The sequence below is a fragment of the Loxodonta africana genome, chromosome 4 (assembly GCF_030014295.1).
Source record: "Loxodonta africana isolate mLoxAfr1 chromosome 4, mLoxAfr1.hap2, whole genome shotgun sequence".
NCBI classification, from domain to species: domain Eukaryota; kingdom Metazoa; phylum Chordata; class Mammalia; order Proboscidea; family Elephantidae; genus Loxodonta; species Loxodonta africana.
The window spans coordinates 49,169,902-49,314,080 of record NC_087345.1 but is presented as its reverse complement, the minus strand read 5'-3'; the positions used below and the strand labels follow the sequence as shown (position 1 = coordinate 49,314,080).

The 144,179-nt window shown below is 37.7% G+C and overlaps 1 protein-coding gene and 1 long non-coding RNA gene across 5 annotated transcripts; one reads left to right on the top strand and one right to left on the bottom strand.

The window, feature by feature from the left end:
• Nucleotides 1-30,475: 30,475 nt before the first annotated feature.
• SLC6A15 (solute carrier family 6 member 15) lies at nucleotides 30,476-85,628 on the bottom strand. 2 transcript variants are annotated; one of them, XM_003405238.4, is made up of 12 exons: nucleotides 85,337-85,628; nucleotides 57,869-58,334; nucleotides 53,391-53,548; nucleotides 52,688-52,814; nucleotides 51,342-51,523; nucleotides 45,165-45,275; nucleotides 41,241-41,482; nucleotides 40,949-41,141; nucleotides 39,206-39,398; nucleotides 35,341-35,500; nucleotides 32,926-33,088; nucleotides 30,479-31,809 (listed from the first exon to the last, which is right to left on the bottom strand). In XM_003405238.4, exons 2-12 carry the CDS (start codon nucleotides 58,155-58,157, stop codon nucleotides 31,447-31,449), a joined length of 2,181 nt encoding a protein of 726 aa, XP_003405286.2. In that variant the 5' UTR covers nucleotides 58,158-58,334; nucleotides 85,337-85,628; the 3' UTR covers nucleotides 30,479-31,446. The 2 variants fall into 2 exon arrangements, with proteins under 2 accessions (XP_064139843.1, XP_003405286.2); XM_064283773.1 differs by lacking the exons at nucleotides 53,391-53,548; nucleotides 85,337-85,628 and having other exon boundaries at nucleotides 30,476-31,809; nucleotides 57,869-57,976.
• Nucleotides 84,191-141,465, top strand: LOC111748439 (uncharacterized). Of its 3 annotated transcripts, none has more exons than XR_002784159.2 (3): nucleotides 84,191-84,987; nucleotides 93,471-93,634; nucleotides 102,020-102,265. It is a non-coding gene; the product is annotated as an uncharacterized LOC111748439 (long non-coding RNA). The 3 variants fall into 3 exon arrangements; XR_010321784.1 differs by lacking the exon at nucleotides 102,020-102,265 and adding an exon at nucleotides 93,774-93,828; XR_010321783.1 differs by lacking the exon at nucleotides 102,020-102,265 and adding an exon at nucleotides 136,811-141,465 and having other exon boundaries at nucleotides 84,194-84,987.
• Nucleotides 141,466-144,179: the final 2,714 nt, after the last annotated feature.

Sequence of the window (144,179 nt, the reverse complement as noted above, 5' to 3'; positions counted from 1 at the left end):
TGGGATTGGTTTGGTTTGGGTTTTGCCAAGAAATAGTACTATGGAGTGTGATCCTGCAGCATTGTCTCTTCCCAGTGCTCTAGGATTTCGCTGTATCTGAACTGTTTATGTATATTAAAAAAAAAAAAAAAAAAAGCCAAAGCTGTTGCTGTTGAATCGATTCAGACTCATAGCGACCCTATAGGACTGAGTAGAACTGCCCCATAGGGTTTCCATGGAGTGCCTAGTGGATTCAAATTGCCAACATTTTGGTTGCCAGATGAGCTCTTAACCACTGAGAACTGTTTGCCAAAAACCAAAACCAAACCTGTTGCCATCAAGTCGATTCTGACTCATAGCGACCCTATAGGACAGAATAGGGTTTCCAAGGAGCTCCTGGTGGATTCGAACCGCTGACCTTTTGGTTAGCAGCCATAGCTCTTAACCACTATGCTACCAGGGTTTCCTGAATTGTTTACAGCTTTGTCAAATCCACGGTAAATGAATAATTTAGTGAATAAGAATCAGCACAAAGCTAATTCTTTGGAGGCAGAAGTCAAATGTATCTCTGCTTCCAACTTCCCTATCGTCTCTGACCCCGGGGCACTTTCTTTTTGTCTGTATAGGGTCGCTATGAGTCGAAATCCATTTGGCAAAGGGTTTAGTTCAGTAATCTGCTGCAACTTCGCACAGAATTCACAAACTATACTTACAGTTATGTTGTTTATTAGAGTAAAAGATACATCTCAGAAGTAACTCAAGTGCAACGTGTAGAGGTTCAGGGGTGAGTTTTGGAAAGGTCCCTGAAGAGGAGGATGGTTCTTCCCCAGGAAGCTCTTCCTCCAGGATTCTCTTCTTCAGGAAGCTTCATTAAGGCTTCATCTTCCAAAACTTCTAATGGTTTCTCCATGTGGTCATGATAAGTTACATCAAGCCTCCTGAGTCTTAATCAGCATCAGGCCACCAGGTGATCCTTTTTGGCCTAGTCAGTCACCACTCATTGGCCTCAGGTGTGGTCCAAGCTCTCAGGTACCAGGACCAAAAGCCGAACAGTTTACTGCGAGGTGGTGCTACACCTCACATACGATTTGCAGTATGGATTGGTCAAACCCTCTACTAATGAGCTATGTGAATGTGCAGGTCTTACATTTTGAGCAAAAGATAGGCACCTTAATAAATATTGCATTAGATTTAAATTCATTACAACACCCATGATGCTTTTTTCTTCTACTTTTTTACAAATTTTACCTAATTAGGATTGTTGGAACTTACGTCCCTAAATGCACTGTACAATATAGTGTACATCATAGAATTTAGTAAAATTTTTGAGTGAATTAAAAAACGAATGACGGAATGAAAAGACTACTAATTGCTAGGCAAGAAGTTAAGCCATAGATCCAATATAATCTCCATTTAGCTCCTGCCCTGTCATCTCTGAATTAATTACTTTGCTTTTAATCATTATTGGAATTTTAGAAAATCATGCCATTAGATTCTGAAGCCAAAGTCAGAGTTTTTCCTTTCTTACTCTTACTTGTATTTGTAGCTATACCAAGAGGAACAACAAATCCGTAACTGTCTTGGATCTTTGGATATGGTCCCATGTGCCACAAACTATGTAAACAAATCAACATAACTTGGTGACCTGGGTCAAAGAAGAACACACAGACATCCGCCTCAAGTCTGTTTAGCAAATCTGGTCATCAGTGCCCTGTGCATGCCATGTCAGTGTGGGCAGCCTCTGCAGTAACAGGGTTGCTAAAATGCTGTCGAATGGAAAATGTAGCCCCCACTGGACCAAAAGTAAACAACTATGAAATAGTGAGCTCTTGATAGACCACAAATATATTTTGGTATAAAAACAGCATCCCCCCACGCGATGACTTTAGCCAGCTGTGTGAATTTGCCTTGAGTTGAACCAGACTCTCTGCAGCATCAGCTCCTCATTAGTAGAACTCTGGGTATGCATCTTTTGGAGCCAAGAAAATCGGATGGCAAGGGAGGGAGGAATCTGAAGACCTGGGTGATTTTGCAACCAAATCAACTGGACAAGTCACACTCTCAACTTTACTCGGTGAAAAGAGTGTAGTATAAATGCTGAGAATAAATGTCTAATTTTTTGCCCGTGCTCACTTAAATAAGAGAACACTAAGTTGGCCATCAATACTAAACAATGGTTTCTATCCAGAGAAATTATTTATTGTATTATAGAAAGGCAGGAAAGTTAAAATATCTTATCCTTCCCCCCCACCACCTTTTTGAAAACAGTCAACAAAATTTTGTGCTAAGACATGTCACATCTGCTTAGTACACGCCTCTGAAAAACACTGTCGTTATCCTTAAAGAGGGGCCCTGATGGTGCAGTGGTTGAAGCACTTGGCTGCTAACTGAAAGGACAGCTGTTAGGATCCACCAGCCGCTCTGCAGGAGGAAGATGTGGCAGTCTGCTTCTGCAAAGATTACAGTCTTGGAAACCATATGGGGAAGTTCTACTCTGTCCTATAGGGTCACTATGAGTTGCAACTGACTCAATGACAGTGGGTTTTTTTTTTTTTTTTGTCGTTTATATCCTTAAATAATTCATGTTCTAACAATAAAGTTATAAACATAAATTATATATGTGTATGTGCGGAAAGATAGAGCATGTATTATGGGCCAGGAATTTTTCTAAGCAGTTATGAAATAGCAGAGACAAAAATCTGTATCATCTCTACCTTCTAGTGATAGTGAAAAAGAGGGATGAGAACAACAACAAAAAATCAGCAAACATAATAAATAATGAATTAAATAATGTGCCAGAAGGCTATAGAAAAATGATGCACCTCAGGGGGATCAGGAGAGCTGGTGGCAAGTTGTAATTTTAATAGAGTGATCAAGGAGGACTACTGAGAATACAATATTTGAACAAAGACTTTAGGGTGGTAAGATATCTAGAAATGGATATCTTGGGGGAAAAATGTTCGCAGCAGAGGGAACATCAGTGCAAAGGCCCTGGGGTGATTTGCTTGGGGGTTTTCAGAAACAGCAAAGAATCCAGTAGGACTCGAGCAGAGTTGGGGAGGGGGAGAGTAGTAGGAGAAGATGTCAGAGAGGCAATGGGAAGCCACAGCGTGTGGGACCTTATAGGCCATAGTAACGTCTTTGGGCTTGGTTCCGAATGATGAGTCTGTGCCTATGTGTCAAACAGCTTTTGCCTCACTAATAAGAGCTTCTGTGTTTGGGAGGAAAGAAAGATTGCGGGCAGCAGGTACACCTGCTCATAATAAAACCCTCCTTCTTTTTCTTTCTTGACCTCTAAACAAATCCTTACCTCAAATCTCCCAACAGCGTATCTCCCACCTATACCGATGTGCTCTCTCGATGGAGAAAACCATTGATCTAAATCACTGGTTCCCCACACTGGCTGAGACTCCGAATCACTGGTAAAGCTTATTAACTTCACACATGTCGGGCCCATTCAGGTGATCTTGATCTAGATCTGGATTAAGGCCGAGGTCTCTCATTTGGTTAAAAATCTCCAACGTGGCCAGATATATAGGATCCACTTATCTATGTCCTCGCTACTCAGTATGTGTACATCAGCATTACCTCAGACTCAGGCATGTAGCTTCTCAGGCCTCATCCCAGACCCAGCAAATCAGAATCTATATTTTAACAAGATTCTCAGGTGATTTGTACGCATGTTCAAGTTTGAACCGCACATATCTAGATCATTGTCTCAACTCTCATCTATTTTACACTCATGCTGTTGTAGACATGCCCACCTGCCTCAAACAAGTTTCTTCTCAGATGGAAGTAAAAGCAAACCAAGGAAATGAAATAATCTCCTCCCCAACTTTCACGGGATTCTTGTGTAAATCTGTTCAGTTTTCTCACCAGTAATTTTATATTTTTTCACCAGTATGTTTATAACCTGGAAACAATTTATAAAGTAGTGTGTATGGCTCTAGAAATTCATCATGTTAAAACTGTGTAATTTGATATAATAATAACTATTTGCTAATTTGTTGTTAAAACATCTTCCAAAAGTTTCTCTGAAACACTCATAATATTGAAAACTTATCTTCCCCTCACTTGTAAATGTGAGTCAGTTCTTCTACATATTTGAAATTAGAAAATGATCAAATTTATACTGGATAATTTTTTGGGTGTATTTCTTAGGGTCTGTCAAATAAAGTTTTTTTTTTTTTTAATATTGTTCTCTTTTTCTTTTTAATGTGTAGACATGAGAATTATACTGATGCGCTCAGAATTTGTTTCTTCACATAAGTTTGTTTCAAGAATACACTCACTGCCGTTGTGTTGATTCCGACTCATAGTGAACCTGTAGGACAGAGCAGAACTACCCCATAGGGTTCCCAAGGCTGTAAATCTTTATGGAAACAGACTGCCAAATTTTTTTCCACAGAGCATCTGATGGATTTAAACCACCAACGTTTCTCTTAGTAACCGAGCACTTAACCACTGTGCCTCCAGGCTTCCTTATTTAAAGAATAAGTAGCCTGTAATAAAATTGAAATGTTTTTACATTTTAAGAAAAATCAATTGAACTGCATGTATTTAGAGTTTCTTCAGAGTATATATTTATTCATTAAACGTAGTGATATATCCAGAAAAAAATAATAAACCTCAAAACCACATATAATCATGCCACATAATTTCTGGAGCTGCCAGAATAATATCCCACAAACCCAAATACCACCACAAAGGGACAAAATAAATATATCAGAGAATATTTTTTTCTTTAGGTTCACGGAAAAGAATTTATAGTTCTGATTAAAACGTCCCATCTGAAAGTGAATACGTTGTGACATTGACTGTGGTTGACAATGAAGTTGTTCCCAACGACTCACATTTATTTATGCACTCGCAGCCAGTTGAAACGCTGATAAGTATATACAATATCTAATTTGAAGCTGACGTGTTTCTTCATCATTAAAAAAAAAAATTTTTTTTTTTTTTTTTTTTTTAATGGTCCATGGTTTATAAGGTGGGAACAAAACTCATTTGAAAAAGAAGTTAAGACTGATTTATAAAATGGCCTATCATCCAATTCCATATGATACACTAGAGACCATCGCTTATTTGTGGGGTCAGCTCTAATGATGGAAAGCCATTAGGTGGACCACAAATCAACAGAAGAAGTATTTGGTTCAAGAGGAAAAAGTGAAATACTCTTAGAAAAAAAAAAACAAAATACTGTCACAGATTGGAAAATCTGGTCCACACCTTCTAAATCCAAATGTGCCTTAAAGTGTTGTCAGATAAAATACATCTCATGTAAAAAAAAAAAAAAAAATTGTTTAAAACAAATTGATAGATCCTTACACTTTTTAAAAGAGAACTTTTACGTATGACATTTTCTTTCAGCCTCACTATAATTCTGTGAATGCAGGAAGACAACAACTTTACGGTCGCTCCTCAAAAAACACATTATTGGTTAAATTTTTATTAACCCATCTGCCATCTAGATATGCTCTGAAAGAACTCTCTTTTTCTAGCCCTTTCCACATCTTCTAAAGATTCAATGATATAAGGTGTGTGGAAGATAGAAGTGAATGCATAAAATCTTTAATTTCACTTACTAACATACTTCAATTCAAAACGAAATGCTTCTGTGCCTCCATTTTTAAGACTAAAAAAATTTTTAATTATAGTTAATTTAAATTGCTCTTATTTTAATAAAATATGTCAGGGAATCTAATACACAGTCATGACAGTAGAAATGAGAATAAAATGATCAGTTACCCAACAGTGCTTAAGTAGTTTGGATAAGTCAGACCAAACAAAAAAACTTTCACTGAATTAGTTTGATAAAAGAAAAATGTAGGTTTGTTTGATTTCTTGGAAATTGGAGGGGTAAGAACATTATTAATTAACAGTGACTTCCATTTTAGAATATTAAACAATATCAAGATGTGTATTTTACTCTTAAATCTTTCTTCAAAATAGGGCCATTGCCAGACCAGAGAGAGATGAATCTGAGTCACTGAAAACAACAGGCTATCATCTAGGGGAAAGAAAGATTCTTAAAGACAGCTCAAATATTTTGAAAGGAAAAAAATTTTTAGTGACACTCATATCTTTTTTGTTTTATGCTAGTTATTCCTAAACTTGACTACACACTGTAATGACCCACGTTAATTCACAAATTAATCCCTGGAGGTTCTAATTCAGTGAAGTTGTAGAAGTTTTTTTTGAAAGACCCCAAAATAGATTTGGATGAGGATTTGGGATTTTTGCCAAAAGATGCTAATGTATAGGGTCATGTTAAAGAGACAGTAAACTTAAAAACCAGGTAATACATAATGATTGTCTAAAAGCCTATCAATATTTTATTTGAATGTGATACTACTCGAAGATTTAGATAACTAGACACTGTTGTATTTATTTTTTCTATAGACTATTAAATTTAACTTGCTTTAGGCCATTTATTATCCAAGAGATCAACCATACTGACCACTAAGTGAGACTTGGTGCTCATGCCGGTGTCCTGTGGTAAGCAGAATAATTTCAAGCAAGAAAAATACCCCAAGTAAGGATCTCTGCAGTTATTATTTTCCACACTCCATTATGTCATGTTTATTTGTACCAGTCTTTCTGATAAGATTGCCCCATTTATGGTTATTTCAGGACTCTCCTTGTGAAAATAAAAGCATAAGTTTTTAGTGCAGAGATTTTAGGGCTGTTTAGAAGAAGCATCTTATATAATTTTCTGGATTACTCTTTGGTTGGTAAGGCTTAGCCGAGCTAGGACATAGACATTGGAAAAGAAGGTGCTTCCTGGAGGGTGCTGGTACCTCAGGAGCTCAGAGCCAATGCATTGCAAAAATGAGGCCCACATCTCTAAGGAGAAGGTTCTGTCAGGTTGGAATTGGTACCTCAGGAGCTTGGAGAAAGGGCGCAGTTGAACAAAAGCTCAGGTCCCTGGGGAGGTGTGTACACAGATAGAATTGATACTTCTAACATGATGAGGCTGGTTTGAGGAGTGTGTAACAAAACTGGGACTGAGTGCTGCTGCCAGGGTGAATAGCTATTGCTGAGGCAGCGCTGACAGGAACCCCAGACACACCAGAAGGAGCAAGCTTCCTCACCCTTCTCCAGCCACCAACTGTTTCTCCAGTGTCCCCTACTGGAAGCACTTCACACAAAGCCAGCTAGCAAGGGAGAAGTGTCATCTCTAGAGTGTCATTCCTGGTATCAGAACACAGAGAATATAAGGGTAAATTCGAAGATGAGGGAAAAGAGATTAATTGCCAGCACGGTGAATCCTTTTTCTACTCGTCTCATACACACACTGATCTTCATATATTTGAGTATGTACACGTAACAGCAATACCAACTTTCTGCTCTCACCTGACAGTACACAATTATCCTGCATACATGTGACAATGCTCTCCTACCCTCCCTAAAAAAGGCAGACACAAAACCCAATCAGTTTTACAATAGAGCTCTGGATGCTGTTAATTACTCCCCATATTCAATCATAGTCCCACCTGAGTGTTTTGTAACCAAAGACTAAATAATAATCATACATCACTACTCTTAAGAAAATAATGAGAAGGAAAAGAGTGAATGGAAATGGGATTTATACACAACATGCTCACACACACGTGTGCAAGGACAAACATAAGTGGCTGCTGCAGTTCTTGTTTTGTAACCAGTCACGAGGCCATAGTTGATATTCATAGCTCACTTTATCCATTACATATCCCTACATAGTTTACTTGCAGCCAGGAACTAAGCTGGTTGGAGTTCTTTACTTAGCAGTGATTTAAACTTTCATTCCTAAAGGGTCTGAGTCATTAATGGACTGTTTGTTGGTTCATTTGTTTGTTTCTTTTACTCCATTTTTATTGGAATGGAGGTAATGAAAGGAACCCCTAGAGACTCCAGTAGGTTCTACAGGCTTCCTTGTCCCCATTTTGTAGCAGCCATCCAATATACCTTGTTAATCAGGATCAATCACTCCAGCCAGTATACTTCCTCTTCTTTCCTCTTGTTTGAATGGCATGAGAAGTACAAAATAGCAAGGTGCAGCTTCCATTTCCAGTGCTATGATGAGCTGGAGCAGGTGCACCAGTGTAGGCTGGTATGGGCTCCCATGAACTAATTACGTGCATCATTTCCTAACGTTAGTTTTAATGACATCACCCTGGCAGCTTGAAATCAGCCGTGGTGAGGGTATACATACCACAGAGATCAGCAAATGCTACAAATCAGGGTTTTTTGTTTTGTTTCTGGAGAGCCAGTTGTTAAACATTTACCAGCACACCGCTGTACAAAATTATTGTATTTCCTGGTGGAAGCATTCCCTGTTGGAAAACAGGCTTGCAAACCAACAGAACATGAAATTGTGAAGATGAGAAGAAAAAATTCTACTCGTAAGGATGAGAAGAGCCACTTCTACCTCAGACCTTTGATTCCCAGATCCATATATTGTGTCTGGAAGACACACTGCCCTAGATCTGTCACTGATTGAAAGCATATTCTCTACTGTACTGTGGAGAAATATGTTATGAAAAAAGGGCATATACTGGTGGTGCAATGGTTAAGTGTCCAGCTCCTAGCCAAAAAGTCAGAGGTTCTAGCCTACCCAGCAGCTGTGCAGGAGAAAAGAAATGGCAATCTGCTCCTGTAAAAATTACAACCTTGGAAACCGTGTGGGGCAGTTCAGCTCTGCCATGTAGGATTATTGTGAGTCAGAATTGACTTGTTGGCACACAACAACATACCTCGAAGGTACATTTAGAGAGGCGAGAACAAATTCAGGGGACGTAGAAATTCTAAAAGCAGAGATCATTAGGAGGAATTAAACTCCAAACTTTTAGGGTGCTATTTCCCAACTCATGTTGGAATTACGTCTTTTGTACATCATTCCACTGTTCTCTCAAGATAGCTTGTTTTAGATGGTGGCTTATGTGGCATGACTAGCACATTCTATCTCTTCACTTTTATTGTTATGAAATGATTTCCTTGGTCAGAAGCAATGTTGTGTAGGATACTGTGACAGTGAATAGTTCCCTGAAGGAGTCCCTGGGTGAGGCAAATGGGTAAGCTCTGGACTTTAAACACACCCCAAGGTGCCTCAGAAGATAGGCTTTGTGATCTGCTTTCAAAAGGCCACAGTCTTGAAAACTCTATGTAGTAGTTCTACTCTGCACACATGAGATCACCATGAGTCAGAATCGACTCAATAACAGCTAATAGTTCCTTGAGTGCAACTAAGAGTTCTTTATCCCATAAGGATAAATTGTTAATCCAGTCCATGATGGAAGGGGGGCAATGTAACCAACCTGCTTCCAGGGAATGGATTGGTCCTCAAGGATGAAGAGCATCATAGCAGGAGCTCAGTGTTGGCTTCAGTTATGGAAGTTTAGATACTCAGCAGTGGCAGTAGCCCAATAAGCCCTGGTAGGAGGACACCCATTTGTTGAGCCTCCATCCCCAACATCACAGTCATTAAGCAAACACTGGACTGACGGAGGATAACAGAAACAGCTGTAGTCTTGTCCACCTGATTGTTGCCCTTGATAATAGTTTAATATCTAGCAGAACACTTAATTGTGCTCATGAGAAACCTTTACATAGATCAAGAGGCAGTTGTTCGGACAGAACAAGGGGATACTGATTGATTTAAAGTCAGGAAAGGTGTGCGTCAGGGTTGTATTCTTTCACCACACCTATTCAAAATGTATACTGAGCAAATAATCTGAGAAGCTGGACTATACGAAGAAGAACGGGGCATCAGGATTGGAGGAAGACTCATTAACAACCTGCGTTATGCAGATGACACAACCTTGCTTGCTGAAAGTGAAGAGGACTTGAAGCACTTACTAATGAAGATCAAAGACCACAGCCTTCAGTATGGATGACACCTCAACATAAAGAAAACAAAAATCCTCACAACTGGACCAATGAGCAACATCATGATAAACGGAGAAAAGACTGATGTTGTCAAGGATTTAATTTTACTTGGATCCACAATCAACAGCCATGGAAGCAGTAGTCAAGAAATCAAAAGACACATTGCATTGGGTAAATCTGCTGCAAAGGACCTCTTTAAAGTGTCGAACATCAAAGATGTCACCTTGAAGACTAAGGTGTGCCTGACCCAAGCCATGGTATTTTCAATCGTATAATATGCATGTGAAAGCTGGACAATGAATAAGGAAGACCAAAGAAGAATTGACGCCTTTGAACTGTGGTGTTGGCGAAGAATATTGAATATACCATGGACTGCCGAAAGAATGAACAAATCTGTCTTGGAAGTACAACCAGAATGCTCCTTAGAAGTAAAGATGGCAAGACTGCGTCTTATGTACTTTGGACATGTTGTCAGAAGGGATCAGTCCCTGGAGAAGGACATCATGCTTGGCAGAGTACCGGGTCAGCAGAATAGAGGAAGACCCTCAGCGAGGTGGATTGACACAGTGGCTGCAACAATGAGCTCAAGCATAACAACGATTATGAGGATGGCTCAGGACCGGTCAGTGTTTCGTTCTGTTGTGCATAGGGTCGCTATGAGTCAGAACCGACTCGATGGCACCTAACAACAACAACATCCAGTAGAGTGAGGGTAAGGAGCAAGGGAAGGAGAGAATAATGGATAACAGGGAGAACAGTTGTAATGTTTAAGGTGTAGGAACAATACATTGTTAAATAAACCTGATATCAATAAAATGGGCAGTAGAAATCTGGTAAGAATGTGGAATGGTGGTTCAAGACAAACTTTATTTATCCTATGGGCAAGGTAATACCAAGTGTCTTAGTTATCTATTGCTGTTATAATAGAAATTCCACAAGTGAATGGCTTTAACAAGCAGAAATTTATTTTCTCACAGTCCAAATTCAGGGTGCCGGCTCTAGAGGAAGACGTTCTCTCTCTGTCTGCTCTAGTGGAAGGTCCTTGTCTCTTCTGAGCTTTTGGGCGATCTTCATGTGGCTTGACATATCTCTTCCTCCATCTCTGCTCTGCATCCTTGTTTATTCTCTTTTATATCTCAAAAGAGATTGACTCTAGATACACGCTACACTAATCCTTTGCATAACAAAGACAAATCATTCCCAAGTGGAATTATAACCACAGGCATAGAGGTTAGGATTTATTATGCATATCTTGGGGGGACATAATTCAATCCATAACACTAAGGACCAAGAGAACTTAGACATCCAAGAGGCTATTACATTGGTTACGTATGTTATGAAAGTTGACTCATTTTGCGGTGTAAAAAATATCATGTAGTGGGCAAAAGCTAGAAGCTATAAGACTAATGGATAAGTCTAGTGTCTTATTTTTTGGTGATAAAGGTCGGGACTGAGGCAATGGCAGTGAGGATGATGAGAATAGAAATGGCTACAAGAAATGTTTAGAAGGATGGGACGGGGAAGGCAAGTTTTGTTTGTCATCGATTTTCCAGTGGTCACACTGAATATGATAATGACCTTTTATTTTTCTAGTGATCCATCCTGAACTTTTTTTACCATTGGAATAAATTATTTTTCTTATTTGTAAAAGCAAATACAAAAATATGAGTGTTGAAAATAAATTAATAAAATTACATATTACAACCTAATGCTCTAACTTATAGCAATACCTATTTATATGATTAGCCAAACATTATAAAACACAAAACCCAGTGCTGTCAAGTCGATTCTGACTTATAGTGACCCCATAGGACAGAGTAGAACTGCCCCATAGAGTTTCTAAGAAGTGTCTGGCAGATTTGAACTGCCAACCCTTTGGCTAGCAGCCGTAGTGCTTAACCACTGTACCACCAGGGTTTCCGCAAAACATTATAGAAGCAAAAATAATTGATTCGGATAATCATTTACTGTAATACGATTTTGTTCAGAAACAAAACACCAATTAGGGACCAGACAACTAAAAAAAAGTAAAAGATGATTTTAAACATTATACAACTTGATACAGCTATTGAAATTCAATTTAGAGTGTGTAGAAATGATTCGAAAGGAAACATACTGTTTTAAGATAGTCTTGTGGATAGATTCTCTTAATGAGACATAAAAGATTCAGACTAGGTGATAGAAGACTCTTTTATCCTGTTGTAAGTGAATGATATGAAACTGATATCACAGGCCAGTGAAAGAGCTAGATGGGGCAACCTCAAAGTCATGCCTAAAATTCCCTTCATTTTACATATGAGAAAAATTGAGGCCCACTAATTTTCTAAAAATTAAAAAGTTAGTATGCAAGAAAGCTTTTACCTTTGACTAGTTTCCTGCTTCCAAATCAAGTATTCTCCTTGCTTTGGCATGCTGACTTCACATTACTTTGCTGGGTCACTTTCCCATAGACACTGATAGAAATCTTTCCTATATATTTTTAACCATGTAAATACCCATTTTTTAGGTAATACATCTGTATGAGCAACCAGAAACTCAAAGATACATTAAAGTAATAGTAGATTACATTTCTAAAGTCCTCCTCTGCTAGTTGCTATTTCCTCCCCTTTCCTTGATTTATTTCCTTCCTAGTAATTATCACTAACTGACATTTTATATATTTATCTAAATAAGTCTTACAGTATTTGTCTCACTTTTTTTGGAATATAAGGCTTATAGAAGCAAGCGTTATTGACTATTAACTTTTGTATCCCCAAACCTAATAGAGTTTCTGACAAATTGTAAAAACCAAAACCCATTGCCATCAATTCTATTCTGACTCATAGCGATCTTATAGGACAGGGTAGAACTGCCCCATAGAGTTTCCAAAGATAGGCTGGTAGACATGAACTGCTAACCTTTCGGTTAGCAGCCATAACCACTACACCACTAGGGCTCCCAACATATTGTAAGTACTCCATAAATATTTGACAACTGAATAAAATTTATTTACCATGATGATTATCTAAATTGTCACAGAATGACTTCGAGTTTGAAACTTCTGTGATTTGTTCCCAATAAATGCATACCAAAGTATAACAAAAATGTAATTTTGCCATCCTGGTAAAAATTTTCTCCTAAGTGATTATGATTAAAAACCAAAACCCATTGCCGTCGAGTTGATTTCAACTCATAGCAATCCTATAGGACAGAGTAGAACTGACCTTTTGGTTAGCAGCTGTGCTCTTAATCAAGGCGCCACCAGGAAGTTTCCTTAATTTCTCATTCTACTTTTAATTATATTGATAGTAGGGATTCTGGATTATTGAAGACAAAATATTTACCTCCAAATGACTTTAGTATCAGGTGCAGAGAAACAATAAACCACTAATTTGTATACTGAGCTCAAAGAAATAATCCCAATGCACCCGTACTGTGAGAGATACTGCTTGTTGATTCTCAGTACCATTCGTGCTCTTCAGAACTCTTCCAGTACTGCTGGAGCAGAAAGCTGAAAGCCACCTTCCCCAGGCTCCCTAACTAGCAGGGCCATGGGAACCAATCATTCAGTATTGGAAGAGGAGGGAAAAGGAGTGAATATTCTTCTGTAGCAGCTGGGGCAAGTGTGGGTACATCAGCAGATAAGGTGTGTCCCCAGCAGCTATCAGACATCTTGGTGAAGATTATCCATGTCAGTGTTCTATGCCATTGAGATCATTAGTGGCAGCTCCCAAGGCTTTCAGGAGTCCCCCTAAAAATAACCTTAAGTGGTACTGTGGACAGCTGAGGCTGCTGGTGTTGACTTCCCTGCTCTAGGTTCAATTTCAGCTTTCCTGAAAGCGCCCTACCTGGCCTTCACACTCTCAGCCATTGCAGTGGTTTACAAGGTCTCTAGTTATCCATTTAAATCTCTCTGTGGAGCTTTGCTGCTCACCAAAAGGTCAGCAGTTTGAATCCACCAGCCACTTCTTGGAAACCATATGGGGCAGTTCTACCGTGTCCTATAGAGTCGCTACGAGTTGGAATCAGCTAGACGGCAACAGGTCAACAGGTAGCACATTAATCTAGAATGACCTATAAATGATTTACCATCCTACTCCATATTTTTTCCTCATAAAGGACATGGTGAAGACAGATGAAGCAGAGGAATGAGCAAGAAGGAAGGCAGTAGAGATCAATATTTGTTCATTTGTCTTTGAAATTAATGCAAAGATTCTCTACTCTCAAGGATTTTTAGACATAGTAGATGAATATTTGTTAGAAATACTGAAAAACAATTCTTGTATTAGGTAGGAGTCTAGTAGTCACTTCCAAAATTAATTTTAATGCTACAATTTTATAATTCTATGAACCATCAGGTAACAGCTAAGAAGTGGGTGCTCTAGACCATTATAGGATTGTTATTAAATTAGCTATAATGTGTTAGAATAATAGCAGTTATAGTGTTGATAGCTTATAGTAGCACTTAAAAATGCTTCGTGGTACAAGCCTGCATAATTTCCTTACAAAACGTTCACTACGGAAGCAACATTTTAATTCTAATTTGGCCCACCCTTCTAATTATTTTCAAATGATATAAAAACTATCAATCAACATGTGTACAGTATACATGGAGTATTTCATATATGAAAAACCTGTGCACCAAAGAGTATAATAAATATGCTCCCTGATTTTAAAGATCTCACAACCTGGTTACAGAGAAGCTTAAAGTCATCCATCCTCAAGCCCTCGGTTCAATCCATCAGCAGGCTTGAAGTTTCTAACTCCAAAATATATTTTAAATCTATCTACTTCTTTTCATCTACAGTACAGTCACACTACCTAAGCCATCACCATTTCTCATGGACCTACCTCCTCCTTCCTGATTCTACACCCCGCTACCAGCAATACACTTTATGCTCAGCATTCAGAGTATAGTTTTTAAAAACATAAATCGGAATATGTCGCTCACCTGTTTTAAAACTTTCTGGGCTTCCTCTTGCTTTTAGGATAAAATCCAAATGCCCTTTGCAACAAGGCTTTGCAAGATAGGGCTCCTGCCTACCTCTCAAATCTTATCTTGGACCACACGGCTTCCCTCTCCATCCTGGAGGTAATCTGGTCTTCTATTCTTACCTCCTACAAGCTTCTCTGCTTGGCATTTGCTGTTCCCTTTCCCTGGTAAACTCTTCCCTCGTACCTTTTTTTAAACTTTTAAATTTTGAAATAATTTCAAATTTACATAATAATTGCAAAATAGTAGTAAGAGCTCCCATATGCCCTTTGCCCTGATTAGGACAATTGCCTTCATAATTTTAACATTGTCAAAATGAAGACATTACCATTCATCATATATTGATGTAATGTAACTATCTTATCCACAGATCCCATCCACATTTCATTGATTGTCCTAATAATACGCTTTAAAGGACTACGATCTAGTCCAGGGTGACCCAGAAAAAAACAAAACGAAACAAAACATTGCTGTTGAGTTGATTCTGACTCATAGCAACCCTATAGGACATAGTAGAACTGCTCCATAGGATTTCCAAGGAGCAGCTGGTAGATTTGAACTGCCAACCTTCTGGTTAGCAGCCAAACTTCTTACCACTGTGCCATCAGGCCACTGTGATAATGACACATTTAATTCTTATGTCTCCTGGTTTTCTTCAATCTGGAACAGTTCCTCAGGCTTTCCTTGTCTCCTGTGTCTTTGAAAGATTAGAAGAGGGCAGGTCAGTTGCTTTTAGGATGCTTTATATCGATTTGTCTTTCCCTCAGAACATCATTTCAGAAAGTACACACTAATTGTCTAAATAATGGTGATGTTAACTTTCATTTGGTTAAGATGGTGCCAGGTTTCTCCATGGTAGAGTTAATGAATGAACATTGTATTCATTAATTAATCGGTCATTATCAGTTTTTACTTTGGAACTGTAAATATTCTGTTCATCAAGTTTTCTCCCATAAATTTTTGCATTCATTTATGATTCTTTCATGAATTAATTATTACTGTGATAGGGTTGATGTGAGTCGGAATTGACTGGAAGGCAACAGGTATGGCGGTTGTCAAATGCCGATTTTCTAATTCCATTATTCCTTTCACGCTTAGAAGTTGGCATTCTACATAAAGTAGAAATTTCCTTTTCCTCCATTTTTATATACTTGTTCATTTATTTATGGAAATATGGATTTGTGGGTATCTGTTTTACTTAAAGGGTTACAACCATAACTATCTTCCATTTGATGCTCAAATTCTCCCATATTTGGTCAGTGGAAGCCCATCCAAGGTTGCTTTTCTGTCCTTTTGACACAACTTCATCATCCTTTGAGGGCTTTCTTACTCCCAGGCACAAGTTCTCCCAAGACCATCTTGTATTGCCCTTGTCCAAGTCTTGTTATTTTAGTGGAGAATTGGATTTCTAAGCCAAGATCTGGGTATTAATTGCGCTCATCACAAATTGAGCATTATTACTTCTTGGCTAATCAGTGGAGAGAGTAGGAAAATACATATATTTATACATATATAAAAGGGGCCCTGCTGGCACAATGATTAAGCACTGGGTTGCTAACCAAAAAGCTGGTGGTTCAAACCTACCAGCAGCTCTACGGGAGAAAAGACCTGGTGATATGCTCCTGTAGATATAGATACTTACACGTATCTATATCTATTTCTCTATAATCTATCTCAAAATGATTTCACACTTCTGCCCCCAATCCTGGTTTATAAATCGATTTTCTAACAGTAAGAAACCTGGCTTTCGTTATCCTCAACTTATTTGCTTACTTCTTCATCCCCCTGCATTGCATATAACAGAATTTTCAGCAGTTTTGTCAAAAGCTTGAAGCCTATAAAGGAAAAGGAAGAAAGAAGGAGGAAACTCCACCGCGTCTTTTGATTACTGGTTCAATACCATTATTGCAGCTGTAGCTCAAATGTTATCACCCTTTAAAATAGGCCCTTTATAGTCTTTTTAGCCACACCAGTCATCCTATTTCATTCATAGCACTTATCATGATCTAAAGTCTTCTTTGCCATGTGTTTGTCTACCCTTCGTTCTCTCTCTGCCTACTAGAATGGAAAGCCTAGGAGGTAGGGATCATAAACGCCTGAATTCCTGCTATGTAACAAGAGCACCTAGAGCATTGCCCAGCACAAAAGTAAGAGTTTGATACATTTTTTATTTGAACAAATGTAACATTAAAGAAATAAAAGATGATATTTTGTGGCAGTAAGTTAAAAATAGATTAAAAGCTACAGGAGTTCAAAAGAGGGAGAAAGCAAGGTAGGCTAAATTAACCAGATAATATAAAATTTTAAGACACTGTGAGGGTAAAACCAAATAAAGTTGAGTATGTTGAGTTAACAGTGTTTGCAAAGGACAGGTTATGATGTTTGGCCATGGAATTTAGGTAAGGAAATAATAGAGGCCATCAAGTGTGAGGAGAGGCACTTGGTAGGGTGAAGGGGTGGAGTGGGGACTGGAGAATTTGAGAGAGGTCAAAGAGTTGTTGGAGGCTGACCACTAGAAGGAGCAAGTGACTATTAACAGGGATTTGCTGTCATGTTTTTCCAAGTAGTCCTACTTCATCCAAGAACCCCCTCTCTGCCTCCTCCCCATCTTCTCTTACCTTGCCACTGACATCTAACTGTTCCAAGGGTCTATAGAAATTCCTTCTCAAATTATGCACTGCCACTTTGATTGCTACTATTGATGTTACACATTTGGGTGGAGAATGCTCAGCTATGAGTGTTCCATGCCAAAATCAGGCAACTTTTCCAAAGTTAGAACTCTTTGGTAAGAGATTTTCAACTGACTTGCACAACTATTTCTCAGTGACCCAAGCCTATCTCTCTAAGATGCTAAGTCAGGGCATGTTCTTCAGGCAGTCAAACACCTTGCAGACCCAGAACCAAAGTTCTTCTACCACTGAGGTTTGATGCAGAAGCCAGATCATTGCTTCCATTTCTTTCTCTTATCGTGGTATGTGTTTACTGGGCTTGGTCAGGGTTTCTTCAGTCCATCCAATCTACTTTAGTTACTTTGAGCCTACAAAAAAAAAAAAAAAAAGAGAGAGCGAGAGAGAGAGATCTGTGTGTACTCCTCTTCTTCCAGGTCGATTCCTCCATATAAACAGTTCTCAGGGAGACTATAAACAAATCCACCCAGAAGTTGCATCTGTGTTCTCGCCTTTGGAAAGCTAACCATCATCCTTAATATATATTTTTCAGGGACAGAAGGGCCAGTACTTGCCTTATAGTTACATAAGGAAAAAAAAATCTCTTTCCCAAAAGCAGATGGAGGATATCTCTGTGAAAATTGCAAAACTGAAAATTGTAAGTAACATCCAAGTTTTGGTATGGTAGGCTTCCTACGTTAAAAATATCAGCACCATCTGCAACCTATTGCTGTAAAGTCTAAGCTCCATGGTGTACTCTGATGTACGATGTCTATTTAATCATATGTACACACAAATATATACATCAGACCCACAAACTCACATAAGAAAATCAAACACCTAGTTTTTATAATCTCTTATTTTAAAAATATTTTGTTGCTTTTTTCCAACATAATGGTTAAGGTCTCAGCTCTTTATGACCCTATTCTGCCATTTACTAGTATCGTGACATTAGGTAATTGGTTTCAATCCTCAAGTATAAAATGGTGCTAATGGTATTGAGTTAGCTACCTTACCTAGCAGTTATGAAGCGTAAACGAGATCCTAACTGTAAAGTTCTTGCCATGAGCTTTATCTGGCATTTAGTAAGCACCTAGCCAATAAATGTTAGTTGGGGTTGAAATATATTTTGTGTAATGTTATTGTTATTTCTATCAAGTTCAATTCATGTTATTATTAGTACTCTCCAGATTTATTTTCCGCTAGAATTTATATGCCGTAACCATTAAACTACTTTAATTTCTTAAAATCATGATAAATTTTGAAAAATGAAAAAAATACATACTTTGGAAAATATTCCACAAAGTGATGTGAAGAAATTAATTTTGTCAGACTACCTATTATAATTATAAAGACCGAAACACCAAACCCAATGCCGTCCAATCGATTCCGACTCATAGTGACCCTGTAGGACAGAGTAGAACTGCCCCACAGAGTTTCCAAGGAGCTGCTGACCCTTATGGTTACCAGCCATAGCACTTAACCATTATGCCGCCAGGGTTTCCCCTATTTAAGGCGATACTATTTATTTTCAGAGATGTTGTGTGCTGTCAATTCCGACTCAATAGTGACCCTATGGGACAGAGTCGAACTGCCACTTGGGGTTTTCTAGGTTGTAATCTTTATGGGAACAAATCGTCAAGTATTTTATCCCTCAGAGCCGCTGGTGGGTTTGAACCTCCAACCTTTTGATCAGCAGCCACGTGCTTAACAATTGTGCTGCCTGGGCCCTTTTTATCCCAAGATGAGTCATGAAATTATACACACACACACACACACGTAAATGCCTAAGCAATGATGGAAAAATTGGCTATCTCATATTTTAAAAACTTATATTTAAAAAAAGAAGTGGTTTTAAAATATTTTATTTTAAAAATGACACGATAATAGAGATGTATAAAATAAATATTTAAGTCAGAAATACAAGGTTTCACATAAACATACACCTTCCAAAACACCATTTATTACTGTCAATTTACTTGGATGTAACATAAACAAAAATTATTCTTGAAAAATCTTCTATTGATATGGGAAATGTGCTACTACCCTCTAGTGGAAGACACCTAAACTACACTTAGTTGTTTTCCACGTCCTTTTTGAAATGGAGAGAAATAAAAGATTTAAACAATAATGCTCGATTTTAGTCTCTATTCTGTTCAGTTATTGTTTTGCTTCTTTTATTAGCTAAATTTCTGACTGCCTGAAAAACTAACCCCTTAATGTTTTATTTGTATAAGTATTTTCTCCATGAGTTAATCAATGTAGAATTTGGACAAAATTTCCTTCTCACATGGTATTCGTTGAAATTGTAGTATGTTAAATGTAAAAAGTGAAATATAATAGTTGAGAATATAAGTTTGATAGTAAGTAGATTTGTTTATTTTAATGTTTAAACCATGGCTGATTGACATGGAAAAACTGGATAAAATTTTTAAAATGTTGATAATAATAGCTAATATGTATAAAACAAGTGGAGTCCCTGGGTGGGGCAAACATTTACTGTGTTCAGCTGCTAACCAAAAAGTTGGAGGTTTGAGTCTACCTAAAGGCACCTTGGAAGAAAGTTCTGGAAATCTACTTCAAAAAATCAGCCCTTGAAACTCCTATGGAGCACAGCTGTATGAGGACACACATGGGGACACCATGAGTCAGAATCAACTCAGTGGAAACTGTTATTTCATTTTAATATATAATATGTATTATTTGGCTTGCATTGCCAAATAATTGCCAAATAAAGCATTCTGTATATGTTTAGTAAATGTTCTCACATCAACCTTATCAGTTAGGCACTGTTTTCATCCCTAATTTACAGATAAGGAGACAGGGGCATGGAGAAGTTACGTGCATTACCCAAAGTCACTTGGATATTAAGTAGCAGAGCTGGTTTTTGAAACCAGGTAACCTGTTTCCATGCTTTTAACACCAAAGCTCTACCAGCTCTTTATGATCAAATTAATTTATTCAAAGATTTTGTATATTTATCTATGATCCCTAAAGAGAACCTAGAAATATTTAGCTCATCTCTAGTTAGATCATCTTAATGACTTTTAACAAATTAAATGGACAGGCTAATTCGATTCTATTTAATCAGAGTGTGGGTACTTAGATGTGGTCATCTAGCAAGTTGCTCAAAGTTACATAGTAGTGGTAGACCTGGTATTAAGGAAAACAAAACAAAAAGTCTGACTGCAGCACCCAAATATGTATCCTCTATCTGAAATCCCACTGCTGATTTAGCTTAAGTCATTGGTTTTCAATTATTTTTATTCCCCTTCATTTTTTCTAATGAAATGTTATCCAATCTAAAAACAGAAAGAAGTGAAGCTGCTTCAGTTGAACGAAAAAGGAAGTGTCATAGACTAGGAAACCCGTCCAGTGGGCCCCCACTAGGGCTCTGTGGGTCAAGGGTGGGAAACACTGATTTAAAACTGTACTCCATATTAAATGACGGATGTTTCTGAAGCCAAGCTGGAGCCTGAAACTCTTGTTAGTCTGAATGCCTTTACTAAACCTAAAACCCTTTGCTGCTGAGTCAATTATGAATCATAGGGTGACCCCATAGGACAGGGTAGAACTGCTCCACAGGGTGTCCAAAGCTGTAATCTTTACAAAAGCAGGCTGCCACATCTTTCTCCCACACAGCAGCTGGTAGCTTCCCATTGCCTACCTTTCAGTTAGCAGCTGAGCGCTTAAGCACTGCACCACCAGTGCTCCTTTTGTGACTTGACTAATACTGCATATGAATTAAGGTGAAGAGAAATGAAAAAAACTAGGGTCCACTGCAGCCTGCGAGTGGGCAAGCAGGGAGGAATAGGAGTGATTAAATGTCACTGTTCCAAAAGTTTGGATTACGATTTCGAGGAGCCCAGCCTCTAAATTTTCCAATCCGTATTGTCTGAATTGCTCTGTGCTTCTTAATACCTGTTGCACCTACTTTTCTAGAATTGCCATAAATTGCGCTAAGCAATACCCCTCTTTCAATTACAGGTAGTGCCTAAATTACAATGTATTCGAGTTACGACGAACCACACTTACGACCGTTTTTGTTTTTTGTACATCTTATCATTAGTAATACATACTAAATACAATGTTGCAGTGTGTAATTTGCCGGTGTTGTCATTCTCAAATGTTCACTCACAGATGTTTGAAGATCGGATTTATAAAATACTGAAAATAAAAGGCAATAATAATGAAAACTAAAAAACAAAACAAAAAGAAGTATTCAACTTAGACCAGAACAAACTTGTGACGGAGTTGTCAGTATGAAACTCCGTCATAAATCAGGCACTGCTGTAGTTTCCTTGTGCTTTTTAAGATGCGACTGTTTTAGGGCTACATTCTGAGGTGACAGGACCTAGTATTCCCTTTGTGTGAAGTTAAGTGGACAAATCTGAAACCTGGGTAGCACAGACTCCAAATCAGCTTTGAACATTAATCAATAAAGCCAGACAAGGTGGTTATGCCCGGCTGATCAGTGAAGGACATCACAGGATGGAAAAGAAAAGAAAAATCTCACCATCTATTCCACTGACTAACGCGCATCAGGAAGCTCTTTTGCAGGTAAACCTCTTCCTGTTTTTATGGAGCAAACTAGGAATGACTGTTTTTTCTTTCCTTAATGGCATTACCCAGACAATACTTTTTTTTTTTTCTATTAAAGGACAAAGTTTCATCCACATATAATCACTTCGTCCTCTCTGATGTTCAGAACAATGCTTGTGAAGACAAAGACTTAGAATTCTATTCACATTATTATCAAATAACTATCATTATCTTTATTCCCATTCAGAAATGGCACTGTTTCATACAAAAATATTTTCCTCCTGCCCCTAAACTTGCCTTATGGCCTTGACATTACCTGAAAGTGTTTGATCATAATAAAGGAATAGTTACGCCTTAATTGTATGCAACTATTGAATCCCTATGGCATGAACAACTTGTGAAATCTCAAGTTTTTTTTTTTTTAATTTAAAGTGGCAAAATCTCAGATATAGAGATTACCATGTGCATTGAGAAAGTACACTTTTGTGAGGAGAAAACAATAACATCAACAACAATAAAATGTTTCTATCCATTCCACTCATCCTACAGGTGTTTGCTCACTTCCTAACAATGGCTGCCTAGTTTTAATGGCCTTATTTGAATAAGTTGGAAATTTGAAAAACTGAGAACTTTGAAAAATTGAAGTTTAACAAATGAACTACTGTATTGTCTAAAAAAAGAACACACAAAGGTAAATTAACAACAAAGTGATGGGAAAAAGCATATGTTGCTGCTATTGGAATTAATGTGTAAAATTTAGCAGGGTGGTAGATTAATCCACTTGTTTGCGTTAGGATTTGTTTGAATATAATATTTCACGAAGAGTTGGGAAAAAGAAAATTTTAGATGAAGTTTTGGATGAGAAAATGTTCACTATGCTTTAAGGTATAGTTTTTATGACTGAGAGTTAAAAAGTAAAAATAAAATGGAATATAAGTTCCATACCATGGTATTGAAGTATATATTACATGAATAATTAGATTAATGCAAAATAAAATAAGTTCTAGAACCTGTTTACCAATGACCTCATTTGACAAAAGAAACGGGGAGTAGAGGTTTTTATTTAGAATGGCTGGTTGGTTAGCTGGTTGTCTACATTGACATTGTGTTTCTTCATACAGCAATTTAGATAGAAAAAAAAACAACTAAGATGATTAACTTATCTGATAGGAATGTTTACCAAAAGGCTAAATTCAAATGATTCTAGCCAAAAGTGGGTTAAGAGATTGTTATGGATTCAATTGTGTCCCCCCAAAATGTGTGTCAACTTGGCTAGACCACGATTCCCAGTATTGGGTGGTTGTCTTCCATTTTGTGATCTGATGTAATTGTCCTGTGTGTTGTAAATCCTAACCTCTGTGATGTTAATAAGGAAGGCCACAACCTACAGGATGAAGTTGTATCTTGAGTCAATCCCTTTTGAGATATAAAAAAGAGAAGTGAGCAGAGGAGAGGGGACTCATACCACCAAGAAAGAAGAGCTGATAGTGGAGTACATCCTTTGGACCTGGGATACCTGTGCTGAGAAACTCCTAGATCCAGGGGAAAATTGATGACAAGAACATTTCCCCAAAGACAACAGAGAGAGAAAGACTTCCCCTGTTGCTGACACCTTGAATTTGGACATCTAGCCTCCTAAACTGTGGGAGAATACATTTCTGTTCATTAAAGCCATCCACCTGTGGGATTTCTGTTATGGCAGCACTAGATAACTAAAACAGAATGTGGTATCAAGAGTTGGGTGATGCTCTAACAGATACCTACAATGTGGAAGTGATTTTGGAATTAAGTAATGGGTAGAGGTTGGAAGATTTTTAAAATGCCTAATAATGAATGTAGAAACGTTGGTGGTGTAGCGGTTAAGTGCTATGGCTGCTAACCAAAGGGTCAGCAGTTCAAATCTGCCAGGCGCTCCTTGGAAACTCTATGGGGCAGTTCTACTCTGTCCTATAGGTTTGTTATGAGTCAGAATTGACTCCACGGCACTGGGTTTGGTTTTTGGGTTTGGTTTAATAATAAATGCCTAGATTGCCTTGAAGTGGCTGTTGGTGGAATTATGGAGATCAAAGACAATTCTAGTGAGGTCTCAGAAGGAAGTTAGGAGAGCTGTAACACAAGAGATGGTGCAGATGATGAGAAGCAGTGGCAGAGGAACAGTGACAGCAGAACCAGGAGAATGGCATGAGATGGCATGGGAGCCAACCTGTGGAGCAAAAGAGCTGAGTACCTTTGGGCAGGAGGCTTACTGGAAGAGTGGGTTACCTCTGGGCACTTGTCAGCAGAGCTAGGCTTACCAACCCACAGAGCAAGAGAGATGAGTGCCTTTGAGCCAAGGCTTAGTGGCTGAGTGGGGTGCCTCTGGGCACTTATTGGTGGAGCTAAAGAGCTTTGTAACACTTGCCTGAGTGGGGTAGAGGCTGGGCCAGCCCAAGACGCCTGAGGGGCTGAGAGGCCGAGGACCCATGAAACAGAAGCTGAATAGACAAGGAGCACAGGAAGCAGAGAGGCCTCAGTCTCAAAGGGTGGGGCTATGACCTCCAGGGTCTCAAAGTGTGAAACCACAGCCTACTGGGTCCCAAGGGTGGGGGCATGACCTCCTACAGTTCAGAGTCAGATCTTTACAACTCCCTTCCAGAGTGCTCGCTGCTGTTCATTAGCACCAGGGGGATGGGGCTGGATCCCCTGCCCAAAGCTGAGGGGGAGGGATTGCCATGCCCAAGTGGCAGAAGAATGGGGCCTGGCAGGGCCAAGTGGGGAAGAGTGTCATTCAGATGGACTAGAGAACTGGGTCACCCAAATTCAAGGGAACAGAAGTGCCATTTCATTGAGTCTGAAAGGTGGAGTTGAAGCCCAGGGCCGAGGAGCCTCCACCCAGAATCCAGAGAGTATGGCCAACACGGCAGAGTCTGGAGGGCATGACCATTGCCTAAGTGTTCTCAGAGAACAGATGATTATTTTCAAGCTTAAGAGTTAATATAATGTGTTCTTCTGGATTTTGGACTTGCTGGGTGCCTGTTATCCCTTCTTTCCCTCCAACTTCTCCCATTTGTAATGGAAATATCTACCTTGTGCCTGCTCCACCACTGTACTTTGGAAGCAGATAACTGGCATCCTAGATTTCAGAGACGAATTTTGCCCGAGAATGGAATTTGCACTTGGAGTTGATCTAAGACTTTTGGGATGATACGATGGGATGAATGTGTTTTACATGCGGCAAGAACGTGAATTTCTGTGGGCCAAAGGGTGGAATGTTATAGATCGAATTGGGTCTCCCCGAAATGTGTATCAGCTTGGCTAGGCCATGATTTCCAGTATTGTGTGGTTGTCCTTCATTTTGTGATCTGATGTAATTATCCTATGTGCTGTAAATCCTAACCTCTATGATGTTAATGAGGCAGGATTATAGGCAGTTATGTTAATGAGGCAGGTAACAATCTACAGGATTAGATTGTATCTTGAGTCAACCACTTTTGAGATATAAAAGAGAGACGTGAACAGAGAGGAGAGGGACCTCCTACCACCAAGAAAGAAGAGGCAGGAGTGAAGCACATTCTTTGGACCTGGGGTCCCTATACTGAGAAACTCCTAGACTCATGGGAATATTGATGACAAGAACATTCCCCTAAAGCCAACAGAGAGAGAAAGACTTCCCTTGAACTCTATTAACCTTCTCAATTATGTGGGTAATTGTTAGTGATGAGCAAATCAAATGAATGTCACATTGCTACCATGCTGGAAACTTTTAAGGTTTACTCTATGTTCTGGTATTGGGGTACACTACAGTGTCATGTTCTGGTTTTGTTTTATAAGAATTCTTTTAAATGACATTGAATCAATTTTTTTTTTATAGCTGATTTTATGGCCCTTTTCTGAAAAAAATTCTGTTTTCAGTAAAATAAACATCAATCTTTTCTAGAAAGCATTTATCTTCTTTACTAGCAACTGAATAGACCCTGAAAAGGCAATCGGTGGAAATGGAAAGGCAGCTGGGATGTCACCATTAATCTATGGGCATGATTCCTTTTACTTACATGGTGCCTCATATGGTTATTGCATAGACACCACATGGCATGTTTCTGGCTATTCGTATAAACCAGGTGCTTCAGTTGTTGTGTGTGTGCATGTGTATGTGTTTTGGTGGTGATGCAGGAAATGACTAGGATGACTGTGGTGTGTTAAGCCAATAGCAGAATCCAGAAAGCACTGAATTTAGGACAACATCATGCCCTATTCCTCTTTCCCTTTTTACATCCATTTGATAGGCATTTTTCATGCAACGTGTTTGGGTAGGAATGCATGATGGAGTAATTAGAAGATGAGTCGATTTTGGAGTCAGTCATTTGATGCAAAAAAAAAACAAAAAACAGGGGAATGTTTTACTTCAGTTCCAAGTTACAAAGGTAAAAATATGCTACACTCAGTAACACATGACTTAATGGCAAGTGTTGTCTTTAATATTTCCAGTGGTTTCCTAGAGTTCTATTGTTTGTCCATTTTTGTCAAAACTTTATTACTAAAAAAAAGTTATGACTAAATTTATGGAATAATCTATGTAATTGCTATTGATTGTATTCATATTGAATAAAAATAGATAAAGAATTTTTTGGGGGAGTATTCAGGGAACACAGTAACCATGGGAATAAGTTCAAAGGGAGATACTTTATTTTTGAAATTTTTTAAAATTAATGTCAACTTCTCTCCATTCAAATAATTTTTCTCCTTAACTATAAGTTAGTTATAACACCTTCATTTCCATTCTGTCTATATAACACTGTCATGGATTGAATTGTGCCCCCCCAAAATATGTGTCAACTTGGTTAGGCCATGATTCCCAGTATTGTGTGGTTGTCCTCCATTTTGAAATTGTAATTTTACGTTATGAGGATTAGTGTGGGATTGTAACACCACCCTTACTCAGGTCACCTCCCTGATCCAGTGTAAAGGGAGTTTCCCTGGGGTGTGGCCTGTACCACCTTTTATCTTTCAAGAGAAAAAAGGGAAGAGAAGCAAGCAGAGAGTTTGGGACCTCATACCACCAATAAAGCAGCATCAGGAGCAGAGTGTGAACTTTGGACCCAGGGTCCCTGTGCCTGAAAAGCTCCTGACCATGGGAATATTGAGGACAAGGGCCTTCTTCCAGAGCCGAAGAGAGAGAAAGCCTTCCCTTGGAGCTGATGCCTGGAATTTGGACTTTTAGCTTACTTTACTATGAGGAAATAAATTTCTCTTTGTTAAAGCCATCCACTTGTGGTATTTCTGTTATGGTAGCACTAGAGAACTAAAGCAAATACTTTCATTTCTATTCTGTCTGACAGAAGACAATTAGGATTTATATTTTATGTCATAGTCACATTAGAATGACTCAAGGTTTCTAAAAAATCTCATGTCCTATACCCAAACCAAAAAGACTATGATTCAGTATATTAGAATGCATGTCTTTAAAAAGAGGGGACTCCAAAGCAAAATTCTAGTTAAAAATCACAACATTTTGATCCATCAACTTTCTAGGATCACATACCCATTTGAGGATTTGATGAAAAAAGTAACTTCTGCTGCAAAACAATGAACATAAACACAGACACATGGAAATGTAAACACTCTTTCAAGAAATTACATTCTTGGAACTCCTATGGATCTATGGAATTTAAGACTTCTTCTCTATTCTTACACTGCTACCACATTCAACCACCACTTCCCACAAAATCTCTTGGTTCAGCCTTTTCTCCCTACTGCTATTATGACAGCCCAGGGCTCCCTTGCCCCACATCAGCATTGGAACGTCTGCTTTTATTTTACACTCCCTTCAAATGAGAAATATGGTGGGAAGTGAAAGAACTTAGACATTGGACACATATCTTTTCCACTCACGTTATTCAACCTTTTTGAACCGTAGTTCTCCCATGTACAAAATTGAGACATTTAACTTACCGGTTAGGTTTTGTGAAAGGTTGATATAATGTATGTACAGTGGTTGCCACAAGAAGGTGTTAATATTGTAAGTTTCCTCTTACTAATCTATCCTGAGTATTGTAATAATGCCGTGACCTTGCCTTACCTCTGCCCAAGAATTTACACCTATGCCCCTCGTCTCTCATCACAGATAACTTTGGCTTGCAAGATCATCTTAGTCTGATTCTACTGAATCTACCCTAAATATTTCTCTCTCCAAGCACATTTTCATACACGGTAAGGTTGGCTCATCCAATTCATAGCAACCCTTTAGGACAGAGTAGAACTGCCCCATAGGGTTTCCTAGGAGCAGCTGGTTGATTCGAACCGCCAACCTTTTGGTTAGCAGCCAAGTTATGAGTTGAGATTGACTTGAAGGCAAAGGGTTTAGGGTTGGATTACTCAGTTATGTCCGCCCAAACATTCCCTTGTTGCCTTTCCTTTTCCACTTGTAGAAGTCCTACTCATTCTTTAAGAGTTTAGTTCTAAAACAACAAAAATATTATCCAGTGTACTGCGTTTCCTTATGAAACTTGGTGTTTATAGTTTAGAACAGTTTAGAATTTAATTGTTCCCCAAACAATTCATGACCATTAGTTTTGTGTGTCTTTATTTATAAATAGCGTTAAAGCATGTCCTTGTTGGACTGGGAAACCATCCATAGGACCTAAGACCTCACTGCACCAAGATAAGGGACTCCTTTATTGTGACTCTAACTCCTAAAAATGAGTGCTTTTTCTCCCTCATCCTTTCTTTCTGTCCCAAATACTCTATCATCTTTTTCCTGTCACACTCCCCAGCCTATTTTCCACTTGAAGATAGACAATACTTGGATATGTCACATCTATGTGCAAGTTTAGGCCAGAGTTTATAAAAGCAGTGGGAAGCAATGCAAATGCAAGTACCCTCAAATTTCAGAGGCAATTGGTACTTCATACTATTATTTATTGATTAAATACTACATTGCCTAGAGAAGGACAGGTGAGGGGGTCTGTCTTAATTACCTAGTGCTGCTGTAACAGAAATACCACATGTGGGTGGCTTTAACAAACAGAAATTTATTTTCTCATAGTTTAGGAAGCTAAAACCCGTTGTCGTCAAGTCAATTCCAATTCACAGAAACCCTATAGGACAGAGTAGAACTGTCCACAGGGTTTCCAAGGCTGCCACATCTTTCTCCTGTGGATTGGCTGCGGGGGTCGAACCACCAACCTTTCAGTTAGCAGCTGGGTGCTTAACCACTGTGCCACCAAGGCTCCTAGTTTAGGAGGCAAGAAGTCCGAATTCAGAGCGCAGGCTCTAGCATAAGGCATTCTGTCTCTGTCGGCTCTGGGGGAAGGTGTCTTTTCAACATCCTCAGGCCCGGTGTTCTTTGGCTCCTCTTCATGTGGCAGGGCATCTATCTTCCCCCAACTGTGTTTCTTTTATATACACACACACACACACACACACACACACACACACACACAGACACAGAGACAGAGTATCTCCAGGAGGATACATAAGAAACTGGTAAGGGTGGTTGCCTTCAAGGGTGGAAAATGCGTGGCTAGGGGAAATGTTGGAAGGGAAACTGATGAAATATTTTAAGTTTTGTAGAATGTTTATATATCGCTCATTAATAAAATATGCTAAAATTTTAAAGACATACAAAATATAATATTGGTGAACATGAAACTCAAGAACTAAAACTTTGAGCCACCAGTAGAATTATATTTAAAATGTTGTTCGCATATATCTATACTACGTACGGCAAGAGTATCTGGCCAAAATTAACTAATACAAATGCTGAGTCCACTTTGTCGTTGTTAGTTGCTGTGCAGCAGGGACTGACTCATGGCAACCACGTGTGTGCTACAACAGAATAAAAAGTCACCCAGACCTGTACCGTTTTCACCAGCGGTGGTATGCCGGGGACCACTGCTGCAGCCGCTGTGTACGCGGAGTGCCTTACAACTTAGGGGACTCGTCTTCCAGCCCTGAATCAGACAATATTCCGCTGAGATCCGTGGGGTTTTCACTGGCTGATTTTCAGAGGTCTCCTCTATTTTGCTATTGCATCCATTATTTTAAAATGTGACTGTTACAGTGGTAGGACAGCTATAAAAGCTTTATTAACTAGATAAGATTCAATGGGATTCCTCTGCTTTCTCTAATTTCATATATACAAGAGTTTCATTTAAAAATAATCACAAGTTTTTAGACATCAGAGACAACGCTGACCCAGCAAGCAGTCAACGGTACCTACGGTTCCCTTGGAGACTACATGTACTTTCTAAAGATTTGCAAAACGACATTAGAACACCATTTAACCACAATACTCTAATTTTCCTTTGTCTCTAAGGTGGTGGCAGCTCTACTAATCAATCTATTAATCTTACTTGTGATTTGAAGATTAATTACTATGAAGTGCCTAAGTGCTGGTTGAAAATCAGGATAATTTTATGTACATCATAAAAGAAAAATCAACATGAAAAACAAACATCATTTTTAAACTTTGTTTATTCATAGATTAAAATGTAATACCATACAATTTTGACAATCACTTTAAAAAAAGATTTATATTTGCATAAAACAGAAGCAAAACAGAAAGATATGAAATAAAATGCCATCTTGCTTCAAGTTTTCAAATCAGTACTTAGAGTACTAATATACATCTATATACACTGCAAGTATATTATATAAATATACTATAAGTAATCTCAGAACCACAATAAATATCAAGTAGGTTTTTAGGCACATGGCATAGAAAAATGCAAAATCTGCATAATTTCTTGAGAGTGCTGAGTGACTTATTCTTAGATCATTTTCACACATATTTTACACAAAATATATAGCTGTCACTCACATGATCCCCAATCACCTCTGAATCGCACCTTTCATCCCAGCATAAGTGCCTTCTTATTCTTTGATACTATTGCTCTATACAGCCATTACATAAGAAAATATTTTGCAGATTTCTTCACTAATTGCCTAAGAAGGTATCAATGCTAACAAAGTAAGTACAGCTTATCTACACAATATATTCACGAAAATGTGCTGAGAGGCACGAACTTACGGAACTGCTCATTGTAATACTGGGAGTTACCCTGAAGGTAAACTTATAAATTTTAAGGTATACCATTTTTGAATTGCTAATACCGATAAATCCAGAAATTATTAGAAACTGAGGTAACGCCTGTTTTTTAGAGATAGAAATACTTGAAAATACACTGAAATGATTTTAAAAAATCCTGACAAAACACGGACCTCAGTCATTGGAAGCTGTTTGTAATCCTTTCAGTGGAGATGTAAACCGAAGAATCCAAAGGAATGTTCTAGTTGAATGTACATATACTGTTAAGATTAAAGATCACAGCCATGGAACACCTGAGATCGCTCTCTGATATGTGAAGCCTAACGCTTCTCTTAAAAGAGCCCATGTTAAATGATAAAAATGAACCAAAGAAAACACGATGATTTTCCTCCCAACTACAAGTCAGACTCTGGCATATCTGCCATCAAGTACCCTATTCCATACCGTCCATTGGGAGCAGTATCCAGAGTTGGCGATCCACTCTGTTTCCGGTAAATATTTTTACCAAAATTTGGAGATGACATCTCACTTGGTATTTTTCCATGAATAAGGCTTGCATCATCTCCTTCTAAATTAACCGGCTCTTTCAGGACCCTTCCTCTCTTATAGGTCACGGATGCTAAGTTACCAGAACTATCATCTATGAGGTTGCAGCGACGAATGATGAAGACCACCGGGACAGGTAGCATCGCCAGGACTGTCAGCGAGATACAGACAACCATTCCCCACAGTGGGTAGCTCAAAAATTCTTCAGATGCCTGTTAGAGCCAAAAATAATAATAATTATCAATAATTTATATTTCTCTGCACATACATAAAAACATTTATATTTATCTCATGTTTTTAGGCAAAGAATTTAGGCTGGCCTTGTGGCTTGCTTTGACCTATAAGAATGCAGTAGAAGTAACATTAAGAGACTTCCAAGGCTAGGCCTTAAAAGCCTTGCAATTTCTGTTTCTGTTCTCTAAGAATGCTAACCCACGATGTTGTGAAGAAAACAAGAATTAAAAACCACCCGGAGAGAGAGGCCAAGCTGTGCCAGTTCTCCCAGCTGAATGCAACTGAATACTGAAAGCGAGGCCAACAGAAGAATTGCCCAGCCCACAGAACTGTGAAATTAATAAATAACTGCTGTTTCCAGTCGCTAAGTTTTGGAGTAGTTTGTTATTAAGTAATAAATACCTGTTACATGCACCATATTATCTGTTCTAAAATCTGAAACTCTAAATTTTGAAGGCTCTCTGGTCCCCAGAATTTTTGTAAGAGATTATGCCTCAGTTATTATATTATTGACCATTGGATAGCTAAAGACTAGGGGTATCTATGAAAAATAACCACTCTGATAACAGCTAATATCTCTCATGATTGTATCATTTTGTAGCTAATACAGATCGAGAACATAAATTGAAATATTCATTGCTAATATAAAGCAGCTACAGTGAAAAACCTTACTTCAATATTTACTTAAATGATGTCAGCATGACTAATGCATATTTTCATTTTTATATGAATCTAGGACATAATTTAATAAGTTAACACAGGAAAAAGATTTTTGGAGATTTGATTAAATGCTTTCTGGAGTCAAAGGCCTACCAATTCTTAAATCGCCTATGGTAATATGAATGAAGCTATCTTAATGAGGACAAGATCAATGCTTCCAATGTATTAAAGAAATCCACGATGTATAAAGAAAATCATAGGTGAAAATCACAGATGTTTGGGGTACAAAACATACATCTCAAGATCCTTGAATAAGAACAACACTATTCATTAAACAACAAAAAAGAAAAAAAGAAATAACCTGTGAATAAAGCAAAAGGCAAAAATCTCTAAAAAGGCATTTTATTCTCTAACTTCCCTATTTTGCATCTTACCTTATCTTCAATCCATGCATTATAGCCAGGAGGACTTAACCCCATATTCACAACGCTAGCTATTAGCAATGATACGAGCATTAGAGGAGAAAGATATTTCCACATATAGTAGTAATATCTGTTGGGAGCAAAGCCCAGCATATCCTTTAGGTCTTCCATAAACCTAAATAAAAAGAAAATATTTCACGACTGTTACGGTTAATATTACCATACCTTACAATGTGCGTGATGTCAATGGTTTGACAGGGGTTTAGCCATGAAAACTCCAGGATATTTTACACTGAATCAAAAGGACATACTGGACACAAATTATAAGTTCAAATACTATAATTTTCAGATGATAAAAGCTCTCTTGAGCCAATTACTGAAAAGCCTTGTCCTTCTGCTGACTTTCTACTATATAAATCCAACACTTACAAAAAATTAAAAACCGCTTCTCATTTTTTTTCTTAGCAATGATTCCTTAAAAAGCAAAACCAAACCCATTGCTGTCAAATCAGGATTCCGACTCCTAGCGACCCTATACGACGGAGGAGAGCTACCCCATAGAATTTCCAAGGAGCACCTGGTGGATTTGAACTGCCGACCTTTTGGTTAGCAGCCACCAGGGTTTCCATAATTCCTTAATAGCATCAAATATTTAAGCAGTGTTTATATTTTCCAAACTCTCATTAATATTTGCAGTGTTTGATTGAACTGAGAGAAGATACACACATTACATAGTATCTCTCGTCTCTATTAATCTATAGATTTCCCTCCATCTCTTCATTTTTTTCAATTTTTTTTGTTGAATCAGCGGAGTTTTTTGTCCTGTAGTTTTCTACAGTCTGTATTTTGTTGATTTAACCCTCATAGTGTTGCTTAACAAGTGCTTCTGATCCTCCTATTTCCTGTAAATTAGTACTTACATTTAGAGTTCTGATTACACTTATATTTTATTTTCTAAGCCATTAATTGACGTATAATTTATATAAAATAAAACTCACCTTTTTCTGGTATATGATGCTAACACTGTCACAGCATACAGCCATTACATACTAATCTATCTCCCTTTATATTCATCTCAAGATAAATATATAATGCCTACCCACTGGTCCTTGTATTGATGTTTCTCCAGTCCGTTTGGTTGTATAAAGCTATGTTTTTCCTAGATTCCTCAAAATGGACTCCTTATAACTATATTCCCTAATTTCTTACGTTTGTAACTGTCTGTGGTCAGTTTGGTTGGATTTAAAGTCTGTGGTTTATATTTTTTTGCTTGTGTATTCTCAATATGTCTAATGGCATAGCATTGTTTCAAAAGGTCTGCTGATTTTCTCTTACAAATGACTTCTTTTTTTGTTTTTGCCTGAATGCACCATGTTTTTTTCTTTTTCTTTGACGTAATATTCTAGATTATGTCCAAGCATATTGTGTGCCCTTTCAATGTATAAGTTGTTCGGTATTTCAGAAAAGCTTCCTTGAATTATAATTTTTTAAATTTATTCTGGCCATTATTTTTATAGATTTATATAATACATATGTTGATTTATTATTGCTTAATTTCTGTTTACATTTAATATTTCTTCTCTTTATCTTCATCTTATAATTTTCTGAAAGAATTACCCATTGTGCTTATTTTCTTTGCGTTCCTTTCAATCAATTTAGTCTTCATTTCTGCAGTGTTCTTCTTTTATTCACAAGTATTTCCTGAGTTCTATCACTTTTCTCATGAAGCAGTCATAGCAGGATATATCATTTCCCAAAATTTTTCTATTACATAAGGTATTATAACACACAAATTCTCCTCATAAATGGGGAATAATGAAGCAATTACGAGCATAAGATTTAAACAGAAATGGGTATGAATCTCAGGTCTGCCACTGTCCTGGTGAGTGATGAGTGAGTCACTTGGTCTTTACGCCTGAGTTTTCTCACCTGTGAAATGCAGAACTTCACAACATTCTAGGCGCATAGCCAACACTCACTAGATAGTGGGAGTTATTATTTGATAACCATCTACCAAAATTAAATCAAAACTCCAGAATCCTAGATTATACTACCTGTAAACCTGTTGCTGTCGAGTCGATTCCGACTCATAGCGACCCTATAGGACAGTGTAGAACTACCCCATAGGATTTCCAAGGAGCAGGTGGTGGATTCAAACTGCTGACCTTCTGGTTAGCAGCTGAGCTCTTAACCACTGTACCACCAGGGATCCGATTATACTACAGTCTACACAATTGTATCTAATTACCTAAAAGGGGAATATGCTTTATTAAAATAACTGAATGAAGAAAAGCCTACAAAAGATTCCATTTTGCAGTCAAGAACTTTCCCTCTCTGCATTTTTTCTCCTTTTGTAAATGAAATATTGAGAACTAGTCTTTTCAAAATAGAGATGAACAATGAATGTACAAAAGCAAGTATACTTACTTATCTATGCCATAAACAAAGGATACAGCAATATTCTCCAAAATGACTACAATTAGCAGAGGCAAGGTAGCAGAATAATCATCAAACATTGTAACGAAGTAATTTCCAGAGCGTTGCACAAATATCAGGCCGAGACAAAATGCCAGAAGACAACAGATAACTGGACAAAAGGAATAAATAAGAAAACAAACCTCTGTTGAAAGTGAAGTCTGTGGAATTTCATTATGAATTATTATATTCAAACAATAGTTTTGCTTTAACTTTTATAACTTTCCAGTGATATAAATAGGCAAGATCTTTCCGGATACTGTGGAATATAACAGATTGGAAGTTAAGTAATCTGGGTTTAGCCCTGGCTTTAATATGAATTCATCGTAAAACAGGATGTCAACTCATCTCCCTGAGCCTGTGGAAACCTATTTAACAAGTGGAAGTAATAAATGAGGCAACAGTTGAGAGATTTTAAAAGAATAAATCCCCACAGACTACTTTTCTTCTTAATAGCAAAGTAACCTTTCAGGCAGCAAATGTTCATAGATCGTCTCTACCTTTAAGGTGCTTTTTGTCGTGTGGGAATAGATATTAAACTCTTGAATCACCATGCGATTAATGTGGCTTATAAGAGTGTTGTTGTAAGATATACACTTTTTTTTATATTTGATTAAAATGTGATTTTTTTAAAGCATAAATAGAAATATCTGATCAAATCTAAACTCAACACCAACCCAAATCTATGCCTTTACTCTGCAGACTCCTTAGTTTAGTTTGGATTCTAATTATGCCAGGATTGGCAATCTGATTATTCAAGTGACAACCCAGAAGAACCATATAAAAGGAGCCTTTCAATAGTAGCTAAGAAACAGATACAGAAACTTCAGACCAGGTACCAGCAAGAAGAAAATTAGAAAGCTTTTTAGAACCCATATGTCTGTATTTGTTATACTTCATTCTCTCACTTTCAGTCGAGAAGCTCTCAAAATTACAGGTGATTACATTCTGTTTCTCAATTACCTTTGAGCAGAGATGGGTAAAACTGAAAGCAGTAGAGCAGGTAATGGAGAGAAGAAAACAGACATCTGTGGGTTCAATCATATGGTGGTTCCCTAACAATCTCAATAAATATGAGCTAAAGTTAGCTATTATCTCTATCTATTATATTTACACATAAATATACATTATTGTAAACATACAATGTAGAAAAGGGCAAGTAATGTTTACTCACAATCTACTACAGATTAAAATATTTAAGTGCTTTGTATAATATACAATAAATTTGAATTACCTCACTTAATTCTTCTAACATTCCAATTGAAGTATGTACTAGCATCTTTATTTTAAAGATAAGAAAAAATACCCTGAAAAATTTAAGTATCACACCCAAGGTCTCAAGCTGAAAGTGGCAGAGCTGGGATTTGAACCCAAATCTGTCTGACTCCATAGTCTGTGTCACTTTCACTCCTCATTACACTATAGTATGAGGCAAATATAAAGAAAGTACATTCTAAGTGATACAGACAGTATCATTAGAGACATGAAAGAAAATGAAAATGAGTAACTCACTTATTTAAGTCCTACTTTACTTTCAGAGAAAAAAAAATCTGACAGAAGTGACGCAAAAATATTTAATCAAGGTAAAATACAACTCGAAGTGGAGGTATAGAAAGGAAATGGGAGAAGAGAGTTCATTCTCTTTTGCTCTGACACATAAATCTTCCAGTGGGAGTCAGCAAATATCTTGTAGCTTTCTGCCTCCACACCGTTGGTCTTCCTTAATTCTGCAAACCTTCAGATTACAGTAGGGGATGGTGTGTATATGGTGGGCAAAGATGAAAAACGAAGCAAAGATGCGTGCGTGTTAGCTTGCGCGTCAGACAGGATATTGATAACATTAGCTGAAATAGAAAATTCAGAAGTAGAGACTGAGTTCTGGGAGAAGATAAAGAAGTTCTCATTTTTTCTTCAGCTCCATTGGATATTTACATATAAATATATAACAAACTGCTGAAATTTTAATACAACACCACCACACTTAAATTTTTTTTTTTTCCCCCAAACCCAAAAAACCCAGCGCCGTCGAGTCGATTCCGACTCATAGCGACCCTATAGGACAGAGTAGAACTGCCCCACGGAGTTTCCAAGGAGCGCCTGGCGGATTCGAACTGCTGACTGTTTGGTTAGCAGCCATAGCAGAGCAGTAAGAGATAAATATTGTTTTTGTTGTGGTTTGTGCTATCGAGTCAAATATGACTCATTAAAAAAAAAAATCATAGCAACCCTATATGACAGAGAACTACTCATAGGGTTTCCTAAGCTATAAACTTTATGGGAGTAGATTGCCAGGTCTTTTCTCCTGTGGAGCAGCTGGTGGGTTTGAGCTTCTGACCTTTTGGTTAGCAGTCAAGTGCTTAACCATTGCACCCGGTATAAGGTATATATCCGAGAGTAATTTACACAAAAACTATTACTAAGTCTTTCAGGGTTAAAAGTAGAGCCTTGTGAAGCTCACACACCACTGTCCAGTATTCAAGATCCCCAATATTTTTTTTATCCAACCTTATTTCCCATGCTTTACCAATGCTGCTCCCATACTCCTTCTGGCTGGCCTCTTTACTGCTTCCTTTATCTCCCTTTACATACATTTCCTAAAACTATCCTCTAACTCCTTAGAAGACCCTCTCCCTTTCCTAGTCAACGTCCATCTCTTTGTCTGAGAGTTCTAGCATATACTGCCTTCTGCTTCTTCTGAATTTGTGTCGTACGTAAAATCTCCATTACACCATCTGCCAGTATACATTAAAACTGACTATTTCATACATACGAGTCTTATCTACCTAACCCAATTATTAGTACTATTATTTTTGGAGATGAGGTTCTCTTAAGTCTTTCTTATGTATCTCTCACAATTTCTTTTACATCCTTTACATCCCTCAACTGCAAGGATGATGCAAAACAAAACTGGTACTTTAATAACTGCTTGCAGATTGGCTTTAATATCAGCCATCAAGATTGATAAATCTTTTCATTTTCTTACCCACCTAGAGACATTAACTACCAGAAGAGGACTTGAAGCACTTACTGATGCAGATCAAAGACCACAGCCTTCAGTATCGATTACACCTCAATACAAAGAAAAAAAAAAAAATCCTCACAACTGGACCAATAAGCAACATCATGATAAAAGGAGAAAAGACTGAAGTTGTCAAGGATTTCATTTTACTTGAATCCACTATCAACACCCATGAAGCAGCAGTCAAGAAATCAAATGACAGATTGCATTGGGCAAATCTGCTGCAAAAGACCTCTTTAAAGTGTTAAAAAGCAAAGATGTCATTTTAAGGACTAAGGCGCACCTGACCCAAGCCATGGTGTTTTCAATCACCTCATATGCATGTGAAAGTTGGACAATGAATAAGGAAGGCTGAAGAAGAATTGATGCCTTTGAATTATGGTGTTGTTGAATATTAAATGTTGGCTATATTTTTTTTTATATACCATAGACTGTCAAAAGAACAAACAAATCTGTCCTGGAAGAAGTGCAACCAGAATGCTCCTTAAAAGTAAGGATGGCGAGACTACTTCTCACATACGTTGGCTATGTTATCAGGAGGGACTATTCCCTAGAGAAGGACATCACGGTTGATAAAGTCGGGAGTCAGTGAAAAAGAGGAAGACCCTTAATGAGATGGACTGACACAATGGCTGCAACAATGGGCTCAAGCGTAACGATTATGAGGATGGTGCAGGACCAGGCAGTGTTTCGTTCTGTTGTACATGGGGGTCACTTGAGTTGGAATCCAATTGATAGTGCCTAAAAACAAAGACAACATATTAGTTGAACGAAAAGGCAAACACATAAAAAACTCACCAGTAAGAATTTCTTTCCTGATTTTGAAAGTGTCCACCACAGGTGTGATGATCCCTTCAATGGTTCCAAACATGCTGCCGAGCCCTAGGTTTACCAGCATGAGGAAGAACATCACTGACCAGAAGGGAGATGCTGGGAAATGTGTCATCGCTTCCGTGAAGGCAATAAAAGCTAAGCCAGTCCCCTGAACAGCCTGTAAAATACACCAAAATAGTAACATTCATAGAGTCAAAAGCAACATGACATCAGTCACAAAGGGGAGGGACACTTGGCAGCTCTAAACAATGACCTAATGACCAGGGGTTACTGGAAAAATATGCTGATTTTCCTGACATCAGCATTTTACCTGTTACAACACTTTTGCAGATTTAATTCAGTCAAATAAATACAAATGATGAAATTCTGTTTAGAATTGCCATAGTACAGAATTATATTGTGTTGTATACTAAGTATATTCAATTGAACACTGGAATATTAATATATTATATTAAAGTATATATAGTGTTTTTTCTTCTAATAAAGATATGAATAGTGATTTATTACTATATATATATATACACACACAGATAGAAATACATGTACAGAACTATTTCTGGCCCACATGTAAAGACAGAAAGTATTTGGTTTTAGGTTAAATTCACAATGGTTTAATCAATTAGTATAAAGAAAATACAGATTGTGAATAATAAGCTTGCTCTAATTTAACATAAACATGTGAATGCTAAATAAAAGTGAACAAAATAACTAGGCAATTTAAAAACTCAATTATTTTTAATCTTAAAGAAAACTAACATCTTCATTTTTTCTACTCCTAATATTTCCTACCTCCTTACTAAACTTTGGGTTTTTCTAATTCAGGGGACAAAGTGAATTTCCAGCCAAAATCAATAATAAAGTGGATATAAAGACCAATACTCCAATCAGGCAGAACATAGTGGAATTGCTAGTAAAAATTAACCTGAGTTTATTTTTTATGACATCTCCTAAGAAACTGTACCTCTAACCCAACTTCAAGTTGCTTGTGTTAGCTTATAAATACATTGGATATACCAAAATTAAAAATACATATATTGAAGGATAAGTCAGTAATTAATTCTTTCCTTAAAGAACTCAGATTTTTATATTAATGATGGCTTCACCCATAATTTCCTGTACGTGATTCTGTACATTTACACTCAATTATAGTTAGCTATTTTAAAGCAAGCGATTAATGGCCAATTTCTCTATTGTATTTTCCTTTTGACAATAGAGAGAGTGACAGCCAACACAAACATGTATTAATGTTTGCCATTTCTTATTCATGAAAATATATATGAGAGTGGCTAAGAACAAGGAACTAATCATGGATTTTTGAACCTACTATTAAAAGTGTCATTTCAAATATCACTTATGCCTCGAAGTAAACATACGAAATATAAATGATGCTCACGATACAAGCATTGCATTAAAATAATATACCAAGAAAAGTACCAGATGAGTCTTTTTCTTTGATGAAAATGATGCACGTCATATTCATATTTTAAATTATCATGGTTCAATCAGTAAACCTGTTTTTTTTTTTTTTTTTTAATAAAGCAAACCTTTAGGATTCAAGAAAGCATTTTCCCTGAAATAGAGAATGTGAATTTAATGCAGCATAATCTTCCACAGGCATCTTAAAGGCCATTTTCCTGAAAGCAGGCCTCTGGATAAGGCATACTTTGATTGCATGATTATTTCATTGATTAAACATGGCCTACTAACTTTATTGAGTTCATCTTCGATGTGACAGGAATTGAGACGGAGAGCAGGGAACTCTTCTTCTTTCACTTTCTGAACGATGTCATAAACTAAACGATAATCCTCCGCAGTCATCGCCGAAAAGTTGACGTGATGAGGAATAATATCCTGACTGATGTTGCCCATTTTCAAAAATTTTACGATCATCTCCGAATTTCTGAAAAACAGAACGTATCAATGAACACTTAGGGTTATTCGGGGTTATAGTCTGTATACAATTATGCTGCCAAATGTTAAAGGAAATTAATATCCATACTCTGCAATGCATTTCTCATTTATGACATTTGCTTTGAAGCCCAGAACTGCAAACACCACCAATGTCGCCAGGACAGAAGTGAAAAAATTGATGAAGGACACCAGGACGGCATCAAAGTGGCAGTTGTTGTCTCTCTTGTTGTAGCTTGAAAAGGCAATGACGCCACCAAATCCCAGACCTAATGCAAAGAACACCTGAGTAGCAGCTTCTCTCCAGACCTTGGGCTCCAGCATTATTTCAAGCTGTTTAAAATTAAACATAATAGAAGTCAGCTGCAAAATATTTCAAAATAATTCATCTACACAGAATTCTTCTTTAAATACATTACAATGATATTTATGCAACCAAGGGTTATTTAAATTGTGGAGATAAGCTGTTCTTTAAACAGGAAAAAAAAATTTTTCATTTAGGGAAAATTAGAACTACGAATAAGAGAAAGACTATCAAGCCCCTTAGATGGAGATTTTACTTAAACAAATATTATGTACTTACATGAGAATTTTTAAAATATTTTTAGGACAAATCATCAAACGATCATATGAAAGAGAAAACCATCTCCAATTACTTTCTCATCTTACCTTTTTTTCTTTCCAAGTCAAAATAAAACAATTTACAATGAAAGTTAAATAATTACTCTAAGTTTTGTGTTTTCTAGAGGAACTCTAATAGTCAAGCAGATAATTTAAATTTGGCACAGAAGAACCGTTTATACTCTGCATATTCACCTATATACCAAAACCAAACCAAATCCACTGCCATCGAGTCAATTCTGACTCATAGCGACCCTACAGGACAGAGTAGAACTGCCCCACAGGGTTTCCAAGGAGCGCCTGGAGGATTCAAACTGCTGACCTTCTGGTTTGCAGCCATAGCACTTAACCACTACGCTACCAGGGTTTCCATTCACCTATATATTACTCATTTATTAAAAGGTTTTCTGAAAGCCTTTATTTTGCAAATTGAAGAAATTCAACTATATCATCTCTAAGATGAGCTGTCATATCCAAAATTCTAATGTTCTGGTCTGTACTGAACATATTATTTCAAACAACATTGCTTTACTTCTTAGATAACTATCACTGTATAGAATCAGACCCTTGAAATGAAGCAATTAATATTAGCCATATCTGACATATACCCCAATAAACTTTTAGGTTTGATTTCAGTAATAGTATTGTTTAAATTGATATTTTATTTCCTTCTTACTATTGCAATGAAACTCCCTTTATTGGGAGCCTTGCTGAAAGTGGTTAAGAACATAAGTTCCACAGTTTCAGAACCTGATTCTGCTATTTAATAATTTAATAATAGTAAAACCTAGTGCAAGCGGTCTGTCCTCTCTGAGCTTTAGTTTTCTCAACTGAAATATAGGAACAAGACATGTATATCCATTCATGGTGCCTACCACACCGCAGGAGTGCTCAATAATGCTAACATATATGGACTATAGAGAGTCGGCAAAAAAGAAGACCCTCAATGAGATGGATTGACACAGTGGCTGCAACAATGGACTCAAGCATAACCACCATTGTGAGGATGGCACAGGTCTTGGCAGTGTTTAGTTCTGTGCACACAGTGTGGCTATGAGTCGGAACCTACTTGAGGGCACATAACAACAGCAGCATATGAACTATAGAGGCAGACACGCTGAGAAGCACTCAATGTGGATTATTTCATTTAATCCTCAAAACAAACTATTTCTACTGTTCCTACTATTATCCGAGTCTTAGAAATGTTAAGTAAGCTGCCTAAAGTCACACAGCAAGTCTGCGGTGGAGCTGAGATTTGAAAATAGGTAGTTTTTTTTTTAGATTCTAAAATCTATGCTCTCTCAATTTTTAGGATTTATTGCTTCGGTTTTAGTTATTGTTGAAATGTATGAAATATTCTCAATAAACATAATCATGACTATTAATATGTGACAACTAAGATGTACATATTGTTCATTGAGCATTGCTACATTACCATTTTATGTTAATGCCGATTACTAAAATACACTCAACTGTATATCTCTACTTCATCCACTAGATGGCAGAAAAGACCTATTTACTAGAGACTTTTTTGGCTTACTTCCAATTTCTGAATTTATTTTCCATTCATTTTTCCCCTAGTATTGCACGTGCTTGGAGCCCTGGTGGCACAGTTAAGAGCTCAGCAGCTAACCAAAAGGTCAGTAGTTCCAATCTATCTACCAGCTGCTCCTTTGAAACTCTATGGGGCAGTTCTATCTGTCCTACAGGGTCACTGTGACTCGGAATTGACAGCAATGGGTTTATTTCATGCACTTAGGTACTCTCTCCCTATGGAAACAATGCAAATTAAATAGTAATTGACAACTCTTTATCACCGTTATATTAAATACCACATCCTACGGTGACCTAATATTTTATCAAGTCAGTGAAAAGTGAGCTGAAGGAAAAATTAACTACATTTTAATAGTGGTCCCTGGTCCTGGTTAAAAACGGTAATAAAATATATGCTGCAGTTTTAAAGACTGGAGCCATGTAAATATCAGTGTTTAAATTTAGATAAAATCTAAAATATCTAATGGAATAAAATGTTTAGAATTGTGTCACAAGCAATAGACGATTTAGAAAAAGGTCATATTCCAGAAATTCACATAGAAATGAGATATTTTTAACTCAGGGAACTTTTTTTTTTCAGTATTATAAATGTAAATAATTTTTGGTCTTAGGTATGGCCCACTTGAAGCCACTAAACTAGCTGAAATCTATATATCTTCACTAGTTATTCCCTGAGAAGTTTTAACAACTCTAAATGTTAAACAGGACAAAGAACACAGCTTCCTTTACACAGCATCAAGGCAGCTACTGGGAATGACAAAGAATCCCAAGGAAGCTAACCCCTTCTTTCCAAATCTCACAGCACTTGCTGACTACCCATTTATCCTTCAGAACACTTCCAATTTCCGAACCAATTTTGAAATCGTCTCTTTATAACTCAGTGTGTGCCTATGATAAACCGAAACCAAAAACACACCAAACCCATTGCTGTTGAGTCAATTCTGACTCATAGCGACCCTACAGGACAGAGTAAAACTGCCCCATAGGGTTTCCAACGACTGGCTGGTGGATTCAAAGTGCCACGCTTTGGTTAGCAGCCATGGCTCTTAACCACTGTTCAGCCAGGGTTCTGTGCCTGTGATAGTGTAGGCAAATTAAAAGTGAGGTACAACTTCCTGTCACATCACTATAGCAAGTCCACGAGTATTGATTAATCAGGTTCAATGTGCCCAGAGTTGTGTTCAGTTCTAGTAAGCTGAATGACAGAGCACAAGCTTTATACAACCTAATAAGAATTTTCCTGAAATGTATACACATTACAAATGATACAGAACACCCCAAAATGACACTATAAATATTATTCTAGAAGATGCTAAATCTCAAAACAAAACAAGAAAACATGGATTTTCCCTGAGATAGCATTTTAGAATATATGAGGGTTCTTAACCTGAAGTATCTGGGTTTTAGGGGATCGATCAACCTCCCGAGACTCTAAGTAAATAAATATGTTCATTTCTTTTTTCTGGTAAGGAGATCCACAGCTATTACCAGTTTCTCAAAGGGGTACATAACACAAACAGGTCCTACTGAAATAGAGGGAGAAGAAATGAAGCTTGAAAAGTTCTAAAATTTATCACTGAAGTTAATTTATGATAAAAGAGAGATTTTTGAAGCTGAAATACCTACAGTCTTAATCTAGAACCAAAACGGGACATTTAAAGTTAAAAGTAGACAGACACGGATACTCAAAAGAGCTGGTTTTTCCAAGACAGTTAACATAACTATAATTTAAAGGTCTAATATGTTAGAACAATTATCGCATAAATCTGACTGGAAATATTTTAATAATAAGCACAATACTTTCATGATCATAACTGTTAAATAAAAATGTAGTATGTACCTTAGGGGTAAACATGTGGCGGATGCCGTCAAGGGAACCACTTAAAAGGAACGCTCTGATTAGGAAGCATATAAGGACCACATATGGAAAAAGAGAACTAAAATACATGATCTGAAAAGAAAGCAAATAAAAAATAGGTGAGTCACACTAACAATTATATTCCTTGTTTATAATTAACATCATATGTATTTTGTTCTGTACTTTCATGTCACCATTTTTTGTATAATGCTATTAATAATACCTAAGGCCATAAAAAACAAAACAAAAAAAACAATTTTTTTTTTTAAGGCCATTATAGTAGAGTGGCTTATTAGTCTTGATTCAGTGTGACTTATTTAGGATCCCATAAAAAATAAGGAACCTTCCTTACTTACTTAACCTCCTTTAAAATAGTTGGTAGGTATGGTTTAATTCGAATAGTGTTGTTTCCTTATAGTCATAAAACAAGCAATATTTAAGACAGAAATGGACACTACACTCCCTATCAAGTTCCTACTTTTACAGTTTTCGGTAGAAAAAAAAAAATCTTTGTTTTCGTTTTAACCAAAGTTCCATTATTACATTGGGAAAGTCCTAGAAAATGGAGAGTGGTCTCTATGTTGTCTCTTACAGAACCTGAAGAACCGTCATGTAAAAATTTTACTTTCTGCTTCAGTAGTTTTCCTCATTAAACAGTTAAGCAAATATTTATCATAGGAAAAAATTATCCTACCCAGACATCACTGTTTCCCTGACATCTCCATGGTTTCTCAAACTTTTCAGGTCCAGACAAGAACAGGCACCACCCAAAGCTGTTCCCACTCATCTCCATCTCAGTAAATAGCACCAACATCCATCTGGTTGCTATCGTCAAACATCTAGGAGAAGTCTTGAAATAGTGTAATAATCTACTAACTGGTTTCCTGGTTGCCACTTGGGTTATGTCATTCTCTACTTAAAACACTCTAGGGATTTTGAACACATTTGGAATAAAATGCAGTCTTTCCTCTGGCCTGCAAAGCCTTACAGTCCCTGCCACGACTCTCCCCCTTCCGAGCTCTAGCCCCTCAGGCCCTGGCTGTGTCAGGAATAAACCAAGCTTGCCCCTGCCTCAGGGCCAGAGTAGGGGCTGTGCCCTCCGAAGCACAATGCTCCTTCAGCTCCACAGGACTCGCTCCTCCTTGTTACTTAACTTTCATCTTCATCTTCTCCCCAGGGTCTTCTCTCAATACTCACTCTCAGGCTGTGCCTTTCTTCGTCCAGTATCACCCACCCGTCCTCCCCTCAGCCCCTATTAATCCTTAATGATATGACCTTGTTTGGTTTTCTTTACAGTGTTTAAACCAGTTGCCATCAGCTGAATTCATGGAGACTCCAGCTATATCAGAGCAGGGCTGAGCGCCACAGGATTTTCAATGACTAATTTTTCTGAAAGGTGCCCTTGTGGTGCAGTGGTTAAAGTAATTGACTGCTACTTGAAAGGTCAGTGGTTTGAAACCACCGGTGGCTCCGTGGCAGAAAGTTGTGGCAATCCGCTTCTATATAGACTTACAGCCTTGGAAACCCTATAAGGTCACTATGAGTTGGAATCAACTTGACAGAAGTGGGTTTTTTGGGTTGATTTTTCTGAAAGGAGCCCTGGTGGCTCCACTTGGCTCCACTTTAAGCACTTGCCTGCTCACCAAAAGATCAGCGGTTTGAACTCACCAGCCACTCTGCAGAAGAAAGATGTGGCAGTCTGCTTCCATAAAGTTTATTGCCCTAGAAACCCTATAAGGCAGTTCTACTCTGTCCTACAGGGTTGCTATGAGTCAGAATCAGCTGGACAGCAATGAATAATTTTTCTGAAAGTAGACTGTTAGGCCTTTCTTCTGAGGCACCTCTGGGTGGACTCGAACCACCAACCTTTCAGTTAGCAGTAAAGGATGTTAACCATTTGTGCAACCAAAAAAAAAAAAAAAAAAAACCCATTGCCATCAAGTCGATTTCAACTCATAGCGGCTCTATAGGACAGAGTAGAACTGCCCCATAGGGTTTCCAAGGAGTGTGGCTGGTGGAATCAAACTGCCGACTTTTTGGTTAGCAGCCAAGCTTTTAAAAAAAAAAAAGCATTGCCCTCAAGTCGATTCCGACTATAGCGACCCTACAGAACAGAGTAGAACTGCCCTCTAGAGTTTTCAAGGAGCCTCTGGTGGATTTGACCTGCCAACTGTATGGTTAGCAACCATAGCACTCACTTAACCACTATGCCACCAGGGTTTCCTGCCAAGCTCTTAGGGACTGTCATGGATTGAATTACATCCCCCAAAAATGTGTGTATCAACTTGGTTAGGCCATGATACCCAGTATTGTGTGGTTGTCCTCCATTTTGTGATTATAATTTTATGTGGAGAGGGTTAGGGTGGGATTATGACACCACTCTTACTCAGGTCACCTCCCTGATCCAAGGTAAAGGGAGTTTCCCTGGAGTATGGCCTGTACCACCTTTGATCTCTCAAGATATAAAAGGAAAGGGAAGCAAAGAGTGGGGGAATTCATACCACATTGAAAGCAATACCAGGAGCACAGCGTGTCCTCTGGACACGGGGTCCCCGTGTCTGAGAAACTCCTCAACCATGGGAAGATTGAGGACAAGGACTTTCTTCCAGAGCTGACAGAGAGAGAAAGCCTTCCCCTGGAGCCAACATCCTGAATTTGGACTTGTAACCTACTAGACTGTGAGAAAATAAATTTCTCTTTGTTAAAGCCGTCCACTTGTGGTATTTCTGTTATGGCAGCACTAGATAGCACAGGAACCTCAAGAAGTTGAAGCCTACTCAAGGGCAACAAGTTCTTACAGTACTCAGCACTGCTGAAATGATTTTGTTACGTGTTCATTTGTTTATTTTCATTTTGTTTATTTGTATCCCCCACTGGGATACAAGCTCTGTAAGGGCAAAGGCCTTTCCTCTCTTGTTCACTACTATATCCCAAAAAACACAGTTGCTGGTACATAGTAGGTATATAACATGAATCTGTGGAGGGAATGGAAGGAGAGTCGGAAGAATAAAAGAAAAACTGCCAAAGCAGAGGATGGTTCAGAACAGCAAGAGATTGACTCCAATACAAACTACCGACAAAGGTAACACAATACATAAAGTAATAAAATAATTTCCATTCCCTCTAGTTCTACCCACTTTATAGTAGATATAAATATAAAAAAATATAGATAATATTTATATATTAAATATAGATATACTCAAATATATGTGGAACACTAAGAAAAATTAGTATTATGGATAAAATAACAACATACTTAGGATTCAATGTTAATAAAAATAATTATATTTTAATTAGTCATAATGAAACATAATTTTTCAATCATTTTGAACTACTTTAACTCTTTGATCACCTCGATCATATTTCTTCACCCATATTTCTTGATTCCTTTTTATATGAATGCTTTTACATGGAGCCCTATTTTTTTTTTTTTTTAATTCTTTCCACCTCCTTCTAGCATTCTTTAAGTTTGTCAGTTTATTACATATCTACCCAAGCGGCCTTGATCTCACTTGAATTAAAGCTGTAACTTTTATGATTCCAGTTTCAATGTACAGAGGCTAGCCAGTCGCATGGATAAACTTTTGCGTACTAGCTCACCTTTTTATTTTTTTAAGAGAACTCAAGTTTGTAGCATTCTAAGTGACTTACATGAAGTTCACTAATCCCACTGAATTTACAAGTAAAAATGCAGGCTTATGCATTAACTCGTCTGGATAGGTTGATTATGATTTTTTTCCAGTAAATATGGCATTTATATTTTATATATAAATAAAATATGGCATAGGAACAGTATATATCATAATACAATTTCAAGGTAAAGACTAAAGGAAGAAGAGATTCATCCTGTACTTGCCCTTCCCCCGGCTAGACAACTCTAACACATCTGTAACGTTCACGCTTCCACACGTCCCATAACCAAATGATCACTAAGTCCAGCTGATTCTACCACAAAAATCTCACATCTGACCCTTCGTTTCTATCCTCAATGACATATCACCCTTCACTATTATAACAGTTTCCTGTTCATCTTGCCAGCTTTCCCCCTCATCCCTGAAATGCCACACCCACACTACGTCCAAAGTGATGTTTCTAAAGATCTGATGGTATCACTGAGCTGCTAAAATTTCTCAAATATTCCAAACTGCTTGCAAAATAATGGCCAATCATATCTATAAGATCCTTCAATATCTGCAATCAACTTATATGTCAAGCTTCACCTCCCACAAGCTGCAAATTGTATGAGAAAGTCACCCAGGAGAACTCAGGAATCTCTGGGTTTTGCACATGCTATTTTCCCTGCATATAATGTGCTCTCTGTGAACTTTCTGGTGAACTCCTCTTCAACCATAAAACCCTAAGCCAAATATTACCTCTTTTGTGAAGCCTTCCACACAAATCAGGTTAATTTCAATGACTGTGGTTATGCTCTCAAGCATTTTCTGTATGCCTCTATTATTGTACTTATTATGCTGTAATTATCTGTCTTACCCATTAAATTATAGGTTCCTTGAGGACAAAGACTGTCTCCTATTAAACCTTGCATATCCATCATCACCTGGCAAATAGTAGATACTCAAAAATATTTTACATTAAGATAGAATTTATAGAAAGTTAAGATTTCCTTTCTGTACACATTTTCTGAAAAAAAAAAGCCTTTATTCTGCAGTATTTTTTAAACTGTATACTAATTACATGATTGGACTTATTTCAATTTTACAAATATCTGTGTTCTTAGTGGTTACTAGACATTGATCTGGACTCAGTGATGACTTTCTAACAGCTTCCTAAGAAGAAAGCCGAAATGTTCAATCATAAAACATGGAGAATAATAAAGGTCAAGGCTGTGCACTCAGCTAACCAAAGGTTGGGGGTTTGAACCCATCAGCTGTTCTTCAGAAAAAAAGATCTGATGATCTGCTCCAGTAAAGATTACAGCGTAGGAAACCCTATGGGCAGTTCTCACTGTCTTACAGGGTCTCTGTGAGTCAGAATCAACTTGATGGCACATGATAACAACAAGTAGTACTGAGTAGTCACACTTCAATTTTCTTCTTCTGTAAACAAGTAAAAGTACAAAATATTTAATTACTAATTTCTGATATGTGATAATGCATTGTAACCTGGTACTCTACAGGTGTTCATGTTGTGTTTGTAAACACGAATTCTTTGCATTTAATGATATGACTCTTACCTTCTTACGGGAAAATTGCTATTTGCATAGTATTATTAAAAATAGGTTTTATTTCTTAACAGATTGGCACACAAAATAAAGAATACCACCTTTGAGTACTGTGCTCCCTTAAAAAATTATCTATATGAAACCAAATGGTCAACAATTACTTTAAAACAAAAATGAGAAGGTAAGGGGGCAGGGAAACGAGATTAATGGAAACAGAGAAACCAGAACAGAAATAATGAAAATGTTCACGCGTTGTTAACAATGTAACCAAGGTCACCGAACAATTTGTATAGAAATTGGTGAATTGGAACGGAAATTACTGTGTAAACCTTCACTGAAAATACAATAAAATAAAATACTTAAAAATTAAAAACAAACAAATAGGTCAATTTCTACCTAACCGGCTAGATCTAAGTTGTCACTCTCATCACTGTTTCCTTACCATGCTTTATTTTTGTGTGTTGTTACCTGAATCATTTTACCGAATGATGTTCAGAGCTTTCAGACATACTCATACCACGTTATTTTAAAATTCTTAATGCAACTACATCTCAAAACATCCAAAAGTAAGGAGAAAAGGATGATACAAAACAAATTACATGAACAAATTATTCGTTCTACCACTTTCCCCAGTTTCCATGAGTGGAGCTAATTGTAATCAGAGAACTAAAACACAAAGATAAAGGATTCTGAGGCACAGAAAAAATTTTTAAAGAATAGCTTGATGAAATAAGGAAAGACTTTAAGACGTAAGATTGTGTCATAAAACACTATATCTTAATTTACATATTTTCCTTAATTTAAACATCTTTTAAAAATCATCACTTTTTACCAATCTTTGAGTCTCTTTTTAATTAATGATTTAGGATGAATCTCTATTTGCAGTTTGCCCACAGAGATTTATAACAGAGTCTGAAAGGGCTGTGGTACCCAGAAATGGTGATAAATAGAACCAGGAGGGGCTCTAACATACTAACTTTTCCAGAAGACTGAATGCCTTTGATCATAGCCAAGCAAACTATGACCCAGGCAGCCAGCAAGCAGATGGTCATCTTCCAGTTTAAGCCCCCACTTTCAGAGATGGAACTGGAAATATTCAGTGCTTCTCTATACCAATAATAGGTGGTGGCAGAACTTTTTTCACATTCAGGTTCTACAACTGTAGAAAGATAGGACACACATTATCATTTTAGAAGAAACAGAGTAAGCCTATAAATCAATTCTTAACATTCTCTAGAAATGTACTACCATTTTACAATAGCATTTACGTTCATGATGACAAATAAAAAAAAAATGTGCAACAATGTGAAGAACCAATAGACAAGCATCCTCTTTGATATTTCTTATTATGAATTTCTGAAGTAAGAATATGTGTGCTTTTCATCAAAGTAATTGTAACAAAATCAGGTTTCTCACCCCTCCTACCTCCACAACTGTCTGACTGACCATCTAGGGCAGTGCTGTCAAACGCACTAGCTGCTGGCCACACAAGCCTTTTGAAACGGGGCTAGTCTGAAGAGATGTAAATGTAAAATACATACAAGAATTTGAAAATGGTATGAGAAAGAAAAAAAAAAAAAAACCGTTGCCATCAAGTTGATTCTGACTTACAGCAACCCTATAGGACAGAGTAGAACTGCCCCATAGGGTATCCAAGGAGCAGCTGATGGATTCAAACTGCTACCCTTTTGGTTAGCAGCCAAATGCTTAACCACTGTGCCATCAGGGCTCCAGCATGAGAAAGATAATGTAAATTATTACATTAATAATTTTATATGTTTAAATCATAATATTTTGGATATATTGGGTTAATAAAATACTTCACCCATTCATTTTTACTTTTTAAAATGTGGCTACTTAAAATGTAAAATTACATGTGCACCTTGCATTATGTATCTATTAGACATTACTACTATAGGAAGTTGTTCTTTATTTATGTCCTCAGATATAAAACTAAATGAGAAAACTATGAAACAGACCCAAAGAAACAAAAACAGTTAGATCAATCCAAATTCTTCTTTTTGTTCTATTTTGTTTGTTTTAATCAAAATGTAGGGTATCAAGAGGGTGTACAAAATAAAATATACAGAGTTCACACCTGAAGGCTTATAATCTTTTACCCTAATCGCATGGGCCACAATAAAATGACTTGGGAAGAGATAGTAAAATTAGATTGTGCCAAAGGTCTACAATTTGTTATGGTGATAACTTTGAAAATATTTTTTCATATTATTGTAAAAAAAAAAAAGCTCTTTTGAAAGCATGTGTCTTTATCAATTTTATGGTCTTTAAATGGAAAAACATTACATTATTCATGTCTTACAAGTATGTGAAGCATTTTTCACCAAAGGACACTGATCCCAAGGTAGAGGGTGCTGAAAAGACTGAGAAAAATAAAACAAACTCCAGCCAATGATGACATTGTAGTAGAGAGCCACGAAAAAGCACACCTGCAAAATAAAATAATGTAATTACATGAAAACTCTCATGCTTTCCTTTGAAACAATGAAATGAAATGCATTAAACATCATCCAACTCATTTTATTTTCTATTTGAAACAAATTATCTTTTAAAATAAAGCTCATCTCTCTTACAGTCCTTAAACCAAAAAACAAACCAAACCTATTGCCATCGAGCCAATTCTAACTCAGAGCGACCCTACAGGACAGAGTAGAACAGTCCCACACGGTTTCCAGGGCTGTAATCTTTACAGAAGCAGACTGCCACATCTTTTTTCCATGGAGTGGTTGGTGGGTTCAAACTGCTCATCTTCTGGTTAGCAGCCGAGCGCTTTAACTACTGTGCCACCAGGGTTCCTTTTCTTATAGGTCTTAGGAACATAAATTAACAAATTTGAGAGATGTTAACATTTACAGCTGATTTTATGTATTAGCACATACTCCAGTAGTGTTTTTTAAAAGATAATTGAAGAAGTGTGTAGAAACGCACAGAGGTTTCATTTATATGTGAACAACATAGTCCCAACCCTATAAATACCATTCCATATACTGTACCAGGAAACTTACTACACAACTTGCAAATCCAATCCCGCCCAGTTTAGGGCTTATGTAATTCCATACACCAATGCTGCCTCGTCGAATTCTTTGACCCACAGAAAGTTCCAGGAAAAAAAGGGGAATACCTATTACCAGAAGCAGTATCAAATATGGCAAAAGATATGCACCTACAGAGACAAGAATAAAATAAATTATATTTTCAATATTCACAGTAGAGAAGGCACTAATTCTAATTATCTCATGAAAGGCAATATTTGAGCTTGTATACAGTATAATTATAGAGAACTTTAAAGAAAATGCTATTACATCTGTCATGGATTGAATTACGTCCCCCCCAAAAATCTATCAGCTTGGTTAGGCCATGTGTGGTTGTCAGGCATTTTGTGATTTTCCTGTTATAAATCATAATCTTTGCCTGTGGTTAAAAGGATTAGGGTGGGATTGTAACACCACCTGAATTCAGGTCATCTTCCTGATCCAACATAAAGGGAGTTTCCCTGGGGTGTGGCATGCACCACCTTTTATCTCCGGAGAGATAAAAGAAAAGGGAAGCAAGCAGAGAGTTGGGGACCTCATACCACCAAGAATGCAGCACCGGGAGCAGAGCGCATCCTTTGGACACAGGGTCCCTGTGCCTGAGAAGCTCCTAGACCAGGAGAAGATTGAGAACAAGGACTTTCCTCCAGAGCTGACAGAAAGAGAAAGCCTTCCCCCTGGAGCCAACACCCTGAATTTGGACTTGTGACCTCCAAGACTGTGAGAAACTAAATTTCTCTTTGTTAAAGCCATCCACTTGTGGTATTTCTGTTATGGCAGCACTAGATGACTAAGGCAACATTACTTTAAAATTTGTAGAAATTGACACCGGAATTTGCTACAAAGTATTTCCAGAAAAAAAATGGCTTTAGTTTCATGTTATTAAAAGGGTAAAACAACTTCATTCTGCATAAAAATAATTCATTTTTAAAAACGATTATTTTCTTAAGTACATTTCACAAACTCCTGGGTATTTTAATCACACAAAGTTTATCATTTATTAAATTTTATCCCAACCCATCTAAAGTCTCATGCATTCCCAACTTGATAATTTAGAATGAATGAGACTTCATGCTATAAAAGCTAACTTATTTTCCTAAATCAAATAACATCATGGAAGAAAAAATGCCTAGTTTGAAAAGAAAGAAAAAAAAAAGCAAAATGTCATTTTTCATCACATACACTTTACAGGAAAAGTACAGTTCAAGAAACTAACAATTCTTTTTTCTAGAATTCTTCAAAGGAGTGGTGGGAATGGTTGAAAAAAATATTAAAATTAGCTGGGTTTTGGTAAAGCAATTTAGAGCTCAAGCTCTTTCATGAAACATTTAATGTCTATTATAAATATGTATGCACTATTCTCCTTGTAGTATAGTTTCCACACTTAAAAACGTATTATTTTTCAGTAAATCCCAAATTAAGCCATATAACTAATGACTAAAAAATGTACTGAATAGTTTGACAATGTTACTCAAATATAAGGCAGTAGATATTATTTATATTTTTAAAAATCAAATATTTGACCTCTACTTATTTCTATATAAAAATACATATGTAAGTTATTTATTATATATCCTCAAAGATGGACTTCATTCAAATTTCTTCTCTGAAGTTCTGACTAATCAGACAATATCAAGGACGGAATTTAATTGACACAAAAAAATTTAAAAAGCTACTTATTATGTTTTTTCTATTTTAAAATAAGTCTCTAATTGTAACTGAATAGACTTGGGAGGTTTTTCAAATTGTTCTGGTGGTTATTCTGCAGAAGAAGTAAAAATCAACAGATTTTTTAAAATTATTTATCTCAGTATCTAAATATCTCTGCAATAAAGAATGTATGCAAGAGTGTTCCCCTAAATTAGTGATGGGCATATAATCTCTGTCTTCTTACGGTTGATTTTCAGTCTTTTGGACTTAATTGATTCTATAAAGGGGAAGATAAAATAAAGTATGGATGTATCACCTTATAAAACAGAGCTATCAAAATCCTAATTCTAAAATGATTAGTAACATTCACAGATTAAAATGAAAATGTTTCCTAAAGAACTGAAACAAACAAAAAAAAAGAACTGAAAGTACATTTTAATAATGCCAGAGTGTGAGTGGGTGTATCTGTGTGTGCATGGCTACAAATGAAGGGAATGAATAAGACTGGAGTCATTGGGATTCTTTGCTCAGTCAAGTGTGAATGGCATGATACTGGATACTTAGTCTTTTCTTCTAACTCCGTGTACTCTACTAACATTAAAAAAAAAAAAAATTAGCCCCATATTAAAAATAGTCATAGCTAAAACCGTAACTGATCATTTACTATTTGCCAAGCATATTTCCAAGCATGCTCCCAGCATGTTCTTTTATTCCTTGAAAGAATTCAATAAGGAAAGTACCACTATCATCCCCATTTTACAGGTATGAGAGCTATACCCAAATAAGTGAGATAACTTGTAAAAGGTGTCATGGCCAGTATTGGAAAGAGCCATGCTTCCAGCAAATCGAACTGGCTTCAGAACCTGACTTCTTATCCTCTAGACTATACCACTTATTAAGCTTAACCATTGTGCTTTAAGTATAATACGTTTCCCCCAAAACCAACCCCATTGCCGTCGAGTCATAATATGTTTAGACAACTTAATATCTGAGCTATTACCTTTCAGTTCTATTTCTCATCAAGTGCCTCAAATGATTAAAGGATAAGATTTAGGTAGCCTGAGCTGTTGGATGAAACAATCAGAAAATACTACTTGAGTATCTAGCAGGCTCAATGCTGTACTGCAAACTGGGTCAGTATTTTGTACTCTTAACAGTCATCTTGAAATCAAGTCCATTTGGATTATATAATAGACACACTACCTCTCTATAATGTTGTGTATAGAAGAGAGGACACAATACTAGGAGGGCATTTTTCACTCTTTTACATAAGGTATTTTTGCTAGTAATTACTAAATAAGAAATCATTCAGGGCTCTCCAAGACAGAAATTTTACCAAATGGAAGGCAACCTGGCAATTCAGCCAAAGCAGTTGTCTTCCTTAAGAAGGTTTACAAGGTGAAAGGAATCATAATTAAAATTCATCTTCCACCAGTCTTGGCAAATGAAATGATTTGTGAAAAACAAAAAAGCAAGGCAATGCATAATTGCTTATAGCTGCTTTGGCAAATAATTCATATGCGATGTTACTGGCTATCTAAGGTGTGTACAGCTTCATAGAATGATGTGTGGAATAACACAAGCTTCAGGTATTGATTCTGAGTTCTCAGGTAGATTTGTCAAATAAGTTACTTTCCCCAAACTTCTTGTTTTGTGCCTGATTAAATTAACTAGGAAAGATCTTAAATATATTTAGTCACCATAATACCTTATCATTTGTATCTCTTTTAGTGGCTAAGAAGTATTTTCATGTTTTGATGGCTGTATTTGATGAAGGGTTTTGTAGATTAAAATTATATTAAAAATGAAACTATATTTTTTGTGCAGTCAAGAAAACTATCAAAAACTGGAATTACATAACAAAATATTCTTTCTATTCTATGTGGGCTGAGATGCATGGCTTAAGGAATATTCAGTTTTAACCACGCTTACTTCAATAGCTTTCATGGAAATGGGTAACTTTCAACTCAAATGTTAGTTAATATAGCACTCAGTTTGATTTTGGTGTGCTACAGAGCTAACAGCCTACATGAACAATCAATTCCCTTGTATAGGATTTTTTTTTTTTTTCTTGATTTACAAGACAATTTTTCCTAAGTCACTCTTCATAATTATATGTGCAAGTACAAAAAGATAAAAGTATCAATGCTGATACAGGTATTTTAAAATTAAGGATGCTAATTTCTTTAAAGTTTTCTTTGAAACTGAACATTGTCCCTAGACTCTATAAAATAGGGAATCAAATATGGAGGATATCTAAGGATGAAGAATGCCGGGCATTACATACATTATCTGTTTCATCCCTTCTAATGGGATCTATAAATTTCTGGTGAGCGTTTGAAACTTTGATCATTCTAAATTATGTCATCTTTGCCTTTTTGAAGAGTGAGGTGGCTTAAAATTCAGAGTTAATAAGCCACAGGGAGAAAACTCTGTCTTCCTTCCTCAATTTTGTCTTATACCAGAAACTTCAGATTATTCTTCAAAGAGACATAAGAGATAAAACACTTCTTAAAGAAGTGCAGATCAGTAATTCAGAGATATTTATAGCATCTACAGAAAGAATTTGAGAATTTAGGACCCTTAAGCAATCACTGCATATCCCTTGCAAACCAATCTGCTCCTATGGAAACCTAATCTGAAAACAGAGCTGAGTTTATTTCCCACAAAGCAATCTCCTTAGCTGCACAAAGGAATTCATAGTTTCTAAAATAATGAGACTATAGCAACAATAGAAGCTACCTCAGGAACTCAATTGAAGTTTACTACAATAATGTATCACCTAAAAAATAAGAACTTACCACCTCCATTCTTCTGACATAGGTATGGGAATCGCCACACATTCCCTAAACCTACAGAAAATCCAACTTGGGCCAGGATGTACTGCAGCTTACTGTTCCAAGCTGGTCGTTCATCTTCAACTTCAGATCCTTCTTCGACGTCTGTATCTTTCTCTTCTTGAATGTCAACGATTAGTTCACTCTTCTTAAAAGCATCATCAGCTGAGTCTTCATTTGAAAGAAGGTCTTTGACAGATTCAATAACCTCATCATCTAATTCTCTTTTTACCACCTTGCTATTCTTAGGCATTGGAAAGTCTGGGTACTATTATTTTTTTAAATCTCCTTAGGGCAAATATGTCAATTTTTTTTTTTAACTGTTACTTGATGTTAAGCAAAGACCAAGGAGGATATCAAATAAATCCTTGATTCAAGCTGATAATGTCTTAAGGATCCTGGATCTGTACGTTCAATACTCTGTAGGTACCTGTAAAATTGTAAGTTGAAATATCATAAGTGTTTGATAAAAATGTTAGAAATACTGAATCACCCTTTCTTACTCATTTTTATGATAAAACTTCTTTCTATAAACATAAGTATAAAACAGATTGTTTATGGCATTTCAGCGCTTAATATTTCCCAAAGTGCAAGACTGTAAAACATATATGATCTTCATACCTATTTCTTTAAGCCAACATCCTCCTCTGTGCAAAAATCAACTTTGACCTCAGCTATACTCCCAATACATAATGTATATATTTTCCTGTTGATTAGTAGTTAAAATTTTGAGACTTCTTCTTCTTTCTTTTTTTCTCTCTGACAAAAGTAGATCTTTCATGGTATAACCCTTACTTTATTCCTCATAGAATTACATACACAATTGCATACCAACCCTGTAGTATTGTCTTATACAGAATCTCTTCTGATCACATATTCATCCATTCACTCAGTTAATATGAACTGTGATGGCACCTTAAGGGAAGCAAACATTAATGAAACACACAGTGTCTGCTTTTAGAATCTAATAGAGAAGGAGACACATCTCAAATAACCATACTACATGCATGATTTAGATGACCCAACATCATTACCATAGTAAAGATCAGGAATGTTGAACAAAAGTGACATTAGGCTTAAGCAGAAATGGAGGGCAGCCACACCTATGCATAAAAGCAGTAGAAACACAAAAAGTGGTAAAAATTCCTGATAGTTATGTGAATATTCTCTCAAACAGTTCAATTCAAGAAAAAACACTCCCATCACTTTGGCATTGTTTTTCCCTTTCTATATTTGTACGTTATTTTTCATATCCTTTACTTTACCCCCAGAGACAGACCAAGTATACAAGGCATGTCTACAGACCAATGAGATTTTCTATTTTAAAGAAAAACAAGTAATCCAAATTCCAACAACATTCTTTAATGAGATGGAAAAACTAATCACCAACTTTATATGGAAAGGAAGGAAATAAGCAAACCATTATTAAAGAAGAAGAACAAAGTAGGAAGCCCCACACTTCCCAATCTCAGAACCTACTATACAGCCACAGTCGTCAAAACAGTGTGGTACTGGTAAAACAACAGACAGACCAATGGAACGAAATTGAGAACCCAGAAGTAAATCTATCCACCTACGGACAGCTGATCTTCGACAACAGGTCAAAGTCCATTAACTGAGAAAGAGATAGTCTTTTTAATAAATGGTGCTGGCAAAACTGGACATCCATTTTCAGAAAAATGAAACAGGATCCATACCTCACATCATACACAAAAACTAACTCAAAATGGATCAAAGACCTACATATAAAACCTAAAATTATAAAGTTCATGAAAAAAAACATAGGGATAAACCGAAGGGCCCTAATTTATGGCAAAAACAGACTATCAAACATATCTAAAAATACACAAACAGCAGAAGGTAAATCAGATAACTGGGGCCTCCTAAAAAAAAATACTTCATCAAAACAGTAAAAAGACAGCCTGAAGACTGGGAAAAAGTTTTGGCGATGGCATATATCTGACAAGGGTCCAAACCCTAAAATTTATAGAAAACTTCAACACCTCAACAACATAAAGACAAACAATCCAATTAAAAAATAGGCAAAGGACATGAACAGGTATTTCTCCAAAGAAGACACTCAGGTGACTGACAAACACATGAAAAGATGTTCACAGTTATTAGCCATTCCAAACCTGTTGCTGTCAAGTTGATTCTGACTCATAGTGACCCTAAGGACAGAGCAGAACTGCCCCATAGGGTTGGTGGATTCGAGCTGCTGAGCTTTTAGTTAGCAGCCCAACACTTAACCACTGCACCACCAGGGCCCCCATTTGCCATTAGAGAGACGTAAATGAAAACTATAATGAGATATCATCTCACAGCAGCACTAATGGCACCGATCAAAAAAACAGAGAACAACAAATGATGGAGATGCTGTGGGGAGACTGGAACTCATACACTGCTGGTGGGACTGCAAAAATGGTACAACCATTATGGAAAACGGTATGGCACTTCCTTTAAAAGCCAGAAATAGAAATACCATATGATTCAGCAATACCACTCCTAAGTATATAGCCTAGAGAAACAAGAGCATCACATGAATAGACATACACACACCCATGTTCATTACAGCATTATTTACAATAGCAAAAAGATGGAAACAACTTAAGTGTCCATCAAGGAATGAGTGGATAAACAAACTGTAGTACATATATACAATGGAATGCTACACAACAATAAAGAATAATGATGAATCTGTGAAACATCTCACAACATGGATGAATCTGGAAGACACTATTATGCTGAGTGAAATAAGTCAATCACAGAAGGACAAATATTGTATGAGACCACTATTATAAAGGTCAGGAAGAGATTTACACACATAAAGAAACACTCTCTGATAGTTACCAGGGATGGGGAGGGGAGGGAAGGAGAATCAAGAACTAGATAATACAAAAACCAAACCAAACCCATTGCTGTCGAGTCAATTCTAACTTACAGCAACCCTATAGGACAGAGTAGAACTGTCCCCATAGGGTTTCCAAAGAGTGGCTGGTAGATGTGAACTACCAATCTTTTGGTTAGCAGCCAAATTATTAACCACTGTGCCAACAGGTGTTAATTCCAGTGAAGGGGAAGGCAATACACAATACGTGGGAAGTCAGCACGAGGTGACCAAAGCAAAGCAAAACGCTGAGAGGTACACAAGAATAAAGGGCAACTATGGTAAATGCTACAATGTATAATCCTGCAACAATAGTAATAACAATTTGTGAATAGATACATAGACAAATATGTATGCTAAAGAGGTTTGGGAGGTTGTACAGGTGTACATCTATGTGCACACATACAAAAAAAAAAAAAAAAACCAAACCCATTGCAATCAAGTCGATTCCAATTTACAGCAACCTTATAGGACAGAACAGAACTGCCTCATAGGGCTTCCAGGGAGCAGCTGGTAGGTTCAAACCATCAACCTTTCAGTTTGCAGTTAGTCGTCTTAACCACTATACCATGGTTGTAGATATTTCTACATACATACTTGTAAATGCTGTATATGTACTCATATATATGACAGAGCACACAGAGGGCACAGTTATAGAAACTATTTAGATATCAGAATCGTACTACTGGGCTTAAAGGCTAAGGGCCATAGTCTCGGGGGACATGCAGGTCAAGTGGCAAAACACAGTTCATAAAGATAATGTTCTACATCCTAGGCTGGATAGCAGCATCTGGAGTTCTTAAAAGCTTGTGAGCTGCCATCTAAGAAGAAACTATTGCTCTTTTCTCGCCTGGAGCAAAGGATAATGAAGAAAAACAAGGCTCAAAGAAGTAATTAGTCCAAAGGAATAATGGCCCACATGAATCATATCCTCCTCTAACTTGAGACTAGAAGAACTAGATGGTGCCCAGCTACCACTACTGACCACTCTGACTGAGACCACAATAGAAGGTCCCAGTTAGAATGGATAAAAAATGTAGAACTTTACAAAAAAAAGATCAGTCTTACTGGGCTGATAGAGACTGCAGGAACCCCAGAGACTTGTCCTGAGACAAACTTCTAACTTGAAACTGAAGACACTCCCAGAGGCCCTCTTTCAGCCAAATAATAGATAGGTCCATAAAATGAACAATAACATCCATGAAGAATGTGCTCTGTCATGCATTGTATTCCCCAAAAATATCTGTCAACTTGGATAGGTCATGATTCCCACTATTGTATGACTGTCTACCATTTTGTTATCTGATGTGTCTTTTCCCAATGTGTTATAAATCCTATCACTATGATGTTAATGGATTAGCAGCACTTATAGTGATGAGATCTACAAGTTTAGCTAGTGTCTTAAGCCAATCTTTTTTGAGATATAATAGAGAGAAAGGAGAAGAGAGACACAGGGACCTCATACCACCAAGAAGCAAGAGCCAGGAGAACGGCATGTCCTTTGGATCCAGGGGCCCTGTGCTGAGAAGTTCCTAGTTCAGGGGAAGATTGATGACAAGGACCTTCCTCCAGAGCTAACAGAAAGAAAGCCTTCCCCTGGAGCTGACGCCCTGAATTTGGACTTTTAGCCTACTACCAGACTGTGAGAGAATAAATTTTTCTTTGTTAAACCCATCCACTTATGGTATTTCTGTTACAGCAGCACTAGATGACTAAGATGTGCTCCTTAGAAAAATCAACTATACGAGACCAAAAGGGCAACATTTGCCCAAAATCAAGGATGAGAAGTCAAGTAGAAACAGGGAAACTGGATGAATGGAAATGGAGAACCCAGGAAGGAAATGGCCAGAGTACTGACACATTGCAGGGATTACAAACAATGCTCCACAACAATCTGTGTATGGATTATTGATTGGAAAACTAATTTGCTATGTAAACTTTCACCTAAAGCACAATAAAGTGTTCGAAAAACAGGTGATAAAACATACGAGTGCTTCTCTCCAAAGCTGGATCAGGAAACTTTAAAAAGTTCCAAGCATTCTTCCATTTCTACAAAAAAATAGAATTCCTTGATGGGACTGCCATAGATTTACATTACAAGTCAGAGAAAGAACCTGATCATACTTGAGTTTATGATTGCAATGAAAAACTCAGTACACCAAGAAACCTGGTTTAATAAAAAGAATTCTTTAACTTGACCATGCAACTTACTCATTACCTTTAGGTGGGAAGGATGTTTGTTTATTTCCAAAGTTAAAATATACATCCTCAGAACAATCACTTAATCATTTAAGATCTGCTTAGTTTTTTTTTTAAGATTAAGAGACACACTGTGATGATAATTCTGAAATAGACACATTCCCAAAATAATTCGAGTGATCGATACATCTCTAGAATAAGTGAAAAACTTTTCACAGTGATTATTTTAAAGAGGCCAACAAGGTTTTTATATGGAAATACACTCATGAATTCAGGAATTTTATCTCTCTAGCTTGCATCATATCCTCCTAGAGCCCAATAAATATTAGTTGAATAAATTAATGAAAATGACAACTGGAAAACTGAAATAAGCTAATTTTCCAAATAATTTTGCTGGAAGAAAATAAACTGACATATAAGAAAATGTGATCTATAAGGCAGGAAGTATCCATATTAAAGGTCTATCTTTACTGATCATCTCATGATAAGCTGTTCGCATAAAAAAAAAATAGTTAACTATAAATAGAATTACAGCATCTATTTTAGAGTCGGAAGAACCTGGATTTGTGTCCTAGCTTCATTACTTGTTGTTCGTGTGACTTCTAGTAGTTACATTTTTCATAACCTCAGTATCCTCAGTAAGCACTGGTCTGACTTCCCTTGTTATTTTTTTTCCATACAAATAGAAAAGTATAGGGTGTATCCTAGTTTAGAGATGCCATTACAGTAAAAAATGTGTGCCATTTCATAAAGAAAAAACGTTAAAGCCAGTGTAACTCATAAACCTCACTTAAATTCACTGGCTTAGAACCTATTATATTTTTTCAATAAATTACTGATTTTTGTAGGAAAAAATATACATGCAAAAAGCACAAAATAAAAAATAACATCTTTGTACACTACTACATGTTTTTTTCAAAGCAAATGGATAATCATCTCTAACTTACATAGGTTATACTTTGAAAATTCTGATTAAACTATCTGAAGGTCATATTTTCTATTAAAAAACTGTCTAATACAAAATTTAAATACATTGTGTTATAAATACATAAATATATACACACATATTGTATAAGGTAAAGATCCTAGGCAACCTTTATAAAATCAAAGTGTAGTTGTTGTTAGGTGCAGTGAAGCTGGTTCCGACTCATAGTGACCCTATTTACAATAGAATGAAACACTGCCCAGTCCTGCGTGATGCTCGCAGTCATTGCTTTGTTTGAGCCCATTGTGGCAGGTACAGTGTCAATCCATGTCTCGAGGGTCTTCCTTTTTTTTTTTGCTGACCCTCTACCTCACAAAGCATGATGTCCTTCTCCAGGCACTGATCCTTCCTCATAACATGTCCAAAGTATGTGAGACGAAGTCTCGCCATCCTCACTTCGAATGAGCATTCTGGCTGTACTTTCTCCAAGACAGAATTTTTGGTTTCGGTTGGTAGTCCATGGTATATTCAATATTCTTCACATCAATTCTTCCTCAGTCTTCTTTATTCACTGTCCAGCTTTCACATGCATATGAGGCAACAGAAAGTATCATGGCCTGGGTCAGGCATACCTTAGTCCTTAAAGTGATATCTTTGCTTTTTAACACTTTAAAAAGGTCATTTGCAGCAGATTTTCCCAAGGCAATATGTCATTTAATTTCTTGACTGCTACTACCATGAGCTGGTGGCATAGTGGCTAAGTGCTACGGCTGTTAACCAAAGGGTCAGCAGTTCAAATCTGCCAGGCGCTCCTTGGAAACTCTATGGGGCAGTTCTACTCTGTCCTATAGGGTGGCTATGACTCGGAATCGACTCGACGGCACTGGGAACTACCATGAGCATTGATGGTGGATCCAAGTAAAATGAACTCCTTGACAACTTCAATCTTTTATGCATTTATCATGATACTGCTTATTGGTACAGTTGTGAGGATTTTTGTTTTCTTTATTTTGAGGCGCAATCCATACTGAAGGCTGTACTCTTTGATCTTCATCAGTAAGTGCTTCAAGTTCTCTTCGCCTTCAGCAAAGTTGTGTCATCTTCATACCGCAGGTTGTTACTGAGTCTTCCACCAATCCTGATGCCACATTCTTCTCCATACATTCCAGCTTCTCAGATTATTTTCTCAGCATACAGATTGAATAAGTATGGCAAAAGGATACAACCCTGATACACACATTTCCTGATTTTATACCATGAATTAACCCCTTGCTCTGTTCAAACAACTGCCTCTGGGTCTATGTACAGGTTCTTCATGAGCACAATTAAGTATTTTAGAACTCCCATTCTTCACCATGCTATTCATAATTTGTTTTAATTTACACAGTCCGATGCCTTTGTATAGTCAACAAAACACAGGTAAACATATCACTTCCAGTTGGTTGGCCAGGTAGCTGTCTTCCAAATTTCTTGGCATAGACAAGTGAGCGTTTTCAGTGATGCATCCATTTGTTGAAACATCTCAACTGGTATTCCGTCAATTCCTGGAACCTTGTTTTTCACCAATGCCTTCAGTACAGCTTGGACTTCTTCCTTCAATACCATTGGTTCCTGACCATGCACCACCTCCTGAAATGGTTGAATATCAACCAAATCTGTTTGATACAGTAACTCTGTGTATTCCTTCCAACTTCTTTTGATGCTTCCTGCATCTTTCAATATTTTGCCCATAAAGTCCTAAAATATTGCAACTTGAGCCTTGAATACTTTTTTTTCAGTTCTGTCAGCTTGAGAAATGCCAAACATGTTCTTCCCTTTTGGTTTTCTAACTCCAGGTCTTTGCACATGTCATTTAGTACTTTGTCTTCTCAAGCCATTCTCGGAAATCTTCTGTTCAGCTCTTTTACTTCATCATTTCTTCCTTTCGCTTTAGCTACTCTACATTCAAGAGCAAGTTTCAGTCTCTTCTGACATCCGTTTTGGCCTTTTCCTTCTTTCTTGTCATTTTAATGATCTTTTTGCTTTCTTCATGTATGATGTTCTTTATATCATCCACAACTTGACTGGTCTTCAGTCATTAGTGTTCAAAGTGTTTGTAAGATCAAAGTAGACATATTAAAAAAGACTTGCACGTATTTAAGATCCCTTTTCTACTATAACAAAAAACGATTCCAACTCATAGCGACCCTATAGGACAGAGTAGAACTGCCCCATAGAGTTTCCAAGGAGCGCCTGGCAGATTTGAACCGCCGATCTCTTGGTTAGCAGCCATAGCACTTAACCACTACACCACCAGGGTTTCAAATATAAGCAGGAAAATAAAAACTGACAGAACATTAAAGACAGTATAATTAAAATAACAATTTAAGCTCTCTTTTCTCATGCTGTTACCATCACTCATCCCTTGTTCTTGCTTAGGGTGGCGGTAGGAAGTGGTGAGGAGGAACTACATTTATCATTGAGATAGCTACAATAAAATGTGGGTTAGGAAAAAAATATCTCTCTTTTTCGCTGTATCATAAGCTCTACTTGGAAAACGAATTGTTTATTTACCTTTATATTCTCAGTGTTTAAACTTGTCTTTCAAATAAATGAACTGAAAGAATAATGACAGAAGAATATTATATAATAACTACAAGTATTTTGAATTACATGTTTCTGTGGGTTTTTTTACCCAAAGGTCCCATTTTTCACCCATTGCATCAGAGGCCTTTCTTGTGCAGAGGTTGCATATAGCCAAAAGTAAACATATAAATTGTATTTCTGGGTGGATTTGAAAAACTAAACACAGAAGCAATAATTTAAAGGAAATGTGACCTTTCAAGAGCTGACATTTTTGAAGGATAAAGATTGTTATGAATTCCAAAAGTATGCCTAAAGAACTTTGTTCATAAAAATAGTCCATAAACCTATATCAAAAAGATACAGAAGGGCCAACCCAACACTGATTACTAAGAAATGACTAGAATAAAGAATCCCTAGCAAGTTAAGTGGGAACATGAAACAAAAGGGCTGTCCTAAGACATCTCAGGACTTTCAAGAACTTCATAAGTACTATAAAAACCAGAGGAAAGAATATGTGATCCCAATTTTTGTAAATGATATCAGTTTGCATTCCAATCATAAAGCTTCAGGCAAATATTTTCATTCATAAGAGAACAGATGAGACCCATTTTTCTTTTTTGGAAGGGAAGGGAGGATCTACTACACAATTGAATGACCTGGAAGGCTATTTCTGAAAAAACTGGCCAGTGAAAACCTTATGGATAGCAGCAGAGCACTGTCTGATATAGTGCCAGAAAATGAACCCCTCAGGCTGGAAGGCACTCAAAACACAACTGCCTCCTCAAAGTAGCGTCGACCTTAATGATGTGGATAGAGTCAAGGTTCTGGGACCTTCATTTGATGATGTGGCACTGCTGAAAATGAAAAGAAACAGCTGTAAACATCCACTAATAATCCAAAGGTGGAATGTACAAAATATGAATCTAAGAAAACTGGAAGTCGTCAAAAATAAAATGGAACATGTAAAATCAATATCCTAGGCATTAGTGAGCTGAAATAGACTGGTAGTGGCCATTCTGAATCAGAAAATCATATGGTCTATGATGCTGGGAATGACAAATTGAAGGGAAATGGCATTGCATTCATCATCAAAAAGAACATTTCAAGATCTACCCTGAAGTACAATGCTGTCAGTGATGGGATAATATCCATATGTCTATAAGAAAGACCAGTTAATACAGCACCTAGCAACAACAAAATCAGAAGTGAAATGACAGGCGATAGAAAGAACTGAAGGATGGAGAATGGCCTTGGTGATAGAACTGACACCAGTGATTGCATGATATAATTTTTCAAGACCAACAACTTCTTCATTGCAAATACATTTTTTTTTAACAATGTGCAAGTCCTACTAAATCTTCTGTTTGTGTCACATTTGCTAATATCTCACTGGCCAAAGCAAGTCACACAAGTTAAGTCCAGTTTCAAGAGTCAAGAAATAAACTCCACTTCTTGATGGAAAGCGCTACAAAATCAAATGGCAAAGAATGTGAGCAGAGGGAAGAGAAAAATACTGCAACCATCTTGAAAATGATCAACATTTGTCTGGTTAAATTCTCCCTCTCTGAAGTTTAATCTTGAGGAGAGGAAAAAAGAAACCAAAATGTTAGCATACCATTCAGTTTCTCAGAGGCATTATGCCCAACCTGAAACTGCTACCGTAGTCATGGATCCTGGTTCCTAGTTTATAGAACTATTTTCATTCTTGCCCTTTTCCCACTCACTGCCCAGCACCCCCATTGTTTCTGAGAACACATGTGACTCAGCCATTATTCTTCTTCTTATTATTATTATTCTTATTATTATTTTGTGTGTTAGCCAGACTCAGTTTTTGCAGCTTGCAAAGAACCTAAATAATTCACTTATTATAAATGAAAAACTATTCATTCATCTATTCAACTACTCATATTCTATTCATCTATCTATATGTATACACAAATACATACATAAATAACTAGAAAAATGCTGGGAACGTTACACTATTTAAATATAGAATTACATTTACATTTTTCTCATCCTCCCATTTTTGTATTGCTTTACCTCCTAATAGTCACATATATATACTTTTTTTCAGAATACAGTTATTCTAAAGCACTTAAAATTAAATCAAAAACATTTTTAAATCAACAGAACAAATTTCTAACTCAGTGGTTCTCAGCTCCAAGCATTTCAGTTTATTTGTTCTTCTCTGAAGACTGTTTCACCTATTCTAAGTTCCTGTTTTTCCACATAGATTTTTAAATCAGCTGGTCAATTTCTAAAAAAAAAAAAAAAAAAAAACACAACTTGCTGAGATTTAGTCAATTTCAAAAAAAAAATGCAGCTTGCTGAGATTTAGAATGGAATTGCACTGATTTCATAGATTAATTTGGGGAGCTGTGACTTCTTAAAAAATTGAGTTTCTAAACTATTAAAATTACTTATCTTTATATTTATTTACATCTTCTTTAATTTCTCTCAACAAGGTTTCAAAGATTTCAGTATAAAGGTCTGAGTATCTTTTGTATACTCATTTATGTTTTTGGACATGAGTATAAAAATTATGTGTTTAACTTAACGTAGCAATTTTCTTTGCCAGTATATGGAATAAACTTGACTTAATATACGTGTTCCATCATATGGCATTGCTACACACAAGTTTTATTTATTTTTTTAAATCCCTTAGGGATCTCTACATATAAAACCATGATATCTGTAAATAAAAAGAGCTAAACTACTTTTCCAATTATTTACCTTTAATTACTTTTTCTTATTGTACTGGCTAGGGCATCCACTATAGTGTTGATTAGAAGTGTATTATGCAGATATCCTCAACTATGTCTGAATTTTAGTGAAAAAGTATTCAATATTTCACTTTTAACTACAATGATAGCTATGGCTTTCCCCCCGCCATAGATGTCTTTAACAGTTTACAGAAGTTTCTTTTCATTCCTATTTTTAATCACTAATAAGTATTCATTTTTGACAAATTGTTGGCTTTATTGAGATGATTATTTTACTGTTCAATCTGTTTGATAAACAGTATTACATAGATAATACAGCCAGAATATATTGATACAGAATACATAGCCAGACTATATGTTACATTAATATAGAGTATTATATTGATTCCCCCATGCATCTGTCAGTTTGTTGTACTGTGGGGGCTTGCATGTTGCTGTGATGCTGGAAGCTATGCCACCAGTATTCAAATACCAGCAGGGTCACTCTTGGTAGACAGGTTTCAGCTGAGCTTCCAGACTAAGACAGACTAGGAAGAAGGACCCAGCAGTCTACCTCTGAGAAGAATTAGCCAGTGAAAACTTTATGAATAGCAGCGGGACACTATCTGATACAGTCCTGGAAGACGAGACCCTCAGGTTGGAAGGCACTCAAAAGATGCTGCGGAAGAGCTGCCTCCTCAAAGTAGAGTTGACCTTAATGACAGGAATAGAGTGAAGCTTTCGGGACCTTCATTTGCTGATGTGGCACAACACAAAATGAGAAGAAATAGCTGCAACATCCATTAATAATCGGAACGTGGAATGTACGAAGTATGAATCTGGAAAATTGGAAGTCAAAAATGAAATAGAACGTGTAAACATTGATATCCTAGACATTAGTGAGCTGAAATGGACTGGTACCGGCCATTTTGAATCAGACAATCATAGGGTCTACTATGCCAGGAATGACAAATTGAAGAGGAACGGCATTGCATTCACTGTCAAAAGGAACATTTCAAGACCTTTCTTGAAATACAATGCTGTCAGTGATAAATAAAACTTTTTTAGGCCAGATTCTATATTGTAGAAAACATTTACTGTATTTTTACTGAAATAACATGTACTTTCTATGCTTGTTTCCAACCATGCCTACCCGAGAGGTATTTTCATAAGTGCACTACACTTTTTTTTTTTTATAGAAAAATGTAAAAAAAAAAATGGCAGGTGGCACTTATGACAATACCTCTTGCGGGGAGGGAGTGGTTGGCAAACAAACGAAGAAGGCATGTGTTATATGTGTAAAAATGTAATAGCATTGTTTGACTAGATCATGATTTCAGTATTTCATCAAATCTCTTCTCATACTCTTTTTGTAATTATTCCATAACTATAAACTTCTCAACATATTGTGCCAGAACCATTTTCTTTTCTTGAGTGTTACAACATGGTTCACCTTTCCTTCCCGCCCCTCCCCCTCATTAAATTCTCTCTTACATAATTTTAGAATTGAAAATATATTTCATTTGAATCAATGATGAATTTCAGATTCAGTGGTCAGATAGGTTCAAATTTAAAAAAAAAAAAAAAAAACCTTCAGTAAAATTGGAATTTGTGAAAGGAAGGGAAATAATTTATTCTTGTTCTAGTTCTTTATTACAGGATATTAAGCTTCTGGCAAATGCCAATGGTTAATCAGTGCAAACATGTCTGTTTGAGTCAGCCTCGTTTTTCATATGCAGTTACATGCCTGACTGCCATTTCAGATCTTTGGATATTTTCACTGGAAATGTTAATTACAACTTAATATAACATAATTTCAAGAGAGGTTGTTAAAGGAGTTTAATAGCTCAAATACCTGGAAATATAGAACAAGAATTATACAAAGCATTATGAGTTAATTCTGTAGTGAAAATCTTAGCAAGAATGATAAAAACAAAAACAAGGAAAATATCTATTCCCACTATTTGGAATAAAAAATGGTGTAACTATAGATTCTACAGATATTAGAAAAATAACTACTGAATAGTGTGAGCAACTTTATGCCAGTAAGTTTGGCCACTTAGATGAAGTAGACAAAGTCCTCTAAAAACATGACTGACCCAAACTAACACAGTAAGAAAAAGAAAATTTAAATAGCTCCATAGGGAAGAAAAATAGCAAATTCATAATTTAAAATATTCCCCAAAAAGAAAATTCCAGGCTCAGATAGATTTATTGGTAAGTGCTGTAAAACACTTAAGGAAGAAATAATGCTAGTCTTCTACATATTCTCTCAGAAAATAAAGTAGGAGAAGCCACTTCTAAACTCCTTTTTACGAGTCCATAAAACCAGGAAAGCACAATACAAGAGAAACAAAATAGCCAACTCATACCCCTGTGGATGTAGTTGAAAAATAACCTCAACAAAATATTAGCAAATCAATTATAGTTATATATGAAAAAGGTAGTACCTCATGACCACCACCACTCATCTGTCAGTTTGTCCAACTGTGGCAGCTTATGTGTTGTTGTGTTGCTGGAAGCAATGCTACTGGTATTACAAATAACAGCAGGATCACCCATGGTGGACAGGTTTCAGTGGAGCTTCCAGACTAAGACAAGGTAGCAACAAGGGTCTAGCAATCTACTTCTAAAAAAAGTGGCCAGTGAAAACCTTATGAATAGCACTAGATCGTTGTCTGATATAGTGCCAGAAGATGAGCCTTTCATTTGAAAGGCTCTCAAAGTATGACTGAAGAGCAGCCTCCTCAAAGTAGAGTCAACCTTGATGACGTGAATGGAGTCAGCTTTTGGGACCTTCATTTGCTGGCGTGGCACTACTCAAAATGAGGAGAAACAGCTACAAACATCCATTAGTATTTGGAAGGTGGAACATAATGAAGTATGAATCTAGGAAAATTGGAAGTTGTCAAAAATGAAGTGGAACACTTGAAGACCGATATACTAGGCGTTAGCTGAAATGGACAGGTGTCGGCCATTTTGAATTGGTTAATCACATGGTTTACTACGCTGGGAATAACAAATTGAAGGACAATGTCACATTCATTGCCAAAAGAACATTTCAAGGTCTATCCTGAAGTACAACACTGTCAGTGATAGGATAATATCCATAACCCTACAAGGAAGACTGGTTAATGTAACTATTATTCAAATTTACGTACCAACCATGAATGCCAAAGACAAGGAAATTGAAGATTTTTACCAATTTCTACAGCCTGAGATTGATCAAACATATATCAAGATGCATTGATGATTACTAGTAATTGGAATGCAAAAGTTGGATAAAAAGAAGAAGGATCAGTAGTTGGAAAACATGGGCTTGGAGACAGAAACAATGCTGGAGATCACAAGATAGAGTTTTGCAAGACCAGCTACTTATTCATTGTAGATGTCTTTTTTTACCAACACATATGGTGGCTCTACAGTGGATCTCACCAGATGGAAAACAACTTGACTACACCTGTGGAAAGAGACAATGGAGGAGCTCAATATCATCAGTCAGAAAAAGTCCAGGGCTGACTGCATAACAGACTATTAATTGCTCATATACAAGTTCAAGTTGAAGCTTAAGAAAATAAGAACAAGTCCTCAAGAACAAAAATATGACCTTGAGTATGTCCCACCTGAATATAGAGATCATCTCAAGAATAAATTTGATGCATTGAACACTAATGACTAAAAACCAGTCATTTTGGCATTTTTTTTTTTTTGTTGCTTCTCTTCTCTCTCCCCCCCTTTACATAAAATTTTTACATTAATAAAAAAGATAAAAAACAAAGCACCAATCAAAAGGGGGAAAACTTTTTTTTAATGGCAACACAATGTCACAGTTTACATATTAAGTATTTTTGTATTTCTGTCCAAAAAGGCTAACTATAACATACCTATCAGAATGGGTAAAATAAAAAACACTGACAATGCCAAATGCTGGAGAGGATGCAGAAAACCTAGAACAATCATACACGGCTGGTAGAAATGTAAAATGGTACAGGCACTCTTGAAAATAGTTTGGCAGTTCCTTTTTTTTAACACTAAAATTAACTTACTATATGACCTATAATTTTAACTTTAGGCATTTACCCCAGGGGAATAAAAACTTACTTTCACACAGAAATTTGTATAGAAACATTGATAGCAGCTTTAGTTAGCCAAAAATGGGAAACTCACCCAAATGGGTGAATGATTAAACAAACTGTGGTACATCTATACCATGGAATACTACTTAGCAAAAAATAAAAAGAAATGAACTATTGATTATGCAACAACTTAGATAAACCTCAAGGATGATGCTGTCATGGATTGAATTGTGTCCCCCATAAATATCAATCTACTTGGCTAAGTCATGACTCCCAGTATTGTATGATTGTCTACCATTTTTTTAACTGATGTGATTTCACTATGTGTTATAAATCCTATCACTATGAATTAATGCGATAGATTAGTGGCAGTTATATTGATGAGATCTACAAGATTAGATAGTGTCTTAAGCCAATCTCTTTTGAGATATAAAAGAGAGAAGCAAGCCAAGAGACACAGGGACCTCATACCACCAAGAAAGCAATGCCAGGAGTAGAGTGTGTCCTTTGGACCTGAAGTTCCTGTGCTGAGATGCTCCCAGACCAAGGGAAGACTGATGACCAGGACCTTCCTCCAGATTCAACAGAGAGAGAAAGCCTTCCCCTGGAGCTGGTGCCCTGAATTCAGACTTCTAGGCTATTGGACTGTGAGAGAATAAACTCTTTGTTAAAGCCATCCAATTGTGATATTTCTGTTATAGCAGCACTGGATGACCAAGACAGATGCCTACTGGAAAAAAAAAAAAAGCGAATTTCAAAAGGATCCATACTTCATGATTCCATTTATATAACATTAGTGAAATAACATAGAGATGAACAACTGATTAACGGTTGCCAAGGGTTAAGAACGGAGAGGGCAAGTGGGCATGCTATGACAGGGTAGCACAACAGAGTATAACAAAATGGTAGTTAATTTTATTGATTTTAGTGACATTACATAAATCTACACATACAGCCACACACACATAAAATGAGTGCATAATCTGAAAAAGCTCTATGGATCGCACCAAAGTTTTTTTCCACGTGGTTTACACTTACTTCCCAAGCAGCTCATGACTCAGAAAGGGAAGCTGGGTATACTATTTATTGGGCCTTGTTATATACTGAATTGTGTCCCCCAAAAGTATGTGCTGTAAATTCTAACCTGTGCACTCCTGTGGAATTATTTTACCAAAAAGCAATTTGGATATTTTGGTCCTGGTTTCTGAACCCTGCCCAGGCTGACTGTGATGGTTAGGACTGTCTGTCAACTTGGCTTGTCCATGATTCTCAGTATTTTGGCAGTTATATAATGTTGTAATCACTTCCCTGTTGAAATTTGATAAGTGATCACCCCCATGATAGAATCTGCTGAGTGGTACTGGCAGGGGTGGGGTCTGTGGCAAGTCACTGTCCCCTTAGCCTTCATCTCTCTGCCTTCCACCATCTACTTCCTTCCTGCTCACCTTGCCAAGGTCACTGGCTTATTCTGGATCCAGCAGCTATCTTGTCTGACCTCTGGTTCTTGGGACTTGAGCTAGCAGCCTACCTGTCCATCTTGGGATTTGTCAATCTTCACAGTCTTCGAGCAATAGTCCTGCTCCCTGACCTGCTGATCTTGGGTTCCCCAGCCCCTGCAGTCATGTGAATCAGGAGAAACTTGTGGTCTTGCCTGCTGACCTTGGGGATTCCTTGATCTCCACCAGGCCCTCCTTGGAAACTCTATGGGGCAGTTCCACTCTGTCCTACAGGGTCGTTATGAGTCAGAATCGACTCGCTGGCAACAGGTTTTTTTTTAAAGTAGGAGAAAACAAATTTCTGTTCGGTAAAGCCACCCATTTAAGGTATTTCTGCTATAGCAGCACTAGATAACTAAGGCGAACTCCTTCTACCTTTAAATAATATAAACAAGTTCTTTTATGACAAGTCACTAAAGCAGGGAACCCTGGTTTCTGACCTGCTGATCTTGGGTTTACCAGCTTCTGTGGCTCTGTGAATTGGGAAAGGCCTCTACCCTGATCCAAGGACTTGGGATGTTCCTTAATATACACCTTTACATATATTTATGCACTTTACTGGTTTTGCTTCTCTAGAGAATCCAGCCTAAGACACTAACCTTTACACAATTTGGCTGCAGATCCCACCCACTGGTCTGAACTTTAACCGGTTAACCTGGGGAACCACACCCAGTAACCAACTTTCACCAGGATAGGCTGAGGTGCCCAGCCCAGTAGTTGGCCTTTACCAGGATTTGCTGCCTTCTCCCATCTGACCTTTTACCTAGATTGGCTGGGGAGCCCTGCCTAGTAGCTGACCTTTCCCCAGATTGGCTGGGGAGCCCCACCCTATACATGACCTTCACCTGCATTGATTAGGGATCCCACCTTGTAATTTAAAAGGAGTACTTGGGCTGGCTTATAAAGACCTTGGGACCTGAGAGCAGATCTGCCCTAATAGAGAGGAGAGCTGCCTGAGTATTGCCCTGACAAGACCCATTCCATCGGGGAGATTATCTGAAGCTGTCCGGGTTGACAAATAGAGAAACATGTTCTCTGCTTCAGGGACCTTTCCAGATCTTGCCAGTATACCTTTCCTTGAGTTGCATCCTGAGTAACCTGACATTGACCTTGAATTGCAACCTCAGTTGTATCCTATTACTTCTGCCTTGTTACCTGAATAAACCACATAACCATGAGTATAGTCTGTGAGATCTGTGTGACTATTGCAGCAAATTATTGAACCCAAAAGAAAAATAGTGTGCCATGAGGAGAATGGCTGCTGTCAGAAATAACAGAGAAGTGAAAATGCTGAGGTATTTCTTGATCTCTGCCTTATAGGAACCAGCATTATACTAATTCTGGTTCGTAGATATTCTTTAGACTTCTATGTCTGCAGATGTAATCCTATTTGGGAATAGGAGTTTATTGTGTTAATAAGTCCATATCAGTGTAGGGTGTGTCTTAGACCACTCACTTTTGAGTTATGAAAGGAACAGATTAGGCACAGAATCAAGCAAAAAAGCATAGATACCAAAACCAAACTCTGTCGTTGAGTTGATTCCAACTCATACTGACCCTATAGAACAGAGCAGAACTGCCCCATACGGTTTCCAGGCAGTGTCTGGTGGTTTTGAACTGCCAACCTCTTGGTTAGCAGGCGTAGCTCTTAACTACACCACCAGGGTTTCCCAGCACAGATGGGGAGATATATGTCACATCACATGAAGATCACCAAAGAACTAAGGAACAAAAGCTGAAAAGAGGCAAGGAACTTCTCCCAGAGCTGAAAGAGAGAGAAACCATATTCCCCTTGAGCCAGTGGCCTGAAATCTAGCCTCCTAAACTGTGAGAGGAAACCCTGGTGGAATAGTGCTTGAGAGCTACTGCTGCTAACCAAAAGGTTGGCTGTTCAAATCCACGAGGCCCTCCTTGGAAACTCTATGGGGCAGTTCTACTTTGTCCTATACGGTCACTCGCTATGCGTCAGAATCGACACACTGGCAGCAGATTTTTTCTGTTCGTTAAAGCCACCCATTTAAGGTATTTGTTATAGCAGCACTAGATAACTAAGGCAGGCCCCTTCTACCTTTAAATAATATAAACAAGTTGTTTTATGACAAGTCACTAAATTTTATATAATATAAATAAAAATCACTCTCTATTGCCATTGTATAAACACTTGCATAAACTAAACAGGACAACTAGAATTTCAAATCTTCATAAAAATTACAAAAATTTTGAAGTTTGAAAAGATCTTGATTGTACTGCTAGGTCCTGTCACACTCTCACCCAACTTCCTAACTATAGTACTTAATCAGTTTCAAGAGTTTTAATGAACAAAATAACATATGAATGTAGAACATTCTGTTTATAGAACAACTTGAGAAATAGAAAAGCCATACTTTCCTGATCAAACTTAAGAATTCAACAAACATCAATCACTAAGGAAAAATATTCTGTGGGTACTTCCTATATTCATGAATGTAAATATAAATCTATTTTCTGAGTTAAAAGTAAGTTTCACATTTTCAAAACTTAGTTACTAAATCTAAGTATTTTCAAACATATAAAAATCTATGCAATAGATGTCCACTTCTGGGAAGATGGCATAAACATACTTTTACCCACTAAGTACAACTATAAACCCTGAAAATTATACATTAAGCAAACCTAAGTCACTGAAAGGTGGAAAGAAGAAGGCAGACCAGCTTGGGATCTCAGGAATGACAGAGTGGTCAGTCCCTTGGGTTTTCATTTTGCCTCACATACCCCAGCCTTGGAGCTGAGGAAGCCAGCAACCTTGAAATGCCAATGAGCACAAACAAAAAAGGTCCAATAAAGCCTGTTCTCTCAACACACACACATGCAAAAAAAAAAAAAAAAAGAGGGAGAAAAGCAGCATGATAAGACAGAAAACTCTTAGAAAATAACTTCCCTACTCCAGCCTAACATCAAAGTAAAACTATGGCCCCACCCATGCCAGCAAGAGCCAATTGGGGAGCCTAGATTACCACCTCCATCAGGTTATAAAAAAGCGTTCCAAACCCCCAGCCATCGTTTTGCCAGAAAAGATCAAATATAGGGGCCAAGATTTTCATTCTAACCAAGTAGTAACTAGGCTGTCTACTTCATGGTGTCAGTGAAGACCATGCAAAGGGATTAGACTACAACCCCCACCTGGTAGTAGTGAGGAGTCCTGCCCCTCACCGTGGCTGTCAATTAAGCCTCAAAATGGAAACTTGGATTTCTATCCCCAGCGGGCACTAACAAGGTAATGCCCCACTTGCCCTGACAAAGTGGTATCAGAAGAAGCCACCGAAAACAGAATTTAAAAACAGAAGGTTTAAATAAGATCCAAAGTATTATAGCAAAAATGCCCACAGATTTCAATGGGAAATCACTCATCACATCAAACGCCAGGAAGATGACAACTTGAATTAAAGAAGATAATCAACAGACACCAACAACAAAACAACAAAAATATAAGAATTGTTTGGCAAGGATATTAAAGCAATCACCATAAAAATGCTTTTAATGAGCAATTACGAAATCTATTACAAAAAAAATCATAAACTTTCAGCAAAGAGTCTCAGCAAAGGAAATACAAAGAACTTTAAGCAAATTTTAGAACTAAAAAATAAAATAACGCAATTTTTGAAAAAAATTAATGGATGGGTCCAACAGCAAAATGGTGGAAGACAGGGTAAAGAATCAGTGAAGTAAAAGATAAACAAGAGCAATTATACAATCTGAACAAAGAAGAAAAAACTGAAAAATAAAAAAGAACAGAGCCTGTGAGACTGTTTTAACTATCTAGTACTGTTAAAACAGAAATACCACAAGTGAGTGGCTTTAACAAACATAAATTTATCATCTTACAGTTTAGGAGGCTACAAGTCCAAATTCAAGGCACCTGCTATAGGGGAAGGCTGTCTCTCTCTGTTGGCTCTGGGGGAAGGTCCTTTTCTTCTTTCAATATCTGCAGGCCAGGTGTTCCTTGGAAATCTCCATGTATCTTGGCATCGATCTTCCCCTGGGTCTAGAGGCTTCTCAGCAAAAGGACCCCAGGTCCAAAGGATGTACTCCACTCCTGGATCTTCTTTCTTGGTGGTAATGAAGTCCCTTTCCTTTCTGCTCACTTCTCTTTTTTATATCTCAAAAGAGATTAACTCAAGATATAACTTAATCCTATAGACTCCTGCCTCATTAACATAACTTCCTGCTCATTAACATCATAGAGGTTAGGATTTACAACATATTGGATAATCACATCAGATCACAAAATGGAGGACAACCACACAATACTAGGAATCATGGCCTAACCAGGTTGACACACATTTTTGGGGGACACAATTCAATCCATAACAGAGACTACAAGAAAACATGTAACATTAATTGGAGTCCCAGAAAGGGAAGAGAAAGAGGGCAGGGCTACAAAAAAGAAGTACACAAATAATGGCTGAGAAGTTTCAAAATTTGACAAAAGACAAGCTTACAGATTCAATAAGCTGAATGAATTCCAAGTTGGACAAACTCAAAGAAAACCCATACTAGGATACTAGTTATCCTCCAAATATGAAACAACTATGGCTAGAAAAGCCAAAGGGTGGCCTGCAGTGTGATTACTTTTGTGCTGGCCTTTCTAGCCATGGCTTGTAACCGCCACCCAACTGATTGTGTGATTAGGTAATTGCGACCTACCAAGGGGATTGGTTAGTTTTGCCTTAAAAGAGCCAATTCCAGAGCACAGAGGAGGAGCCCACCACCACCAAGGAAGGAAAGACCAGCAGGAGAGACCCAGCAACAGGAGACGGCATGGTAGGCTTACCAGGCCCACGAGGAGAGAAAGCTGAGTGCCTCTGGGCAGAGACTGAGGGACAGGGAGAGGCGTGCGTGCTGGAAGAACTGTATCCAGAGTGTTCTTGAGCCTGAATTGTAACTGTTACTTCTCTAATAAATCCCATAACTGTGAGTATGGTCTGTGAGTTCTGTGTGGCCACTGCAATGAGTTATTGAACCCAGTAGAGAGTGCTATGGGAGGGACAGTTAGTGCCAGAATTGGTAGAGATGGCAGGGAGAGGGGGCTTGTCTGGCCTCCACCTCAGGGGAATCAGCCTTACACTGTTGATCTTCATTCTTCTTTCCCCTTGGAGGGTTGGAAGAGGTCAGACACCACCCCCATGCAGTTTTTACAGCCACGTCGTAGTCAAACTTCTGAAAACTAAATACAAAGAAAAAAATCTTGAAAGCAGTGAGAAGGAAATGGCACCCTACCTACATTTCAAATGACAGTTTTCTCATCAGAATCCAGAGCGATAAGAAGGAAGTGTAACTGCATTTTACATGTGCGAAAAGAACTGTCAGTCCAGAATGGCATATCCTGTGAAAATACCCTTCAATAAAAAAAAAAAAAAAAAAAAAACTATTTTTTTTTTTTTAATAGTGAGGGGAAATTTAGACATTCTCAGATGAGAGAAAACTAAGAATTTGTGTGAGCCAACCTGTCCTAAAAGGATAGCAAAACGAAGTTCTCTAGACAGAAAGGAAATGGTAAAAGAATCTTGGAACATGAGGAGAAAAACATGTAAAAAGTAAAAGCATGGGTACATACATTTTCCTTCTCCTGTTTTCTAAATTACGTTTGAAAAGTGAAGAAAAAGTATAACATTGTCTGATGTGGTTGTAAATGTATGCAGAGGATATATTTATATTTAAACCAGGAAGGGCAAAAAACCAAAACCAAACCCAATGTCGTCGAGGTGATTCTGACTCACAGCAACCCTACAGGACAGTGTAGAACTGCCCCATAGGATTTCTGAGCCTGTAATCTTTTTTTTTTTTTTAATCTTTACCGAAGCAGACAGCCACATCTTTCTTCTGTGGTGGGTTCAAACTGCCGACTTTCAGTTGGCAGCTGAGCGCTTAACCACTGCGCCACCAGGACTCTCAAAAAATAGAACAGCAAAAACTTCAGTACACACGCTAAAAAAAAAATTTATGTATTTTTGTGCTGATAAAAAAAACTCAGAGCCGTGGAGTCGATTCCGACTCATAGTGATCCTATTGGGCAGAGTAGAACTGCCCCTGTAAAGTTTCCAAGGAGAGCCTGGCGGATTCAGACTGCTGACCTTTTGGTTAGCAGCTGTAGCACTTAACCACTAGGACACTAGGGTTAAAATGACTAAATTAAGTGAATCTACCAATTCTCATCTGCTACTCTAATTATTACCAGGAATATAAATAGGAATTTTTTTTTTTATAAATTGAAAAACAACAAAATACCCATTGACTTTCGTGCCTTACTAATTTCACACATCTTATGTCTGAAAACTGCTTTGCCAGGGGTTTTCAGGTGTTGTTTTCACTTGAGAATTGTTTTAATTTGTATTTTTTAATAAATAGTATAGTAATACAGTATTAAAGGGTACATCCTTCCACCATTTTGCCTCAGAATATCCAGTTAGCCTCCTCCTATAAATAACCAAAGTCCTCCAGAGATATTTTGTGAATATTGAAGCTAATGGGCCTTCCTCCCCCCGTCTTTTTACACAAATGTTACTACATGCATAACTCTGCATCTTGGTTTTCACTTAATAAATCTTCAAAAATTTTTATCTCAATAGCTTCCTCATTTATAAAAAATAACTGTATGACACTGTATCATGTGAGTGCATCATATATTTGTTGTTAGGTGCCATCGAGTTGCTATTGATTCATAGTGAGCCTATGTACAACAGAACTAAACACTGCCCAGTCCTGTACCACCCTCAGAAATGTTGCTATGCTTAAGCCCATTGTTGTAGCCACTATGTCAATCTATCTCACTGAGGGTCTTCCTCTTCTTCACTGACCCTCTACTTTACCAAGTATGATGTCCTTCTCCAGGGACTTATCCCTCCTGACAACATGTCCAAAGTATGTGAGACATAGTCTCAGCATCCTTGTTTCTAAGGAATATTCTGGTTGTACTTCTTGCAAGGCCGATTTGTCTGTTCTTTTGTTAGTCCATGGCATATTCTTCACCAACATCACAAGTCAAAGGTGTCAATTTTTCTCTGGTCTTCTTTATTCATTGTTCAGCTTTCACATCTGCAGGAGGCCACTGAAAACACCATCGCTTGGGTCAAGCGCACCTTAGTCTTCAAGGTGACATCTTTGCTTTTCAATACTTTAAAGAGGTCTTTTGCAGCAGATTTGTCCAATGCAATACGTCATTTATTTAGGTTGTGATAATTTCCTACTCCAATGTTTCAACAAATAACTTTGCATATCTGTAGAATAAATTCCTAGAAGTGGAAATGCTTAATCAAAGGGTATGTAAATTTCAGAAATTTTGATAATTATTGTCAAATGGCCCTTCATAGAGATCGTTCCAACATGCACTATCCCCAGCAATGCAGGAGTGTCTGCTTCCTTCTGCCTTCTTTAATACGATGAGTCATCTTTTTGATCTTTGCCAACCTGACAGGTAAAAAACTCCCAGGATAAGCATTCTATTCAAGGGTAACTATCAATCTTAAAGTGAAAGGATTACCTCAGTGCATTAATCACAAAGAAACAAAGTGACCTTCAAACTGAAAATGGCTCTATCTTGTATCAAGTCTATGATACTACGCATTTAAGTTACCCTGTAGCCCAGTCTACCCTTAGCGCCTGTCATTCACAGGAAAAGAGAAATGAATGGTAATTATCAGACAAAAGTAATATTTGAGCAGATAAGTTTTTGTTTATCAAAATATTATTTACCAAGTACTGTCAGAAGAGTGGATCCTGATGGTGCAGTGGTTAAGAATTATGGGGAGCTGTGGCTGCTCACCAAAAGACTGGTAGTTTGAATCCACCAGCTGCTCCTTGCAAACCCTATGGGGCAATTCTACTCTGTTCTATAGGGTCGCTATGAGTCGAAATCATCTCAACAGCAACGTGTCTGTTTTTATTTTCATCAGAAGAGTAGTTAAGATTTAAATTACTAGGCAAATTGGATATAAATCTAAACTTACTGCCATGTAACCTTGAATGTTTTTCATGCATCAGACTATGCCCATGAATTACTGTTAATAATGCCTTCTGCTCAAAAACCATTTTAAAATCTACTGTTCGTAAGAATATATTAATATCTCTAAGCACATATAAAACCCACTGCCATTCAGTTGATTCTGACTCATAGCAACCCCATAGGGTTTCCAAGGCTGTACCTCTCTATGGAAGCAGGCTGCCACATCTTTCTCCCACTGATGGTTTCAAAATGCCAACCTTTGGGTTAGCAGTTGATCGCTGTAACCACTGCGTCCCAAGCACCTATATGTACGTAGTAATAAAAAATTAACACACTCTCCAAAAGAAGTTTAAAAAAAATAAGAAGTAAAACAAAAGTTTTTGGAACTTTTGATAATACATGAGGTCTCTTTCTGATCTGCCATTCTAATTCAATGATTTTTAAATTACCTGATTTTTTTTAAAGTGCAAATTTCTTATCTATTCATACGCAAATTTTATTTTTATGACAGGCAAGCAGGTTTTTCTTAGCACACACACTGTAAAATTTGATACGTGGATAAACTAGTAATTATAAATAGGGAGTTTTAGGTTTAAGTAATTACTCTGGCTTATTTAACGTTTCAATAACTGACACAAGGCAGCTCATCTGATTACTGACATTTCAAACACCTAAGTTATGGAATTTTAAAATTCTGTACTATTTCCTATTTACTTTATTAACTGGGTGACAGGGCACTTATTTCCTAGAAACATGTATAAACTTCATTAAACTATTACATCTTAAGGTATGCATATTAGAAGGATTAATTCTTGAATCAATAATTACTTTCAAAATAGTGTTAATCCCTGTCTACCTGAAAAATGATAGGAACACACTGAATGTTTCACTTGGAGGTAAATGGTCCATGAATTAAATTTTAAATTTTTCAACATAATATATTTTACTCCAATAAGCGTGCATGGCTGATTATGTGGATAGAAAACAACATACTCACTAAAATAATGTGGATGATTCTGTTGGTTTAATACCGTGAATTTCACATGAGAGAAATACACACACTCTTGAAAGAAAATTCAGTCCATCATCAAGTATTTACTGAGTACTTTCTTTCTAAAAGTCAAGCCCAGTACCAGGTGCAGAAGTCCTGGCAGGGTCTGCATCTCAGCACTCTGCGTACAGAAGTGTAGGCTAGGTGGGGTGAAGTGCTTTGTCTGTAGAGAATGATACTCCCCAAACCAAACTTACATTTTCTCCAGTGTCCTGGAAAAGCATCCAGGCACCGGAAAGGTATATAACAGCTTTAAAGAGTGGGAAATGAGGACCCTAAATGCAGAATAGGAAGCAAACTCATCACTCCTCCAGGGCGTCGCACAAAAGGTGCAGACTAAAAACTGTGTCTACCTTTAAGACCTGAAAGGGAAACAGCCCTACCAGAGGCATGGTCGCAGTCTCATTTGCATAAGCACCCAAACACTGCCGACGTCATCGCCCAGGTCCGAATCCCGCGCCGTATTACTCCAACAGCCATTCCCCACGAGGAAGGATGCAAAGGGAAACACCAGGTAGCGGGAGCCCGGGGCCTCGCTTTCCTTAAACTAAGAGCGTCAGACGCCTCTTCCTCTGCCCTACGGAAAGGAATCCCCTCCGTACCCTCCCCCCAGCTGCAGCCCCCTGGACCGGGTGGGTCACTCCTGCCCCAGGGACGTCTCGGGCGTTTCGATTTATTCATTTTTACAAGACTGGTGTTCACTTAAAGACGTAAAGGCTTTCCTACAGTCAAAACCTTCCTCTACCCCGGCCACGCAAGACCAGCCATGCGAATGAAACAGTCTAGGTTCCCAAATCCTTTGTATTTTTTCTTTAAAATCCCCAGCACCATCAACATCACCACCACCCTCTCAAATCCCGGGATGCGCAAAAACACGCAAGCTGTGCCTCTTTAGTAGCCACGTGCCTTGTCCGCGGCGAAAGGCCCACTTTAGGACCGTTTATCGCAAGGAGCCTCCAGCAAAAGACGACTAGAGTGACTTGAGAAGCCTGCCTTTGGCAGTCCTCTTCCGCAGTTGCAAAAGCAACGAGAAACGAATGAGGAACGAGCCTCTCTCTTCTCTCCGCCCCACCGCCCAGCCGCACGAGGTTCGGCTTCCAATTCACCAAGCGCCTCCCTGCGCCTCGACCCTCCCAGCTGCCCCCTTGGACTTCCGCAAGTCGGACCCCACCCTTCATCCAATCCCGACTTGACTGGGAAACGAGTAAGTATCCCGGGGATGCCGTGGGAATTTCCACGACGAGAAGGAAGGATGGCGGCACGTTAGTACCCATGTGCCTCCCCATATACGCGGCTTCTTGCCCTCAACTCTGAACAGGTGCGGGACGCAGAGCCTGGAGGGTCACCTGAGGAGCCCAGCCTCGCCCTCCCGTGACTTGTGAGCCGCCCTCCTTCAACCCACCCCATCACCCAGTCAGCCAGGACAAGATTTGAGTGCTTCCAGGGATCTAGCTATCAATTTCGCTTTTTTCCCCGGTCCCCGGGTTCCCGAGTGGTTACTGGAGCCCTACCCCGCCTCAGCCATGTCCTTAGCATTGGGACCGTGTCATTACCGTTAGTGCGTCTTGTCGGGGCGCCTCTTTGCTGCTTCCACGTCCCAGCAGTAGCAGTAGCCGCAAAAGGGCCGGGTCCAGGTGGTGGCTGTGATGAAGACCGCAGAGGAACTGTTTGCAGAGTAGCAGCTGCTTGCCAAGGGCGGGCCCTGGGGTTGGGTTTAGGTGGTCGCTGCTCTGCGGGCTGGCGAGGAGAGACTCGTGAGCGCCTGTGTGTCTGCCAGGGAAGGAGCACGGGATGCAGGCGCGCGAGTGCGTGCGCATGTGTGTGTGAGTGAGTGTGTGAGTGAGGGTGTGACGGAGGCGCCCACGTGCCCAGCCCGCCGGTGCTGCGGCCGCCGACAAGCTGCAGAGGGGGAGGAAGGCTGCGGGGGGGTGGGGGGCGGAGGACTGGGCGCTGCAAGTCCCAGCCTCACCGCCCCTTGACGCAGAGGCCGCTGCGGCTGCCTGGCGGCATCCTCCCTTCTCCCAGGGAGGGGCATAAGGGGCTCAAGATGGACTTAGGGAAGCCCTGCTCCAAAGCAAAACAAAACGAATACACTCAGTTACTCTGGTGCTCACCTAGCCCACTCAACCGAAAGGATGAGCACCAGTTGCCGCCCACCTACCGCCCCCCCCCCGCCTTTGTCTTAGCGAGGATAACAATGGAAATGATCCTCCCTCGCACCCTTTTGAGTGTTCTCCAAGAGTCAGTAATGCGACTAGGAGCAAGGAAGAAGGAGATGATCCAAAGATGACTTTTTCGTAGCTTTATCCCCACGCCGGCCATTCATATCTCTTGCAAATGGAAAGCACTCTGGGCATTTTCTTTTCCAGCAGTCGCCTGATAGTGCTCAGTGATTCCGGGTAGGGTATGAGGAGCTGTTTTAGGGAGCTGGAGCTCACCCTACAATTGATTCTTTAGTATCTCTTCTGAAAGTGGTCTCATTACAAGATAAAAGGCTGACTTTTACCTCTTGTGACAATCAAGACGGGCTTATAATTAAACCACATGGAAAATTCCTAAAATATACATCACTGAGCACAAAGCTTATCCTCCCTTTGAAAAATGGTTGAATCTTCCTTGAAACAGGGCATATGCCCTACGGATTAAGTTTTTCGGTCCATGAAACTTTCAAAAATTTGATGGAAATGCAAAATTAACGTAATACACATTGTAGCAGAAAGGTTCAGTGACTTGGCAAAGTATGTTTTTCACAGCTAATTGATATTACCATAAAAAAAAAATACTCTTGTGCCCTTTTAGGCCTTCCAGCAAACCCTCAGATTTTGAGGGTTTGAATCCAATTAAGATTGAATTAAATAATAAGGCTATTGGAGGCAGCTATTTCATGTACTGAAAAATCTCCTGGAAAGAAATCACAAGACCTAAATTTCAGGTCAGAACATTGCTACTAATCCTTAGCTTTTAAAGCAGCCAAAAGAGCTTTTTCTCAGCCTCTCCTCCAATCCCACCGTAAAAAATAAATAAATAAAAATGGATTTGATCCCCTGAATGCTCCTCCCTGCCATGGGTAAGTAAATGCACTTTGAGAGATGCACCACAGGAAAAAAATAAAAATAGTTGCAATAAAGCTCTTATAGAACATCTCACATAATTTGCTTTGTACTTCACAGCTTTGTGACAAAAAAAAAAAAAAAAAAAGTGAAAAAACTCACTGCCATACAGTCAATTCTAACTCACAGCAACCCTATAGGACAGAGTAGAACTGCTCCATAGGATTTCCTGGTGGATTCGAACTGCTGACTTTTTGGTTAGCAACCATAGCTCACCGTAGCTCTTAACCACTGTGCCACCAGGGCTCCAAACAGGCAGGCAAATATTTATGTTGATAGTAATCACATTTATATATATATGAAATTATATATTTAGAAAATGAGATACAGTAGAAATGTTACCTGTAACAACTGAGAAGAATTTAAGAAAATGTGCAGAGCTAGGCCATCCGTAGGGAGCCCTGGTGGCACAGGGATTAAGAGCTCGGGTGCTCACTGAAAGGTTGATGGTTTGAACCCACCAGTTGCTCCATGGGAGAAAGATGTGACCGTTAGCTTCCATAAAGACTACAGCCTTGAAAATCATAATTAGTTTTATCTATGGGGAATGAAATTATCTGTATGCTTGCAAGAATGGTTAACAGTAGTACAAAGAAGTCCTAAGTGCCTCAAAGTATTACTTTTACACTATTCATTGATGCTTGACACCTGTCTCAAATACATATACAAAGCCACAAGTCACAAAATATTTGTAGCTTAGTGCAATTCCCTTGAAACTGACTAGTACTAATTAATGTTTTGATGCTGAAGAGAAGCAGGAAAGAGCAGCAAATATTGAACATCCCATTAAGCACCTGATGTTTTATACTGTCTTATTTAATCTTCTCAACTAATTAATGAGAGTTTCCCTAGTTCAGAGATTATAGAGAGGTAATAATCAGAAAAAAAAAATTGCAAAACATCACTGTCATGGATTGAATTGTGTTCCCCCAAAATATGTGCCAACTTGGCTAAGCCATGATTCCCAGTATTGTGTTGTTGTCCTCCATTTTGTGATCTGATGTAATTATCCTCCATTTTGTAATGTGCTGTAAATCCTGACCTGCATATGTTAATGACCAACATGTGTCTGTCAGTTTGTCTTACCATGGTGGCTTGCATAGTGTTGTGATACTGGAAGCTTTGCCAGTAGTATTTCAAACACCAACAGGGTCACCATTGGTAGACGGGTTTCAGGGGAGCTTCCAAACTAAGACAAACTGGGAAGAAGAAAAAAGCAGTCTACTTCTGATAAAATTGGCCAGTGAAAACTCTATGAATAGCAGCAGAGCGTTGTCTGATATAGTGCCAGAACATGAATACGACTGGGCAAAATCTGCCTTCTAAAAGTTGACCTTAATGATGGGAATAGAGTCAGTATTCTGAGAGCTACATTTGCACATGTGACAAAACTCAGAATAAGAACAAACAACTGTAAACATCCATTAATAATTGGAACGTGGAATGTACTAAGTATGAATCTAGGAAGATTGGAAAGCATCACACAAACATTGATATCCTAGGCATTAGTAAGCTAAAATGGACTGGTATTGGCCATTTTGAATCGGACAGTCATATGGTCTACTATGCCCAGGAATGACAAATATTGGAGGAGTGACATCTCATGCATCATCAAAAAGAACATTTCCAGATCTGTCCTGAAGTATGATGCTGTCAGTAATAGGATAATATACATATACTTCAAAGAAGACCAGTTAATAGGAGTAGTATTCAAATTTATGCACCAAACACTAAGGCCAAAGATTAAGAAATTGAAGATTTTTACCAAATTCTGCAGTCTGAAAGTGATCAAACGTGTAATCAAGATGCATTCATAATTACCATCAATTGGAATGTGAAAGTTGGAAACAACGAAGAAGGATTGGTACTTGAAAAATATGGCCTTGGTGATAGAAATGACACCAGAGATCACATGATAGAATTTTGTAAGACCAATGACTTCTTCACTGAAAATACCCTTTATATCCTAACTGAATTTAGAAGCCATCTCAAGAATAGATTTCACGCATCGAACACTAATGACCAAACACCAGGCAAGTTGTGAGATGACATCAAGGACATCATACATGAAGAAAGGAAGAGGTCATTAAAATGACAGGAAAGAAAGAAAAGACCCAAATGCATGTCAGAAGAGACTCAAATTTGCTCTTGAACTTAGAGTAGCTAAAGCAAAAAGGAAGAAATTATGAAGTAAAAGAGCTGAGCACAAGGTTTCAAAGGGCAGCTTGAGAAGACAAAGTATTATAACGAAATGTGCAAGGACCTGGAGATAGAAAACCAAAAGGGAAGAACACAGTAGGTATTTCTAAAGCTGAAAGAGCTGAAGAAAAAATTCAAGTCTTGAGTTGCAATATTGAAGGATTATATGGGGAAAATATTAAATGATGTAAGAAACATCAAAAGAAGATGGCAGGAATACACAGAGTCACTGGACCAAAAAGAATTTGTCGACATTCACCCATCTTAGGAGGTAGCATCTGATCAAGAGCTGATGGTACTAAAGGAAGAGGTCCAAGCTGCATTTTTTTGCACTGGCAAAAAACAAGGCTCAGGAATTGATGGAATACCAATTGAGACGTTTCAGCAAACAGAGGCAGTGCTGGAGGTGCTCACTCCTCTATGCCAAGAAATTTGGAGGACAGCTGCCTGGCCAACTGACTAGAAGAGATCCATGTGTGTACCCATTCCAAAAATGGTGACCCAACCCAACGCAGAAATTATCTAACAATATCATGAATATCACACACAAGTAAAATTTCACTGAAGATCATTCAAAAGCAGCTCCAGCAGTACATTGACAGGGAACTGCCAGAAATTCAAGCCAGATTCAGAAGAGGACACAGAACGTGTGATGTCAAATGGATTCTGGCTGAAAGCAAAGAATACAAGAAGGATGTTTGCCTGCGTTTTATTGGCTATGCAAAGGCATTTGACTCTGTGGATCGTAACAAATTATGGATAATATTGCAAAAATTGGGAATTCCAAAACAGTTATGCTCATGAGGAACCAACACATACACCAAGAGGCAGTCATTCAAACAGAACAAGTGGATACTGCATGATTTAAAGTCAGAAAAAGTGAGTGTCAGAGTTGTAGCATTTCACAATACTAATTCAATCTGTATGCTGAGCAAATAATCTGAGAAGTTGGACTGTATGAAGAACGGGGCATCAGGATTGGAGGAAGACTCATTAACAATCTGCGTTATGCAGATGACACAACCTTGCTTACTTAAAGTGAAGAGGACATGAAGCACTTGTTGATGAAGATCAAAGACTACAGCCTTCAGTGTGGATTACACCTCAACATAAAGGAAACAAAAAATCCTCACAACTGGACCAATAAGCAACATTATGATAAATGGAGAAAATACTGACGTTGCCAAGGATTTCATTTTAGTTGGATCTACAATCAACGCCCATGGAAGCAGCGGTCAAGAAATCAAAGGATGCATTGCATTGGGCAAATCTACTGCAAAAGACCTCTGTGAAGTGTTAAAAAGCAAAGGAGGACTAGGGTGTGCCTGACCCAAGCCAGGGTATTTTCAGTCACCTCATATCCATGGGGAAGCTGGACAATGTATAAGGAAAATTGAAGAAGAATTGATGCCTTCGAATTATGGTGTTGGCAAGAATATGGAATATACCATGGACTTCCAAAAGAATGAACAAATCTGTCTTGGAAGAAGTACAGCCAGAATACTCCTTAGAAGCAAGGATGGAGAGACTTCTTTGGACATGTTATCAGGAGGGACCAGTCCCTGGAGAAGGACATCATGCTTGGTAAATTAGAAGGTCAATGAAAACGAAGAGGCCCCTCAATGAGATGGACTGACACAGTAGCTGCAACAGTGGGCTCAAGCATAACAATCGCGAGTGAGGATGGCTCAGGACTGGGCAGTGTTCGTTCTGTTGTACATAGGGTCACTGTGAGTGGGAACTGACTTGATGGCACCTAATAAGAAGAAAAAAAAGTTTTTTTTTTTTAATAAGAACAACAACAACAACCACATTTTCTACAAAAACAATATTCCACACATTCTACAACAAAGAAAACAAATCAGTGAACTTAGGCATTTGAACAATAAATGTAAAATTCTGTTGATCTCCCACAAGGAAAAATTGGCTCTCACCAATTTTACTTTAAACGGCTCGTACTTCAATTTTGATGCTTGTTTCATAATAAATGCTATAATTATAAATGAACAAATGAAAAGATGTTTGAAAAGAAAATTTAATGATCAGAAAACAAATATTACAAATTCCTGTATTTTATTTTTAAATAGATCTTTCATCTCTAACACGTTATAATTAAAAGCACTCCTTTCTATTGTTTGCTCTTACAAATTCTTTAATGATTTTGTCATAAATAAGCTGCAGAACAATATCTACTTCCATACATAACAAGGATAATGAATCGGGTCTTTCTTGAATCATTGTGCACTCACTTTTCCTTGCGTCCTGTCTGCTTGGCATCTATGGGTCTTTGCTTTGGACAACTGGTGTCCCTGTTTTGTTGAAGCCCTAAGCATGTGCTTACCTTGCTTTTTGGGTAATCTATCTGTGGGTGGAAAGACCCTGAAAGGAGAGACTTGTAACTCCAGCCACAGAAGTAAAATGTTTTCAAAATTTTAAAACAGAAGACGCTCTGAAGATTTAAAGTTCAGTTGCTTATACCTTTTAAACTAACAATAGTTGGAGGCTTTTTCTGACACAGTGGAAAAATGACCACATGGTAGTTGTGTGGAAAGAAGAGGCAGCACACAGAAGGGGGCTAGCAGCAGTGAAGGGACTGTAGTCTTTTTGGCCACACTGAGTTTAATAATATTAGCAACTATTGATTCAACATTAATTATGTGCCTTGACGATGTGTAAAATAATTTATATGTCTTAGTTTACTTAATCCTTACATAGACTTTATGGGACAGGTATAATGTTTTAGCTCAACATTGCAGAAGAGAAAGCTGAGATTTCAGTTGTCCAAGGTTACACAGTCATGAGACATCTGTTAGATACTATAAATAAATACCTGCCCTTATCTAAATCAATTTCTGAACTTGATACCTACTTTTAGGTAATTAACATTTCAATTTTCATTTAAAAAAAAAAATCTGATAAAAGGTCAGAAGGAGAGATTAAGTGAGTATTCTCTTTGACGTGGGAGATAGAGGGAATCTGACTCACTAAGGTTTCCACCCCAGCATTTCCTAAATGGCACAGAGTGGAAATATTCTGCAAAAACTTACAAAGATGTAGCACCAGAGTTAAGAAAAACAATTCAGTGGTTACCCCCTCAAATTTTTTTTAATCCATAATAACCTAAAAAAAAACCCAGTGCCATAGAGTCGATTCTGACTCAAAACGGCCCTATATCCATAACACTAAAGGAAAATATTGAGATCAATTCATATCTACATATCATGAGATTAGATTAATTCATTTTCCTACATTTCTGTATATGTGGTATATTGTGGGAATTTTTTTTCATTCTAATAAATTTTTATTATAGTATCTTCCATATCAAATGTTAGTTGATATATGATCTCAAAATTTTTATGAAACCAAAGCCTATAAAAAAAAAAAAAAAAAGCGTATGTAACCCTAAAATATCTAGTGCATGCTGGATGCACTCCTCCCTTAGGGTTTTTTCATTAACTAATGACTCTTCTGCCTGGAACACACCTTCACCTCCCAATATCCCTTCAAGTCCTTCAAGTCTTTGGTCCAATCTCATTGAAGCCTAGTCTGACCACCCTATTTGAAACTGCACTCCATCCTTCTTCTCTTGACCCTCCCGACACCCCTTGACTACTCTACTTTTTTCTCTCTTTTTTTCTTGTAGCCATGGCCATCGAATTGATTCCAACTCCTACTGATCCTATAGGACAGAGTAGAACGACCCCATAGGGTCTCCAAGGCTATGATCTTTATGGATGCAGACTGCCACATCATTCTCCTGTGATGCAGCTAATGGGCTGGTTGGTTTGAACCACTGACCTTTTGGTTAGCAGCTAAGCGCTTAACCACTGTGCCACCAAGGCTTTTTTTTTTTCTATACAATGTATTATTTTCTAGCATACTATATAATTTACCTATGTATTATCCTTATTGTGAATTGTCTGCTTCCCTCTGCCGTATCCCACTGGAGTTTATGTATTTCAAGCACCTGTAATTATGTCTGCTATATAATAAAACCCTCTGCTGTCGTGTCGATTCTGACTCATAGAGACCCTATAGGACAGAGTAGAACTGCCCCACAGGGTTTCCTAGGAGTGGCTGGTGGAATCGAACTGCTGACTTTTTGGTTACCAGACAAGCTCTTAACCATTGCGCCACCAGGACTCCACCATATAATAAGTTCCAAACAAATATTCGTTGAATGAAATAATTCATGATTTAAAAACTCTTAGTAAACCCGCAAATGAAAAAGAATTTCTTTAACACAATCAATGGTATATACCAACAAAACCTTCAACATGCAGAATAATATATAGAATAGTTATATATATGTATACATACATATATATATAACAAATCAGGAAAACTGAAGAATTGATGCCTTTGTATTATGGTGCAGGAGAAAAATATTGAATATACCAAGGACTGCCAGATGAACCAAGTCTGTCTTGAAAGAAGTAAAGCCAGAGTGCTCCTTGGAAGCGAGGATGGCAAGACTTCATCTCGTGTATTTTGGACATGTTATCAGGAGGAACCAGTACCTGGAAAAGGACATCATGCTCGGTAAGGCAGAGGGTCAGCGAAAAAGAGGAAGACCCTCAATGAGATGGGTTGACACAGTAGCTGCAACAGTGGGCTCAAACATAGCCGTGATTGTGAGGATGGCTCAGGACAGGGAACTGTTTTGTTTTGTTGTGCATAGGGTTGCTATGAGTTGGAACTGACTCGATGGTACCTAACATCAAAAATAGTACAGGTATGTGTATACAGGTTGTTCCCTGGTTACAAAGGATATCCATTCCTAAGTGTGTCTTTAAGTTGAATTTGTAGGTAAGTCAGAAAAGGTGTGTATGGTTCTTATCTAACATTAGTGCAAGTAGGAGTCCTGGTGGCACAGTGGTTGAGAGCTTGACTACTAACCAAAAGGTTCACAGGTTAAAACCTAGCAGCAGCTCCTTGGAAACCCTATGGGGCAGTTCTGTTCTGTCCTGCAGGGTTGTTGCGAGTCCAAATCAACTCGACTGCAACAGGCTTGGTTTTTGGTTAGTGCAAGAAAAGGCTCGAAGCCTTTTTAATGGTTTAAAAGCTGCACGTGCAGCAAGCGAAGGTGATTGTGATGGGGAATTTGTTGCAAGTAATTGTTGTTAGGTGCCACTGAGTCAGTTCCGACTTATGGAACTCTATGTACAGCAGAACAGAACGCTGCCTGGCCCTGCGCCATCCTCACAATCATTGTCATGCTTAAGCCCATTGTTGCGGCCACTATGTCAGCCCATCTCATTGAGGGTCTTCCTCTTTTTCACTGACCTTGTAGTTTACCAAGCATGATGGTCCTCTCCAGGGACTGATCCCTCCTGACAACAGGTCCAAAGTATGTGAGACATAGTCTTGTGATCCTTGCTTCTAAGGAGCATTCTGGTTATACTTCTTGCAAGACAGATTTGTTTGTTCTTTTGGCAGTTCATGATATATTCAATATTCTTCTCCAACATCACAAGATGTCAGTTCTCCTTCGGCTTTCCTTTTCCATCATCCAGCTTTCACATACATATGAAGTGATTGAAAACACCATACCTTGGTTCAGGTGTACCTTAGTCTTCAAAGTGGTATCTTTGCCTTTTAACACTTTAAAAATGTCTTTTGCAGCACATATGCCCAATGCAGTGCGTCTTTTGATTTCTTCACTGCAGCTTCCATGGGTGTTGATTGTGGATCCAAGTAAAATTAAATTCCTGACAACTTCAATCTTTTCCCTTTTTATTATGATGTTGCTTATTGGTCCAGTTGTGAGGATTTTTGTTTTCTTTACGTTGTGGTGTAATCCATAATGAAGGCTGTGGTCTTTGATCTTCATCAATAAGTGCTTCAAGTCCTCTTCACTTTCAGCAAGCAAGGTTGTGTCATCTCCATAACGCAGGTTCTTAATGATTCTTCTTCCAATCCTGATGCTGTGTTCTTCTTCATATAGCCTAGCTTCTCAGATTATTTGCTCAGGATACAGATTGAATAGGTATGGTGAAAGGATACAACCCTGATGCACACCTTCCCTAAGTTTAAACCATGCAGTATCCCTTTGTTCTGTTCAAAAGACTGCCTCTCGATCTATGTACGGTTCTTCATGAGCACAATTAAGTGTTCTGGAATTCCCATTCTTTGCAATGTTATCCATAATTTGTTATGATCCACACAGTCAAATGCCTTTGCTTAGTCAATAAAACATAGGTACACATCTTTCTGGTATTCTCTGCTTTCAGCCAGGATCCATCTGACATCAACAATGGTATCCTTGGTTCCATATCCTCTTCTGAATTTGGCTTGAATTTCTGGCAGTTCCCTATTGCTTCACTGCTGGAGCCGCTTATGAATGATCTTCAGCAAAATTTTACTTCTGTGTGATATTAATGATATTGTTGAATAGTTTCCTCATTTGGTTGGATCATCTTCCTTAGAAATAGGCATACACATAGATCTCTTCCTATTGTTTGGCCAGGTAGCTATCTTCCAGATTTCTTGGCATAGACAAGTGAGTACTTCCAGTATTAAATCTATTTGTTCAAACATCTCAGATGGTATTCCTTCAATTTCTGGAGCCTTGTTTTTTACGAATACCTTCAATGCTTGGACTTCTTCCTTCAGTGCCATTGGTTCCTACTCATATAGTACCTCCTGAAATGGTGGAACGTCAACCAGTTCTTTTTGATGTAGTGACTCTGTGTATTCATTCCATCTTCTTTTGATGTTTCCTGAGTCATTTAATATCTTCCCCACAGAATTCTTCAGTATTGCAACTCAAGGCTTGAATTTTTTCTTCACTTCTTTCAGCTTGAGAAATGCAGAGCGTGTTCCTTTCTTTTGGTTTTCTATCTCCAGGTCTTTGCACATGTCGTTATAATACTTTGTCTTCTTGAGCTGCCCTTTGAAAGCTTCTGTTCAACTCTTATTTCATCATTTCTTCCTTTCACTTTAGCTACTCAACATTCAAGAGCAGTTTCAGAGTCTCTTCTGACATCCATTTTGGTCTTTCTTGTCATTTTAATGACCTCTTGATTTCTTCATGTATGATGTCCTTGATATTATTTCATAACTTCTCTGGTCTTTGGTTATTAGAGTTTAACACACCAAATCTCTTCCTGAGATGGTCTCTAAATTCAGGTGGGATATACTCAAGGTCTTACTTTGGCTCTCCTTGACTTGTTCTAATTTTCTTCAGTTTCAACTCAAACTTGATATGAGCAATTGATGGTCTGTTCCTCAGTGAGCCCCTGGCCTTGTTCTGACTGATGATGTTGAGTTTTTCCATCATCTCTTCCCACAGGTGTTGTTGATTTGATTCCTGTGTATTCCATCTGGCAAGGTCCACGTGTATAGCTGCCATTTATGTTGGTGAAAAAAGGTATTTCCAATGAAGTTGTTGGTCTCACAAAATTCTATCATGCAACGTCCAGCATTGTTTCTATCACCAAGGCCATATTTTCCAACTATTGTTTCCAACTTTTGCATTCCATCTTCAGTAATTGTCAGTGCATCCTGATTGCATGTTTGATCAATTTCAGACTGCAGAAATTTGTAAACATCTTTAATTTCTTCACCTTTGGCCTTAGTGGTTGGTGCGTAAGTTTGAATAATAGTTGTATTCACTGGTCTTCCTTGTAGGCATATGGATATTATCCTATCACTGATAGTGTTGTACTTCAGGATAAGTCTGGAAATGTTCTTTTTGGCGATGAATGCGACGCCATTCCTCTTCAAGTGATTGTTGCCGTCATAGTAGACCACGTAATTGTCCAATTCAAAATGGCCAATACCAGTCCATTTCAGCTCACTAGTGCCTAGGATATCGATGTTTATGCATTCCATTTCATTTTTGACAGCTTCCAATTTTCCAGTTTTCCTAGGTTCATACTTCATACATTCTAGGTTCCGATTATTAGTGGATGTTTGCTGATGTTGCATGTGTCTGTCAGTTTGTCATATGATGGGGGCTTGCATGTTGCTGTGATGCTGGAAGCTATGCCACCAGTATTCAAACACCAGCAGGATCACCCATGGTGGACAGGTTTCAGCTGAGCTTCCATACTAAGATTGGGAAGAAGGACCTGGCAGTCTACATCTGAAAAGATTTAGCTGGTGAAACCTTATGAATAGCAGCAGAACATTGATATAGTGCCAGAAGATGAGCCCCTCTGGTTGGAAGGCATTCAAAAGATGACTGAAGAAGAGCTGCCTCTTCAAAGTAGAGTTGACCTTAATGATGTGGATGGAGTAGAGCTTTTGGGACCTTCATTTGCTGATTTGGCATGACTTAAAATGAGAAGAAACAGTTGCAAGTAGAGGCTGGTTCAATCTAGGGCTTCAAAGGGTTTCTTTAGGTTTGAACCTCTGCTGAAAATTTGCATTTTTAACAAGTTCCCAGTCAGTGCTGATGCTGCTGGCTAGGGACCAAACCAAACTCACTGCTGTCGAGTCGATTCTGACTCTTAGAGACCCCAGAGGGTTTCAGAGGCTGTAAATCTCTACAGAAGCAGACTGCCACATTTTTCCTTCCACAGAGCCACTGGTGGTTTCAAACCACCACCCTTTCAGTTAGCAATCACTTTAACCCCTACACTACCAGGGCTCTTTTCTACTAGAGCAGTGATTCTCAAAATTCATTATACGTAAGAATCACCTGGAGATCTTGTTAAAATGTAAATTCTGATTCTGTGTATCTGGGGAAGAAATGCAAATTCTCAGCAAGGGTTCGAACTGGAACTAACCAGTTAGAAACTCTGGTTCAAATGTTTCAAAGCAGGGCTTTGAACTTGTCCTTCTCAGTTCAGTCATGGCCAAGGAAGCAACAGTGGAGCAGACTGGAATTTTTAAAATTTGGGTGAACTGGAGTATCTTAGGCTGGGTTCTCTAAAGAAGCAAAACCAGTAAAGTGTATAAATATATAGAAACAGAGGTTTATATTAAGGAAACGGCTCATGTGGTTTTAGAGGCTGGAATGTCCCAAGTCTGTGGGTCAGGCTGGAAGTTTGTGACTGATGAACCCAAGATTGGCAAGTCAGCCAGCAAGGCTGTGGCTCACAGACTGTGAATACCAATGAATCCCAAGATCGGCAGGCAAGATGGCAGGTAAACTGCTAGCTCAAGTCCCAAGAACTGGAGCTCACATGAACAGGAGCCAGCTGCAGGATCCAGAGCGAGCCAAAGCCCATGAGCCTTGCTAGAAAGTACACCCATATTGGATGCAGGCCACACCTCCAAGGAAACTCCCTTTCAACTGATTGGCCACTCACAGCAGATCCTGTCATGGAGGTGATCACATTATATTAAACCTCACCGTGAAGATGATCACATCATTATATGACTACCAAACTGTATCATAACTGCCAAACCACCCGAGAATCATGGCCCAGCCAACAAAGATCTGCTAGAAACTTTAATCACCGTTTTAGAAAACAAGGGCAGCATATGTGTTGCATAGCAAACAAATCTCTTGCCCATTGGATTTTGAGCAGAAGAGTCAGAAACAAAGATGGTTACAGGTGGTGGCCTACCACACCGCTTTGAATGTGTGTCACTCTCCACAGTCCTTCCGATAATCCATTCTCATGCATTAGGCTCCTGGAAGGGCTCTCTACACCTCTTCAGAGTCTCCTGTTCCAGGGCTTGACCCGTAATTTTTCTCATTCCGGTTATCGTTCTGGATCACTCAAATTGTAAAAATTTGAGTCACTTTTGGTTTCACTTCATCGGCCATGACAAAACCAGTTTGAACTGGTTTGAAGCCCTGTTTCAACGTGAGAGGCAAATTTATAAAACATTAAAAGGCAAGTATGAGTTGTCCATGAGTCAGACATTTATAACCCTGGGACTTACTCTATGTATGTACAGTGAAACTTCCTGTGAGACCCAGAACTTGATAAGTGTCTTGTTTTTCTTTCTCTGTCAGGTTGACAGATTTATGCCTTACACAGTTTCTAGCTTTTGCAAGTTTTACTGTACACACACACACACACACACACACACGGAACCTGAGTGGTGCAATGATTAAGCACTTGAGTGCTAACCAAAAGGTCGGTGGTTCAAACCCACCAGAAAAGACCTGGGATCTTCTCCTCTAAAGATAGGAGACCCTATGGGGTGGTTCTACGTCCTATAGGATCATTATGAGTTGGAATTGACTCAACACAAACAACAGCTGTATATATATATATATATATGTAAAATATATAATGGCTTTCATATGTATATCACATATATATAATGTGTATACACACACACACACACACATATATATGTATGTATAATGTCTTTCATCCTTTTGGAATTTAGTTTGGTGTCAAGTGCTAATAGACAACTTTTTCCCCTAATTGTTAACTAGTTAGTCAAACAATATTTAGGAAATGGTTCTTCCTTTTTTGCTAATCGATGCATACTTTATCATGTTCAATTTACCATCAATACTTTGGAAGGATGTATTCCTACATCTCCAATATTCCTAAACTTGTGAATGCGGCTACAATGCAGTAAAATATAACAGATTTATGAGAGCTCTTTAAACCCTGAGTAATAGTTGCAATTGCTGTAATAACAAGTAAACCAAGGAAAAATGTATTCATTAATACATTATTTTTTAAAATAATGTAAGCAAATAATATCAAATACTCAGAAATATTAATGAGAGTATTCCTAAATATTTACAAAGTCTTCTCAAAATGTGGCCCCTGAACCAACATCGCTTGGAAATTTGTTAGAAGGGCAAATGTACTCCCACCCCAGACAGACTGAATAAGAGACTCTGGGGGAGTGGCCAATAACCTGTGTTTGAATAAGTTCTTCAGTGATTTGGATACACGCAAAGATTGAGAACCACTGATTAAATCATTAAAAAAAAAAAATTGCCATCTGGTTGATTCCGACTCATAATGACCGTATAGGACAGAGTAGAACTGCCCCATAGAGTTTCCAAGGCTGCAAGGCTGTAAATCTTTATAGAAACAGACTACTATGTCTTTCTCCCGCAGAGCAGCAGGTGGGTTCAAACAAACAGCCAGCCTTTTGGTTAGCAGCTGAGTGCTTTAACTGCTGCACCACTAGGTCTCCTGATTAAAGCATAGAAGAGCCTATAGATGTTCTAAGTGCTTAATTATTAATTTGATAGGGCCCCAGGGCAAACCTAGTTTTCTTGGGTGGTTCTGGTTAAGCTTCAGTGAGAAAGACAATTACTAGTTACATTTTAAAAACAACAACACTAAAAAAAAGCATATGTTGTCTGTATACACATATACATAAATTTTGGAAGGATACATATCGACAGTTAAAATATTTACTTCTAGGCTGTAATATTGACAGAAAGTAGAACATAGGGACTTTACCAGAACTTTATCATGTAAAAGTATATAGGTTTAAAATTTACTCAATGAGCAGGTATCACTTTGAATTAAAGTAATAATTTTAGAAATAAATGAGAAATCATGGAACCAAGAGAATTTGAATATATCACATGCATGCAAAAATACTGTAAAACATTTTGTTTTAGGATCTTCAAGTAACTGTAGATCTAAATTAATTTTTAGCACAGCACTTGAAATACATTGTTTTAGAAATATCTATTATTTTCATATAAAACAGATTTATAATTAAAGAGTAACAATTGAAATCCAGATCAAATATTTAGATTTAAGGGTTATTTATTGCAAATTTGTAATTTCTGTTGCTTGACTTCAGCCTTCCAAGTCAAACTTCAGTGATACTTCCAACACCCACTTTGCCACTGGTCCTATGTCTCTTTTCTAATGCTGGGAATACTATCAGAGCCTCTTTTATCACTGATAGGGGAGTCACTGGAGCCTTTAAACCTAAGCAGGTTCTGGAATCAATTTCAGATTCCCTTCCTTATGGTCCTGTTCCCCTGGAGTGATTCTGGTATGAACGTTTTTACTAGTCTTGGTTGGTCAGCAATGCAGAGCCACTGCAAATATTATAGGAATGAGATATTAAAAATAGGAATTAGGATTTACAGAATGTTTCATGGAAGATCTAGAGTGCTACAGCTACAGAATCAGGGAACTATTCCCTCACAACTTCAGCTTCAAGCAATGTATCAGGTAGGGATTCCCAAACTCACAGGCAAGTCCAAGAAGCCATCACATCTGGCTGCCATGACCTCCTGAGAATGCTGACTTAACACTTCACTTCTTTCTTCAAAAAATCCCACACGTGTTTCCTTTCATTGGCAAGAAAAGGGATTCTTAGAAATGTAGTGCCCAGCATTAGGATGAAATAATAGTGATATTGAATTCATGGACAATCCAGTAGGCACAGCACCTTTATCTATATCTGAGAATGATTTACGAGTCTTTATATACACGTATGTTCAGGTTAGTATTATGGCTATACTGATTTTACAAAATAGGAAGATGTTACATTTTTCTAAATTTTTGAATACTGTGTATATATCTTCTTCAAAGTATCTACTCTTTGGAAAACTGAAATAAATTGATTTGTAAAACCATCTAGGCCTAGTATTCTTTGGGAGAAAATTCTTCCACATACTTTTCGAGATCTTCTTTGAAATATGCCTATTTAGATTTACTCATTTTGGAAATTTTTTTCCAGAGATAATTCATTATTTCAATCAAATTTCAAACAGAGAGTTGTATGTAATATCATTTTATACTTTAAAAATCTGCTCCCTAGCTATTCTTGTATTAGCTTTGCTGTACAACGAAACCAAAAAAGAAGAAAAAAAAAGCCCAAACCCGTGGCTGTGGAGTCAATTCTGACTCACAGCAACCCTAAAGGACAGAGTAGAACTGCCTGATACAGTTTCCAAGGAGCCCCAGGTGTGTTTGAATTGCTGACCTGCTCTTAACCACTATGCCACCAGGACTGCTTCTGTATAACTAGCCACCCAATAATCTCGGTTGCTTACAAACATGCCATTTATTTTTCACTCAGATTACATATCAAGCAACTGCATTTTGCTCTGCTCTACTTGGCTCTACTCAACTCTGCTCCATGTGTCCTCTCATTCTGGAAACTTGCCTAAAGGAGCAGACCTTATGTGGAACATACACATCCTCTTAGCAGAAGGGAAGACCAAGAGGACAAAGTGAACCATGCAAATGCAGATAAAACTTCTGCTCAGATGTGGTGTGTGTCACATCATTCACTTTGCATTATACAAACCATTTCAAGTCCAGGTATGGTAGTTCTTAATCTGGAGACCCACGGGAGGGGGGTGGGGAGGCAAATTTTCTGTCCCTCAGCATTCCTCCATCTCCACAACTGAAATATAACATGCAGTGGTGGAATAGGGATAACACGTCATTGAACACTGCTATTTAGAGTAGTCAGTGGTCCAAAGCAATTCTGAAATGCCACTGGGATAACGTGGTTAAGTGTCCTTACTCTTGGTGCAAAAATGTTCTGTAGAAAGCCTGGGAGTAGCATCCTTGTCTTTTTTCCTCCATTGTTTATGAGTTCCACATTCTTTAATGGATGTCTTTCCTTTTTCCTTATCACCCTTGGCCACATCTGAAATGGACATTGGAATATGAGGAAATTTCTCTGTCTTATTCCTCCCTATAGAAAGTTTTTGCTTCACAAACAATGTCAGTCTCTTTAGACTGGTATAACTCTTAAATTAAAAAAGAAGTTTACTTCCAACTAATTCTGTGTATTAACAGTCACACTGTAAAAAGGGTGTGGTGCATGTCATCAGATCTTCCCATTTGACTTTGCAAGGGGAAGAAGAGAATCAAGATCAGCATCAGCACAAGGCTGATTCATATGAGATGGACGTCAGACATACCTCCACTCTCCAACCTATTTACCCATCTGACACCTGCCGTCCCTCCACAGCACTCTCTAGTTCTCTGCTGGGTTCAATAATTCATTGCAGTAGCCACACAGAACTCACAGACAATGCTCATGATTACGGGGTTTCTTAGGGAAGTAACAGGTTACAAGTCAGTATCGGGAATGATGCAGGATACAGTTCTTCAGTCAGGACAGCTTATCTGCCACACAAACTGGTAGGCTTGTCACTTGGCCCCTGGGTCCATGGGCACCTGGGCCTGGCCTCTGCCCTGCTCAGGAAAACATATAACACTCTTTAATTCCACCTATAATTTTTATAAGTGGCACCCTACTCTACCAGGAAGCCCCCTGCCAGAAGGATCTCAGTTCTCTCACTCCATGGGTCATAACACCCACTGTAACTACCCTGCTCTGTGGGCCAGGAAGCCCACTGCACCATTTCACACCAGTTTCCTGATTCTGCTGCCACCATTTCTCTGCTGCTGCTTCTTGCCTTTTTGTGCCATCTCTGGTATTATAGCTCTCTCTCTCTGTCTCCTGGGTCTAGGAGGTTCTCAGTGCAAGGACTGCAGGTCCAAAGGACGTAACCCACTCTTGGATCTTTTTTCTTGATGATAAGTCCCCCCTTTCTGCCTCTCTGATGGCTCATTTTAAGCCTAGAGGGATGATAAAACTGAGGTAAATCCCACTTGATCACGATGTATCATCCCTTTTTATATAGCACGGGATTTAATGTGCTAAGATTTTGTCAAGAATTTTTGAGTTTGTACTCCAGAGGAATATTGGTCTGTAATTTTCTTCTAGAGCTTTAAAAAGGTTGTTGAGCTGCCCTCTCCTTCTCACCATAGTTTCTAATGAAAAGTGAAGAGTTATTTGAATAATCATTCCCCTGCATATAATGTAGGAGCCCTGGTGCCTCAGTTGTTAAGGACTTGGCTGCTAACCAAAAGGTCAGTGGTCTGTGGTAGAAAGATGAGGCAGTCAGCTTCTGTAAAGATTACAGTCTTGGAAAGCCTATAGGACAGCTTTACTCTGTCCTTTAGAGTCTCTATGAATAGATCAACTTGATGACAATGGGTTTGGAGTTTGGTATATAACATTTTGTTTTCTCTGATTCCAAGATTTTCTATTTATCACAGTTTGACTATGATGTACTCAGGTAAAGATTTTTTTTTTTTTTTAATGCATATCCTGTTTGTATTCCAATGAGATCCTTAAATTTGTAAATTTATGTTTTTCCATAAGTTTGAAAATTGTTAGCCATTATTTATTCTTATAATTTTTTTCTGCCTTATTCCATTTTTTCTGTACTACTGAGACTTCATTTTTACATATGTTAGACATTTTAGTATTCTTTCACCAGTTTCTGGGGTTTTGTTAGATTTCTTTGCTTATCTTCTTTGTCTCTGTTCTTCAGATTGCAAAATTTCTGTATCGACATATCTTCAAGTTAACTAATTCTGTCCACTGACATTTTCAATCCGTGATAAATTACGGCCAGTGGTTTTTTTCTCAGGTAGTTTATTTTTCAGCTTTCAAATTTTCATTTAGTTCTTTTTATAGTTTATATTTATCTGCTATATTCTTCTCATTTTATTAATAATTTTTTCCTTTATTGCTTTCAGCCTAGTTATAATGGCTAATTTAAAATCCTTGTTTGTCCATTCCAACAAGGTGGGTCATTTTAAGACTGATGTCCATTGTCAGTTTTTTTGAGCTTGGGTCACATTTCTCAGCTACCATTTTTTTAAATAAACGGTAGAGTTGGAATTTGAACACGGACTGCCTGGCTTCAAAGTCTGTGCTCTTGACTACTGTATTATAAAGTTGAAATTGGCCCTGCAGGAAAAATTGAATTTTTCCAAGTAGAAAATTTAGGGAAATATATTTCTGATTAAGGGAAAAATATTAACGAAAGGATAATCTTATAAAAGTACGTTTTCCTCATGAGAGGGTAGTGAGTTCTGTGGTTCGATATAGTGAGAGATGAGATTACAGTGGTATTGACAACACGTCTCGGAGATCTGCTTGATCACAGCCCTAAGGGTTGGAGCTTAAGGCCATCAACCAACCCAACCCACTGCTGTTGGGTTGATTCTTACTCATAGCAACCCTACAGGACAGAGTAGAACTGCCCCATAGGGTTTCCAAGAAGCACCTGGTGGGTTCCAACTGCTGAACGTTTGGTTAGCAGCTGTAGCTCTTAAGCACTACACCACCAGGGCTTTCAACTGAGTGAGTAATCATGAGTTTTGAAGTAACCATTCATTCCTTCAGTCATTTTCTACTAGTAAACATTTTTCGAGTCAGAGCATATAGAGGACCCCTGGTGGTGCAGTGGTTAAGAATTCAGGGCTAACCAAAAAGTTGGTGGTTCAAATCCACCAGCTGCTCCTTGAAAACCCTATGGAGCAGTTCTGCTCTGTCCTAGGGGGTTGCTATGAGTCAGAATCCATTCGACAGCAACGGGTTTGGTTTTGGTTTTTTAAGCATATGCAGAGCCCTGGTGGATGCAGTGGTTAAAGTGCTAGACTGCTAACCAAAAGTTGGACAGTTAGAACCCACCAGCTGTTCCAGGGGAGAAAGATGTGGCAGTCTGCTTCTGTAAAGTTTCACAGCCTTGGAAACTTTATGGGCCAGTTCTACTTTGTCCTATAGGGTCACTATGAGTAAGAATCGACTCTACAGCAATGTTTTTTTTATTTTTTTGAGAGTATGCAAGCACTATAGTGACCTTTCCAGTGGTTTAAGGAGAGTTGCACCATGTCAAGAAAGAACATCTGGGAAAGACACAAAGGGGACAATTCTAAAGGGTTTTGTGGTTAATTAGACATAGTTTCTTCAAAGAGAAAAAAAACCCATTGCCGTTGAGTCAATTCTGACTCATAGTGACCCTACAGGACATAGCTGAATTGACCCAAAGGGTTTCCAAGGAGCGCCTGGTGGATTCAAACTGCCAACCTTTGGGTTAGCAGCCGTAGCACTTAACCACTACCCCACCAGGGTTTCCTTTTGAAAGAGATTAAGGGTTTGCTATTATTATCCAAAGCCTGAATCACTGGGGAGTTGATACTACCCTTAAACAGTATAGGGAACTTGAAAGACAATCAAGCTGAGGCTGAGAAGCTGGAAACAGAATGTGTTTTTGAAGACACACCTCCTAGGGAACACATTGTAATTGTGTTGAAATACCAAGTACCTTGTAACAAAAAAAAAAAAAATTCTAATTGTAACAAAGTTTAAGTGTTTCAGATTTAACATATAAAAAATTATTTAAACTAACTCTGTAATAAGCACAGAAACCCTGGTGGCATAGTGGTTAAGAGCTTCTGCTGCTAACCAAAATGTCAGCAGTTCGAATCCACCAGAAGCTCCTTGGAAACTCTTATGGGACAGTTCTACTCTGTCCTATAGGGTGGCTATGAGTCGGAATCAGCTCGATGGCAATAGGTTTGTTTTGGTCTTTTGTAATAAACATGGGAATATTTAAATTCTAAATTGGTATACCAGAGTCCAATCACACTTAGAAAAATCTGTCAATTTCTTAGAATAGTTTTATTTGTTGTAGGAAGTGTTATCAAGATTATATTTCCCTTGAAAATAACAATATTCAGGATTTTAAAATAGATTTCAGGGCCTTTTAATTTAATAATGCATAAGTATTGGTACTTTTTGGATTTAACCAAATTAATTTGCAGAATTTACTCAGAAGTAGGAGATACAATACCACATCTTTCAAGAAAAAGCAGTGTACAATCATTTTTTAATAACTTACATTACTTTAACGCTCTGCTTTTAAAGGATTTAGGGATATGTATAAAAATGAGAATTCACTGTGAGTCAGAAGAGAATGTATGGTCTTATAAAAACTCTCCCAGCAATTTTTCTGTTCCATTAATTCCACACACCCTTATTCTGAGTCTAATTAGAATAAGGGTGTAATCTCTTGGTTATTTGTACGTGTTTTTCTTATGAGTAATACTTGAGCATTATATTTCCTGCCCAGCCAAGCTGATTCTTAAATTCTGTTCTTTTTTTTTTTCCCATCATTTAGATTTTCTCTTTATTTAACTGTGCTGGGGCCCATCATTTAATTATCCTTATACAGAAACCCAGAAACCCCGGTAGTAGTAGTGGCTAAGAGCTACAGCTGCCAACCAAAAGGTCGACAGTTTGAATCCACCAGGTGCTCCTTGCAAACACTATGGAGCAGTTATACTCTGTCCTATAAGGTCGCTATGGGTCAGAATCCACTTGCTGGCAACAGGGGCAGGGTGGGGAGAGTAATCCACCTATCTGCAGCCCTGATGGCCCAGCAATTAAGAGCTTCAGCTGCTAACTAAAAAAGTCAGCAGTTCAAATCCACCAGCCACTCCTTGGAAACCCTGTGGGGCCGTTTCTACTCTGTCATATAGTGTCTCTATAAGTCGGGATTGACTCAACTGCAACGGTTTAGGTTTTATTTGTTGTTTTTTTAATGCACTAAGGTGATGCAGGCAGTTTGTCATCAGCCGCTGACCTAAAGGTGGTGGTTAGAACTTACCCAGTGGCTCCAGAGAAGAAAAGTCTGGCAAACTGCTTCCATAAAGATTATAGCCAAGAAAGCCCTATGGAGCCAGTAACACTTGGTGTTGTCATGAGTCAGAATCAACTCAATGACAATGGGTTCATCCACCTATGTACACAGCTCTGTCAATTTTTGATGTATGAAACATATGATTAAAGTCACAATGAGAAATAATAGCATGACAGGGATAGATAGTAGGGGCTGGTTGTTTTCAGGGAAATTTGATTGAAAGATACTGCTAAAGCAAAGAGCGTTTAATAAGTCAACTATTGCCACAATAATGCTAGATAACAAATCACCCTCACAACCCAGTTACTTAAAATGACAATTAGTGTCCTCATATATCTAAGGGGTGGCTGAGGGAGGGGTCACCCTATCTAGATTGACATGGCTTTTTTGGCTCTAAAGTGCATTCAGGGCCAATTCACATGTCTCTCACATTAGACTGTGGCTGACAAAACATGTTCTTATGACAAAAGGTAGGGTGCAAAGAGGGCAAACAGAAACTTGATGTATCTTAAGACCACGATTAGAATTGTCATTATTGCAAAACTCTACTGGTCAAAGCAAGTCACTTGGCCAAGCCCCACATAACGGGGCAAGCAAGTATGTTTCTCCCATTGAGGTTGGGGAAAAGGACTGAATATTTGTGAACAATAATTTAAGGAACCTAAAATATTTTCTCTAGCCTAGACTTCTATCTCTTGAGTTTCACACCTGTGTATTTCCCTACCTAGCTATCCCCCAGGTGCCTCAATTTCTCTGTCCTTGACAATTACAGTCTTTGCTAGTGGCATGTTTTAAAGACCTTCTGTTTGTAGTCATAGCCTCACCCACTCCCTGAGTCATCTATAATGAAAGGAGGCAATTTATTAATCATTTCATTTCTGTTAGTAGGTATGACCTAACTTTAGTCTTGCTGCAGACCTATATACCAATATACTTGTTTGGTATTAGCCTCTTCTTTTCTTAACATTTATTGTGGGAATTTGGGGGGCTTCGAAATTAGCATTCTGCATCAGTATTCCTAAATGCATGCTAGAATCCGGCCTAAATACCAGCCAGCTATGACGGACCTTATCTTCCTAAAGCTTGGCACACTTCTATGCCCACGGTGTCTGGACTGGATTCTTCACCAACCTGAAAATATCTCCTTAGATCCACTGCTCAAGCACCCACTTGGCTAAAATATTGCCTCTGCCAGGAGTTCCCTGCTCCATACCTGCTGTATGCTAGATGAGACTTTTGGTGTTTATATCCATCTGGTTAAGGTAAGATCTTTAGAGGTATCCATCAAATGTCAAGAAAAAACATTTTTTGTTTTTGGAGTCAACAATTTTTTACCTTTTTCTATACATAGTATGTCAGCATATTTCTATTGGTTGTTTCATGACATGTTTCTCAGATTGACCCTTTCTGATGATTCTCACTGGCTCTACCATCCTTTCAACAAGAATTCTATTACCAGACGTAGTTCTAGGCTCTAAGCTACAATTTCTGCTGTATGGACCCTACCAAATACAGCTAGACATTTTGGTTTGGATTACTGGTGTCTCCTTCAGATGAGCAAGTCTTCCTGACCTTGACCTCACACTGTTTTGGGAGGCAGACAATACAGTGCCTAACCACACATACCCAGGAGGTACTCTGATTTTTTCAAGTAAATTGTGGTAAATTTAGAAGCTCACTTGACATTTATTGAGCCTCCTTTGTAAATTGCAGATGATGGAACCTATCTTATACGATAGTTATAAGGATTTAAAAAATTACGTAAAATTCCAAGTGTTGGTGAAGAAGTAGAGAAATTGAAAAAATTGTCCATTACTGGTGGGAATTTAAAATGGTACAACCCTTATGGAAAACAGTTTTTCAATAAGTTAAACGTCCCATTTCACTCCTAGTTATGCGTCCAAAACAATTGAAAACAATGAGTCAGACACTTGATACCAATGTTCATAGCAGAATTATTCATAATAGCCAAAAGGTGGAAACAATTCAAGAGTTCTTCCACAGAAGAACGGCTAAACAAAATGTGGTGTATACATACAATGAAATGTTACTCATCCATGAAGAGAAATGACATTCTGATACTTGCTTTGACATAGATGAAACTTAAAAGCACTTTGCTTAGTGAAATAAGCCAAACACAAAAAGACAAATATTATGTGCTCCCACTTTTACAAATATCCAGAATAGACAAATGAATAGAGCAAAAGCATATTAGTAGTTATCAAGGTTTGAGGAGGACATCGGGGATTTATTGCTTAAAGAAAATGAAAACAAAGTAAAAAAAAATTAAAAACAAAATTTACTTTTACACTCATCACACAGTATTGGAAAAACCATGATTGCAATACCACTATCAAATTTTAAATAATTAGCAATAAATCACTCATATCATCAAGTATCTGGTCAACCTTCAAATATCAAAAAATAAATAAATAAATATGAAAAGCATTTAGAAAAATGTCTGACATATACATCCTGTGAACTTGCTTCACCCTGCCTGTTCACTGCTGAAATTCCACACCTAACGGCAGTGTTGTTAGGTGCCCTCAAGTCAGTTCTGACTCATACCAACCCTATGTACAACAAAACGAAACATTGCCTGGTCCTACACCATCCTCCTTGAGCCCATTGTTGCTGCTACTGTGTCCATCGATCTAGTTTAGGGTTTTCCTCTTTTTTGCTTACTCTCTGCCATGCATGATATTCTTCTCCAGGGACTGGTCCCTCCTGATAACATGTCCAAAGTACATGAGATAGAGCCTCACCATCCTTGCTTCTAAGGAGCATTCTGGTTGTACTTCTTCCAAGACAGATTTATGCATTCTTCTGGCAGTCCATGGTATATTCAATATTCTTCACCAACACCATAATTAAAAGGTGTCAATTCTTCTTTGGTCTTCCTTATTCATTGTCTAGCTTTTGCATGAAAATATCATGGCTTGAGTCAGGCACACCTTAGTCCTCAAAGTGACATCTTTGACTTTTAACACTTTAAAGACTTGCTTTTTAACACTTTAAAGACTGTTCAAAACACTTGGAGCAGACTTGCCCAATGCAATACGTCGTTTAATTTCTTGAGTGCTGCTTCAAGGGCATTGATTGTGGATCCAATAAAATGAAATCCATGACAACGCCAATCTTTTCTCTGTTTATCATGATGTTGTTTATTGGTCAACTTGTGAGGATTTCTGTTTTCTTTATGTTGAGATGCAATCCACACTGAAGGCTGTGGTCTTTGATCATCATCAATAAGTGCTTCAAGTCCTCTTCACTTTCAGCAAGCAAGGTTGTGTTATCTGCTTATTGCAGGTTGTTAATGGATCTTCCTCCAGTTCTCATACTGAGTTCTTCATATAGTTCAGCTTCTCAGATTATTTGCTTAGCATACACATTGAATAAGTATGGTGAAAGTATACAACCCTGATGCACACCTTTCCTAACTTTAAACCACTCAGTATCCCCTTACTCTGTTCAAACAACTACCTCTAGTTATATGTACCTGTTCTTCATGAGCACAATTATCCACACCTCATAGGAAAAACCTAAAGAACTCATAAAGAAAAATACTAAAGTTCAGTTATATAGGTAGATAAAAAAAAAAAAGGTAGATAGCTGCTATCAATTCAACTCTGACTCCTGGAAACCTTACACACAACAGAGTGAAGCATTGCTCTGTCCTGTGTCATCCTCATAATCACCAGCATTTTTGATTCCATAATTGCAGCTGTTGTACCATTCCAGCTAACAGAGGGTTTCCCTCACCCTTGCTGGCCCTGAACTTTACATGATGTCCTCCTACAGCAGTTGATCCCTTCTGATGATGTATACTAAGCAAGCGAGTGGGACAGTCTTCTGTTGTGATTCATAAGGTTTTCATTGGCTAATTTTTGGAGGAAGGCCTTTCCTCCTAGTCTGCCTTAGTTTGGAAGCTCTGCTGAAACCCCTGCATCATGTGTGACCCTGCTGGTATTTGAAATATTGGTGGCATAGCTTCCAGCATCACAGTAACACACAAGCCACCACGGTATGACAAACTGACAGACAGGTCACAGTCCAAATACATAAAAACAAACAAAAAGAGTTATATAAAGCCAAAGAAAGCACATATAATGTCAAATACAAAATGATAGGATGGGGAAAAAAGATTTACCACGTGCCCTGGTTTCTCCTGACTTTGTATAAGCTGTTGTATTTTCTTTCCTTTTCCAACTGGTTAAGTGCTGCTCATTCTTTAAAATGCAACTTAATTTTCACTGGCATGATGGACAAGAAAGACAAAGAAACAAAGGAGGGATGGAGGAAGGATAGAGACAGACAGACAGACAGAAATGAAAAAAGAAAGAATGAATGAACGACCAAGGTGAAGAAAGACTTGTGGAAATTTCAGATATTCAGCTTAGAAAGTAAAATAATGGGGATACCAATAACAAAAATGAAACTATCTAATGGTGAATTATTTTTGAAGAAAGATATTTAGACTAAATTGCAAACCCTCTGAAATGTAAGTTAGAAGGAGCCTTAAGGAATCATACCCAAAAAATTCAACATTTTATTAGAAGAGAACTCTGAAAGCCAGGGAGATCAGGTAATTTGCTATTGCCACATGACTAGTTAAAAGCAGAACTGGAGGGGAAAAGAAACAAAAACTAAGTACTTTTCCATCTACATTATGCTACCTTCTAGCATGTAATATATTTGAAATCAAAACTGGGCCATCAGTTAGAAAGCCCATGAGAGCAGTTAGAGATATGACACTAATCAAGTGCCACACCTGGATGTTTAACCAGGCAACGACTTACAAAAAGAGTGAGAGAACATACATACATAAGCAGTGTGCATATGGTGATATCATAATAAATGAATTGTGAAAGGAGGAAAGAACCTAAAAAATGAAGGAGCAAAGGATTCTGTGAGGACTGAACACAGAAAGAAAAGAATAAAGATAAAAGAAGACAAACACAAATAATTCTATCCTGGTGATCGTTTGCCTCTATTAGGAGATTATCTTGGGCTGGGTTCTCTTGAAAGGCAAGACCAGTGAAATGTACATATATAAACATGGCTCACACAGTTGTAGAGGCTGTCAAGTCCCAAGTCTGTACGTCAGGTGTCAGGCTAGAGGCTTCTCTTGACTCACATAGCTGCAGGGGCTGACAAACCCAAGGTCAGCAGGTCAGAAGGTAGGCTGCTGGCTCAGGCAGCAGAGGCTGATGAATCCCAAGATTGGCAAGCAATATGGTAGGCGCTGGCTCAAGTCTCAAGAACGAGAGGTCAGATGCAGGATCCAGACTAAGCAAGCAAGCTTTACCAGAACGTCCGTATATATACTGGATGCAGGGCACACCCATGAGGAAACTCCCCTTACAACTGATTGGCTGATCACATCATGAAAGATGACTACACCATTACATAACTGCCAAATTACATCATTACAAAACCACCAAAGTATGTCGTATAACTGCCAAACTGCATCATTACATAACTGTCAAACCGCTGAGAATCATAGCTCAGCCAAGTTGACACACAACCTTAACCATCACTGCGATCTGTTGGGTTTCAGTAGTATCAAGAGAAAAAAATATAAAATAATAACAATAACAAAAGTACATCTCATAGTAATTAAAGGAGTAAATAGGCAACAGGCTTATAGTCAAAAAGGGGTTAGCCAAAATTTATCTTAAAGAATGTATTGTTACTACAGTGTCAAGGAAAGAAATCGTTCTCATTCTCGTTCACTCATGCAATAAAAAGGCACCGAGATTCTATCTTATGTGAAGCGCTGTTCTAGGTGCTAGATTTCAGAAGGCTGAGAAATGAATGTACGGGAAGTGGACCTTGAATCTGGGAACAAAATTAAAGACAAGTTATACTGCCAATAATAAAATAACTGTTTGGGTTTTCAAGTCTAACACTATGCTTTGCAGCAAGCTATATATTATTGCAGAGCCCTGGTGGCATAGTGGTTAATTGCAACAGCTGCTAACCAAAAGGTCAGCAGTTCGAGTCTACCAGCTGCTCCTTGGGAACACTTTGGGGCAGTTCTACTCTGTTCTATAGGGTCACTGTGACTCAGAATCAACGCGATGGCAATGGGTTTGGTTTTTTGGTTATATGTTATTGCTGTATGCAAATCTACAAAGTGGAAGTGCAGGTTTTTAAAGATGTTACCTATTAAAAACAGTCAGAACTATGCTTTTTTTAAAAACCTCATCTTCGGACATTAAAGATTCATTAAATGTTTAAATTGATGAGAATGAATTGCTCCTACATACTTTAGAATACTGGTATTTCACAATATTGAAACTCAGTGCACATCTGAAGAGTCTATGATATTGAATCATCGTTTACTGAAAACCTGATTGATCTTTATATTTTAAAATTGAAAAATTATCCCTTATGATTGTGGAAATAACTGAATTCAAAAGAATGGATAATTGTGTTTTAGAGAAAAAATGTATATTGTGCAGATTAAAAATAATTATAATAAAATTTATTTCCTGTTTTGGGATTCAGGTTTTGTACATTTTTCTATTCATCCTTAAGAACACTACTGTAATCCAGAACACAAAGCTAGGAAAGCAGGTCTAAACCCATGGCCACTGAGTCAATTCCAACTCATAACAATCCTATAGGACAGAGTAGAACTGCCTCATACACTTTCCAAGGAGTGGCTGGTGGATTCCAACTGCCTATCTTTTGATTAGCTGCCTGAGCTCTTAACCACTGTACCACCAGGGCTCCAGGAAAGTAGGACTGTGTACACAAATAGTTTTAGGACAAAAAAGCCTATCAGTAATAAGCATTACACTTTACTCTCAAAAGGATGGATTAATAACAAAGGTACTTGCACTCTGTAAATAGCTAGACATATTTAATAATTGCTTAATTTTCTCAAGCTGAAAGAACTGAAGAAAAAATTCAAGCCTTGAGTAGCAATAGTGAAGGATTCTAGGGGGAAAATACTAAACAATGCAGGAAGCATCCAAAGAAAATGGAAGGGATACACAGAGTCATTATACCAAAAAGAATTAGTCGACGTTCAACCATTTTAAGAGGTAGCATATGATCAGGAACTGATGGTACTGAAGAAGAAGTCTAAGCTGCTCTGAAGGAACTGGGGAAAAACAAGGCACCAGGAATTGAAGGAATATCAGTTGAGATGTTTCAGCAGACAGATGCAGCGCTGGAAATGCTCACTCATCTATGCCAAGAAATTTGGAAGACAGCTTCCAGGCCAACTGACTGGAAGAGATCCATATTGATGTGTGTTCCCAAGAGGTGATCCAACCGAATGCAGAAATTTCAAACAATATCATTAATATCATAGGCAAGCAAAATTTGCTGAAAATCATTCCAAAGCAGCTGCAGCAGTATATCAACAGGGAACTGCCAGAAATTCAGGCCAGATTCAAAAGAAGACGTGGAACCAGAGATATCATTGGTGATGTCAGCTGGATCCTGGCTGAAAGCAGAGAATACCAGAAGGATGTTTACTTGTGTTTTATTGACTATGCTAAGGCATTCAACTGTGTGGATCATAACAAATTATGGATGACATTGCAAAGAATGGAAATTCCAGAACACTTAATTGTGCTCATGAGCAATCTGTACATTGATCAAGAGGCAGTTATTCAGACAGAACAAGGGGATACTGAGTGGTTTAAAGTCAGGAAAGGTGTGCATCAGGGTTGTATCCTTTCACCATACCTATTCAATCTGTATGCTGAGCAAATAACCCGAGAAGCTGGACTATATGAAGAAGAAGGCAGCATCAGGATTGGAGGAAGACTCATTAACACCCTGTGTTATGCAGATGACACAGACTTGCTTTCTGAAAGTGAAGAGGACTTGGAGCACTTAATGATGAAGATCAAAGACCACAGCCTTCAGTATGGATTACACCTCAACATAAAGAAAACAAAAATCCTCACAACTGGACCAATGAGCAACATCATGATAAATGGAGAAAAGATTTAAGTTGTCAAGGATTTCATTTTACTTGGATCCACAATCAACACCCATGGAAGCAGCAGGCAAGAACTCAAAAGACACATTGCATTGGGCAAATCTGCTGCAAAGGACCTCTTTAAAGTGTTGAGAAGCAAAGATGCCACCAAAGACTAAGGTGCACCTGACCCAAGCCATGGTATTTTCAGTCTCATCATATGCATGTGAAAGCTGGACAATGAATAAGGAAGACCAAAGAATAATTACACTTTTGAATTGTGGTGTTGGCAAAGAATATTGAATATAACATGGACTTCCAAAAGAACGAACAAATCTGTCTTGGAAGAAATACAACCAGAATGCTCCTTAGAAGCAAGGGTGGCGAAACTGCATCTTACATACTTCGGACATATTGTCAGGAGGGATCAGTTCATGGAGAAGGACATCGCGCTTATTAAAGCACAGGGTCAGCAGAAAAGAGGAAGACCCTCAATGAGGTGGACTGCCGCAGTCGCTGCAACAATGCGCTCAAGCATAACAACGATCGTAAGGATGGCACAGGACCAGGCAGTGTTTCGTTCTTTTGAGTGTTTTGTTCTTATGTGTATAGGTTCGCTATCAGTCAGAACTGACTCGACGGCACCTAACAACAACAACAACAATTTTTGGTTTAATAAAGGTTGGCCAAAAAAAGACTAAAAAAATTGAATAATAAGCTTCAGTTTTTCAAAAGTACAGGTTTTTATTTTATGCTGCTTTGTCTTTCTGAGGAAAACCTTGGTGGTGTAGTGGTTAGGTGCTATGGCTGCTAGACAAAAGGTCGGCAGTTCGAATCCACCACGTGCTTCTTGGAAACTCTGTGGGGCATTCTATCCTGTCCTATAGAGTTACTATGAGTTGGAATCGACTGGTCAGCAATGGGTTTGGTTTTTTGGGTTTTTTTTTTTCTTTCTGAAGAGATGATTGATGTGAATTTAAGGTGATAGTGCAAAAATATGCCAACCTCATTATATTTGACTAAGTAAAGATATTTTATAAGACTATTAGCTAAAAAGGAAGGTAAAATGTACCCCTCAATGAAAAAATTAACTTTATCACATCTTTAAAACTACAGTTGTTTCAGAAAACTTTCTTCTGGCTTACGGAATATATATATATATATATATACACACACACATATATATATATATCTTAAAGCAAAGACTTAACTCGATGGCACTGGGTTTTTTCAATTAAATAAATACACTTGAAGTATTTTACCATTTTTTTTCAGAAAAAATTAATCGTAATTTTTAAAAATTAATTTTGTAGTTAAAAATTTATCAGGAGGACATCTAATTTACATAAAAGCTGGCTCATTGTCATAGCAGCTGCTGAAAAATTTGTGAGCTAAGCTTCATGTTGGCAAGCAGAACTGTAGGCTGTCCTAGATGTAAAAATATCTGCAGGCATGAAAGATGTTCTATTCAGTTAGAGAAGTTTTAAAACCCAAGTTTTGGGGTTTCTGAGGATTTCTCTGGTAAATCCTTTTAATTCTTAGTAAAGATGGGAAATTATAAGGGAAGGTTACCTGACAAAGTTGCTCTACAACTAAATTGACCTATTCCCAGGTAAAAGCATTTACAATAGATAAAGAGTACAAAATCAGATAAGTTTAATGACTCAGCCTGCTACCCAATACAGATGTAAAATGGGATCACTGGGTGTTTGGGATTTTATTTGGAAATCTTTATATACTTTATTTCTTAGAGAGTTAAGAGTTTTGGAAAATCTCTGGGTCAAAGACTAAAATATTTTTCTCTTTAAAACATGCTTCTCAGATTTTTTTTTTCTTTAAACTATTGACGGGGAAAAAGCCACAATATTGCTGCTGAAATAGTTTGTGGTTTGAAAATATTAGTATCCATTCTGTCGAGTATACTAAAGGTGGTTTTTAGGAGAAAAAATGCATATAATTATCCACTGAACTCAGATTTTGAAAGAGCAGATGCTTCAGAAGTATTTTAAAACTGAACTGCTGGTGAATTGCATGAGATTCTACAAAAAACTGATTACTAGTCATTTTGTCCTGTTCCCTAAATATCTCCAGCCTATCATTTATAGTTACCAATACCATCGTTATTATTTTATTAACTAGAAAAAAACTCTGGTCCCTATCATATTGAAATTTAAATATTAATCTAAAGGTACGTGCAGACTTAAGTGTGGCTATTCCAATAGTGGAAACAAGATCTTGCGCTTCTCTATTAATTGGATATGTTATGTTAAAGTACTTTCTGCATAATTCCCCACCTCCCCCATTTCATGGATAGTTAGACCACTTTCAAGGAACCCTGTTGGTGCAGTGGTTAAAGTGCTTGGCTGCTGACCAAAAGGTTGATGGTTCAAACCCTCCAGGTGTTGCAGTGGGAGAAAGATGTGGCAGTCTGCTTCCGTAAAGATTTACAGCCTTAGAAATCCTATGGGACGGTTCTACTCTGTCCTATAGCACCTTTATGAGTCAGAATCTACTGGACGGCAGTGGTTTTTGTTTTGTTTTGGGGGGGTTATAACACTGTCACTAACATATAGAATTTAAATGGAATTAATTAGTATTGTTAAGGCAATATAAGAAATTAAATGGATTTGTAGATTATAAATTCAAGTCATAATTTGAGTACAATATATTTTGCTTTAGGAAAAACCAATAATTTCACAGATCAGAGTTAAAATGTATATTGTCCTCTATAGAAGGTTAAAACAGGGTACATATTTTTCATTTGTTGTCAGATTTGGGAGCTAAACTGTTTGATTTTTTTCTACTGTTGAGGTTATTGGACATTTTTGAGGTTATTGGATATTTCTGTCCATTTTGTACTAAAGGTTAGCCAACTTAAAACTTGTAAAAACCAAAGGTAATTATATTTATTCCACCAATTTTCATGTCTTTATGAAAAGAAGTATATCCCAAGAATTCCACTGGCTTAAATCCATATCTCTGTCTTAGACTTAAACTAACCTTTTTTTTTATTTTCTTTCGCTTTTTGAATCCTCTTCTATTTCACTGGTAGTGTCTCTTTCCTGATTGCTCATTTGCATTGAGTGCAGAGAATATTAAATTCTCTCAGCGTGATAACATTATGTTAAATGCATTATAAAGGTTTAAGGGCATTAACCTCTGTAATCACACTGTTTTCTGAAACTAATCATGACTATTATCTTCAAATCAGATCCTTAAATATCAGATTTTTTTTTTTTACCACAGCAGCATCAGTAAATATGATAGCTAAGCAAAATTCAAAATTTTCAGAAAGCTTTCTTAGCTCTTCAAGTAAAGAAACCCTAACCCAAAAATATTTACTGGGTACCTTCTACAGTTAAAGCAGAGTGATATATAAGATATTCTCCGCGTCTTCCAGCAATTCACTGTAGGAGACAATGGATATATACTTGAAAAGAACAGTAAATGAAATGTTTTGAATCAGTGTTTTAGCGTTACATAACCAATCTAAGACAGTAAACTCTAGCTGAGTTCTTCTAAGAAGCACATTCATATAAAAAAAAATATTACCTTTTATTGGATAAAAAAATTAAAATGTTGATAAACCATGAGAAACGTTCATCAAAAACTCTTCTCCTCGCCTTCTACCAACATGGTGTGAACCACGATCTATTTCTCACCTATATTACTCCTATAATAGCCTCCTAACTGATTGACTTGATTCTACTCTTTCCCCCTACACCACCTGATTTCTAACAACAACATGTCATTCACATTCGCAAAAAGCTGTAGTGACTGCGCATTTTATTCAGAGTAAAGTCAAATTCCTCAAAATAGTTCACAAGGTCTTCCATAATTCACCCTCTACCCCTTAGTACACTACATAAGCTTATGTGCAATTCTCTCTTTCTTTTTCCCTTTGGCTCATTCAGTTCCTGCCATGTTAGTCTCCTTCCTATTCTTGAACACCCCAGGCAAACTCTACCCTAAGTAGGGCTTTTGCAGAGTCTGCTTTCCTTGCCCAGAACATTTTCCCTCTAGATACATGCAAGTCAGATTTCCTCCTTCTTCCTCAAATTGCATTGCATTCCTCAGTCCTGGCACTCTTGGATTCTATTTACCTTGCTCTACTTATTTTTTTCTTCACAGCACCTATTGCCATCTATTGTTATTAAGTACCCTCGAGAAGGTTCCAACTCATAGCAACCCTATGTACAACAGAATAAGACACTGGCTGGTCCTGCTCCAGCCTCACAATCATTGTTATGGTTGAGTCCATTGTTGCAGCCACAGTGTCAATGCATCTAATTGAGGATCTTTCTCTTTTTCACTGACCCTCTACTTTACCAAGCCTGATTTTCTTCTCCAGGGACTGATTCCTCCTGATATTATTTCCAAAGTCTGTGAGGTAAAGTATCACCATCCTTGCATCTAGTGAGCATCCTGGCTGTATGTTTTCCGAGACAGATTTGGTTGTTCTTCTGGCAGTCTGTGGTATATTCAATATTCTTTGTCAACACCATAATTCAAAGGCGTCAATTCTTCTTCAGACTTCCTTATTCATTGTACAGCTTTTGCATACATACGAGGTGAACGAAAAAACTACAGCCTGGGTCAGGTGCGCTTTAGTTCTTAAAGTGACATCTTTGCTTTTTTCACACTTTAGAGACCTTTTGCAGCAGATTTGTCCAATGCAAAGCGTCAATTGATTTCTTGACTGCTGCTCCCTTGGGCGTTGATTGTGGATCCTAGTAAATGAAATCCTCAACAAATTCAGTCTTTTCTTGGTTTATCATGATGTTGCTTGTTGGTCCAGTTGTGAAGATTTCTGTTTTCTTTATGCTGAGGTGTAATCCATACTGAAGGCTTTAGTCTTCAGTAAGTGCTTCAAGTCCTCTTCACTTTAAGCAAGCAAGGTTGTGTTATCTGCATATCATAGGTCGTTAATGAATCTTCTTCCAATTCTGATGCCTCGTTCTTCTTCATATAGTCCAGCTTTCCAAATTATTTGCTCAGCATACAGATTGAATAGGTATTCTGAAAGCATAGAACTCTGCCTCACATCTTTCTTGACTTTAAACCATGCAGCATCCCCTTTTTCTGTTTGAATGACTGCATCTTGATCTATGTACAGGTTCCTCATGAGCACAACTAAGTATTCTGGAATTCCCACTCACAATGTTATCCATAATTTGTTATGATCCACACAGTCGAATGCCTTAGCATAGTCAGTGAAACAAGGTAAACATCTTTCTGGTATTCTCTGCTTTCAGCCAGGATCCATCTGACATCAGCAATGACATCCCTTGTTCCATATCCTCTTCTGAAATCAGCTTGAATTTCTGGCAGTTCCCTGTTGTGCTGCTGCAACCACTTTTGAATGATCTTTAGCAAAATTTTACTTGTGATACTAATAATATTGTTTAATAATTTCCACATTCTGTTGGATCACCTTTCTTTGCAGTGGATAAAAATATGAAGCTCTTCCAGTCGGTTGGCCAGGTAGCTGTCTTCCAAATTTCTTGGCATAGACAAGTGAGCACCTCCAGCACTTTGTCCCTTTGTTGAAACATCTCAGTTGGTGTTCTGTCAATTCCAGAAGCCTTGTTTTTCACCAGTGCCTTCAGTACAGCTTGGACGTCTTCCTTCAGTACCTTTGGTTCTTGATCTTATGCTGCCTCCTGAAATGGTTGATTGTTGCCAAATTATTTTTGGTACAGTGACTCTGTGTATTCCTTCTACCTTCTTTTGATGCAATCAGCGTCATTTAATATTTTCCCCATAGAATCCTTCACTGTTGAAACTTGAGGCTTGAATTTTTTCTTCAATTCTTTCAGCTTGAGAAATCCCAAGTTTGTTGTCCCATTTTGGTTTTCTATCTCCAGCTCTTTGTACATGTCATTATAATACTTTGTCTTCTCAAGCTCTCTTTGAAATCTTCTGTTCAGCTCTTTTACTTCATCATTTTTTCCTTTTGGTTTAGCTACTCTGTGTTCAAGAGCAACTTTCAGAGTCACTTCTGACATCCGTTTTGGTCTTTTCTTTCTTTCCTGTCTTTTTAATGACCTCTTGCTTTCTTCATGTATGATGTCCTTGATGTTGTTCCACAACTCGTCTAGTCTTTGGTCATTAGTGTTCAACGTGTCAAATCTATTCTTGAGGTGGTCTCTAATTCACGTGGGTTATACTCAAGGTCACACTTTGGCTCTTGTGGACTTGTTCTGATTTTCTTCAGCTCCAACTTGAACTTGCTTATGAGTAACTGATAGTCTGTTCCACAGTCGGTCCCTGCTGTTGTTCTGACTTGTAACATTGAGCTTTTCCATTGTTTTTTTTTCCACAAATGTAGTGGATTTGATTCTAATGTACTCCATCTGGCGAGGTCCATGTGTGTAGGAGCTGTTTATGTTGTTGAAAAAAAGGTGTTTGCAATGAAGAAGTCATTGGTCTTGCAAAATTGCCATCAAATAAACTATAATTATTGAGTTAATTATTGTGTTATTGTTCCCTTTCTTTCCCTAAGCCCCTGATGGTAAGGATCTTTATACTGCTTGCCGATGTACCTTAAGTGTATAGAGCGATACCACACTCACAGTGGGCACCTAATAAAAACATGTAGAGTAAATGAAAAAATGACTATATGAATAAATAGGAGATCCTGTTTGTTTCCACAACGTCAATTTCTGTTAAAGTGGATGCTACATATGTTGTGTTGGATTCTTGTTTATTTTTATTATTCTTTTATTTAAAATCATGGGCTTTTGCTAGAAAGACTGAAACACCAACACCAATGTATATAGGAAGAACAAGAAATAATAATTATTAAAATTATTAATGAATTTGTCTTCTTTATTGTTGATCAAATATAGATGTTCAAAGCTAAAATCTAATTGTTTTGCTATTTGATATTCCAAAGGAAATGCCTCTTGTGATGTGGCATTGGATGAATTATTAGTCTGACAGATCAAAGCCATGGGCCTTGGGCCACTTTAAGAGAGGGATACCTTATGTAGGTTTGTGGAAGGAACAGACTGCACAGCTTCTCCCCTTTGATGAGAACAGACCTTTTCACACCTGTTTTGTTCTGATTTACTTATTACTGGTTCTGGTATTTCTTTTTCTGCCAGAATATACACACCATCGATACATGCTTAAGGGTATAGACAGAATTATGAGAAATTCACCCGTGTTAACTACAGCTCTACTTTTTTGCCTTCTACCAAAGAAAGCATATCAAAAGGCTAGTGTGGTAAGTGAATTTATGTATAGCCTACTTAATTTTCATAAAAACATTGAAAAATTCACAACCTTTGTTCTTTACTGCTGGTAAAGCTAGGTGGTGATATACAATTGATGGCAAGGCAGCAGAGGGAGTTAACACTGAGTAAATAATCACTACTTGGCCAATTTCTGAGCACGCTTTTCAAAAGAACACAAGGAGGTATTGAATTTAACTGCTATTGATTTATTCAACAGCTATTAAATCCTGTGAATCAGGTAGTTTGTTAAAAAAAGGGGTGCAAATATAAGACATAATCCTTCTTTAAAAAAAAGAAAAAATTCCTGTCCCAGTAGCAGAGGGAGAGATTTAAAAAAATGCAGTTAGAGCACAGTATTGCTAATTTCTGCAGGCAGTGTGTCAAATAAGCAAAAGTTGCATGGAAGAAAATGTTTTTCCTTTCTGAAACTAAAGAGCTAGCATTCACTAAAATCTAGCTCAATCAGTTTCATGTTTTGAGCATTCTGTGATTTTGATTATATGATAACTTCTTTGCCTTAAAATGTCACAAGAATTTGCATTTATATACCAAAACTCCCCATTCTGATATCAGTGTGATATTTCTGAAATAGATACCCACTTATATTTCTCTGCACTTAAAGCCCTCCAATACCCTCTTCTCCTACGAGTGACTTTAGGATCTTTCGTAACTCGACCCTCAGCCCTTGCTTCTCATATTCTGCCTCCCTAACTAGCATTCCTAAAGTTGACACCACCAGCCACCTTCCAAGGATACCATTCCTTTTTGGGTCAATGCTGAACCCTTTTATAACTTCCTGAACACATACCATGCTTTTTCATGCCTCTGAATATTTGCCCATGTTGTTTCTCATGCCTACAGTACCCTCCCAACTTTTTCTCCAGGGAACTCTGCTTCTGTTTTAAAACTTTCTCATATCCACATTCTGTGAATTCCTCCCTGAGGTTGCAGCGTTACTTCTTCCTCCTTAGTACACCTGGACTTGCACTAAAAAGTCTTCCTTTTGCATTTATCACACCACATTTTAAATGTTTGCTTATTTCTCTCTGTACCTGACCACACATCCTGAGAGTAAAAGATACAGCATTCCGTTATATTTCCATATGTCTCACCATATTGGCATATAATGACGATTGATCAATAAATGTTAATTAAAGTTAATCTGACCAATTTATAAGTCTTTTTATTGTCTTGTTGGTACCAATGAAAACATTTTTCAAGTATCTATATTTACAGTTTACCTCTCAATAAGTAACTAGTTAGCCAGATTTCCCTAGTCAGAACTATTCACAGTTTTATGTTAGAATCAGAAAAACTACATTAATACATTAAGGTCTCTCTTGAAAACAAGATTCGCACCTCAGAGAACATGATCTCAGTACAGCTAACTTCTCTTCCAAAACTTACAACCTGAAACTACATTAAAGATAAGCTGGCTGTCTTCTATTGTATCTTCACCTAAAAACACTTGTGAAAATTATCAACATTTATCCAATTTCCATTCACAACTCCAAATGAGGAAAATATGTTTCCTTGTTTCTAAATAAAGTGCCTTCTAGATACTCCATGCAACACAATTTTTTTTAAATGGTGGGTACTCAAACTGGCAAAGAAAATCTCTGTTAATCTAAAAGGTAAATATCAATCTTTCTATAGATAGATACGTAGACAAATATAGCCTGATTTGTCTCTATGCTTATTGTTTTAGTTAGGAAGAGAAATACAAAGAATTCAGTGGTATTATTGCAAAAGTTGACCCCACTGCTCTGTTTGTGTTGACTTATTTCAATATCCTACACATCTGTTATTTCACTGAATTAACACATTCGGACAGATTATCTATCTTAGCCTCCTCAAAAATGAGCTTATTGAAATTAGCTGCAAAAGGACAAATATTGTATAAGACCTCTATTATAAGAACTCGAGAAATAGTTTAAACAGAGAAGAGAATATTCTTTGATGGTTATGAGAAGGGGGAAGAAAGAAGGGAGGGAGAGGGGTTTTTCACTAATTAGATAGTAGATAAGAACTATTTTAGGTGAAGGGAAAGACAGCACACAGTATAGGGGAGGTCAGCACAACTGGACTAAACGAAAAGCAAAGAAGTTTCCTGAATAAACTGAATGCTTTGAAGGCTAGCATAGCAGGGGTGGGGGTTTGGGGACCATGGTTTCAGAGAACATCTAAGTCAATTGACATAATAAAATCTATTAAGAAAACATTCTGCATCCCACTTTGGAGAGTGGAGTCTGGGGTCTTAAATGCTTGCAAGTGGCCATCTAAGATGCATCAATGGGTCTCAACCCACCTGGAGCAAAGGAGAATGAAGAACACCAAAGGCACAGGGTATTATGAGCCCAAGAGACAGAAAGGGCCACATAAACCAGAGACTACATCAGCCTGAGACCAGAAGAACTAGATGGTGCCCAGCTACAACCTATGACTACCCTGGCAGGGAACACAACAAAGAACCCCTGAGGGAGCAGGAGAGCAGTGGGATGCAGATCCCAAATTCTCATACAAAGACCAGACTTAATGGTCTGACTGAGACTAGAATGACACTGGAGGTCATGGTCCCCAGACCTTCTGTTATTCCAAGACAGGAACCATTCCTAAACTAACTCTTCAGACAGGAATTGAACTAGACTATGGGATAGACAATGATGCTGGTGAAGAATGGGCTTCTTGGATCAAGTAGACACATGAGACTATGTTGGCATCTCCTGTCTGAAGGGGAGATGAGAGGGTAGAGAGGGACAGAAGCTGGCCGAATGGACATGAAAAGAAATAGAGGAGGGAAAGAGTGTGCTGTCTCATTAGGGGGAGAGCAATTAGGAGTATATATCAAGATGTTTATAAATTTTGTATGAGAGTCTGACTTGATTTGTAAGCTCTCACTTAAAGCACAATAAAAATTAAAACACACACACACAAAATGAGCTCATATTGGCTGTCCGACAATATTAGAACCATTTCTTTAAGTTAGGATAATTTATCCAGCATTAAGAAATGTTTACATAACATTCTGCATCCCACTTTGTTGAGTGGTATCTGGGGTCTTCAACGCTAGCAAGCAGCCATCTAAGTAAGATACAGCAATTGGTCTCAACTCACCTGGAGCAAAGGAGAATGAAGAACACCAAAGACATAAGGTAAAAATGACCCCAAGAGACAGAAAAGGCCACATAAACCAGAGACTACATCAAACTGAGACCAGAAGAGCTAGATGGTGCCTGGCTAACACTGGTGAGTGCCCTGAAAGGGAACACAGCAGTGAATCCCTGATGGACCAGAAGAACAGTGGGGTGCAGATTTCAAATTCTCGTAAAAACACCAGGCTTAATGGTCTGAATGAGAATAGAGGGACCCCAGAAGTCGTGGTCCCCAGACCCTCTGTTAGCCCAAGACTGGAACCATTCCCAAAGCCAACTCTTCAGACAGGGATTGGCCTGAACTATAAGATAGAAAATGATACTGGTGAGGAGTGAGCTTCGTGGTTCAAGTAGACACATGAAGCTATGAGGGCAGCTCCTGTCTGGAGGTGAGATGAGAAGCCAGATGGGGACAGGAGCTGGTTGAATGGACACGGGAAATACAGGGCTTAGGGGAGGAGTGTGCTATCTTATTCAGGGGAGAGCAGCTAGGAGAACATAGCAAGGTGTGTATAAATTTTTGGATAAGAGACTGACTTGATTTGTAAACTTACACTTAAAGCACAATTAAAAAAATGTTTTCATGACCGTCAAATTGTTCTAGCAAAGTAACAGAATTAGATTAGAATACTTACTTCTAGGCCAGGTTTCCCTAGTCATATTGTACTGATTCATCCTGGGGGGTCGAGGGGCAGTAAGTTTTGAAGAATTCCTTAATGTCTCCAAATTTTAGAATATGGGAAAAAATATCAATTCTCCCAAATATTAAGCTAATTCTAATACAAGTAAATAAAATTAGTTTAGAATACAATGTTAGTGAACTACAAAGTCTGTAGCAGGATAGTAATATCAACCACTATAGAAACGTAAAGACAGAGGAGTTAGCTCTAGAATAAACTGTAAAAGACGATCTATTCTAGACTAATTTAGTTTGGGATCTTATTTATAAGATTGATGGCAATTATGACTTCCAACCTACTTTTGTCTTCTAGAGGATCTACGGTGACTGAACAGTAGACCTCTGCACATCTTTTTACCCTTGAAAGTAGTCACCTTGGTTCTCGGGACTGACAGCAATAATGTGTTTGATCATGCATACATGGAAAGAAATAAAAATGGAGGACTATGTTAAAATCCAGTTTGCCTGAGCAACGTAATAGTACAATAGTCATGATGTCTAAAGCCTTCTGCATTTGCATTAGTAATTTTCATCACCCACCACCCAATTTCAAAAGGAATCTCTCCATACTCTGTGTTCCTAATCTTATGTTCTAGACCCAGATGCTGATCCCATTCTCAACACTGTTATTGCCTAAAGCACTGAGTATAATTTCACATGCTGATGTTTGTAGATAGTATTAAAAAGAGGCTAGCAGCATGGATATATTATTTATGTAAGCAATGTAATTGGTATTATAAAATCCAACTTTATTTCCAACCTTTAAGTGAATATTGTAAAATGCACAGAGCTTCTCACATATCCAGTATAGCTCTCCATATACATTTCGAATATATCGATGGCAATCTGATTGGAATATGTGTTGTCCATTTGAAATAAGACACTATGAATAATGGTTAGTGAAAACAGATTAAGTGGCTCATAAGTAGCCAGGGACACAGGGTAGGAGGAAGCTACTGCTACAAATCTGTTGCTAAGTCCAGTGTCTCTGAAAAGGATTGGCTTTTTTAAAAAAAAAAATTATTTTTGTTGTTGTTGTAAATATATACAGCAGAATATATACCAATTGACAATTTCTATGTGAACAATTTAGTAACCTTGATTACGTTCTTTGAGTTGTGCAGCCATTCTCTCCCTCCTTTTCTGCGTTGTTCCTCCCTCATTAACATTAACTCACTGCCCCCTAAGTTTCCAAATTAATTGTTTGAGATGCTGTTGTCAGTTTGATAGCATGTAGATAAATCTTAAAAGAACACAATGCTCAAGACAGACATTTTTACAAGTTGTTAAACTATTGTTTGGTTTTAAGAAGACTTGGAGGGAAGGAGTGGTATTGCTTATGGAGCCCTGAGTTTAGATTTAAAGTAATGGAAAAATTGCATTGATTAAGGGTAGGGTCGCACAGTTGATTAATGTAATTGCTGTTAATAAGCTGTACACCTGTTAAAAGTTGAATTGGTAAAAGTTATGTGACAGATACGTTTACAACAATGGAGGGAAAAAGAATAACTGTTAAGGCTGCTGTGCACAACATGGGATTTGGTTCTTTGGTTTGGAGGTTTAGGGCTCAAGGATTGGCTTATAAATAATACTATCTATTGCTTTTTTGCCAACATTAATTGTAGCCAAGATCTCCAAACATATTTAAATGATCCACTGTTGGCCCCTTAAGTGAGTGCTGTACTTTTTCAGCAGCAAAATGCATTGTGTCTAGACACATGCTGGAAGTGCCCTAAGGCATTGGAAATACAGTAAAATTATAATATCTTTCTTAATAACTCAAAAGATTGATAAATACAATCATAACTTCTATTGGCAAATTAGGCCACTTTTCAATAATTTGAGTCAAAAGTCTGTTGCTAGGGATGTTAGTGTTAATAAAACAAATTCTTTATGTAATCAGAAATGCAAAGTCATCAAATGAACCTGTGTACGATCAAATAAAACTATTCTAGCTATATAGTGCTTTCCGTGTTTTATGCCATTTATACTGTGTAAAATTATATTTAAATGATTGACCAAATGAAGTGAAAAATATGAGTGCAGTAAATTTAATGTAGTCTTAATATGGATCGACCTTGTGCCTGTCAGATTTTGCTTATACTTTTTTAAGTAAATCTCCCTTTTTTTTCTGTCTTAATTAAGCTATAACCCAGCCCAACAAATCGGGTGCACATTTCTTTTAATACTTCCAGGCAAATTTATCCAAGTTCAAAAAGCTTCAATCAAATGTTAGAACGGATTAAGAAGCCATAGTTGGGTAAAATGAGTTTAATATCCATATCCTATTATAAGGTACTCATGTTAAACAAAATTATGATTTCAAAATAGGTTGAGATTGTTAAAAAAAAATGTTTATGGTGTGGCTTATTTTCTCCTAAGACATGCCTCCTTTTTAGCTTAGCGTATGCTTGATATCATAAAACCGTCATTTATAGAAACACAAATGCATTCATTCATTGAGCTATTCACCTGGTACCTATTTATTCTTTGCCTTCTGTGTGTCCTACATTGGATTGTCTTTAAAGAATACAATATGTAGTGGGTATCTGATTTTTTTTTTCTTTTTCCAGCATCAATTCTTCTAAGGGAAATGCCCTTTTTGTACTCCATGTAATTGTGAGTTGGCCATTAAGGAGACCTACCTTCCCACCCTAGTTGCACAGTGGTTAACTGCTCAGCTGCCAATGGAAAGGTCTGTGATTGGAATGCACCAGCTGCTCCATGGGAGAAAAATGTGGCAATCTTCTCCGGTAAAGATCATAGCCTTGGAAACCCTATGGAGCTGTTCTGATCTGTCCTATAGGTCGTTAGGAGGAGAAATCAACTCCATGGTAACAGGTACCTTCCCACCAAGAAGATTAGCACATGATCCAGGCTGAGAGTTTTTAGAATTTAGTTTTACCCAGAGTAATTTGGTCTTTGTACTCAGTTCCTAAGAGATAATTGCTAGGACTTCAGATACATATGTGCTAGGACTCCAGACCTGACAGGTTATGCCAGAGAGGTGGCTCTCGGGTAGGGGAGCTAGCTGGCCCTGCCAGAGGTACTTATCTTGTGATGATTATCTCATGGTGACCAGGCCAGAGATTTCCACCTGGAGGTGTCTCAAGATTACCTCCTGGTATTGACTGACCTCAGGGGTACCTATTAAGATTATCTCCTGGTAGCTAGGTCAGAGGCCTCAAAGCATTTACACTTTGAGATAACTACTAGCCTCAGGGGAGAGAGGCTGGAGTCTGCATTATGTAATCAAGACCTTCAATAAAAACTGGACACTGAATGTCCTTTAGCTTCCTGGCTGTCGAAAACATTTGCTCTCTGTAGCAAAGAATGTGTGTGGATAGGTATGTGTATGTATATAAAAATACATATATATACATATGCATATGTATATACATACATATATATGGGTAGGCACATATCCACACTAAACATACATACATATATATGGGCAGGCACATATCCACACTAAGTGCGATTAAAGAGCATAAATAGCCTCGTATCTATTAATTTCAGGTTTTGTCACTAAATTAGTCATAAACCATCTCTGGTTTGATGGATTTTAAACTTGCAGATAAGGGTCGTAGACATGTTATAAGACACTTAGAAAAGCTCCACTATTTCATTCTTTTCTCTTTCTTGATGTTCTTCTTAGATTATGCACTAGAGACATCAAGATAATATGAATATTAAGCATAATGACTTTCAAGTCCTATTACCAAAAACAAAAACAAAAAACAAACCCTTTGCCATTGAGTTGGTTCCAACTCATAGTGACACTATAGAACAGAGTAGAACTGCCCCATAGGATTTCCAAGTGCCACTGGTGGAGTCAAACTGCCGACCTTTTGGTTAACAACCATTGTACCACCAGGGTGCCAATATTTTAAAATCAAATTGTTACTTTGAAAAATTCCAGTTTTTTTTCAAATTGTTTTTTGCTACGTTAGACCACGTTGGCATACAATTTGGGCATTTTGAAAAAATGCTATTTAAAGCTTATTCATCAAAATGTTCAAGACTCAACAATGATTCAGTCATCAGACTTAAGAGTGTAAAATTAGTGGTCACCTAATGCTCCATGATGTTTGCCCAAGAACATTGTCCAAAAGTTACATTTCATTAAAGCATGCTATGAGTCAGAATTGACTCGACAGCACGGGCACTGGGTTATATGTGAAATAGTTGGAAACCCTGGTTGTATAGTGGTTAAGAGCTACGGCTGCTAACCAAAAGGTCAGCAGTTCGAATCCATCAGGTGCTCCTGGGAAACACTATGGGGCAGTTCTACTCTGTCCTCTAGGATCACTATGAGTCAGAACTGACTGGACAGCAATGAGTTTTGTTTTTTTTTTTTAATGGGTGAAATTGTCGTGAGAAATTTATCAAATATTTCCTTAATTATTTCTCTTTTCTCCCTAGCTCTGTTTCTTACCCTTTATTCATTCATAAGTTAATATACACTCCAAGCTATTCACATTCTGAAAACGAGAAACTCAGAAGTGACATAGCTCTAACAATAGCCACATACAAAGATGCCCTAAACGTATTTTGGAGTTTTCTATCCAGGTCTTATATATTGTGATTTTACACATTTACGATTATGTAAAGGCTTAAAGTACTTTAATCACAGTTTAAACTCACCATGAGCCTTATGTGTGTTTTGTTATATTTCTTTTTTTCCCTACATTTTTTTCTTCCATAAAGTATCATTATTAGTCATTTTGAACTAGTTTTATTTTTAAACATGTTCCTGTTGAAGAGGCTCAGATGACTCCTTTAACTTCAGACTCATATCCACTTCTTAATGATCACCTGCATCTGCATAGCCTGCAGATACTTCCATTCAATAAGGCTAAAACTAACCAAAATTTCTTTCCAAAGCTAATGCTCTTCATTTATTCTTTTCATCAGGTGCTACCCACATGCATTGCTATCAAAAAGATAGATACATAGGAGTCATTCTTGACTTCTCTTCACGTTCAATTTTCTCATTCAGGGATTTACTTCATGTCAGGACACATTATGAGTGGAAAACTAATGGTTATCTAATAACAGGTTTGCAAATAAGTAGCTTGCTCAAGAACATTGCCCGTAAGTGGCATCCAACTAAAACGCATGTGAAATCTTCATTAGAAGTTCATCAGATACTTCCCTTGGTCACACCTCATCCTGACATTTTACCTCATATCTATTTAATGACCAGCTGTCAAGGTCATTCAGTCTCTTGCCGTGACTATACTGCCACAGTGTAGTGTCCCTGACTCTAGTCATGTGGCCTTTAGACCCTCTGCCATGAACCTGCCAGGGCGATCTTCCAAAAATCTAAGTCTGGCCACATCATGCCCATTTAAAATCCTGCACCAATTCATGGCAAGTAAATTTTTGCATGATTTGCCACTGCTTACTTCTCCAACATCACCTCCCACCAAATTCTGCATTCCGTGTGATCCTTTGCCTTATTTGCCACTGCTCACCTCTCCAACATCATCTCCCACCAAGTTCTGCATTCTATGTGATCCTTTGACTTACGTTTTTGTCTATAAACACACCATTATCTTACCTGTTTTGGCCAAGAACCGGGCATATAAAATAAATAAAATGTGGTTCCTAGCCCTTCTGGAGCCTTGGTGGTGCAGTGGTTAAGAGCTCAGCTGCTAACCAAGAGGTCGGCAGTTCAAATCTACCAGCTGCTCCTTGGAAACCCTACAGGGCAGTTCTACTCTGTCCTCTACGGTCTCTATGAGTTGGAACCGCCTCAACGGCAGTGAGTTTTTTTTTTTTTTTTTTTTGCTTATCCCTGAAAAGGCCATGGGGATAGAAACAAAAAATATACAGCAATATATAATAATTGAGACATTCACCAAATGAAATGAAAATACAAGACAGTGTGGAGATAGCTAAATATACATATGTACTAAAGGTGTACCCTTCAAGATAAATATCAATCTTTGATGTCATAATTAACTGTATTTTGTTCAAAAGATATCCTTTTTAAACTTATAATCCTTGGTTTACATGAGAAAATTAGACTTGGGTACTCTCTTTTTTCCTTAATGTCTCTTCCTTTTGAATCTTCTCTTAGGGCCATCTAGCTGTCTCCTTCATAAACACTTGTGTTCCACTCTTATTCCCTAACATTCTATCTTTGAACAACCTCATTCATTTTCATACTTATCAACCACTTATAGGTTAATATGACACAGATTTATATCTCCAGCCTTGCCTTTACCCTCCTTTTGAGATTTGGAGTCCCACATCTAACTACTTACTACTCATATATGCATGTAAAGTAAACCATGTATACTTACCGCAGCAGCAAGGCCTGTATGTTCCACCCCATGGACATTACTGTCCTAAAGGTATTGTCATTCCATTCCATAAGTAAACCATGTATACTTACCGCAGCAGCAAGGCCTGTATGTTCCACCCCATGGACATTACTGTCCTAAAGGTATTGTCATTCCATTATGATTTTCAGTGCATAAATCTTTCTTTTGTTAAAATTATTCTTAAATAGTTTATTCTTTTTTGATGCTATTATAAATGGAGATTTTTTTCTTAATTTTATTCTCAGATTATTATAGTGTATATAAATATTTTTTACAGTGTATATAAATATAGTGTATATAAATATAATATAAATATTACTGGCTTTTGTATCTTGATCTTTTATTCTGCAGTGCTGCCAAAATTATTTATTAATTCTAATAGCATTTAGGGAGTTCTTTTCAGTTTTCTATATATAAGATGATATCATCTGCAACTACACTATTTTATTTCTTTGATTTCATTTTGAATGTCTTTTATTTCTGTTTCTTATTTAATTTCCCTTGATAGAATCCCCAGTAGAACACTGAATAGAAAAGATAAGAGCAAATATCCTTATCTTTTTCCTGATCTTAACAGGGACAATAACTTACCGTTAAGTATGATGTTAGTTGTGGGTTTTTCATAGATGCCTTTCATCAGGTTCAGGATGTTCCCTTCTATTCCTAGTTTGTTGAGCATTTTTATCATTAAAGGATTTCAGGTTTTGTCAAATGCTTTTTCTCCATCTACTGAGATGACTAGGAAGAGCCCTAATGGTGCAGTGGTTAAAGTGCTCAGCTGCTAACCAAAAGGTCAGCAGTTCAAATCAGCCCACTGCTCCACCTAAGAAAGATATAGCAGTATTCTTCCTGAAACATTTACAGCCTCGGAAACACTATGGGGCAGTTCTCCTCTGTCCTGTAGGTTGGCTATAAGTGGCAATAGACTCCACTGCAACAGGTTATTGAATTGACCATGTGGTTTTTCCCCTTTGTTTTATTGCTGTGTTGTTGCTAGGTGCTGTTGAGTCAGTTGTAACTCATAGCAACTCTGTACAACAGAACGAAACACTGCCCGGTCCTGCACCATGCTCAAATTGTTATGCTTGAGCACATTGTTGCAGCCACAGTGTCAATCCATCTCATTGAGGGTCTTCCTCTTTTTCACAGACAGACTACTTTACCATGTCCTTCTCTATGGACTGGTCCCTCATGATAACACGTTCAAAGTCTGAGACAAAGCCTCACCATTCTTCCTTCTAATGACCATTCTGGCTGTACTTCTTCCGTTGCAGATTTGTTTGTTCTTTTGGCAGTCCTTGGTATATTCAATATTCTTTGCCAACACCATAATTCAAAGGCATCAATTCTTCTTCAGTTTTTCTTATTCATTGTCCAGCTTTCCCATGCATACGAGGCGATTGATTACACCCTGGCCCCGGTAAGGCGCACTTTAGTCCTTAAAGTGACATCTTTGCTTTTTAGTACTTTAAAGAGGTCTTTTGCAGCAGATTTGCCCAAGGCAATATGTGGTTTGATTTCTTGACTGCTGCTTCTATGGGCATTGATTGTGGGTTCAAGTAAAATGAAATCCTTTAAAACTTCAATATTTTCTCCATTTATCACGATGTTGCTTATTCGTACAGTTGTGAGGATTTTTGTTTTCTTTGTGTTGAGGTGCAATCCATACTGAAAGCTATGGCCTTTGATCTTCATCAGTAAGTGCCTCAAGTCTTCTTCACTTTTAGCAAGGAAGATTGTGTTATCTGCATATCACAGGTTGTTAATGAGTCTTCCTCCAATCTTGACACTCAGTTCTTTTTCATTTAGTCCAGTATCTTGGATTATTTTCTCAGCATACAGATTGAGTAAGTATAGTGAAAGGATACAACCTTGATGCACACCTTTCCTGACTTTAAACCATGCAGTATCCCCTTCTCCTGTTTGAACAGCTGCTTCTTGGTCTATGCACAGGTTCCTCATAAGCACAATTAAGTGTTCTGAAATTCCCATTCTTTGCAATATTATCCATAATTTATTATGATTTACACAGTCAAATGCCTTTACACAGTCAATAAACATAGATAAACATCTTTTTTTCAGCCACAATCCATCTGACATCAGCAATGATATCCCTTCTTCCATGTCCTTTTCTGAATCCACCTTGAATTTCTGGCAGTTCCCTATCGATGTACTGCTGCAACAGCTTTTGAATGATCTTCAGCAAAATTTGACTTGCATGTGACATTAATGGTATTGTTTGGTAATTTCTACATTCTGTTGGATCATCTTTCTTTGAAATCCGTACAAATATGTTTCTCTTCCAGTCGGTTGGTTAGTTAGCTGTCTTCCAAATTTCTTGGCATAGACCAGTGAGCACCTCCAGCTCCGCATCCGTTTGTTGAAACATCTCAATTGGTATTCCATCAATTTCTGGAGCCTTGTTTTTTGTCAATGCCTTCAGTGTAGTTGGGACCTCTTCCTTCAGTACCATTGGCTTTTGATGATATACTGCCTCCTGAAACGTTTGAACATGGACAAATTCTTTTTGGTACAGTGACTCTGTGTATTCCTTCCATCTTCTTTCGATGCTTCCTGCATTATGTATTATTTTTCTCGTAGAATCCTTCAGTATTGCAACTTAAGGCTTGAATTTTTCTTCAGTTCTTTCAACTTGAGAAATGCTGAGCATTTTCTTCCCTTTTGGTTTTCTAACTCCAAGTCTTTGCACATTTCATCATAATACTTCATTTTGTCTTCTCCAGTCACCCTTTCAAATTTTCCATTCAGCTCTTTTACTTCATCATTTTTTCATTTTGCTTTAGCTATCCTTCATTCATGAGCAAGTTTCAGAGTCTCTTCTGACATTCATTTTGGTCTTTTCTTTCTGTATTTTTAATGACCTCTTCCTTTCTTCATGTATGATTTCCTTGATGTCATTCCAAAAATTGTCCGGTCCTTAGTGTTCAATGCTTCAAATCTGTTCTTGAGATGGTCTCTAAATTCAGGTGGGGTATATTCAAGGTCATACTTTGGCTCTAGTAGACTTGTTCTAATTTTCTTCAGCTTCGTCTTGAATTTGCATATGAGCAATTGATGGTTTGTCTCACAATTGGCCCATGACCTTGTTCTGACTGATGATATTAAGCTTTTCCATCATCTCTTTCCACAATTTGATTCCTGTGTATTCCATCTGGCGAGGTCCACATGTATAGTTGCCATTATTGAAAAAAGATATTTGCAATGAATAAATTGGTGGTCTTGCAAAATTCTATGATGAGATCTCTGACATCATTTCTATCACCAAGGCCATATTTTCCAACTACCAGTCCTTCTTCATTTCCAGCTTTTGTATTCCAATCACCAGTAATTATCAATGCATCTTGATTGCATGTTTGATCAATTTCAGGTTGTAGAATTTGGTAAAAACCTTCAATTTCCTCATGTTGGCATTAATGTTGGTGTGTCAATTTGAATAATAGTAGTATTAACTGGTCTTCCTCGTAGGCATATGGATATTATCCTGTTACTGACAGTGTTGTACTTCAGAATAGATCTCGAAATGTTCTTTTCGATGATGAATGCAACACCATTCCTCTTCAGTTTGTCATTCATGGCATATGATTGACCATATGATCATCTGATTCAAAAGGGCCAATACCAGCAGTTCATTTCAGTTCAGTAATGCTTAGGATATTGATCTTTATGTTTTCCATTTCATTTTTTTTTTTTACGACTTCCAATTTTCGTAGATTAATACTTCTCACATTCCACGCTCCAACAATCAATGAATGGTTGCAGCAATTTGTTCTTATTTTGAGATGTCCCCTCTCAGCAAATGAAGGTCCCGAGGGCTGGACTCCATCCAGGTCAATAAGGTCGACTGCTTTGAGAAGGCAACTCTTCCTCAGTCGTGTTTTGAGTGTCTTCCAACTGAGGGTCTCAGGTTCCGGCACTATATTAGACAACGCTCTGCTGCTATTCATAAGGTTTTCACTGGCTAATTTTTTTTTTTTTCAGAAACAGACTGCCAGCTCCTTCTTCCTGCCCACTCTTAGTCTGGAAGCTCTGCTGAAACCTGTCCACGAATGGTGACCCTGCTGGTATTTGAAATATGGGCAGCCAATCTTCCAGTATCACAGCAGCATGCAAGCCACCACGGAATGACAAACTGACAGACATGTGGTGGTTATTTTATTAGTATGGTTGATTTTCAGACTTTAAATAAACCGTGCATCACTGAGATAAATCCCCCTTAGTCATGTATAATCTTTTTATATGTTCCTATATTTAGTTTGCTATGATATTGCTAAGGCTTTTTGCATCAATGTTTACAAGGGATTAGTCTGTGGTTTTCTTGTGGTACTTTTGTCTGATTTTGATGTCAGGATAATTTTGGCCTCATAGAATGCTTTGGGAAGTGTTCTCTCTTCTTCCATTTTTTGGAAGAGTTTCTGAAGGAAGGTGTTTCTTTTTTGGACGTTAGTGTGATGTACCAGTGAATCTACCTAAGCCTTGGCTTTTTGTTGTGATTGCCATGGTAGCTACATGACCACATACATTTGTCAAATCTCATGGAACTATATACCTTCTAATCTATTTTACTGTATTTAAATTATACCTCAATAAGCCTGACTGGGAAAACAAAACAAATTTTTATTCTACCACATGAAAAAAGTCAGGAGAAAGGTTTATTAGGAGTAGTATGGTGGGCTTCATGGTCATGTGTGACTGAGGCTTCTATACTTCTGCTTCAACAACTAACTCATGGCTTTCAACCTAAAGGACGCTTTGTGACCCAACATAGTTTGCTGGAGCTCTAGCCATCAGCCATCACATAAGCATTCTAGGCAACAAGAAGGTGGAAGGGAGAAGACAAACAGCATCTCTTCGCTTTCTAAGGTCCTTTTCTAGGAATCCTAAAAAATATAAGACTTCTCGCATTAAATTGTCCATATCTTACTCACTTACTACCAACCTGGAAGAAAATTTTAGAAATATGTTTTAGTTGAGTCTATTGCCATCCTCAATCAAATTGAATTACTATGATAACTAAGGAAAGGGAGAATGGATATTTACACATCAAACAAAGCAGAAAACTATGAATTATATTCAGCTTCTCAATTCTTACTTTTTCATGCCATTACACATGAAATCATCAGTAAAATTCTGATGTGTATTTATAAATATTTATCATGTTTATCTTTTCTTGTCCAGTTATACCAGGGCTACCATAGATCAGATCCTCCTTCTTGTTAATGTAGACTATTAAAAAAGCTTCTTAATTAGGTTATTATTTTTCCTGCCACAGGTATTGCCCTCTTATGTTTTATTCCCTATGCTGCAAGCACCATCATCTATTTAATTGATCAGGTCACTTGCCTAATTAAAAGCCTCAACAATTTCTTGACCCATCAGTATCTCCATTAGGATACCCACAACATGGTACCTGTTTCCCTCAGAGGGAGTCATAGTAAGCAAGATAAAAATCATAGCCTTTTTGTAATCTAATCTTAGAAGGGCTATCCCATCACTTTTGCTGTATTCTTTTGAAGGGAGTCAATAGGTCCAAGCTATATTCCAGGCATAGAGATTATACATGAGTAATCCTTGAATATGAAGAGGGGAAGAAGGGGGGTACTTGTTGTTAGTTGCTATGGAGTTGATTCCGACTCATGGAGACCCCATATGTACAGAGTAAAACTGCTCCATAGGGTTTTCAAGGCTGTGACCTTTTAGAAGTAGGTTGCCAGACCTCTGTTCCGAAGTACCTCAGGGTGGATTTGAACCACCAACCGATCAGCTAGTAGTCCAGCTCTTAACCTTTTGTGCCACCCAGGCACTCCATTACCTGATATACTAGGTCTATCTATCCTGATTAGATACATTAGAGCAAGAATTATTTCATCAGAACTTCTTACACTATTTGGATAATAGTTATTAAATGAATGAACTTATGTAAATTTGTATTCCCTCCTCCAGTATCTAGCACAATTTTGACATGTAACGTGAGTTCAATTAATATTCTCTGAACTGAGATGAACTGTTCCCCCCTTGTGAACTCTTCATTCAAAGCAGACCTTGAAACCTACTATTTCCTCAATACACAATGAGCTTTCCCTTTTCCAACTTTTTATTCATTTATTTCCACCCACCCAGAATCACTTCCTCTGTACTATGCTCCAAATTCAATTCAAATTCCATTTTCATAAAAATATTCTATGCAATTTAAATGACAATGATGGTAATATTTGCACATATTCCATCTTTGCTTTTAATATTATTTAGATCTTCTGCAGCCTTTTAACTTTTCATATTTTTCTTCCCAACTGAATTGTAAATTCATTGAGATCAGGAACACACTTGTAATCCTCTCTGTATCACTGGAAAGACACATGGCAGAGTAAGTGATTTTGAGATTTCATGGTAAAAGACTGTAAAACATTATTTAATATTAAGCAGTATTATGAAAACTTAATGTACTTGTATTTCCTTGCAGTAATTATAATCCTTTATAAATGACATGGCATTATACAATAGTATTTCCCCCCCTTACGGACAAGGTATGTTAGATTCAATAAAAATAATAAAGTCTTACTGTACTGTAGAGTTAATAGTGAATTTCAAGGATTAAAATATTCAATATAGACAAGATGGTATATTTACTGACTCGACTGTTATGTCAAATCATGACAAAAAATAATTTTACCAAAAATAGTCAAATCTTTAACTTACAGTAACTCATGATAATACAAGATACTTATGTATTTGTTATGAAAGATGGCCATATTTGTCAGTCAAATTGATAATATGACTGATAAAACTGACATTTTAAAGTGAGACTGTCTTAGAAAATATGACCGTATGGTTACCATTGACATAAGCCATTAAGAAACATTCGAACCTCCCTTTATCTAAAATTCTATAATTGTTAATCTTCTCAGGAGTATCCAATAGTGCTAATGAAGCCTACTTTCTCCATTCTGTTGAGTTACATCAAAACATATCAAAATTGGATGGCTGGGCTTTTTATTCTCATCTGCTAATTGCTGAAACTTTAAAAACACTCATTTAATACAGCTTGAATTATTAAAATGATTATATATCAAATTTTACTCTATACAAAAAGTTATAGAGAATTAGCCATAATTTTAAAGTAAGAATGAAAGTAAAATAACATTCTAGGCATTTGACCATACCATTTACAATATTTTGGGGTCCTGGCAGTTAAGCAGAGTGATTAAGAGTTTGACTGCTAACCAAAAATTTGGCAATTCAAATCTACCAGCTGCTGCTTCAAAACTCTATGGGGCAGTTCTACTCTGTCCTATAGGGTTACTATGGGTCAGAATCGACTCAACGGCATTAGTCAATTATAATACTGCAGTAATAAGTGACTTCAATAGCTGAACAGATGCTAGAGATTCCAGTGAGTCTGCTTCATAGCTGTACCTAGAAGTATCTGTCAGTTCTGTTACTGAGGCATGCCTGAACTATAAACCCTAAAAGATGGCGACAGTGTCTCTTTCCCTCACTCTAATGTCTCTTCCATTTAATACAGTGCCTGACATGCAAAATTCCATCTGTAAATAGTTATTGAATACATTAATTTATGCTGCATTAAACGTGAATACCATAATCAGCTTTCCATATTACTTACATGAATTATCTTTCCTTCTTAATCCCACTAATTAGCCAAAGGTACATGTTTCTCTTTCTCCAACTCCAAATTTCCATCACTTTTTCTCCTAATCTTACTGACACTTGCTGTCCATCCCATAATGCCATGATCATGAGCCACATAGCTTCTGTGTGATAGAACAGTGGCTCACGTGCACACTTCACTTACCATGTGCAGCCACTAAACTTGACATACGTGAACTCCCTTGATCCTCCATATCCCTGCGAGGTTGGTATTTTTAACATCTCCATTTCACAGATAATGAAACTGAGGCACCAAGAAACTAGCCATGTGTCCAGTGTCACACAGCTAATAAATAGTGAGGCTGGTATTTTAATTTAGCTAGTTGGGCTCCAGAATATGTATTCTAACACAGGGCTGTAGGCACTACGCTATGCTGCCTCCTTATCATACTGCGCTTAAACGTATGATCTACTTTCATAGCCGAGATAGCTTTCATTGATGTAACTTGGCCTTTTCCTTGAATAAACACCTACAAATATAAAGAATTGATGTTTATATGTAAAATTGATTACCTTAACACCTAATGCCTGTATTTTAAATTAGCGTTTTCCTTCTGTGAAATTTGGAATCAAGCTTGGGTTCAAATTTTAGATTTGCCTCATATTAATTACATCCCTTTCAGTAAGCTAATTTATTTTCACCTCTTTTAGCTCTATTTTCTTATCGGTGATGTAGCTAAATCAAAGGGTTACTATGAAGTTAAGTAAAACCAGCAAGCAAAACAAACAAAAAAACTTTGAAGTACCTAGCACAGTGCCTAAAACACAACAGCATTTCAGTATATACAAGCAGTTAACAATATTTCTTTTAAGGATTATTCATTTTGCAATCTTTGTGTCAAATCTCCTCCCATATTTAGTTAAGGCTTATGGTTCAATATCCTGAGTAGCTTGTTAAATCTGATAGTTAAGTAAGCACTGTAAAAAGATTACCCATCGTTTTATTATTTAATTGCAAGGATGCATTTCTGTTTTATGGGAAACAAAAAACTTCCTATTAAGTTTGTTTTTAAATATAAAATATTTACATGGACTCATAATATTGGATATATTAGGTCATTGCATTTGGCTCTTCAGAAATACATATTCACCAATTGTGTTCTTTTTGTTTTATCTCCATCGATGACTGATAATCTTATTTAATATCAGATCTCGTCGTATTTTTAAATTAAGAAATAGAACATAAATAGGCCTTAATTCCTTCATATATTAAAAATAAGTCAATAAGAAAGGCGTGTTATACAAGATGTAATACATGTTTAACTAGTAAATGCCCCAGGATTTAATCCAAAATTATAAACTAATGTTCAGTTATGAATGTACACTTTGAGGATTAGCCTTTGGGTACAGGAAACAGCATGTCCAAGAGATTTCATTTTCAGAACAATAAAATACCTAGAGCATTATGTGGCTTAATTGAATAAAATTTTACCATATACACAAATTTATGAGCTTACAACTCTTGACAAGTTAAAACTTCATCAAGAATTCAACATCAAGTAAAAATGTTCTCCTAGCAGTGTTGTATGAAACCCTAATCCAGACAGAATGATATTACTAACACTTGCATCCTTTGTCCAAGTCACAGTTGCCCCTAAGCTAATTTAAACATGTTTCTCTTCTCTCCATTCCCCTTGAAGGCAGTATCTGAAACAACGGCCCGGCATTCTGAGGAGATAATTTTCTAAAAGACAAGACTTTTAAACTTCTACTTTTCTAGAAACGAACCAATCTAAGAGAGTAAAACATCCACATATGTAGTTACAAAATATTCTTAGCTGTTCATAACTTAATAGAAGGAATGTAAGAGTCAATTTATTAACAATATTAAAAATATCTTTCATTTATACAAAGTTAGTACCTATTTAAAATCTTGAACAAACATGGCTTATGGCTTGTTGTTAGGTGCCATCGAGTCAGCTCCAGCTCATAGCAGCTCTTCCCCACTTATATTTGGTTGTTGTTGTAGTTAGGTGCCACTGAGTTGGTTCAGACTCATAGCGACCTTATGTACAACAGAACGAAACACTGCCTGATCCTGTGTCATCCTCACAATCACTGCTATGCTTAAGCCCATTGTTGCAGCCACTGTGTCAATCCATCTCATTGAGGGTCTTCCTGTTTTTCGCTAACTCTGTACTTTACCAAGCATAATGTCCTTTTCCATGGACTGATCCCTCCTGACAACATGTCCAAAGTATGTGAGATGTAGTCTCGCTATCCTTGCTTCTAAGAAGCATTCTGGTTGTACCTCTTCCAAGACAGATTTATTTGTTCTTTTGGCAGTCCATGGTATACTGAATATTCTCCAACACCACAATTCAAAGGCGTCAACTCTTTTTCGGTCTTCCTTATTCATTGTCCAGCTTTCACATGCATAGGGGGAGATTGAAAACACCATGGCTTGGGTCAGGCGCACCTTAGTCTTCAAGGGTACATCTTTGCTTTTTAACACTTTAAAGAGGTGTTTTGCAGCACATTTGCTCATTGCAGTGTGTCTTTTGATTTCTTGACTGCTGCTTCCATGGGTGTTGATTGTGGATCCAAGCAAAATGAAATCCTTTGCAAGTTCAGTATTTTCTGTTTCTCATTATGCTGCTTATTGGTCCATGTGATGGTTAAGATTGTGTGTCAACTTGGCTGGGCCATGATTCTCAGTGTTTTGGCAGTTATATAATGTTGTGATCGCTTCCCTGTTGAAATTTGATATGTGATCACCCCCATGATGGAATCTGCTGAGTGGTACAAACAAGGGTGGGGTCTGTGGAGGCTCACTCCCCCCTCAGCCTTCATTTCTCCACCTTCCTCCACCTACTCCTTTCCTGCTCGTCTTGCAAAGATTGTTGGCTTGTTGTGGATCCAGCAGCTGTCTCTTGTCTGGCGTCTGGTTCTTGGGACTTGAGCTAGCAGCTTATCTGCCCATCTTGGGATTCACCAATCTTCATGTCCTGCGAGCAAGAGTCCTGGTCCCCAAGTTGTCTGTCTTGGATTCACTAACCCCTGCAGCAAAATGACTCAGGAGAAACCTTGCCATCTTGCCTGCTGACCTTGGAGATTCCTCAACTGTCACAGCCTGTGAGCAGGAGCCCTGCTCTCTGACCTACTCATCTTGGGGTCATCAGCTTCTGCAGCTCTGTGAATTGGGAAAGGACTCTATCCTGATCCAAGGACTTGGGACATTCCAACCCCTACAATCGTGTGAGCTGTTGCCCTGATTAAAGTCTCTCTCTATATATTTATATACATTAGTGGTTTTGCTTCTGTAGAGAACCCAATGTAAGACAGTCCAATTGTGAGAATTTTTGTTTTCTTTATGTTGAGGTATAATCCATACTGAAGGCTGTGGCCTTTGATCTTAATCAGTAAGTGCTTCAAGTCCTCTTCACTTTCAGTAAGCAACGTTGTGTGGTCTGCATAACGCAGGTTGTTAATGAGTCTTCCTGCAATCCTGATACCCTGCTCTTCATGTAATACAGTTTCTTGGATTATTTGCCCAGCATACAGATTGAATAGCTATGGCAAAAGGATATAACCCTGACTTTAAACCACATCTTTCCTGATTTTAAACCATGCAGTATCCCTTGTTCTGTTCGAAAGACTGCCTCTTGGTCTACTTACAGTTTCCTCATGAGCACAATTACGTGTTTTGGAACAATCTTCTAAATGTTATCCATAATTTGTTATG

Excerpts from the sequence above, each read along its gene's own strand:
- SLC6A15 (XM_003405238.4), bottom strand. The coding sequence starts at position 58,157 with ATGCCTAAGAATAGCAAGGTGGTAAAAAGAGAATTAGATGATGAGGTT. Across the intron at positions 39,399-40,948 it reads TCGAAGATGAACTCAATAAA|GCTGTTCAGGGGACTGGCTT; the intron begins GTTAGTAGGCCA and ends TGTATTTTACAG. Across the intron at positions 33,089-35,340 it reads TTTGTTTATGGCATAGATAA|GTTTATGGAAGACCTAAAGG; the intron begins GTAAGTATACTT and ends CTTTTTATTTAG.